General features: G+C 34.5%; 13 protein-coding genes and 1 long non-coding RNA gene across 25 annotated transcripts in view; 6 read left to right on the top strand and 8 right to left on the bottom strand.

The window, feature by feature from the left end:
* LOC109012033 (syntaxin-52-like) overlaps positions 1 to 3265 on the top strand; it is a 3834-nt gene extending 569 nt beyond the window's left edge. For 3 of the 6 annotated variants that reach the window (XM_018993466.2, XM_035687957.1, XM_018993468.2), the window contains exons 2-6: positions 770 to 992; positions 2098 to 2303; positions 2407 to 2507; positions 2650 to 2694; positions 2934 to 3204. In XM_018993466.2, coding sequence (XP_018849011.1) covers positions 775 to 992; positions 2098 to 2303; positions 2407 to 2507; positions 2650 to 2694; positions 2934 to 3065 — 702 coding nt within the window. In that variant the 5' untranslated portion in view covers positions 770 to 774 and the 3' untranslated portion in view covers positions 3066 to 3204. Of the gene's footprint in view, positions 498 to 769; positions 993 to 2097; positions 2304 to 2406; positions 2508 to 2649; positions 2695 to 2933 lie in introns of all 6 variants that reach the window. The other 3 variants (XM_018993464.2, XM_018993463.2, XM_018993465.2) reach the window with 3 other exon arrangements.
* A 5746-nt stretch (positions 3266 to 9011) lies between these two features.
* LOC109012034 (glutathione S-transferase U8-like) lies at positions 9012 to 9873 on the top strand. The gene is made up of 2 exons (XM_018993469.2): positions 9012 to 9329; positions 9494 to 9873. Exons 1-2 carry the CDS (start codon positions 9015 to 9017, stop codon positions 9836 to 9838), a joined length of 660 nt encoding a protein of 219 aa, XP_018849014.1. The 5' UTR covers positions 9012 to 9014; the 3' UTR covers positions 9839 to 9873.
* Positions 9874 to 13331: 3458 nt separating this feature from the next.
* Positions 13332 to 15417, bottom strand: LOC109012032 (universal stress protein PHOS32-like). The gene is made up of 4 exons (XM_018993460.2): positions 15022 to 15417; positions 14784 to 14893; positions 14563 to 14681; positions 13332 to 13659 (listed from the first exon to the last, which is right to left on the bottom strand). The coding sequence occupies exons 1-4, from the start codon at positions 15194 to 15196 to the stop codon at positions 13575 to 13577; spliced, it is 489 nt and encodes a 162-aa protein (XP_018849005.1). The 5' UTR covers positions 15197 to 15417; the 3' UTR covers positions 13332 to 13574.
* Positions 15418 to 39300: 23883 nt separating this feature from the next.
* On the top strand, positions 39301 to 42047 carry LOC108979291. Its single transcript, XM_018949945.2, has 5 exons — positions 39301 to 39938; positions 40036 to 40371; positions 40482 to 40836; positions 41162 to 41284; positions 41373 to 42047. Exons 1-5 carry the CDS (start codon positions 39594 to 39596, stop codon positions 41486 to 41488), a joined length of 1275 nt encoding a protein of 424 aa, XP_018805490.2. The 5' UTR covers positions 39301 to 39593; the 3' UTR covers positions 41489 to 42047.
* Positions 42048 to 48106: 6059 nt separating this feature from the next.
* On the bottom strand, positions 48107 to 48709 carry LOC108979280. Its single transcript, XM_018949937.1, has one exon. It carries the CDS (start codon positions 48707 to 48709, stop codon positions 48107 to 48109), a length of 603 nt encoding a protein of 200 aa, XP_018805482.1.
* Positions 48710 to 60737: 12028 nt separating this feature from the next.
* On the bottom strand, positions 60738 to 63303 carry LOC108979281 (protein FAR-RED IMPAIRED RESPONSE 1-like). The gene is made up of 3 exons (XM_018949938.2): positions 63244 to 63303; positions 61141 to 62067; positions 60738 to 60953 (listed from the first exon to the last, which is right to left on the bottom strand). The coding sequence occupies exons 1-3, from the start codon at positions 63301 to 63303 to the stop codon at positions 60738 to 60740; spliced, it is 1203 nt and encodes a 400-aa protein (XP_018805483.2).
* A 3323-nt stretch (positions 63304 to 66626) lies between these two features.
* LOC108979282 (peptidyl-prolyl cis-trans isomerase PASTICCINO1-like) lies at positions 66627 to 73224 on the top strand. 5 transcript variants are annotated; one of them, XM_035688617.1, is made up of 7 exons: positions 66627 to 67864; positions 67975 to 68043; positions 68202 to 68234; positions 68806 to 68890; positions 69168 to 69241; positions 70534 to 70673; positions 71164 to 73224. In XM_035688617.1, the coding sequence occupies exons 1-6, from the start codon at positions 67841 to 67843 to the stop codon at positions 70537 to 70539; spliced, it is 291 nt and encodes a 96-aa protein (XP_035544510.1). In that variant the 5' UTR covers positions 66627 to 67840; the 3' UTR covers positions 70540 to 70673; positions 71164 to 73224. The 5 variants fall into 5 exon arrangements, with proteins under 5 accessions (XP_035544510.1, XP_035544508.1, XP_035544509.1 ...); XM_035688615.1 differs by having other exon boundaries at positions 70616 to 70673; XM_035688616.1 differs by having other exon boundaries at positions 70616 to 70664.
* A 101-nt stretch (positions 73225 to 73325) lies between these two features.
* LOC108979285 (copper transporter 6-like) lies at positions 73326 to 74327 on the bottom strand. The gene has a single exon (XM_018949942.2). It carries the CDS (start codon positions 73973 to 73975, stop codon positions 73517 to 73519), a length of 459 nt encoding a protein of 152 aa, XP_018805487.1. The 5' UTR covers positions 73976 to 74327; the 3' UTR covers positions 73326 to 73516.
* A 1837-nt stretch (positions 74328 to 76164) lies between these two features.
* LOC108979284 (copper transporter 1-like) lies at positions 76165 to 77392 on the bottom strand. Its single transcript, XM_018949941.2, has one exon. It carries the CDS (start codon positions 76996 to 76998, stop codon positions 76531 to 76533), a length of 468 nt encoding a protein of 155 aa, XP_018805486.1. The 5' UTR covers positions 76999 to 77392; the 3' UTR covers positions 76165 to 76530.
* Positions 77393 to 78796: 1404 nt separating this feature from the next.
* LOC108979283 (18.1 kDa class I heat shock protein-like) lies at positions 78797 to 79521 on the bottom strand. Its single transcript, XM_018949940.2, has one exon. It carries the CDS (start codon positions 79423 to 79425, stop codon positions 78937 to 78939), a length of 489 nt encoding a protein of 162 aa, XP_018805485.2. The 5' UTR covers positions 79426 to 79521; the 3' UTR covers positions 78797 to 78936.
* A 14114-nt stretch (positions 79522 to 93635) lies between these two features.
* Positions 93636 to 93936, bottom strand: LOC108979290. The gene is made up of 2 exons (XR_001994178.2): positions 93879 to 93936; positions 93636 to 93788 (listed from the first exon to the last, which is right to left on the bottom strand). It is a non-coding gene; the product is annotated as an uncharacterized LOC108979290 (long non-coding RNA).
* LOC108979286 lies at positions 93731 to 97046 on the top strand. The gene is made up of 2 exons (XM_018949943.2): positions 93731 to 96319; positions 96406 to 97046. Exons 1-2 carry the CDS (start codon positions 93749 to 93751, stop codon positions 96682 to 96684), a joined length of 2850 nt encoding a protein of 949 aa, XP_018805488.1. The 5' UTR covers positions 93731 to 93748; the 3' UTR covers positions 96685 to 97046.
* A 209-nt stretch (positions 97047 to 97255) lies between these two features.
* LOC108979287 lies at positions 97256 to 99028 on the bottom strand. The gene is made up of 3 exons (XM_018949944.2): positions 98834 to 99028; positions 98005 to 98197; positions 97256 to 97884 (listed from the first exon to the last, which is right to left on the bottom strand). The coding sequence occupies exons 1-3, from the start codon at positions 98864 to 98866 to the stop codon at positions 97310 to 97312; spliced, it is 801 nt and encodes a 266-aa protein (XP_018805489.1). The 5' UTR covers positions 98867 to 99028; the 3' UTR covers positions 97256 to 97309.
* Positions 99029 to 116765: 17737 nt separating this feature from the next.
* LOC109010716 (phosphatidylinositol:ceramide inositolphosphotransferase 1-like) lies at positions 116766 to 121406 on the top strand. 3 transcript variants are annotated; one of them, XM_018991616.2, is made up of 12 exons: positions 116766 to 117251; positions 117369 to 117458; positions 118146 to 118232; positions 118321 to 118389; positions 119124 to 119204; positions 119948 to 120019; positions 120140 to 120200; positions 120288 to 120390; positions 120512 to 120607; positions 120705 to 120751; positions 120831 to 120955; positions 121029 to 121406. In XM_018991616.2, the coding sequence occupies exons 1-12, from the start codon at positions 117219 to 117221 to the stop codon at positions 121050 to 121052; spliced, it is 888 nt and encodes a 295-aa protein (XP_018847161.2). In that variant the 5' UTR covers positions 116766 to 117218; the 3' UTR covers positions 121053 to 121406. The 3 variants fall into 3 exon arrangements, with proteins under 3 accessions (XP_018847161.2, XP_035544130.1, XP_018847160.2); XM_035688237.1 differs by having other exon boundaries at positions 116767 to 117251; positions 117635 to 118232; positions 121046 to 121406; XM_018991615.2 differs by having other exon boundaries at positions 116769 to 117251; positions 121046 to 121406.
* Positions 121407 to 121896: the final 490 nt, after the last annotated feature.

Raw genomic sequence — 121896 nt, forward strand, 5'->3', positions numbered from 1 at the left:
AGGGGAGGGGAATCTATGAAATTATCTGTTATCATATATTGGGAAACCACTGAATAGAGTAGGCTTTTCATAATTCAATGAAGAAATAGACAATTGGCAATTATCTTAGCCCGACTCGTTTCCCTTGTATATATATGAATTATTTTTTAAACAGTGGTTTAGAGTGGTTCATGAAGCCCATCCACGTAATCCATATGTTGGCCAATGGAATTGGATTAAGGCTTGGTTCAGTTGAGACCTCCTCATTTGGCAAACAAGGTTGCTTTAATTGTATCATGTAACGATATGTTTTGTTTTGTCAAATTTCCTTGGATGCTTGTGTGATCTCAGCTAGTGGGTTTCTGCTTTCGGTACTATCAGCTGGTTAGCTTAGCTGGTGTTTGTAAGATACATTGTGTTGGCTTGTTTCTTGGTTGCTAAAGTTTTTGAGATAACAGTTTACCAAACTGTGATTCATTAATCCTGCCACAGCGGAGAAGTTTCCTTTATGTATGTAGGTAAATTACTATTGGAGTATAGATTATTGGATCTCTAACTTTTGCTTTTATTAACCTAATATCCTGTCCATTATGCTATTATCCTTCTATTTTTTATGTCTTTGTTAAACTAATATTCAATTTTACTCTATTGCACCGTTTTATACAACGTCGTAATGTTAAGAAGATTTTATTGTCTCTGTATCATTGCTAAACTTATTTACCATGAATTTGTGTGAGGAAATTTCCTTCATTTAAATTGTATATTTGTTAATTCATCTTTTATCTTTCAGGGTCAATGGCTTCTTCTGCAGACTCATGGATGAAGGAATATAATGAAGCAGTAAAACTTGCTGATGATATCAATGGCATGATATCTGAACGGAGTTCATTGCCTGCCTCAGGACCAGACGCTCAGCGTCATGCATCTGCCATAAGAAGGAAGATCACGATTTTAGGGACCAGACTTGATAGTTTACAGTCCCTTTTGCTGAAGCTCCCTGGAAAGCAGCCAATGTAAGATTTCTTTATTTACTGTATCTAATCTTTTATGAAAAGGAATGGTTTCACCACAAAATAGATTTAGGAGGAAAAATGTTGTCTTGCATGTCTTCCTTTTCCTTATGCTAGTAATGTTTGTATATTTACTCCAGTTATCTGGTATAATAATGTGCTATTGTTGTGCATATTTTCCCATGAGGAAGGTTCCCATGTTAATACATATGGTGTGCTGGCGATTCATTTGATCCTTTTGTGATGAGTAGTTCATTACTTTGATGGAAACTTTTTTTTTTTTGGCTTGAAATTTTTTGCATTACTATTTTTAGAAGGATTTGATCTAGTGCTCATCTCATGTTTTTTGGCTCTTGATAGCCTTTAGCCCAATTTATTGTGTTGATAAGTCTTCCAAATCTCATTTGTTTTCTGATCAAAATCAGAGCGCTACATCAAACTTTGGACCCTGTATTGGGGCAAAAAAGATTGTATATTGGCTGTTTATGTGAATACAGGTTTAAGTTTGTAAGATATTTTTTCTTTTCCAAATTAAAAGAACTTAATAAAAAAATACAAAGATCATGCATCCTAGTACTCGAGCACGACATGGACATCATATGGAGGTAAATGAAGTAAAAGAAGTTTTGTAACTGAAACAGCTAACTGGTTGATACTTCTGCTGTATAATAGAAGTCTCACCTCTTAACTTCTGGGCGCTGGATTTTGTGGTGTTGGGAAAGTTCATGACTTGAACTGCTGGTTGTCATGTTCTACCATAAGTCAAATTGGGGGGATAGTGAGAATCGGAAGAGGTGGTTTCAAATATCTGGGTTTTCCTTTATAAATCTTCACAATATCCTTCTTCTATTAGTCACCTGCAGTCTGTACCCATGATAAACAAAGTTTAGGTTTAGTGAATCCAATCCTTGATGTTTTATCCAAACAAATTTGGGGTTGCTGATTTTAGCCTTTGTAGGTAAGAATTTTTATGTCTGTATCTTGTTGGTACACCTGCTCTTCACTGTTGGACTGAAAAGTATACTCCAATATTTGCTTATCATTTGCTTGGGTTCGCATTCCAGAGATGTTACCTAAAGTTTATTGATCTGCTTGTGGTGATACACAGATCGGAGAAGGAGATGAATCGTCGTAAGGACATGCATGCAAGTTTGAGGTCAAAAGTTAATCAGATGGCTTCAACATTGAACATGTCAAACTTTGCGAACAGGGACAGCTTACTTGGCCCAGAAGTAAAGCCAGCCGATGCCTTGAGCAGAACAGTTGGCCTGGACAACTCTGGCCTTGTTGGGCTTCAACGACAGGTCATGAAAGGCAAGTTGCTAATCAATTATTGAGGAAAATACGTTCCTATGGTATGTTGTATTGCCTATGTTTCTGCAATGTTGATTTTTTATGTGGTATGCTCTTGAAGCAGAGCAAGATGAGGGTCTTGGGAAGTTGGAGGAGACTGTCATAAGTACAAAACACATTGCATTAGCAGTCAATGAAGAACTTGACCTACACACTAGACTGATTGTATGTGGTTTCTCCTACCTTGTTGATTTGTTTAGTTACCTGAAGTTTCTTTTTTGTTCGTCTTTGAGTGTCATTTAGAATTAAATAGTTTGTGATACTGTGTTACCGTGAATATTCAATTCCTTGCTCCTCCATTTTGCAGGATGACTTGGACCAACATGTTGATGTTACAGACAGTAGGTTACGGGTAATACACTCAGTCTCTACTTCTAACTGGCAACCAAAACCCTTCTTTAGCAAGTGACATAATTGCAAAATGTAACAACAGAATAAAATAATTTTCGTAACTGCCTTTGTTAAACTGAGGTTATTGTAGATAGCTATCATCACATAATATATATATATGTATGTATGTATGTATGTAGTACTTAAGGTGGGTGAATTTTAACCATGTTTCTTTTGTGGTCTCTGCCATTGTCAAAACAGCGGGTTCAGAAGCATTTGGCGATTTTGAATAAGCGCACCAAGGGTGGTTGCTCTTGCATGTCCATGCTCTTGTCAGTTATTGGGATCGTGGTTCTAGTTGCTGTCATATGGTTGTTGATAAAATATCTGTAATAACAATGGCAAGCCCTGCCACGTCTCTTTGTTATGGCGCGAATCAGGTTTAATTGTTCATATGATGGTTCTAACAAAATAGTTGGCTTCTTGTACTTTGGTTCTTTGTTTGTGAAACGGAACGTCTGAGGTGTTAAGATACTTTCGAACTTTCTTCTGTAATCGGCTTATATATAAATATTATATTTTTGATAAGAAAATATTATATTATTTCCAGAATGTGCTTCTTTAAGAAGCTCGTTTCGATTATGAGCTGAAAAAGTTGCCATTCGATTTTCTCTCCGGTGGATTCGACTGCTCAGTCCATCTCAGTCACCGCCACTCGAAGCCACCCTTCTCAGGCCAACATGAGCGTTTCTATCTCGCTTCGTTGAGCGGTTCTTCACCTTTGGATTTGTCATTTGTTACAGTTGTTAATCACCAATAATGAGTGCAGTATGATTAACGATATGGATGGCTAACATTATTAGTGTGATGGTCGATCGAAATCAGACTAGAATCAAGTGCAAGGTGGTCCATAATCACTCTTATTTGCAACGTTCTTGATATATAATCATGTGTTATGCTACCAATAAAATTATTTAGTTCTTCCCTTTTAATAAAGGGTTTTGCTATGTATCAATCACTATTTACCGCCACACTTGATAATTTTTTTTTTTTTTATAGGGTGTGGGTAATAAATAGTGGCTGATTGAAAGATTAATTATTTAATAAACTCAGTTTTGAAACAATATTATTATAGACTAATGTACTGTTGCAAATGGTTTTGGAAATCCTGGACCTTCAGGAGCCGGGGGTGTAATACGTGATGATGGGGGGAGATTGCTTGCGGCCTACTCTGTTTTCTTGGACCAGGGCTCTAACAATACTGCTGAGATGCGCAGCTTGCTGGAAGGGGTTCGTAGATGCTTTCACTTGGGCTTTGTTCGGGTTGAAATTGAGACGGACTCTCAACTGCTGGTTAATTGGATCACTAAGAGTGGTTGTAATATCTAGTACTTAGAGGATTTCTGGGAAGAGTTACATGGTTATCTTAACTGCTTGGATTACAGATTGCATCATGTCTTTCGCGAAGGTAATGTTGTCGCTGACTTCCTAGCTAAAAGGGGAGCTGAGGGTTTAAATTATGACTGGTCTGGTGAGATTCCTAGCCGCCTCAGAGGCCTTCTCCGCATGGATAGAATTGGTTTACCTTATCTGCGGATATCGTAGAGGTTTTCCTTGGTAAGTGGTTCTTAGTTTTTACTGTCTTACTCACTCAAGGTATGTATATGTTCTTGTTTCTCTCTGGTTTTCTCTTTTGCAGGTTCCTTCCTGTCTAGGGCTGTAAGTTTGCTTCAAATTGTACTTTTCTGGTAATTGTTTTGTTTCCTGGACGGTTTTAGTTTACGATACCTAGGTTTTGGAACTTTACTTGTATCCCCTAGGTATCCTGTTGTAACCACGGTTTTCCTCCGCTACAAGTGAGGGCTATCTATAAAATTCGGGATCCTGTCCTCTTCTAAAAAAAAAAAAAAATGGTTTGCGCTTTTTAAGATTTTGGCAGGTGGTGCTTTTTAAGATTTTGGCAGGTGGTTATAAATTTATCTATAAATTTCTATATATTGTTTTGTGAATGGTGATCAAATTAATATTTTTCAAGACAAAAAAAAACTACATTGTGCATCCTCCAATTCTTATCCCTTTTACAAGCCAAGACGAACGTACCCAAACAACTAGATATTTTTGATCACGAGTTGCAACTTCAAACTACTATTTTTCTTCATATTATAGCACCCTCCGCAATTATGACTGTTGAAAATGGTGAAAAAGCTATAATGTAATACATATTTGATAATAAGATTATAACATGGTGATTTCTCTCAACTCTCTCTCTCTCTCTAGGATGAGTTCTCTCTACCTCCCATGTGGGTTATTCCCCTCTTAGTAGAATTCCCCTCCAAACCTCCTCAAATACCCATCAAACATCTAGACTTCACAACTCTCCCCCAACTCTCAAACGCATCCAGCCTTCATAACTCTCCCATAAAACACTTCCAGCCTTCAGTATACCTCCACCACAAAGAACTTCAGCACACAACACGTCAAACATGTCATCACAACAATCCGACATTGACAAGCTTATAAGGCAAGCATAAGCTTTAACATGGAGTGATATCCAATTTGAACCAAGGAGGCCTTGTCAATCACTTTTCCAATTTAACTCTGGTAGGGAAGTTGATATCCTCAAAACCCATGAACAAACAGACTTTCCATGCAATAATAAAATTTGTTTGGAGCTTTATCTTAGGTCTCATAATTGAAGATATAAACATCAATACCTTCCTATTTACATTTCCAAACCAACAAGATAAGGAGATAGGGTGCTAGCAAACCGTCCATGGAATTTCAAGGGATATCATTAGGTCCTAAGCCACTGGCCACCAGGGCTCAGTAGCTCTGAACTATGCAGTCTTTTGGGTTCAAATCCATGGACTCTTCATGGAAATACCGACAATCCGTAATGCTAAGAAAATAGGGCAAGTTCTAGGAAACCTCATTGAAGTAGATGAAGCTTCTATATTTGGTGTAGTACTTAGAAGATATCTGCGTATGAAGGTGGAAATCAACATCGAAAAACCTCTTCCAGAAGGTTTTGATTTGGCAAGGCCAAACCATGAACTGAAGAAGATATTAATCAAATATGAAAGGCTTTCAGAATTCTATTATGCTTATTTATGGATGTCTAGGACACTTAGCTCAAGCTTGCCCTCTGTTTTCTGTTGTACCTGAAATCTCTCAATATGGGCCATGGATGAGGGCTGAAAATACCACCTTTGGCAGATGTAATGAAGACCAAATTCTCAAAGAACCCCACTGCCCCCAATCCGCATCAGAGAACCCTTAACATCTCCTCCATTGGACAAGATCTCCACCATTGGGTTGTGTGTATATTAGACCTTGTTCATAACCTTCAAATCTTAGATACTGACATCCACAAGTTTCAACTTTTTGCTGTAATTGCAATGGATAATCTATGGTTCTATAGAAATCAGATTTTGCATGACTCTCTAAATATTTCTATAGAACAATTTGTTTCAAGAGTAAGCCATTCATATAGGGACCACTGCAATGCATGGGATTCGAAGGAACAAAAAAATGAGGTCGAGAAAAGATGGACCCTCTCTCCCTATGGAAAATCCCAATTACTTTTGATGTGGCAGTGAGACCAAATGGTAGCACCTCAGTTGCAATTTGCAGATTACACAGTAGAGAAATCATATTCATAGTAGCTGAACAGTTAGGGAATTGCAATCCAAATTTAGGGAAAGCACTGGCAGCGTTCATAGGAGTTAAAGAAGCTCAATCCAGACATATAATGAATATCATAGTTGAAGGAGACTCCCAAAGAACTATATCAGCATTGACAAAACCAGAAGATATTCAAGATTGGATAGCAGAAGACATCATAAGGGACACAAGACTAATGTTGAACAATTTTGTGGCTTGGGAAGTAGTGAAAATACACCGTTCTCAAAATCAATGCGTGCATAGTATTGTGCAATGGGCAACATCCAATAATGTAATTGGAAGCATACCAGTTATTAAAATTTCATTGTGTTTATTGAACTTTCACAGTGGGAAGGATCCACCAATTGTAACAGTTTAAATTACTAGGGTTGTTTGTAATTTTCATAAATAGTTGTAACTTCTTAAACTTTGCCTATTAATGAATGTCATTTTCTGAGAAAATGATTATAACATGGTGTGTTATATACATTCTAACGTTTTGATAGTTTAAGGGGTCGATGCATTTGTCCAATTGACATGTCTGAAGGAATCATTATTGGCAATTCATGCAGGAACTGGCCATTGGGAGTAGCTAGAAGATTTAATTATTAATGAAATCTACGAGACATCAAAAAAGAATGGAGGATGCTTTAACGTGTAATATATATAAGAATATAATTGTTTACATTATAAAATGGATGATATATAGCGTAAAGATACAATGTGTAATTTATCTTTTTCTTAAATTAACACTAATTTCTTTCTACATTTTTTTTTTTAATAATGCGCGCTTAGTCCACTGATGGATTCCACCGATTATCTTTTTATTTTTATTTTTTTTACTTAATGATTAAGGAAAAAAATTAATGATGTTGTAATTTTTTTTTTTTTAAATACTGAAGGGTATAAAAAAATTAAAAGAAAAAGGCCATTTGGCCTTGTCAGTAGCATCCATCGGGGGATTCCACCCGTGGATGTTGCATCACTCTTTTTTTTCAGGGTTACTCTACAACCAATGCTGGGGCTGCTAGTATATTTTATCTATATTTTTTTTTACATGTATTTGTTAGTGAAATTCATAGTAATAAAATGAAAAATTACAATGAAATGAAAAGTTCAAACGAAATCAGTTTAGACTGAGGCACGGAAATCTCGCTCTCTTTAAAGAGATTCAAGCCCTCTACAGTATCTAAAATTTCAATTGAACCGGTACAGCAAATCTTCTCTTAACTTATCTCTTCCAGGATACAACAGTCCAACTGATCATCGTATAGCTCGAATAAGCTCTGCACAAGATATTGAGCTCAAAGCTCCTCTAATAATAACACATATCTTTTGTCTGAAAACTCTCAATATCTCGATACTCACTTACGTTATTTTTCCTTTTTTTTCTTCACTATGCAAAGCAAGCTAAAGGAATAACTTTTTTCTATCTCCTCGTACATAAACCCAGCCACCTTTAAAAAGAAATTTTTGAAAGGCAAAAGCTGAAGGCTTTTGAAATAACAAGTTTACTATGTTACGGAACCTACACTAGCATTACTGCTCCTAAATTCTAGTAACAGAAGAGTCGGCTAGTTTTCCATCCATTAGAGCAAGTATGACTAGCATTACAAACACGTGGGTTGATAGAGTCAAAGATATCAAACCCAGATCATTTCGGCCTATTTCAAAAATCAAAACTTGAAAACAGAAAACGAGAGAGACGGGTGAAAGATAAAAATAATATAATCTATTAAAAAAATATCAACAGTATTTTATTAACATTTTTAAATATTTAAAAAAACTTACAATATTATTAAAAATATTTTCTTAATCATTAAATAAAAATAAATAAAAAAGAAATCAGGACAGCTAGCATTTTCCCTTTTTTTTAATCTTTGACTAACATCTTTCGAATTTTCAATGATGACTCATTAAGTACGTACGTACCACAAGGAAACTTTAGAAAGACAATCGAATTATAATCCGATCTCTTCTTACAAACAAAATAATTAATTAATTAAATAATGTGAGATAAAAACCATATCATGTATATCACAGGCAGATTCTAAATTGGTGGACACCCGAATTCATGGGGTCCCTTTAATTAGCATTTCGTACCAACCCCATTTTTTTGTAATATTATATTTTGTTGTCTGTATTATTGTGTAGCAAACGCTCACTGGTGTTAGCATGTTCATGGCTGACATCAGCTCTCAGCTCATAATCTTGAGATAAAAGATCATCAATGACATATTTGATCATATGAGTCCATCGTCCCACCTATATCCAAGGATTTAATAGATATGGGATTCCCGACTATTTCGAATCTAGAGTTTCAATAATCCAACAGGTAAAGCCAGCCATTGGTAGTTTCTTCTCTTCCCCGGTCAATCATCGGAAAGTCTCCAAGTACCAACTCCCAGCTTTTTCTTACCATAATTATTGACCATAATATACAATAGAAATTCAATATCTTAATCAAAATATCATGTACAGGCCGTATTAATTAATTACAGATCAATAACTTGAGGCGCAAAGGCATTCCCAGGTAACCTCGACATTGGATCGTGCATATATATATGGCTATATAAAGGGATCCAACCCCCAAACTTTAGAGGCACAAGCATTTGAATAACATCATAAAATCGTTAAAAGTCCGGGAAGTTGAGAGAACACGAAGTACTGTTGTCGAAAATGGCAGAAGAATTATCGTTGCTGGGTATGTGGGCAAGTCCTTTTAGTTGCAGAGTAAAGATTGCGCTGAAACTAAAAGGAGTAGTCCAGTACAAATACATTGAAGAAGATTTATTCAACAAGAGTCCTTTGCTTCTCAAATACAACCCCATCAATGAGAAAGTTCCCGTGCTTGTACACCACGGAAACCCTCTCTTGGAATCCCTTGTCATTCTTGAATACATCGATGAGACCTGGCAAGGCTATCCCATATTTCCCAAAGAACCCTACGAGAGAGCTGTTGCACGTTTCTGGGCCATGTTCATTGATGACAAGGTATACATATTGTCTCTAATTAGCTTGCTAGCTTGTAATGTTAATTTCTAATATTGGAAACTCGTACACCTAAATGTCTTGGCATGCATGCATGCACTCGTACACCTTAATATTCTTCCCAACAACTTGAGTACTATTTGTCTTTAATTGTTTTGTTTTTGCAGTTGCTGCCTGCAATACGGAGAGCATGCTGGGGGGAAGAGAAAGGGCGTGAGAAGGCAGTGGAAGAAGTAACTGAACTTCTCCAGTTATTAGAGAAGGAGCTAAAGGAAAAGGAAAAGAGGTTCTTTGGAGGAGAGACAATTGGATTGGTAGATATTGTGGCAGATGTGCTAAGCCTTTGGCTTAGAAGTTTTGAAGAAGGGTCGGGAGTGGAGTTGATGACAAGAGAGAAATTTCCAAAACTCAGCAAATGGAGCCATGAGTTTGTAAGCACAAGTGCTGTCAAGGAAAACTTACCTCCCAAAGACGAACTTACTGTGTTTTTGAAAAATCTCTTCGGGAGCTAGCCGGCCAAATAGATATTGATCCTGAATTTACACCAGCACAGTTCTACGTACTCACATGCAGTTGGTGGTCGATCGTCAAAATCTAGCGAATAAAATCCACCACTAGTGCCATTAAAAATTTATAATATTAATTAGGCATTTCATCATATTAATTTGTTTGTCTGTCTATCATGGTTTCATGACTCTGGGGTACTCTGTTTCGGTTTTCATTTCATCTCCAAAGGCTTATAATAGATCTGTTTTTTTTTTTTTTTTTCCACTTTATTTTTGATAATTTTTAGGCCCTAAATTTCCTATATATTTTTATTTTTTTTTTAAAGGGGTGGGGTAGATCAGAAAGTACTCCATCTTTGAACACCTCGCATGAGAGGGGAACAAATTAATCAAATTATAAGAACACTGATGATCAATTTTATGTGCATAAACCTCGAAATCAACAAACAAACGAAGGGAATCGAAATTCCGTGAATTTATGATTTTTAATTCGTGGTAACATCCTATAATTAGTATATGTTCGGAAATTAATTGGTTATTAGGTGTAAGAGATAAAAACTAATTAACCAGTAATATGTTTCACCCAATGTTTTTTTCCCCAGTTTTGAAATTGTTAGAGCTGTTGCTTGAACATATCATTTATTCTTAATTTGGATTGTATTTGGTTCGAGTTTGGATGAATTGGGGTTGTTCAAAGCCTAGCTCGAAAATATCAGCAGTTAAGATGAGAATTATGTAAATAGTAATGAAATGGATTGTAATGAAAATATCAACATCTTATCATTTATTCTTAATTTGGATTGTATTTTTTCCACTCTATTTGAATAATGAGATAAGATGAAAATTCTGTTAATAGTAATAAAATAATTGTAAATAGTAGTGAAATGATTTGAGTTAAGATATTTTATTGAGTTTTGAAAAATGAGAGCGAAAAAATTGAATAAAAATATTAAAAAGTTAAAAAATTATTATTATATGATTTTTTAATATAATTTTTTTTTTAATTTGAACAAGTTGAATTATTTTTTATGTTTTGTTTGGGAGTTTTAAATATTTGCAATAATTAGATATTAATTGGATGAAAAAGTTGAAGATTTAAAATTAAAAAGTATTTTATATTTAAATGATGTTTAGAAATAAAATTATGAAAAATTTTGATATGAGAGATCTCACTTCCCAAACATGACCTAAGCTCAAACTTGACTCAATTTGTTTAAAATGATCAGTCGAGCTCAATTGAGTCGAGTACTTAGTCAATCAATTTTTTTTTTTAAGTTTCTTATTTTTCTCATTAATAAAATATGATTAAAAAGCTTGAATGAATCGAAATTACAATTTTTATTAACAAATATCAAAGTAACAACAAGAATTTACAATCAACTTGTAACCAAAATAAATTTGTTTAAAATTTGATCGTATTCGTTTACTCTATAAATTTTATATATACTACGTACATATCATATTTACATTTATATAACATGTTTTTACTAATACATATGTATGTATTTTCTTCGGTATCACTGTTGAGTTCAAGGTTTCAAGTATCATACTATATCTACTTATACATTTTGATGATAACAAACCGAGTTCAAATATAAAGGAATCTCAAATTGTCCACATAATGAAGTCTCGAAGACCAAAGACGTCAACAAATTAAACATGATCAAGAAAATGAAAAAGTTTACAAATGAAGCGCAGTCCCGTTTGGATTCATTGTTGAGTTGAGATGGTTTTAGATGAGTTGAATAAAATATTATTAGAATATTATTTTTTATTTTATTATTGTTTTGAGATTTGAAAAAGTTGAATTATTTATTATATTTTGTATAAAAATTTTGAAAATTTGTAATAATGAGATGATATGAGTTTATATGAATTTTCAAGCCAAACCGAGGCTAAGAGTATTTTTATACACAACTTTCATATTTTACTTTTACATGTGTCAAAAGAGCATCATTCTCTTTTCAAATCTCAAACATGTCACGCTCATGTGAAAATCTTGAAAAGTAAATGATACTATTTTTGACATATTAAAAAAGTAAAAGATTTTATTTGAAAATTTTGAAAAATGATTAATGTTGTCCTTAACAATTGTAAAAAGAAGAAGCTTTTGTTTGGAAATTTAAAAAAAAAAAAATGAATGGTGCTCTTTTTTGATATTGGAATCATTTTAAATTTGAAAATGAAGTCTCATATATCTATAAATAGCTCATTTCAGATCTTCAAAATTACACAACTATGAATTTTACAACATTCTTTTATCAAGAGCTTTCAATCTCTCTTTTCTAGTATTGAGTCTTAAGACTTGTTTTTTTTTAGAGATATATAATTTGCATTGTATTGTTTCATTTCACTCATTGAAGAGTGTAAGCTGATAATCAACCCAATATCAATTCTTGTATAAGTATTAAAAGGGTATGTATAACCATTGAGAGTGTAGTCAAAGTTCTACACAAGTAATAACTGAATCACCACTCGTAATAAGGTGATTGTTAATGTAGAAGGTGTTCAACACTAATCCTTTGAAGTATTTTTGCTCAAATATGTAATATGTTTCTATCTCCACCCGAATAAGATTAAATAGTAAATTTGGAAATAATCAAATTCTGATAGCTTGAGACAAAAACATAGGTAGTAGGACTGGGTCTCGTTGAAAACTAAGTTTGCATATCTCTTATCCTTACTTTTTATATATATTACTATTTAGTAATTTGTTTATATTTTAAATTATGCATTTGATATATAATTGTTACTTTTTTAAAAATAAACCCAATTCACCCTTCTTAAATTAGCCATCTGGACAACCATTACTAAGGTTAGGAAGCGACATTTTCAACTACTTACATGGTGGATAAAATTGAGAAAAGAAAACCAAGTAAAGTGGACCGTTTTCGTAACGTGCAAGTTCTACAAATAACATGTTTTAGGTCACCCACGAATAGTTTTTTTAATTTTTTTTACAACTTCATTTTAAGTGAAGAATGAGTACGTAAATATGATATCATTGGTTCATTATCCATGTTCCTTTATTAATATGCGACATTTTGCATGTTTGAGACTTGTACATGTCACCACTCACGACTGTCTATCTCAAAATTGGCTCTACAAATTAAAGAGTTAGTCTACATATAATCTCTAAATAAAGATTATTCATGCAAAATCGTATAGTTATGTTTAAAAAAAATTAAAATTCTTTTTAAAATGATGTTTTTTTTTTTTACCGTCATTTATCAATGAGACTGCATACAAAGTTCACACTAAGATTGTAAATAGAATTTCTCTAAATTAAATTAAATATTTTACTATTTATCATCTTTATACAACACACACTATACTTTTTTTATTTGTTTATTTTTCTTTTAATTTTTGTTTGTTATATTCATCTTAAACTAGTTGAATTTTTCTATATATCATTCATACACCACACATTTAGTAAGAAAAATAAATAAAAATGAAGAAGAAGTTCCCTAAAATATGCCAATTACCAAAGGGATTAACGTTTTTGTTAAGAAAACAAAAGACATTATACTTCGTAATTGACTGTAATTAAGCACAGAACTTAATTCAGGAAAACATAGAAAAGGAGCACTGTAAATGGTACGGTAAATAGGTAACAACAGAGCACTAAAAATAAGAAAAATTATTTATATATAATATTTTTTATAATATTTTACATAATTATACAATATATTGTCTACATATCATTACTCAAAAACCAAAATCCAAATGACTGAAATGAAGGCTAAGCAGAGTTTGAATCCTTGACGATGGTGACAGGGCAAGTAGCATGCGTTATCACATAGTTGCTCACGCTTCCCACCAGAATCCTGTTTTGGAAAACAGGAATGTAAGGCACAGAATATATCTACAATCAAGTGGCCGACCCACGTCACTGAAATTTTAAAATATCTTGGAAAATATTTTTAGGTACATGTCTTAAATGCAGATGATGAGAAAGAAAATGAATAGAAAAAAGAAAGCCAAAAAAATAAAGAAGAAAGTATTTCATATGTTTTTTTCCCGTAAAATTTAGGGTTTTTTTTTTCAGAAAATATTTATAGATAAATTAGCAAATTACAGGATATGAGATAAAAGTCATCTATAGTCTTCTCAAAACTAATAAATACATCACAAAAATAAGAAAAAAAATCTAGAATCAAAAATTTGCCTCACATCCATTTTCTATCAGAAAAAATCGCTTAAAACAATTTTAATCTAGTTGATAAACAAACTATAATACTTCTTGTTGTAAATGAAGGATTGTGTGCTGCATCTTATTAGTTTGGACTGATTGAAGTAGACTTTCAAGCCTACTTTCACTTGAAGCGGTATGAGCCGTGTGTGAGACTCATACACCGCTCTTTTGATCAGTTTTCTTCGACCGTCTGAAAAATCGGCAGCTGAAAAGTCAATTGGCAAGACGTGCGGTGATCTTAGGTAGATCAGTGCGTCTTGTCTTGATGTTACGAACCAAAGACAAAAACTCTATGAATGGATCCAACGTTGGCCGGACAGGAGGAGGAACCAAAGTTCCAAACTCGGAAGGATGCCAACGGTTGGATAGAGAGAAGGACCTCAGTAGAGATTGAAAACTTCTGTAGGATTTATTATTTCCTTTTCTTTTTCTTACCTATTTATAAACATGATGAAGAATGTAAAATAAAAAACAAAAAAAAAACAAAAAAAGGCAGTATATGAGATTTTGGTTAGAGGAAAATCAGAAAAGTGACCTTCGGATGGTACTAAGCCCCCTGCTTCCCATTACCAAAGAATCCAGCTTCAGATCTTCAACAGCTTCTACAAGCTTCTCCCTCGCATCTCCCCAGTACAGTTTCGTAACAATGTTTACCTAAAACCCCCACATTAATTTATACAGATTAAGATAAAAATTGTTGGATTCCAACGCCGGGTGTAGAAGGAAAAGAAAAACAAACTCCAGAAAAAGAAAAACCTCTTTCTGTCTCGCTGCAGTGTCAAGCGTGTCAAGAACTTCCATATCAGTCTGAACATCATACTTCTTCATAATCTCGGGCTCTCTGAACTCAGTCAAAGGAATAAGAGCTGAAAAAAAAAAAAAAAACCATATCAAATTAGATCGGGTCAGAGTTTGTATAGATCATGATCTTGATCATTAGTATATATTCAGTTTTTTAAAAGAAAAAGAAAAGCTTGAATATTAAGATACTCACGAGAGCCAGATTTTCCCCAAAGCTGGTGACGAGACTCATCGACAGAGTTGGGGTTGATGTGGATGATGAAAAGGGTATCTCCTTTGTCGGCCAAATTATCTATTGCCCATTGCAGAGCGTGCTTGCTGCTCTTTGAGAAGTCCATGGCCACACCTACTTTCCTATCCTTGACCATTTTCTGTCGTCTCAAAGCTGCTGCTCCCTCCTCTTCTTCTTCGGCTACCTCTGGCTTTAGTAATGGTCTGTCAGATCAGGAAAATCAGGAGCAACAGGTTTGGCGTGTGAACGTCAATCAAAAAGATAAAAGTTAAGATTCTCCAGAAGACAAAACTTTGCCATTACGGGATGCGTTTTTTATGCTTAACAAAGAAGGCATGCAACACAAATAGCGGTATGCTGGCTGGCTACTGGCTAGAATAATATGGGTGCTTGAATGCTTCCACGCTGCACTCTTGCTTTAAGGTTTACTTTAATCAGGACCATCCACGTCTTGGCATGGGTCCACCGGCGAGTGCTTACGGACCGTTGGAAAAGTATATGTTGATGGCCTTATTGGACTTTGGATTTGTTTTGGACGCAAAATGGGTTCTCCGTGAAGCTTCAGGTGATGGGATCAACCTCGAGGAACGCGTCAGGAAGATAAAGGTAAAAGTGACCGTCACACAAAGAAATTCTTGCAATACCAAGACTTTCGATCCACCAAATGTTTACAGAACAATATATAGAAAATTCAAATACGACTTTTCATAAATGAGTAAAGCTACTCTCAACCTCCCGGTACCGTTATATATTTTTTTAATTTTTTTTTTATTTAATGATTAAATAAATATTTTTTAATAATATTATAATTTTTTATTTTCTAAAAAATATTTTATAATATTAAATATATATAAATAAAATAAAAAAATATATAATATTTTACACCATCGATAACTCCAAACAAGACTTGAACGGTGATTACAGTTCATAAATATAGTGGCTTTTCTTAAAACATATTGGGTTCAGTACAGAAAAACATATTGTGTTCAGTACCGGTACAAGCCCATTTTAGATTTGGAGTTAAATTAAAATGAGCTGTGTTTTTTATAAATAATAGTAAATTAAGATAATGTAATAAATTTTATAGAGTTTATTAAAATGAATTTAAATGTATTTAGATATTAAGATGAGTTTAGATGTATTTATAAAAATTTAAAAAAAGTTATAGATCTCACATATAAAGAAATGTTGAGTTAAAAAAAGTTATGAGTTCTATATGTAAAGAGATTTTAAATTGAGATGAGTTTAGTGATTTAAAAGTTGAGTGTTTAGATGTTAGACTCAACTTAAAATTAGGCTGAACTGAGTTCAATCCAAGTTACAAACAGGACCTGGCATCAAAAGATCATGTGGAAAATATTTGATTCTTTTTGAAGTTGAGTTTGTATGATGAAAAATAATTACTATGTATTATGTTCTTAATTCATTTCAAATTTCTTGTATTAATATGCATAATCCACTAATTATTGATTTTATTATTTTAAAAAACTAATATAATAATTGATGAACAATGTCACTTAATAATTGATGAACAAATTAAAACAATAACTCACCAGTAACTACATGTTCTCATATACTTTTATCGTGAAATAAAACAAGTTATAGTATTAAATGATCAACTTTCAACTCTATATTAAATGTACGGTAGTTTAATAATTAAAATTCATTCTTACTAAAGTGTCATAATCATTTCCTGCCAATATTTCTAATTATCTATGTGACATGAATAGGACCCTTAAGTTGAAATTGCATCTATATCATAAGCTTCTCTCTAAAGAAATAAAACGTAAGCTTTGGCCATTTTTAAAGTAAGACCACTTGTAGTGAGCTAGCCATATATAAAATTTAGCCAAAGTTTAGCTAGCCAACTCAATTTGGCTAAAGAAATAAAATGGTCTAGCCATTGTCAAGTCTAAAATTTGGCTAGAATCTTAATTTTTTACTATAATATTAATTTTTGACTAGGTGAGTCCACATTAGACTAGCCATTATAAAGTTAAAATAATAATATAATATTTTTTTTTTTTTTGTAAATACAATTTATATATTTCTTAGATCTTCATGCTTTGTAGAAATAATATGTCTACTCTATCAATCAGTAGAAATAATGTGCATGCCATGCATATTTTACCATTCAAAGAGAGAGGAAAGTGATGAAATAATTAAATATTGATTTCCATTGTGAATAATAGCTAGCCATATTTGGAGAGGATTTAAAATTTACTATTCATCAAGTCTTAAACTTTGGACCATTGGCTAGTCCAATGTAGAGGCTTTTTCTCACATCTAGTTAAAGTTTAGACTTGTATTGACATTTGGCTAGTCCATTACCAATGCTCCAGAGGTTGAGAGAGAGAGAAGGTTGGAAGGTAAAGTCTTGGAAAAAACCAGATTAATCAACTTGCAGCTAAATAAGCACAAGTCCTTCAAACTTCAAAACCCGACACGCAATTTACTTCAAATGGAATTTGCATTTCTCTTTCCAAGAAATTCTCGATTTTGAAAGGGAAAAGGAGGCACGAAATTGTCAATGTAGTGAACTGCATGCAATTGCGGGGGAAAGTCAGGTGATAGGTAGTGAAGCCAGAGATTTGAAAGTTAAGAATATGGACCGTTTTTTCAGACTCAGGCCTTTGTCAAACAGGCCATGCAGAACAATGAATTACTATCTATCCCTACATAACGTACAGTAGCATGCATAATTTGGGCTTTGCTCGACTAGTCATATAAACCTCTGTTCATCTGGTCTCTAGCAAGCAACCCAGACGGCAAGCACATATATAATTGCCAATTGCCCTTTTAAAAGAAGTAAAATGATTTACATATAATCTTAGAGTTCTTTTGAAAATATAAAAATAGGAGAAATCTGTGACCTCTACACATGTCATAGACTGATCATAGCCCTCTTTTGTAGCCTCTTTTGTTTGTCTTCGTGGCTTTTACTTTATTTACCATACATGTGTTTACCTTATCTCATCGCTTTTTAATTTGCAAACTATAGATTAAATTGTTCTGTTAGTGTGGAATGTAATTACGGTAAGAAAACTACTTATTTGTGATCAGTTATTTTTTTGTTAAAATGATTATTTTCTATCAAACTGAATATATTCTTATCACAAATAGTCATTTTCATCACAAATAACTTATCATAAATACTCATTTTTCTTGTATTGAATTAAGTAGGAACTATATCTAGCCTATATCCCAACATAAACAAATCATGCTCTAGTTATAAGAGTGCAAAGATGTATCATGCATCTAAGTAATAATGTTGGTATAGTTTTCGATATCAACAACCTTCTCTTCGGTTGGATGGATCATGGATTAGCTCACAAGAAATAAAGAAGTCTTGTTGGGAGTGTCAGCGTGAGAAGACCTTGGTAGTGGAGCTTTTTTGTTTTGTTTTTTTTTTTTTTTATGTATCACGGGCCATTGGGTTGCATTAATTGATGCTTTAATTTGTGTTGCATTAAGGCTACATTTAGATGTTGGGATGAGTTAAGTGTTGTTGAATTGTGAATAGTAGTATTATATGGTTCCATGAGTTTAATTTTTTTTAGGTTGAGATTAGTTTAAATTTTTAGATTAAATGTACGAAGTAGGTTGAGATGAGTTTAATTTTTTTATGAGATGTTGAAAAAGTGGTGAATCACATCAATAATTAATTTAAGACCAATTGAAAGGAGTTGAATTTGGTTGAACAACCAAACACAACGTAAATGATCCCCTTGTTAAGTTACCCTTTTAGTTTGGGGTAAATCATAAATGGGCAGTGTTTTATGATGATCTCATGTCATTAAATGAGTGTATCATGCGTCCGTTCACATAAAATGCCCTTCGCCTTTTCGCCTCGCCACATCAAATATATCTCTATGCCGCCTTTCCCATCATCTTAAAATTTTATATACATCTCTCTCTCAAGAACGAGCGATGCTACACAACTTTCCTAATCGTTACACATCATATTTTTTTTAAATTTTTAAATTTTTTTTAGTTTATTCTTATTCTTTTAAAACTAATTTAATTTTTCTATTCATTATTTATATATTAAATATTTGATAAAAGAAAAAAATAATAAAAATTAAAAAAATATGATGTGTGGAGGTTATGTCTTGTGTAAAATTTGAATAGTAATAGATTATATAGATTTTTTCCTTAATAACCCATATTCTTTTCTCTTATTCATCATTAGGGTTGGGTGAGATAGTCAGATATCTTCAATGAGATTGCGCTTTCAAACCTACAAAAGTTGGGCCATGTGTTTGTATGGACCCATCTGGCCCATTCATCCAACAGGCATCATGTCATAGTACGTACGTAGTATTTTGCGCTAGGCAACAAAGAGGGATTACAAGGCGACTAATGTAAAGTTATTTCATTAAACAGTAATGTTAGATATAGGTTTAGAGTAATGTTATATGCAGTCGTAAAGTATACAATGGTCGTGTAGTCTAGGGTTCACTATTAAAAAATTAATTTTTTTATATGAGTTCTATATTTATTCATTTTTTAAAAGTGATTATACGGCAGTTACATACTCACGACTGCAAGTATCATTTCTCCTAAGTTTAAGCTGTGCAACCTTGCAAATATATTTCTAATTATTTTTTTATACAAGAGCAGAGGACTTGTGGCATTTCTCATCATTAATATATAAACATAAGACCTAAAAGAAATTAATGATCGACACTTAAAAAACTTGGTACTATCTTCCAGTCCACTGCCCCAGTTTTTTGTTAGGCTTGGCAAGCAGCTAGTGCTCATGTGATTGTCACATAAAACGTAAATTCAACTCCAACGACTTATTAATTTGATGTCATTTCAGCGGACGTCAATGTCCAAGCTGCACTGCAAATAAGAACAAAGGCCTAAAGCTTCAAGGAGATATTAATTAAATGCACAACTTTGTCACCATCATTTATATAACACAACAGTAAAATTAAGCCAGCGTTTGTAAATTGGGTAATGATAATTTTATACATTTTTTACTACTATTTTATTATTCAATTTTATTTTTCTTTTTATTATTTGAATCAGGATTAAACATTTAAAAATATAAATTTCTTGCATAATATATAAGAAAATAAATTCAATCAACCAACATAGTTATGTAATTTAAATTAAAAATAAATTTAATTTAATAAAAATTAACATTCTTTTACTTTTTGAAGTTTTAATTAAATTTATAAATTAATTATTTGATTCAATTTTTATAAAATTAAATTTATTTTTAATTAAATTATATAGATTAATTAAATTTATTTTCTTTAAATTATGTAAAAAGTTTACTTTTTAGATTTTCAATCCAAATTTAAAGAGAAATAAAAAGAATAGTAAAGAGTTATGTTAGAAAAAAGTTACTATAGTAATACACACTTTATACTTACTGTATAGTTGTTTTTAATTGATTGTTTTTAATACTAACTTAAGAAAATGTATGATCTAGATGATGTCACATCATGTGTGTAAAATAGATAATCTTAAGGAGACGTTTGGATTCAAAGATGACTTGAGATGACTTGAGATGAACTGAGATGACTTGAGATGGATTGTGAATAGTAATGAGATAAGTTGTGAATAGTAGTGAGATTTGTGAGTTAAAGTTGCTGAATAGTAATGAATAGTAGTGAGATGAGTTGAGATGAGCTGAGATGACTTGCGAATCCAAAAGTCTCCTAATAGTAGTTTTTATATATATTTAAGTAATTTTATTATTATCTTTAACCTAAAGCTAACACTGCAGTACGTACGTACAGATATGTCGAGAGACATATTCGAGATCGATCAAATCTCTAGGTTGACCACCCTTTCGTAGCCTGTTGAAAGACGTTTTAACAACCTTTTTTTGTTTTTTTTAATGATTGTACTATCTTGCTTTGGTGTCGACGTCGGAAACAATATTGTCGTAATTATAACGGGAGGTGGCCCCTGGCCTACCATATTTTCATCGATTTTAGTAAAAAAACAAAATAATAATAACTTGGCATCTATATAATTTTAACATGGCAATTAGCTTTCAACAAAGATGGGTTTTTTTTTTTTTTTAATTGATTTTTTTAAGTAATATATTAATAATATTTAGGTTCAGTGATCAGTATGGATTCCAGTTAAGAGTAGTAGTGACAAAATGGCAGCCGAAATGGAAAGGTTGTGGTTAATTGGTTGGGGTTAGTCAAAGTGGTAGCTGCTAATTGGGGGGACATATGGTCAAACATTTCAAAAATTAAGAATCTCCGTTAACTCTTCAATTCATGGACAGCCAGACACACACTATCAAAAGGCTAAAACCGCAATCTTAAATCCCATATTTAATCTAATCGCGCTAATCAAGGAGACATGTTTCTCGATATTATCGCCCCCAAAGTACTCTCACGAGACCTCCTTATGTTTTAATTTCGTTTCTTAGTACCTGAAGCCTTAACCAGCAAGCCATAGTGTAGCAAATTAAAGAGTAATTAACGAGCTAGCGCCTGCCCCTTTCACGTAGATGATAATTATTCAAGAGGTAGCGGATGATGATCCCGTGATCACCATGTGCATCTTTTCCAGATGCAATAATGATGCTCCACGTTCTTAACCTATATGATCGAATAAGACAGGATATCGATTGGATCAATTGGAAGAAGATGAGAAAAAATACATACATATTCATGCACCTTTTATTTCAACTGGATTATCATGTTCTTGTACGTACATAATTCTCTTTTATTAATGATTTTTCGTTGAGTTAATAATAAAACATAGCTATATTAATATATAATATTTCTCTTAGCTATGTTTGATGATTAGCTTTTGGCCTCCCCAAATTGATCATTAGCTTGATCAATATATTCTGATCATTTTTCCTCTTCATTGCATTCGAAACCCATAAATTACCTTCTTCAATCCAATACAATTCATCATAAAATAATATAGCTTGCACGCCTCATGATCCCCCTCCATTTGCATGCATAGCAAATATGGTTGGTATGTCTTCTAACATTTATATATAAAAAAATAGTAATGTTAGAGAGAAGTCACTTAGCAGTGCACACTTTACACTCACTGCGTAGCTGCTTCTAGTTGATTGTTCCCAACACTCATTTGAAAAGATGTGTGGTCTAGATGATACAACATCATATGTACAAAATGGATACTCTCAATAGTGACTTCTATTTATATTTATTCATAAAAAAATATTAAATATATTTAAGAAAAATTGATAAAAAATTTACTTCTTTAAGTATCAGTTATTAATATGATAAAAATTATAAAATTTAAAATTTAAAATTTGAATTTAAAAAAAAAATAACAAAATCAATCTGAAAAGTGTAGGTACTATTCCTCTATAGAAAAAATCTTCTTCACACTCTACTGTGTGAAGAAGCCCCAGCACACCTAACATGCTGGGGTGAAAAAAAAAAAAAAAAGACTATGTAAACTGTGTGGAGAGTGTAATGTACAGTGGTGTGTGATATAGCATTCCTCTTTCTATATATATATATATATGTCTAGAATGTTAGTAGCATCGATCGTTTGCATGTGAGAAGGTGCGGGACATATGAACGACCTTTATTAGGGCCGGTAAGCATTTGGACTAATGAAAAGTGGAGCATAAAATGATAGATTTCGGGGTGGGATTCAACCAAATCACATCCAATTATCTCTTTCCACAGCGGAAAGAAAAAGGAAAGGATTCTTCATTCTAGGCAGCAGAAGAGCAAAAAAGTTCAGGCAAGGCTTGCCCACTTAACGCAGAAAGCTTTAAAAAAAAAGAAAAAGAGAGAGAGATAAAGCAGACAGCGGGCGAAGAAGAAGATGGTGAACGTACTGCATAAATAATGGTAGCAAAGCAAAAAAGAAATAAATAATAATAAGTATGAACTTCACAGTACTGCATGCCCATCTGGACACCACTGAAGCCTGAAGGGCATGCACCGACTTTAATTACCACCACTCACGGCTTCAATTATATATTAAAAGGAACTATTATGTCTGTCGAAATTAGCCTTCTGTCACGTCCATTAGATCTTACAAATAGTGGAAAAGATTTTTTTTTTTTTTTTTTTTTTTTCCTTCTTCTTAAATAATTGGATATATATACCACGCTCGAGCAAAAGCGTGTTGGTGATCATGGACCGTTCCCGTTACAGCCTGACACTGAGATCTGGACGATGTTTCGTCGTATAAAAAGAACAACAAAAAGGTGGGGTGGGTTATGCATGAGGCCGCAGTGGAAGTTCGGCTACTCATGTTACTGTTTTACAAGACATTCAATGGTCTTCCTTCTCTGCTGGTCTGCCAACTTCACTTCATTGCAGCTTATCCTGATTATCTGCTCAACTATTCTGGCCGATCGATCGAATAATATTAATCTAGCTGTAAAGTTCTTCAAATTCTAGTACTTTGTTCGTTTTGTCGATATCATGACATATTCACATCCCATCAATCTATCTACTTATTTAATTTTTTTTAAAAAAATATATTAAAAATTAAAAATTTTAAAAATATTTCAAAAAAAGTAAATATTTTTTAATGAAATGTCAAAATCATGATAGTAGATCTACAAATTTGGACAAGATGATGGTCTCAACCTCCCATGATTCATACCAAAAGGCTATTGACATGTGTAATCATTGGATCACATGCAAGTAATTGATTTATGACTTAACTTAGCTATTTGATCAATCCACCGAGTGACACGTATCATGACATGCATGTATAGTATCTGTCACCAGATGGACCAATTAATGTTAGAACCAATTAAAGCCAAACCATATGAAATGTTCTACCTACCCACCAATTCATACTAAATCCACAAACTCTATCTATATTATGATCAGTGCTACTTCTTTTAAATGGTGATAAGAAACCATTTCTTATCACGTCTTATGTTCAAAGCTCTTGTTTATAAGTTTTAATTTTGTCCATTACTCATATTAATAATATTTTTATATTAAAAAATTTTATTTATCATCTCCACATATCATACGTCATACATAAATTTTTACTTTTTCTTTTTTCTTACTAAATATGTCGTGTATGAATCAAAACCCACCCTACCTTTGGAGTCCATCACAATCACCTACCTAATTAATCATCCAACATGTATGTGTGTGTGTGAGTTTATCTTCAAACGGCTTCCAGTTTTAAGTGTTTTACACCCTCAAATTATTTTTTGACACGTAAGCAACAAATTGTGTGTATGTTTTACTGAATTTCTCCCATTTTCTTGTCCAATCCCTCGACTCCCCAACAGAACCCTTCTCTTTCTTCTTCTCCCTACTCCCTTTCTTCTCCCTTTTCTCCCCCTAGCTCCTCTGACAAAATCCTCTCCTTTATCCCTAATTGAGCCTTCGATAGAATCCTATTTTGCCTTCGACGGAACCCTAATTGCAAGATCCTACTTAGTACACAAGATCTATTTTTCGGTTTCGAGGAGGGAGATCTATGGTAGCCATCGACTTGAGAGAGAGAGAGAGAGAGAGAGAGAGAGAGAGGGGAAGAGTGAAGCGAGATTTACATAGGTTTTTTTTTTACACCCAGTTCTATTGTAAAATTTCTAAGAAATACATGTGTTAGACAAATATTGGATGGTGTAAAAATGGATAACTCATGGTCCTTAGCCACTCTCATATATATTACTAAAAATAAATCAAAGGTCCAAGACACATCTATATTACTAAAAATAAGATTTTGGATCCACTAAATTAATTGGCATAAACCCATGTTTCTCCTATAATTTGCGCAATTTTATGCTTTTAATTTTTTTTCCCAACTTTTATATACATGAGATCGACAAGAAGATAGACATGTAACCCACTATACAATAAACATGGTGAAAGAAGAAATGAACACGCCTGCTTTAATTAGCTAGCTAATTATGTTGTTGATCATCATGTCATCGTTTATTCCAACCTGTACGTGACAAACATGGAGAGCATAGGCTAATTTATTAGCTAGAATGTCAAGGCTGGTCGTCATCTAAATGCTTTTTTTAAGTACTTCACACTCATTTATAGTGACAAATATATTATATATAATTATAACATGTTACGCAACGCACACCCTCGTTGGAAACCTTTTTCAACTATCGATATAGGGTTTTCATGCACCGCCCAACAATAAAGACAGATTCTACAAACTAGCTAGATTGCATGCGCCGCCCAATTAGTTGGATAATAACTTTCTAGCAATTATGGGAAAAACGAGAGATAGATCTCATACATATATATATATATATATATATATACACACTAGTGGTGATAAACGTGCTTTGCCACATCTATCAAATTAAAGAAAAAAATAAAATATAACTTTAAATATTAAAATATTCTAATGTATAAAAATAAAATTATTATTTATTTATGTTCATCATTTATTATGAAATTTAAATTATATTAAAAATTCAAATTAATTAGATAATTTTTTTCTTAAAAATGTACAGTAAAATTTTATTATTTATTTAATGATAAAAAATTAGTATTTTAATTATCTATTTTATGTTAGTTTAAATCAATATTTAAACTTCTATCGTTAGATTAAATCTAAAAATTAAAGATGAAGAGTTGTAATTTAAAACCTATAAACCAATATTTTTCCCCACCTTTCATTTCTCCCTCTCTTTCATTCTCCACGCACAATTGTAGTATTACGTCGCACATAGACATTCACACAGACGAACCTAAAAAGAAATAAAAAAACAAAACAAACGTGAAAAAAAAAAAAACCTCTTTACTGTTCATAACAGTAATGAACAGTATAGAAATATGCGAAAAAAAAAACTACACAGCTTATTTACTGTTCATTACTGTTGATTAACAGTAATAGGATAGCCTCTTTTAAGATATCGACAAATATATATATATATATATAAATTGAAGTTAATTTTAAGTGTATGATAGAATATTTATATTTTAATTATCTATTTTATGTTAGTTTAAATCAATATTTAAACTTCTACCGTTAGATTAAATCTGAAGATTAAAAATGATATATCACTTTTAGTATTACTCTATAAAAGTCTAAATAACTTAAATAAAAATCTAAAAAATACTTATCACACAAATTTGATCCAATCAATTCAATTATATATACTTGCTTTTACAAATTCTAATATAATCACTAAAAATTCAAGAATTATAAATAAGAATTACATAACAATCCGACTATAAAGCAAGCATTTGACAGAAGTAATAATTTATTTTACTCTTTAGATGAATACAAAAAAAAGTCTATTTAAAGAGAAAGAGATAATATAAACACTTGCGGAAAAAAACATGCGGAAAAAAAAAAAACTATACACTGTTCATTATTGTTGATGAACGGTAATGAAGGTAATATAAACAATTGCAAAAAAAAAAAAAAACCTCTACACTGTTCATTACTGTTGATGAACAGTGACATCAACAGTAATGAACAGTACATGCATAGCCACTTTTAAGTATAGGCGCAAGGCGCAGATATTTATATTTATATGACATGTCAATTGGATGCGTAAGAGTTGACTTATATATATAAGAGAAAATATATTTACAATCGTAAATTGTGTAACCGTTATGTAATTGTTTTGAAAAAAATAAATAAAATATGAGACACACATAAAAAAAATTAATTTTTTAATCCTAGACCCTACCTTTTTCAAAATAATTAAGCATTGTTGTACAATTTATGATTATATATAAAATTACTCTATATACAATGCTTTTTTTTTTTCGTGAAAAATGTGTAGATTCTATTGCTAATTAAACAAAAAAAGATTGAAAGAATTCTACTCGTATTATGATCGATCAAACTTTTGCATCTCTGTCTATTCGAACCGATGAAAGAGAAAGGAAGTTGGGAGACGCTTCATTAGATAATTAATGGATGGAGAGAATTTAACTATTTTTTTTAATTTTATTGTCATAACTATACGGATTTTCAGAGTTAATATATCTACCTTTATTATAAAGATCAGTGGCTCTACAGCCACACATGAGGGATGTCCCGACGGTGAATTTTTTTTCTTTTTTTTTTATGTATTTTTTTAATACTTTTAAATATATATTTTTTTAAAAAAATTCACAATATTATTAAAAATGTAATTTTTTAATCATTAAGTAAAAATAATAATAAAAAAAATCTACTGTCGGAAGCCCATGTGTGGGTTTAGCATTTCTCTTTATAAAAGAGAGTATTAATTTATGAATAGTTGTTTGTGTTTGATGGCTTCATTATATTTTTATCCTTGAGTTTAATGTCGGGAGCCTAGGCTCGCATTATTTGGAGACTATACGTAGCATTACTCGACGACGATAGTGGATTTGAAATTGCATAATTATCTCTGCAGAATGTGAAAAAGTGTATAGCTTTTGTCTAAAATATCCCTAATTTTGCAGCGGGATGTACCTTTTAGGTCTTTTTTGGTCATTTTACTTGTCGTGTGTTTGAAAACCTCGGTGCCTTCTCTCTGGCGCTTTTACACTGCTTTTTACTTTTTTTTCCCAGAATTGTCTCTTCCATTGTTCTTTTTCTTATGCTTATTTTCTTCTTCTGTTTTTTTTTTTTCCATAAATTTCTCAACCTCCCAACTTATATGAAATGCATCATTTCCAAAGAATGCTAAATTGTTCTGTATTTGAAGCAAAGTCATTGTTTACTTCTCCTCCTATTTCTTTTTTTCACAAGTGTGGGTTTCTTGGCCCTCTCGGATGGTGACAAACACCACCTCTACAATATGAGTACCATCAAGTCTAGCTACATCTATTCTCCTCAAGGCCCTAAATTTGAGAAAATATTGAAAAAGAGACTCTTATGATGAAAAATCCCTTGAAGTCTCTATCATTAGGTTGTTGTGGTTCGCTCGACATGTGTTTTGACAGGTGTTCCCTTAGTAAGGGTGCTCGTCTCGGTTGCGAGCACTGTTTTCTTGCTCAGTGTGAGATGGTGTTACTTGTCCCAAGGTGAATGGCATTTTTTGCTAGTTTCGAGTGCCAACATTTATGCTTACCTCTTGTGTGAATTTCTTTTCTCCTAAGGGCGAGCACTCTCCCTTTCCATTTTACTTACCCTGGGGGAAAGATTCACACTACTCCCATAGTGCTCGCCTTTGTGCGAGCATGCGCAACAATGTTCGTCCCAAGTTGTGAGCACTTTTCTATTACCCAGTGCAGGATGGTGTTGCTTGCCCAGGGGCAAGCACTCTTTGCTCATTTCAGGCACCAGCACTTGTGCTCACTTTGGGAGTAAAGTTATTCTCTCTCAAGGCGAGCATGCTCCTTTTCCACTCTACTCGCCCAGGGAGCGAGCTTCACACACCTCTTGATGTGCTCGCCCATGTTGCTTCAAGGTGCTCACCCTGTGTTGCAAGCACTCTTTATTTACCTAGTGCGAGATGCTATTGCTTGTCTGATTCACGTTACTCTTGCTTGACCTAGGGCGAGCACTCTTTGCTTGCTTCAGGTGGCAGCACTTATGCTCGCCTAGGACATAAATTGGTTCTCTCCCATGGGGCTATGCACAATAATTCATAAAATATTTTTTATATTTCTTTTTTTGATTTAAAAATATTATGATTATTCCTGTATAATATTATCGAGAAGAAAATATCAATTATCTTCATCTTATTTAGTGCAATAATTCATAAAAATAAATAATAGTCATTGGACTAATATTGTTATCATTTTACAAATGCAATTCTTATCAGTTCCAATTTATGCATTAATTCATAATAGGTCTTTAATTTATCATATCCACTGTTTTTTTTTTTTTTGTGGTAACGCATTTCAGATTGATCTATTTGTGATGCCTGTCTTTTAATTTTTCATTTATAAGAAAATTATTATTATTATTGTTATTATTATTATTATCATCATCATTTCGTACATGTCTAATTGGTTTTATAACAAGCAGAGCAATATTGCATGTCCTATTATGATTTCAATGTAATAAGTTCTAAACTTTTTGTAATCTGTTATGCATTAGTTTCCATAATTTCACATTTTCTATTTCTTTCATCACCATAAAATGTAATATCACTTTCAACCGGGCATACGTGCATTGTATATAAAATCATTGCCAGTATTATCATATTTATATATATATATATATATATATATTAAAGTTTCCATTAATATAGTGTAAACAGGAATTTGACAACCATATTTGATATTAAAAAATCTGTTTTTTTACACTACAATGTTAAAAAATCTCTCTTATATATTCCATTTGTTCCAATTCTTTTTGTTTTTGGTGTGCTCAAGCGATTTCGGGTGATAGTTACGTGTGACGGTTATTGTATTTGGTGATAGTGTTTCTCTCAATCCGCAATTAATCTGTTTGCCACTTGGGAGTCTAATTTCTTGTATTTTTGCAAGTAATTCCCTTTATTGGGCTTGTTTTTCGGATTATGTCCCACAATGGATGATGGTTTAACTGATCAGTGGAAAAGATTTTCTCCATTTGAAGTTGAGAATATAAAGGTCTTGGTACAGGATTCTTGTTTGGATGTTTATTTGAATCATCGTGATCATTGCCTTTTGTTTTTTTTTAAATCCATGATGCGTAAAGTCTAGAATCCTGTGAAAGGGGTGCGATTTTTCAATTTGAGGGTTAGTCTCTTCTTGGCTCAATTGTTTGATACAAACAATAAGGAAATGATAATTTGTAACAATCCGTGGTCTTTTGATAGGAGCTTAGTTCTTCTTCAAACTTGTTATGGTGATCTCCAACCTTATGATATTGAGATGATTTTTTCCTCTTTTTGGGTTCGGATATATGACTTAGCCATTAAAAGGCATGACGGGGGAAATTGTAAGAAGGATTGGTGACTCTCTAGGTGTTGTTGAAGATATAGACTTGCTGAAACATTCTTTGGATGTGGTATTTTTTCAAGAACTCATGTTTGTTTGGATATTAACAAATTGTTGCCAAGGTTGAAACGTGTTGTATTGGGTGATGCTACTTGAACTTGGGTTTCATTTCAAATACAAAAAAGTTTCCTGGATTTTGCTATTGCTTTGGCAAATTAGGCCATGGGGATCAAGACTATGAATTATGTTAGCTAATCGAACTGAGTATGAGAGGGATGAGTTTTTGTTCGGTGCTTGGCTAAGGGCATCACATAGTGGTTCTTCTTTTTATAAGAGTACATTAGCCATGGATGGGTCTGTGAAGGATGCTTCAATGGGAATTCCGGGTGGTAAAAATGATCCATTTGGTGAAGGAGGGCTCAATCATGCGACATATACTGTTTCTTTGGCTAAGGAATCGACGGTGGGATCTCTGACAATCGAGAAGATTGATACAACAGTTACTGAAAAATAAGCATTGTCTTGGATCTAGGCCAATGCTTGCGATAAGTGGCCTACTTTCTCTATCTGATAAAGGCCCAACTAGGCTTGGACTTAAGGTAAAGGAATAAGAATTAGGTTTGACAATGTGAAAAAATAGAATGAGAAGGGAAAGAAGGGATGCCTATATGCTAGGTCTCCGAACGAGACGACCAGGAAGCTCTCTCGATCCCAATAGCTTAGGTCAATATTATGTGACTCCCTCTTAAAGTATTGTTGAGATTTGTTCTTCTTCGATTCTACTTAACCCTGGTGACCCAAAAATGGCTATATCTATAGATGAGAGTTCTTTGTTTGAAGTTGAAGTGGTATCGGCGGTGGCTAAGGTTCAACCCCGCCAACAACCATTAGGATTCTCAGTTGAAACTCTTGTGGGCTTGGGAACCCACGGGGAGTCTGAGTCATTTGGAATTTGATTCGAAGAAAAGTTTCCAATTTGGTTTTTGTAATGGAATCCAAATTATTAGCATATAAATTAGAGCAGTTGAAATAAGGTTTGGGATTTTTTGGTTGTTTGCAAGTGAATTTTGAAAGGCGTAGTGATGGTTTCGGATTGTTCTGGAGTCATAAGACTGAACTGGAACTTCTGTCATATTCATTTTTTATGTGGTTTTTGGCTTTAAATGGAGACTCACAGCAGTTTATGGGCATCTTGAAGTAGGTAGATGGTGTGATGTGTGGAAGCTGATGAAGGTTATCTTTGCCTTTGTTAGTGGTCCTTGGTTGTGCTTTGGGGACTTTACTGAGATTTTATTGCAGTCTGAAAAGAGGGGGGGTCGTGATTGTGTTGAACGACTCTTGCAAGATTTTCGAGGAGTTGTTGATTGTTGTGGTTTTCAAAGTTTGGAAAATTATGGATCATTGTTAACTTGGTCCAATATGAGGGATTGGAGTGGTCATATTTAGGAAACACTTGATAGATTTTTCGCAAATACTGATTAGCTGTCTCTTTTCTGGAATTTCAAATTAGAAATTTCACTACTTCGTGTTTTGATCATAATTGTTTGATTCTCAATACTATTGGTTTAGTTGAATCTCATAAAAGAAGTAGTAAACCTTTTCCGGTTGAGGCTACGTGGGTACAGACAATAGGGTGTGAGGAAATTATATCGAGTACTTGGCAATCAATGGAATATTCTGATTCAGTTGAAGGTTTGAGAAGTGATGTTTTGTTGTGTAGTTATCATTTAAAGCAGTGGCATGGTAGTCATTTTGGCAATGTTCAAGCACAATTGGGATCATAGGAGTTGAATCAGTTATTAACAGGTGACCATTATTGTTTTCCAATACTGATTTGGATTCACTCAGACATGATATTAATCTTTTATTAGAGCGTGAAGAGTTGATGTGGAAACAAAGGTCCAAGGTTTTATGGCTCTCTTGGGTGATCAGAATTCTAAGTTCTTTCATCAGGAAGCTTCCCAACAGCGGTCAAAGAATTTTATTTCTCATCTCAAAGATGATTTTGAGTGCTAGAAAGATGGTCGGGAAATAAATTCTCTTGTTCTATCATATTTTCGAGATCCTTTGGCCACATCTAACCGGATGAGTATGGAGACTATATTAAATTCTATAACTCCTAAGGTCACGATAACAATAATTGTTGATCTTTTGAAACCTTATTCTGCAGACGAGGTACGGTATGCTTTATTTCAGATTAATCTTTTGAAGGCGCTAGGGCCTGATGGTTTAAAGGGTGTGAAAGTGTGTCCTAGAGCTCTTGTTGTTACCCATTTGTTTTTTTGAAGATGATAGTCTATTATTTTGCCAAGGTACTCAGTCTCAAAATGAATATTTGAAGCAATTGATATAAGTGTACGGGTTGGCTTCGGGTTAGCAAATTAACTTGGATAAATCTGAACTTTTGATTAGTCCAAACACAAGACAATAGGAGGTTGATGCATTGATGGATATTTGGGATGTGCATTCTCTCCAACATCATATGAGTATTTGGGTCTTCCTTATTTGGCTAGTTACTCGAAGTGTAATACTTATAAGGAGTTAAAATATAGGGTTTGACCAAAGTTACGAGTATGGAAGGAAAAATTACTTTCATAGGCTGGTAGAGAACTATTAATCAGATTGGTTGTGCAAGTTTTGCCAACTTATACAATAAGTTGTTTTATGGTGCCCAAAACTTTGTGCATGGAGTTAGAAGGAATATTTACAAAACTTTGGTGGGGTCAACATGGATATGAACAAAAGATGCATTGGATTAGTTGGTCAAACTTGTGCACTTCAAAAATGAGAGGGGGTTATGGACTTTAAGAATCTTGAACTTTTTAATTTAGCTTTGCTTGCAAAACAAGGTTGGAGGATAATTCAAAATCCATATTCTTTGTTGGCCTAAGTTTATAAAGCAAGGTATTTTCCTATTAATAACTTTTTACATTCAAATTTGGGTAAGAAGTCATATTATATTTGGAGAAGTATTTGTGCTAGTAAGTGCTAGTAAATCGCTGCAGGATAAATGGACTCCAATCTTTTTGTTACTCGAATCACTTCCACCTAATTATGTTATTCAAGAAGATTTAACTGCTAATTTGCTTATGCATAAGAAAATTGGATTTTAGGATGTGATTTGTTACATTTTGTTTTACCTCCTTTTATTGTTAATGCAATTTTACAACTTCCTTTCTTTCCAGAGAGTGTGAAGATAAATTTGTATGGCAAGACACTAAGAATGGGTAGTATTCCCTTAAGTCGGGGTATCATTTAGGTTTAACATTGTTTAATTCTACAATTAGAGCTGAAAGTTCTCGTTTCAAAGATTTTTCAACCTTTTGGAGTTAGTTTTAGAATTTGCATATTTTGGGTGGCATACATGTAAGAATAGCCTCCTTACAAGACTAAATTTGCTGAAGTGAGGTATTATTTCTAATGGGGGTTGTCCTCTATGTCAGTTGGTTGTGGAAGACGACTGTCATGTTTTTGGGGACTGCCTAGTGGTTAAAAAGGTCCTGGTTGTATGTTGTCCTTCAATTTTTCCATTGTATGGAAGTATAGGAGTTTGAAGTAATCTCATAATTCTGATTGTGTGCTTCAAGACATTGTTGATAATTGTTTTGCATGTATTTACCTAGGTATACTACTATTAAAATGTAGCAGCTGATTATATGTAAAGAAATTGTTCTCTCTTGGAAGCCTCCTGACCAAGGTACAGTAAATCTTAATTTTAAGGGTGCATTATTTCAATATTCTTCTGACTTTGCAGGTGTCAGAGTTATTTTAAGGGATGATAAGGGTGATGTTTTATTTGCTCTGAGTTGGAAAGAAGTGGGGTTGTTTGAAGTAGATGATATTGAGACTTTGAATGCTTTGAGGGGCCTTTAGACTATCTTGCATTTAGGTTTCTCTATTCTACTATTGGAAGGGGACTCCATGGTTGTGATTGAAGCTATTTGATTAAGAGTAATGCTACATGTAGTTGTGGAGTGTGCAAGCAACGTGCAGTCACTTTGAAAAAGAGTGGAGTCGACTATTAAAAAAATTAATTTTTTTCATGTGAGTCTTATATTTATTCACTTTTTTTAAAATGATTCGACGGCACTTGAACACTCATGACTGCAACTATTATTTCTCTTAGATCAAAGGAACCAAATTACTCATGGCAAGGGAATATGATTTTTGAAATTCAAAGTCTTCTTTCTTATTTTCTAGAATATGATGTATTTCGTATGGATAGACAAGAAAATGAAATAATTCACTTACTTGCGAGACTGTTCAATAGTGATACCAATGTCCAGATTTTATTGAGCCTCGAGTTTTATTAGATAATTGTACGCATATACGCCTTTTTTATTGAAATCTCTGTTTCGGCGGGAAAGTTCAAAATATGTACGCAAATACGCCTTTTTTTTCTTTTTTCTTTTTTTCATTTTCTCGAGTTTTTCACTTTTTCTGCTTCGACAACTTGGGATAGGCAGAGAAAATCCAGCCCAGCATGCCCACTCACTTTCATACACTTGTGCATAACACGCTCTAAAGAAGCCACCACACCACCCATAAATACCATCATCGCACGGCCAGACTAGCGAGTAGAATATGATTGGATTTCACTGCAATATGGACCTCCCGACGTCTCTTTCCTTCATGTCGAGAAATCGATTCGTTTGTGCTGGAAATTTATTAGGTGCGCAGAAATAATACGCAGCCAGAGAATTTAATTTACAGGGCGGCTCGGATTTTATGATTGAATATTCAATTTCAAATTATTGTATAAAATCATGGGTCCATGCATTTCTAATATCTGCCTAAAAATTATCACATACCTAAAGTACATTTAAAAATAATTAATTTTAAGTTTTGAATTCTGATCTTACAAAAATCAGATATTGTAATCGAACTTTTTATTTGTACAAAAAAAAATTCTATTAGCAACTCTATATCATACAACTATTTTTATTTTTTATTTTTTTCCGATCATATGTTTGATGTGGATGTGTTGAGTAGAAGAACTCTTTGTGCAATAATACACACTATTAATCTCATGAATATTCAAAGAGTAATATATAAAAATAAAATTATTAACAAATGCACAAGGAAATAAAAATGTCACCCTCAATACTTGATTTGCATATGCAAAATATAAGTCAATTTTAAGAAAAATAGGAATTTTACAAAATTTAGACTTCGCAAGGATCCAAATTCAAGCACTTCTCTTTTCAAATTAAAAATACAATAAAATTCAAGAAAATACGTACAATAATAATAAAAGCTAAACTTGCTTGGGGCCCTTAGAAATCATTCATTATTTTTAGGATTGATTACAAAATTGGTACTTAAACTTCACTTATTTGTATGACATTATATTATCCTTTCATGTTATATTTTTGAACATTAAAAAACTCACTTTTTGATGCTTCAGTTAATCTTATATTACAAAAAATAAAATAAAATAAAATAATCGAACACAATATTTTAATATCGCGTGTCAACCAATCAAAAGTTGACACCTGACTTTAATATGCATCATCACTTATTATCACATAATGACAATCGAAATATGTCACCTGTTAAAACATAAATCGCGAGTCACATTTATCTAGATTGTTAGTTTGTTTTTAGAGATGAGATAAGTTGAGATTAAAATTTAAAAATTATATAAAATATTATTAAAATATATTTTTTAATATTATTTTTATTTTTTGATTTGAAAAAGTTGAATTGTTTATTTTATTTTGTATAAAAATTTTAAAAAGTTATAATTATAAAATGAGAGGATTTCAAAATTTTTAAAAGTTTGAGTTTTAGTCTTGAAAACAAAACAAGTCGAACGTGATTAATAAGGAAACAAAAAATCTATACAATCTCCTACTATTCATACAACCTCTACACATTATACTTTTTTTAATTTTTATTACTTTTTTCTTTTATCAAATATTTAATATATGAATAATGAGTAGAAAAATTGAATTAGTTTAAAAAGAATAAACTTTAAAAAAAAAATTTAAAATTTTAAAATTTAAAAAAAATATAGTGTGTAAAGAATGGGAGATTGTGTAACATTGCTTGGAACTTATAACTTGTATATATAAACATGAAATAATTGACGTTTTATAAAATGAGTTTACATTGTAAATATTAAAAAATAAATAAAAATATTAGTGCCAAAAGATAATATTAAAAAATTCACAAGTTTGAATTGAGACATAAAAAAAAAAATAGTGGAGAAATGATTACAAATAATGATATTAAGAAAAAAACAATAAAACATATATTAAACTGGAATGACCAAAATTTTATCAAAATGATCGAAATAAGTCGAGATTTGAAATGAAACGAAACGAAACGAAATGAAATGAAATGAGGTAGTACAATGTAGGAGATACTATACTAGAATAGAAAATCCCGACTGAAATGATTGGAACAGAATAGAATTGAAAATTTTTCTTTTCAAGCGCTCTGAAAATACAATCCCGCTACGTACAATCGCGAACAACAGTCGGCATGCAATCGGATGATAATGTGGCAGCTGCTATTAATTAAAAAAAAAACAAATCTGAGTAAGTCTGTTACAAATGCAGGTGATCGTGTGATCGAGTGATGCCGTCTCGGTTTAAGGGAGTTTGGAGACGAGGAGGTTGTTTTGGGGTGCAAGTGGTAACTGCTGCAGCATTTGGGTGAGGTGCTGGTGCAGATGGAACTATAAGGACCACCAACACGGTGGTCACCACCGCCTCCTCTCCTTTGGATTCCTTTTCTTCTTGGGTTGCTTCACGATGTTGGTATTGATTGATATGCTCTATACCTAGCTTCTCTGTTTTTTTTTTTTTTTTTAAATCACGAAAAGAAAAAAGAATAAAAGAAAGAGGGTTGGCAAATCGAGTGAGCTTCTCTTCATTTCTTGGAGCTCCTCTTCATATATAATCGAGTGAGCTGCTCTTCAGAGTCTACAAATTGGCTACTACTTGTAAAATCGATGTCCTTAGACTTTTTCTCATTACTTTCGAACCAAATCGCACTACTAGGCTTACCATTTCAAGAATAAGAATAGGTTGCCTCACAAACACTTTCTCTAGAAGCAATTTTGTCCTCCATGGCCACATTTCTTTTGTGCTTTCGTTGGAGGTTTAGCAAGCTAATGAATCCCATTTCAGAATGTCCTTCATTGAGATGTTAATTCTATTATCTTCAATCTCGCAATTTCGACCATAATGGGTCAGTACTATTGACCCAAATAAACCAAATCCATGGTTTTTGTTTTGGCTTTTGGGTTTTGAAGTTGACAACTGTTTCTGAATTCTCATAGAAGCTTCAAGAAAAGAGCTGCGGCTTTGCCAAGAATGTGAAGGAAAAAAGCTTCAAAGAAAGCTCGGCATTTTGTAGATGGATTTCGTTTCTTGACAACTTGTAATTGGGTCTTGGGTGAGACCCTTTGAGTCGGCAGTATGGTAACAATGTTGTTTCCTTCACAAATCGAAACAAGGGAGGAAGAAAAAGTCCCTAATATTTGTAAGGCTATATGCAGGGGAGGATAAGGAAAACTTAGGGGAGGAGAAGGGAAAAATCGAAACGAGGGAGGAAGACGAAAGTACTGTTTTGATTAAAATGAATGAAACGAATCGTTTCATTTTTCCACATGGACATCGACTGTGCGGCGCTTCCCCAAGCCGACTGCAACCAGAGTTTTCCCTGAAAATAATTTATCAAGCTATACGTATTTTCTCAAATCGGCCACGATGTGATGCAAAATGTAAAATAAAATAAAAACATAATGGAAAGGATAAAGCAAAGTAGTGAAAATGAATAATTTAGATAGACTATTCTAACTGGAAATTTATTTATATAATATATATATCACACTTTTGTAGCATTTTATCTTGCTATGATTAATTGACATTGTACATCAGCCGAAGTTTTCTTCAAAAAATGGGCACATTTTCAATAATAAAATATAAGTGAAATAAGAATTTAATGTATAACATTATTCTGGCCGAAGATAGAGTTGATGAGACACTTGTTTTGTAGTCACTTATGAATTTATCAGAATTAAACTATGGAAAACATTACTTCTACCAAAAATATTCACTGAAATTTTGTACCGAATTATTTTTTAGTTAATGGTTAAGCAAATATTTTTTAATGTATTTGTGATTTTAAAAAAATGTTTGAAAAAAACAAAAAAATAAAATTTTCACAATTGGTAGAACTCCTGGTGGATTTCTTTTGTGACTCTTGGCCCTTGAACTATATGTGGTGTAGATTTTAATAGGAAAATGCTACTTGAATCAATAAAATGCTACTTGAATCAATAAAAGTTACTAATAAAAGTAATCGATTGAATTTTTTATTTTTTCTTACTCAAGGATTAAAAAAGTGACTATTAGTACGCGGATTTTGGCTTGGAAGTAGAGTAATATTAGATATGATTTTAAAATGAACAAGGGGCTCGCATAATTCATTTGAAAAAAAAGTGAAGTATATCACTAATTTTTTTTTTTTTCATGTAGATATTAGATTTATTTAATTTTTTTCAAAGAGAATGCACTAAATTTGTACATTTGAGTAATTTTAGATATAATTATAAAGTGCATAAACCGTGCATAATCGCTTTGAAAAATAGTAATATCTATTATTAAAAAATTAATTTTTTTTATATGAATTCTATATTTTATTTATTTTTTTCAAATTAATTATACAACAATTACACAATTCACTATAACGAATATCTTTTTACTTACGTTAAAGGAAATGAAATGAATAAAGGTTTTTCACTCCCTCCAAATTGGGAGGAATATGTGAGAATGGAATGAGAGTTTCAAATATTTTTTACTTTTATTGTTTCGTTGCAAAAGAATTTCATAGTGATATAATTATTAAGTAAATATGTTTCATGCAAAAAAAACCTTATAACCGGTGAGGAAATTAGCAAACTATAACCATAAAGTGAAGTGGGAATGGTGACTACCCCCTCGTCCTACAAAACAGGGTCATATGCCCCCACCCAAGTAAAATGCCACTATTTTTGTAAAGGAGAGAATATTAGTTGTCTCTCAAAACTATCCCTGAATTATTTTTATTTTTTTATTTCATAGTTAAAAAAGTGATTATCAGTGAAAATATGCATTTTATAATTTTTTTAATAATTAAAAATATTGAAAAAATGTTGAAAAAAAAAAAAAACATCCAACGATAACCGTGCATCCAACGATAACCGTGGCCAGCTAGCACTATCCTTTTGTATAACGTGGCCGTTCAGTTGGCGGGTCACATGCCACTTCCAATGACCCCCTCCCTACGCCTGTTCTCATATGGGCCCTCCACCGCCTCACCCCATTCTGTGGAGTCGGAGCGTGTCTCCCACGTTCTTGTTCAGCGCGTACAACTATTTTTTTCCCCTCTCGCAATAAAAGAAAAGCAAAGAAGCAAGCAGCGCCTCGTCACTGTGCTGTGGAGTCTGGGACTCTTTTAAAAGGGACCTCGAGGCTGTGCCAGAGACCCCAGTTGCAGTTTCTTCCCTTCCCTTCTCTCTGTCTAGCTTTCGCTTTCTCTTTCCTCTTTCTCTTTCTGTTTCTCTCGCTGCTTTTTTGATTTGGCTGGGCCCTGAGCCTGCAAATCCAGCAAACCTCCCACCTGGGTTTGCGATTATTAAATCTTAACTCAGAAGCGAACCCCCTTCCTTCCCATCACTGAGGCCATCAAAAGCCCCAGTCCTCTGTGTTGCGTCTCAGTGATTGTGTTCTTTCTTTCTTTTTCTTTTTTTCTGTAAGGATTTTCAGGATGTCTGCGAGTTTGGACGACGCCGAGTTTTGGCTACCACCTGAGTTTCTCACCGACGACGACTTGGCCACTGACAAGAATAATAACTGCAAGAGCGAAGGTAATGGGTTCAGCTCCGACACTGAGGCGACGAGGTCTTTGTTCCACTTCGAGTTCCCCTACGGGTTTGGCTCTTTTGGCACTTCGTCGGATATCGGTTCTCCGGTTGAGTCCGTTGTCGGTTCGAGTGAGACGGAGAGCGACGAGGAGGACTACGTCGCTGGGCTGACCCGCCAGTTGGCACACTCGACCCTGGCGGACGATATCATGAAGTCAGGCTCTCCTTTTCCCTCCGAGAATCCGAAGGTTTGATCGATAGTTCGCGTGCCTTTTTTCCCACTAGACACTTTTCCCTTCTTTTTTGGTGATTTATAATTTGTTGTGTTTGCTTCTTACTTTGTAGGCTTGGGTTATGTCCGGTTCGCCACAGTCGACCCTGTGCGCGGTGGGGAGCGGATGTGGTTGCAAACAGGGCTCGAGCCATGGAAGCCCGAACTGTGCTTCTCAGGTCTCTTCCCAGCCTGCTACTTGGGATCTGCTTTACGCTGCTGCAGGGGAGGTTGCTAGGATGAGAATGGACGAAGAGATTTACGGACTTAACTATGGCAGAGGTCTCTTGGGTCCCCTAAGAAAGCCCTCTCCAGACTCCATCTCCGTGAAGAACGATTCCAACGCTGATGTTGGAATTTTTCCTAACCAGTCGCTTTCCCACCAGCAGTTGCAAATGCAAGCCAGTCAAGTAAGCTTTTATTTACTGTGCTTTCTTGGCATTACGGGAGAATTGATTATTCAGAACTTAAAAATTACAAATCTGTCAATTGTTGATGGGATCTATATTACTTCCGACAGTTTCAGCAATTCAGAGAGCAACAAATGTTGAAGCAACATGGTTCGGCGGCTTGGGATGCACAATTGAAAGCGACTGCACGATACCAACAGCGGCAGACCCAGCAAATGGTCCTGAACCGGGGTAGAAACAGCGAGTACGTTGGAGGCCGAAACGGTCGTCCTCTAGGTTTGTCAACTTCTGCATGGCCCCCCCTGCAGCCGGCTCAGCAAAAGCACCAGCAGCAGCGTCAGCAAAATAGCTCTGGCATGAGAGCTGTATTTCTTGGAACTCCTGGTGGTAAAAAGGAATGCGCCGGTACCGGTGTGTTCTTGCCTCGCCGCGTTGATTGTCCATCTGATACACGCCGAAAGCCAGGTCCACTCTCTCTTGATCATTCGATTCTAACTCCGTTGGTTCGATACTAAACTATATTCCGTACTATTTGAAGGACTTATTTAGTTTTTTTCGTAATTGATAGTTTAATCTCCATTATTTTTATACTATTATGTCAGTTTCTGAAGTCTTTATCTGGCTCATTTGTTTAGAACTCACTCAATCTTCGTTCACCAGTTATTACTTGTGTGCTGTTTGTGGGCGAGAAATTTGCTAGTTTATTATTAAGCTGTGTACTATTCATCAGATCTGGTCAGATATATACCTCTGTAACCATGTTCTGATTATTTTCCCTCAAATTTTACAGGGTGTTCCACTGTCTTAGTTCCGGCAAGAGTGGTGCAGGCTCTGAACCTGAACTTGGAAGATATGTTGGGCTCGCAGCCCCATCTCCATCCTCGGTTTAGTGGGACTATTACTCCAGACGGTGGTACAGTTGCTTCCTCGTCAAGCTGTTTCGCTCTTGTACAAACAATTTGGAATTGGTTTTTGCTCACTATTTTTCCTTCGTGTTGTAGATGCTGCACTAAGGCTTAGGAGCAACAGCGTCTTTTCTCATCAGAAGCGAAATCTCCGGCCGCAGCCAGAAGCTCTGAATCATGAGATCCGGTTACCCCAGGAGTGGACCTATTGATCTCCTTTCGCATCTGGGTCCCCTAAATTTCGGCGTTTTTTTTTTCTTGGGGATGTTTTAGGAAAAGAAACATGAAAGAAATTGGAAGCCTTTTAGTATTTTTTTTGCTATAGGAATAGTCACATTAAGATACAGTTCCAGAAAGAAGAAAGGGCAAGAAATGGTGATGATGAAGAACAGGAAGAATAGGGTTTTTTGGGTTTAGGTTTAGAGGTAATAAGTGTCTTGCTTTGCACGAAAGTGAACGATGCTCTAAAGCTTTTGTTCTTTTGGTGGTGGATTATAGGAGTCATTTTGTATTTGGGGAAATAAGGTTGTGAGGGATTCATTGAAAAATCATGGATTTTGGGGGGTAGGGGTGTTAATAGCCCTGCCTTTTGGATGGGGGGTTGTACCATGTTTTGTTTGGTTTTAATTACAACCCCTTCTCTTTTCCATTATATGGCATTATTTAGGTGGTGCTCTGTAGCAAGTTGTCCCTGAAAATTGAATCCCAACCTGTCTACCCAACAATATCGCCATCCAGTAATAATAACAGAGACTTCTTTTGCCGTCCTAACCAAATAAATTGTGTTATGCAATGTGGTCCATGGGACAAGGAAACGAATTTTATAGGAATTGGAGTTTTCTGAAGAAGGTTGCGGATTCTCTCGGGTTTCCTGTGTTCTTTCTCGTGTGTTGTTGACCAATTTTGATATAGCAAAAGCGTTCATTCTTTTCATAATTATTAAGCAAAGGAGGGTTGCATGGTTCGAGGTGTGTCATTGGATTTTGCTAATGTTAATGTTAAAGTAATGATATATGTAGAAAAATAAGCGGGGATGACTCTTCTACATCCACTAGAAGAAACTGTCAGCACTCGGCAGAAGACTTTACATTTCTCCCCGAGGTCTGCCGGATTCTCGCTGACCGCTGTTCTGTTTTATTGGTTTAAGCACCAAATAATCTTATTTTAATGCCTATAAAATAAAATAAAATAAAATAATTTCATTCTAATATTGTTGGACATGGATTTTTACCCTTACTTCCTAAATTAGTCTTATATATAACATTTTTATTAGATTAGTTAAAAATTAAATCTAATAAAAATTTGACTCTTGAATCATAAAAAATATCACATTAAAATAGTTATATTTTAAATATTTAAAATATAGTTACAGTAATTTTTAAAATAATTTTTAATTTGAAAGATATTATTTATTCATTAAATTTATATTTTTATATTATTTGTTTCTCTTTCGAGGTCTCTATCAACTATTATTTTTTCCTTTTCACAATCTTATCCCTTCCCTCTCAAAAACAAGATGCCCTTTCCACCAAAATCTTGAGTGCTTCATCTTCGACTAGAGAGACCTACCACCGCACCACCACCTTATGTCTCGTCGGTAACAACAACATCGCACTACTGCGCCACCGCACTCCTACTCTCATCGCAAATGACAAAAATCCTTCTTTCTCTCGCCGATCTGCTTCTCCGAAGCTCAAGTAATCTCTTTACACGTATAAGATTTGATTTTCTTGATGATCCTTAACTTTATTTTACACCTCGTCGTCCCTTGCATTCTTTCTCTTCTCCAAACCCTAATCTTTGATTGTGAATGCATTTAGCTGTTTGTGGATTTATTTTCTGTCTCTAATTATGAATGAGGGGTTGCATGTAAATCTATTTCCGTGAGGATTAGACATCTGTTTGTGTATACAAAGAAAAATCAAGAATTTATACAAATTTGTTTGTGTATAAATTCTCTACTTTGTTTCCATGAGGATTAGATATTTGTTTGTGTATACAAAGAAAAATCAAGAATTTATACAAATTTGTTTGTGTTTATTTCTCTACTCTGTTTCTGTGAAGATTACACATAATTTATACAAGACCTGTTGTAATAGAATAGCAAGAATTTAAATTTCAAGTTTACATTTGAATAAACTACAACTACGGTAGTTTCTCTACTTTGAAATTTGATGTTTGTGGTATTTCTCTACGATAAACTTGCTTGTTTGGTTGCAATTGCATTGCATAGCATGTTACCTCTAGGTTAGAAGAAAAACAAAAAAAAAAAAAAGATTCTTCCAACCATTCATATATGAAAATAAGAACTTGTCAATTTCATCATTGGTGTCACCAAAGAAGATGGTTGGATAAAAAATTTAATAGATATGATTATTAGATAGAAGAAAGTTTGGTAAAAAAATTATATGGTGGAAGAAAATATGGTAAAAAAAATATATATATATATAGTTAGATGGGAAATATTAGATTGGTTTGTAAATTAAGACATTTATATAGAATTTTAGATAAGTTTAATTAGACGTTTATGGTTAAAGCATTAAATGACAATTGAAAAAATATAATTTTTTTTAACCCATAATTTAATTAGAATATGATTACTAATTAATATATAATATTATGAATAATAAAATATGATAAAATAAAATAATTTCATAATTAAAAAAATTAAAATATTTTTGAACTTATTAATTACTCATGAATAAATAGATAATCCAATGTAGAGATTTAATGTGAATAGCAAAAGCCAAAGCCAAAGCCAAATTCATCTTTTATTATTTTATTGTCATATAATAAAAAAATGACTATTCCAATGTGGAGGTTTATGTGAATGGAATAGCCAAAAACTAAATTCATCTTATATTCATAAAAAATGTACTTTAACTTTAGCTAATCCAATGAAAATACTCTTATAGCATTCCCATCCCATATCTTATATCACTCTTATCCCTAAATTAGAATTTAGGGAAAAGTTTAAAAATCTCTTCCCATCCCATTCTCTATTTTAGTATTTTGGTTTAGGAGATGAATAGTAGTTTCTTAAATTTAAGAAATTCCTATTCATTCCCTAAATCATCTTTTATTAATATTTTATTCTAATAAATAAAATAAAATTTTCTTCCAATCAACTATACTTTCTCTTATACTTATATTTATTATAGTTTTAAATAATAATTTAAAAAATGATTTAAATAATTACAAAAATATTAAAATAATAATTTTAAAAATATTATCATACCAGTAAAAAAATTATTTAAATTTTTGTTTAAAATATTTATTATTGTAATGGTTCAAAACATAAGAAAAAATATTAAGTAGTTAAGTTTGTAAATGAAAGTAAGAGAAAAAAGTAATAAAAAAATAATAGGAGAATATTATTTTAATAGAATAGAGAAATAATAGAGAATGAGATGTAGAAAATTTTTCACAAATTAGTAAAATTTAGAATAAAATTGTAGGAAGTGTCTTTTTTAGTTAAAATTTAGAGAAAATTTAAGAAATCGGATGTGAATGCTCTTATGTTCTCTTCGGTAAATTACTTACTCGTGCTCTCTTTGAGAAAATAATAAAATTTATTATTAAAAAGTTAATTCTTTCATATACGTTTTATATTTTATTTGTATTAAAAAATTAATGAATTCGTGAAGTGCGTTAATATCACATAATCTCTTTAAAAAAATTGAATAAATAAAAGACTTAAATAAAAAAATTAATTTTATAATAATAATTTTTTATATAATAATAATTTTTTATTTAAAAATGATTACACACACTCTACAACTATGTCACGAGGACAGTAGTGATTTGCGGGTGGTACTGTGTCATACTTTCAAAATTATCTGTGTAGATAAAGAAGTGGTAATTCTTAACTATAGGAAAGATAGTAAGATAGACAAGCATCTACCATCTAGATTAGATTGACTGTAATTTTGTTTGACATTTGAGTAGCACAAAAATACCTACCATTGTGTCTTATTAGGAGTCTTGGAGATGGGTTGGTGCGAATCATACACGCCCATCGGATTGAGTTCCTGACTTCATATTGCATATCTGGTTGTGCGGCGTATGGTGTTTGAAGATTGGTTTGAAAGGCAAATAGATCAATTATTTTGTTTAGGACAATAAAAATATCAATTCCAACCTCGTATTATCTATTTGCCTTCTTTTTAGAACCTCTATGGGAACTCGTCTATTTCACTCACTCACTCAATCCCTGTCTTCCCAGCGTGCTTTTTCTTTTAAAATTCATCGGTAAATAGGCCACGTCGCTTCGTTTGCCGTGGAACACTTTGCTCGGCCAATTCTAGAAACTTCAAATCACATGGTGCCATCCACGCGCACACATCGTTCTTGGGGGATGGGGGCCCCTTAGGGAACTGCGCTTTGCACGTCGGTTGATGTGTACTTTAGTGGTGTTGGACGTGCACGACGTGCTTTCGGGGATTCCGTGTGTCTGTCTATGTTTTGACTTGGTCATATGCAGAATCCTTCCCCCCACCCCCCAAATCGGCTCAAATTCTGTTCCGTCCTGCTCTGCTTTTTCACATCTCATTTCATATTTTGTTATCTTTTTCCCTTTAATCAAATATCAAGCGCAAGACAGAAAATGCTGTGTTTTTTTCACGATCTGAGCTTAGCAAATGGTTGTGGTTAACATGTAATCCCGCTCACCATCTTCCCTTCCTAATGTACTACTGTTACTTTCTTTACATTAAAATGGTGGATTTACGATTTTTGGTCATTTTCTTATGATGTGATAAAAGACGACCCAGGAACCATACTACATGACATATAAAAGATTCTAAAACTGTCAAAAAACCTAGAATAATTTAAGGTTGGAAGTACAAAAAGAGATATTTGTAGAACACAACGCACACGACGAAGAAATCATTCCATGTTGATACTGAATGACAGGCTTCTAATTCCCCACTACCACCATCCATATCCTACACTCGGTTGCCCATTTTGGACCATCGGTACTTTTCCCAACCTCAATTCACAAAGAAAAGTCTTTAACCTGTAAATTAATTAGCAGAATAAGCCACTTCTTAATTCGTGGGTCCACAGAATACGAGTGCCATCCATCCATCCATCTCTTCTATCTCTTTGTATTATAAAAAGAGGTTGCTCAACTAACTCACCATCTTTCGGAGTAATATACAAGCTGATGCTTATGTCTGATACATATCATATATGTATAGCTTAATGTTGACAGATATGGAGACTGAAGTTTGAACCCTTCTTCTCCATCACTAAAAACGTCGCAATCTTACGCGTGTAACTCACAACGTACGTACGTAATTGTTAAGTAACTGAGTAATTTGAAGAATGGTCTTTAATTAAGCTTGTAATTATTCATTGGTTTTCCTTTTTATATATAAAAAATGTGTCTTGTAAATAAAAGTATAAGTAAAATTATAATTATATATAACACAATTTTATATATACTTACAATTTTACTTTTATATATATAATTATATAAAAAATATGTCATGTAATTTTTTTTCACATTATTTTTTTAATACTTTTAAATATTTAAAAAAATCACAATATTATTAAATAATATTTTTTAATTACTAAATAAAAAAAATAGAGCGGGAGCTCCTATCATTTTCCATTAGAGCATTCTCAAGCTAATCCAATGGGAATTTAGCTATTAAGTCATAAAATAGCTCATATTGAAATAACTATATTCCAAATATTTTGAATATTTGGAATATTTGGAATATAGTTACAGTAATATCTAAAATTATTTTTAAATTTGAAATGAACTATTCATTTATCAAATCTATTTTATATTCTTTTTTTCTCTCTCCCTTTAATATCAATTATTTCTCTCTCCATTTTAAATGACAATTGAAAAAATATAATTAGAATACAATTACTAATTAATATATAATATTATGAATAGTAAAATATGATAAATTAAATAAATTCATAATTAAAAAAATTAAAATTTTTTTAAAATTATTAATTACTCATTACTATATAATGAATAAATGGATAATCCAATATGAAGATTTGATGTGAATAGTCAAAGTTAAATTCATCTTATATTATTTTATTGTCATATAATGAAAAAATAACTATTCCAATGTAGAAATTTATGTAAATGTAATAGTTAAATGTTAAATTTATCTTACATTCATAAAAAATATACTTTAATTTTAACTAATCTAATAAGAGTATTCTTAGTAAATATACAAAATTATTTAAAATATATTATATTATTTTATGTGATTGAAAATGACAAAATAAGAAATAATTCTCTATTTCAAATACAAAATCATTTATGGACTCTCTCTCTTCTCCTTGTACTTCAGATTTATTTACCGTGACATGAGCGGAGTAGTTTGCACGTTAATGACCAAAGCCTTTATAATCTTGCTTTGCTCCCCACTCCTTTCGATTTCTGCCAAGTTGTACGCGGAAACGTTATAATACCTAAATTCTAATGGCAATTCAGATTAAATAAATAAATGATAAAAAGTGTGATATTCTCAAAGAAGTAAATAATGATGAGAATTTTATCTACTTTTCTACACGCTTCTCTCTCTTTCTCTCTGTGATCTGTTGATAAAGTATTCTTTTTTTTTCATGTCTGCATCATTGCATTAAATGGTGGAGGCCGTAAACGTTGGTTCTTTTACTGAACCTGAGACTTTTTTTTTTTTTTTGAAACTGATACTTTGTATTCATAACTATAAAATATCAATATCACTCGTTACAAGCTCTCTCTTTCTCAATAATGATCCTAATACAATTTGGTATTTCTTTTATCCAAACTAAATCTGTATCCTGATGTAAAGCTTCATTTGCTAAAGTATGTGCTATCTCATTTCATTTCTGTACACAAACTCAACGCTCCAGCCTTTCCACAAGCCCAATAAACTCTTGGCAACTTCAACAATGCTCCCATATACTGATCTATCTTCTTCTTGGCTATTCACTGCCTTGACTATCAGTTGAGCATCTCCTTCAAAGATCACTCTCTCCATCTTCAAGTCTCTATATATTTCCATTGCCTTCCACAAAGCATAAATTTCGACAATTGCTGGGTTAACAACATTGGTCTGTTGTCCTTCTACTGCAACCAACGGTTCCCCATCTTCATCTCTAATTATAACACCTAGCCCTGCCTTCCTTCCTTTTAGATCCAATGCTGCGTCCCAATTTACCTTAATATAGTTCTCTTTTGGTCTCTGCCATACTTGGTTCCTTCTCTCTATATTGTTGCCTTGACTGTTAGCTATCAGCTTCTGTTGTGCCATTTCAAATTCATGAAGTTCTTCCTTTGCTGTTCTTAGCATTTGACTAGGACTTTTGAACAACCCTTCATAACAGAATTCATTTCTTCTCAGCCAAAGGCTCCTCATTACAGTAGCTATCTCACTCAACTCAGTTTTATCCACTTTTCCAAGTAGCTTCTCCATAGGGACATCAAATCTCTTTCATCCTTGCTCCACTTTTGGATTGTAATACTGAACCCAGACCAAACATCACTAGCAGCAGGGCACTGCCATAAAACATGCCATACTGTTTCCTCCTCTTGTTTGCAAATAGGACATAGAGATTCATCAGTAATTTTCCTGAGTAGCAAGTTCCTTCTAGTGGCTAGTAACTCATTTCCTGCTCTCCACATGAAAAGTTTGACCTTCCCTGGGACCTTCAGTTCCCAAATACTACTCCATCTATTGTCCATTTCTCCTCCTCGTGATGCTTCACCTATGATAGCCCTTTTTTTTATTAGATTCAACCAAATAAGCACTCTTCACTGAAAATTGACCTTTCTCATCATAGCTCCATATCAGCTTGTCTTCCACATTCATTTTACTTAAGGGTATACTGCATATTAATACAGCTTCTTCCTTATTAAAAATGCTTTCAATTAACGGCTCATTCCACTCCCCACTTTCCTTCATAATATCACAAACTCTTGCCTCCTGATCCAGAATCGAAATTGGAGATTGAATGCTGAAAGAAACAGGAGTAGGTATCCATTTTTGCCCCCATATTTTTATATTTTTTCCATTGCCCACCCTCCATCTCAGACCCTCTTTCAATAATCCCACTGCATTCCAAACACTGCGCCAGATAAAAGATGGACAATATCCCAATTTAGCTTCTAGGAAATTTACTGATCTGAAATATTTTTCTTTAAAAATCTTGGCAACCAGACTATTTGGATTTTGATTAAGCCTCCACCCCTGTTTGGCAAGTAATGCTTGGTTAAAACAATCAAGATCCCTGAACCTGAGACCCCCTCTATCTTTCTGCTTCCCCATCTTCTCCCAACTGCACCAATGGATGCTGTTTGCTTTCTGGTTTTTACCCCACCAAAACTTAGCTAGCATCATGTTAAGCTCATTACACAAACTTTTGGGGAGTTTAAAAACACTCATAGAATAGGTTGGAATGGCTTGGAGAACAGCCTTAATCAAAATTTCTTTTCCAGCAGCAGACAAAAAGATATTTTTCCAATTATTGATTTTCTTCCAAACCCTTTCCTTTATACTTCTAAACATGTTATACTTAGATCTTCCCACCATTGGTGGTAAGCCTAGATACTTTTCAAAGCTTCCTCTCATCACTGCTCCACCCAATTCTTTAATCCTCCCTTTGACTGCCTCTCTTGAGTTTGAGCTAAAGAACACTGTTGTTTTGTCTTTATTGAGAAACTGTCCAGAGGCCCTTTCATATCTCGTTAGCAAATATTGAATTCTAACCCATTCTTCCTCATTTGCCCTTCCAAACAATAGGCAATCATCTGCGAACAACAAGTGATTCACTCGAATTCCTCCCCTTGCCACAGTCACTCCCCTTGTTTCTCCTTTGGCATCTAAGTTGTTAAGAAGAGAGCTTAGACCTTCTGTACAGAGAATGAAAAGGTAAGGAGACAAAGGGTCACCTTGTCTCAATCCCCTTTGAGGAAAAATTCTTTTCCTTGGTTTTCCATTAATAAGTACTGAGTAACTAACTGTTTTGACACAATACATAACCAAATCAATCCATTTCTTACTCAGTCCCAACTTCCTCAAAACTTCCTCCAAGTAATCCCATTCTATTCTATCATAGGCCTTTGACATATCAAGCTTGATTGCCATACTCCCAACACTACCCTTCTTCCTAGTCTTCATGGTATGCAATAACTCATAAGCCACCATAATGTTATCTGTGATCAACCTCCCTGGAATAAAGGCATTTTGATTGAGAGAGACCAAGCTGTTCGAAACTTTTTTAAGTCTATTAGCTATGACTTTTGACAGAATCTTATAAGCTACATTGCATAAGCTTATAGGCCTAAAGTCACTAGCTAATCTAGGCTCTTTCACTTTAGGTATGAGGGCAATATAAGTGTAATTATCAACAAGGTTTAAAGAATTACCATTAAGCCAAGTCAGGATAGTATTGCACATATCATCTCCAATAATATGCCAATGTTTTTGATAAAAACATGCACCAAACCCGTCAGGGCCAGGTGATTTCAGTGGTGCCATCTGGTGTAAAGCTTCCTCAACCTCAGCTCTTGTAAAAACTCTGCTTAAAGTTTCATTCATCTCTGCTGTTACTCGAGGTTCCAGATCTTTCAAACATTCAGCTATATCAACCTTAGTAGGTTCTGAGGAAGTAAACAGCTTTTGAAAATAAGAGTTAAACTCCCTTTCCACCTCATAAGGACTTGAGAATCTTCTATCCTCTGTATCAAACAGTTCTTTAATAAAATTCTTCCTCCTTCTTTGATTAGCACAGCTGTGAAAATACTTTGTATTTCTGTCTCCCAACTGATACCAGTTCAGCTTTGCTCTTTGTCTCCATTTTAAATCCTCTTTCTCAAGAATCCCCCCAATCTCCCTTTGTATTCTTTTAATATCTTTTATGTTATGACTACCCTCATTTTCTTGTAACCTTTTCAGCTTCTCAGTTTTTTCTCTAATAGACTCCCTCTTTTCCCCAACTAACTTTTTATTCCAACTCAGTAAGGCTCCCTTAACATCTTCCAGCCTTCTATCCATTCTCTTTACACCATCCCTACTTGCTTGATCCCTGAACCATACCCTTTTAATCACCTCCTCACACTCATCCTCGAGGGCCCATTGAGCTTCATATCTAAACATCCTCTTCACCTTCCATACTTGAGTTACTGGCTGCTTCATATTAAGCAAAATGGGTCTATGATCAGAGCTTCTATTTACTAACACTTCCACCCTCCCTTCATTGAAAATCTCCTTCCATACTGAATTCACCACTACTCTATCTAACCTCTCTTTGGTAAAAGTCTCATCCTCATGTTTATTGCTCCATGTGAATTTATCCCCATTCCAACCAAGATCATACAGACCACCTCCCTCCAGCACTTCTCTAAATCTTTCCATTTGTTTCTCTGGTCTTTGTCTTCCTCCCCATTTTTCATCTTGGGACAAAATTTCGTTGAAATCCCCCATCACACACCAGCCACAGTTGATATTTGGTTTCAAAGAACTTAATAGTTGCCAGGATTCTTCCCTCTTAGATGTCTCGGGGTTGCCCATAAAAACCTGTTAATAGCCATTTATCTTTATTACCAACTTCATTTGTAATCCAAGCACTTATGTGCCTTTGGGAATAATTCAGAATCTCAACCTTCATTGTATAATCCCACAAAAGCATTAATCCCCCCTTTCTCGCCATGGGTTCAACAACAAAACAGCATTCACATTGCAATCTTCTTTTGATCCTATCACACTTACCACTCCTCATTTTGGTCTTCATAATAAACACTACATTGGGCCTCTTGTCCTTCACCATATGGCAAAGGTCTTGAACTGTCCGAGGGTTCCCAAGCCCTCGGCAGTTCCAACTTAAGAATTTCATAATGGTTGGTGGGGCTGCTTAGCAGCCTCCACCTGTGAAATCATCTTTTCGAGCTCCTCACCATGACACTATTAGCTCTAACTTTTTTACAATACTTCCCCCTTTCCTCTTCTTCAACTTCATCTCTTAATCTTCTTTTTTCCAATACCCCATTCTCTGTCAAGTTACTCACCTTACCCTTCTCTCTAGCTCTCCTCTTCCAGGCCCCTTTCACAAACCTCCCACTTTGTGACTCCTTCACACCTCCTTCCTCCTGCATCTCAACTCCCACCCCCACCCTACTCTCTTCTTCATCCCCCACCTCTTGAATCTGCCCTCCTATCTCACCCTCGCTCACATACTCCCCCCTTTTTTCATGCCCTCCCCTTGAACCCTCCTTTACTCTTTCAGGCTCATATTCTACTACTCCTTCCTTACTCTTCTCCTCCCCATCTCCCCTTATAAAATTTGCCTGTTTCTTAAAGGTGCCGAGATTATTCCTCTCTCCCTCTCTCTTTTTTCCTCTCATAAATGCCCTCAGCCAAGCCCCAAATTGATCCTCCCCCTCTCCCTTTCCTAAACAGCCTTGTCCTCCATGTAGTATACACCCACAACTAAAGCATATATGAGGTAGTTTTTCATACTTAAAATGAGACCAGTGTTTCTTACCTTTAACAGTAATAGATCTCCCTCTCGCCAATGGCTTCTCCAACTCTATTTCTGTCCTCACCCTCAGATATGGCCCCCATCCGCAACCATCCTCTTGTGTGTCCACATCCATTACTCTGCCAATAGTACTCCCTATGATCTCACCTCTTTCCTTATTCATGCAAGCTAATGGCAACTCGTGCATCTGAATCCAGAAGCATTCCTTCCTGAAGTTCATTTTCGATGGTGGGGTGAGACCATTAAACAGCTTTATCACAAACACTTGGTTGTAAAAAAGCCAAGGTCTCCCCTCCAGTATACGTTTCTTATCAGCCTGGTTTGCAAAAACCATTACAAAAATGTTATCCCCCACCTCTTGAAATATGGCTTTCTGACTTATTCTCCAAGTCTTTGCCATAGTTGATTCGACTACAAACTTGTTTATATTTCTTTCTGCCCAAACCTTCCCAACTAAACTTAGATCTTCTTTTCCACTAAGATATTCCACATTTTCATCCCCAAAAACAATATTCAGTGATTCTTCCTCCGATAATCTTAGCTTTTCCCATTTATTTTCCAGTTCCTCCATCTGTATCACCACCGATACGACCACCTCTCTGCTGTGTTCTTCAGAGAAAACCAATACCAAGACAACCACCTCTCTGCCGTGTTCTACAGAGAAAACCACCACCTTCCTTCCTGATTTGGATGTCTGGTGTGACGTCCCCACCGTACAACCACCTCCAAATTCTGTTAGAATCTTAGTGGACCCCACTTCACCTCAATTTCCTCTAGAGAGAAAAGAGAGAGAATACTCTACTTGAGCCAACTAATTGTCACACCGGCCTTAATCTTTTAGACACGAACCTGAGACTTGAGTTGTACCTAAAAGGCACATTGATTTGATTGGTTCCTTTTGCTGAGATGGTTCTGACGCTAGAGCTTATATATATAATTATAGTGTCCTCTAATCGGTTTGAAAATAAATAAAATTTATTATTATTTTTATATAAATTTTATATTTATTTTTTTAAATAATTATACTATATTTACACACTCGTAATTATAATTATCATTTCTCGATTTTAAAACATAAAATGGTAAGCATTGTTTGGGTATCTAGAAAGTCCACCAATTTTGGTTTTTTTTGTTCCACTAGCATTTCATTTCCATAACTCAAAAAGGGACATTTTGAATTATGAAAATTCAAACACTGCAATTTAATTTTATAAGACTAAAGGCTTCGTTTGGAAGTTGAGCTCATCTCAATTCATCTCAACTCATCATTACAATTTTTTCAAATCCTAACATAAAATATAATAAACAATTCAACTTTTTCAAATTTCAAAATAATAATAATAATAAACAATAATATTCTAATAATATTTTATCATCTCAACTCAACTCAACTCAACTCACTTCAACATCCAAATCCACCCTAAAAAGTTTCAATGTGTACATTTTGTTAAAACTCGATCATCAAAATAATATCATGTTATCTATTTTTCAGTTATCCTAATAGTTGAAATTGAAGGGGATGCTATTTTATTTATTTTTTATTTGAAAAGTTGAATGTGTTATTAGTTTTCATGGTTTGAGTTTAATAAAAGTGCAAAAGGATAAAAAGTTTATATTCTCCCTTTGTTTTTACTAATAATTTTCGTGTCGTCGATACAGATTCTATCATCAATTCGCTTGATGCATAAATCTTGAATGCTTGCATACCAACTAAAGAGTACATTCAAATAAAATAGACTTGACATGATAGGATAAGGGTTAATTAAGTTATTTAAGAATTTTGTGGTGGGTTTTTGTTCATTCACCCCATTAAAAATGTATAGTGAATATGCAAACACACAATATAAATATGATTGATTAGCGAAGAAAAAAATCACTTTGATATAACAGGCTCTTTTAGATATTTGAGTATTTCCAAACTATTCTAGCCAATTATAGTAATTGCTTATGCAAACATAGTAGCTAAATAATCTCAACAAGTTACATAAAGAATATATTGTATAAGAGTTATGCTACCTATAAAATAACTGTTTTGATCAATCACATCAGTAGAGTGTGTAAGTAATACGTAAAAATGACTACACATAAAATTTTTTATTGTATAATTGTTCAGCTTTCAACATTTTTTCCATGCACAATCAGCCTCCTTTGTTGCGGGGTTTGGTTAGAGTAGATAAATAGAGACTTCCTGCTACTTGGTGGAAGGGTCACGTTTAATGATTTTAATGTTGAGGTGCATTGATTTGTTTTCTTTATTAGTTTGCATTGGTTATTTAGTTTATTGTATATGTTTGTTTTCTTATTTTTTTAAATTGATTTTGATGTTTGGGATGGTTTTTCTTGATTATTTTGTAAATTCCAAGTGTCTTGATTGTTATCATAATATTTTTTTCACCATAAGTGAGGGCAATCAATAAATTTGGATACCATCCTCTTCTATATAAAAAAAGTGTCAATAACCCCATATTCGTTCACAACAATCACATTTTCACTGTCCCAAATAATGACGAGTAAAAAAAACTTAGAAAACCATACCTTGACGGTCGATGGGTGCCCATATTGAGTATATGATATATTTTCTTGTAGTTGGTATATTCACAAGTTTTTGCTTGATTCATTGTTCCATGAATTACCCAAAACGGAAAGAAATTCAAGATATATAATAACATTGATTTTGGAGTGGTAATTATAGTGAATTATGGATCAAGTTTTTGATCCATGATTTCCTTTAACTATAATTTTAGTACTAATGTTGAATAAAAATGAACACGTTATATCAATCTTACATAATGTAAGATAATTTTTCCCACTTCACAAAGTCCACTGGGTCTCGGCCCAATATCCAGCCCCAGGGTTTCAAGATCACCCATGAAGCAAGACGCATACAAGAGGAAGTAATTAGGTGGCTGATGGGACTGACCTGCTTGACGTCGCTCAGCCACACTTTAGTCATGGGAACTTGTACAAGACATAGTGGGAAATATGGAGAACCATTGATCCTCTGGCATGAGAACATCGATGGATCACAAAGGATGAAGCAAGGTCAGAGAACCACGCCGCATTAATGACGCCACTACCCGAGCTACACGACATATTAATGGTGTCGTCACAAAGCCACACCGCATTAAATAACTTTGACAAAAGGAACAGTATGAAGGGCACAGATTTTGTAGGGACAGACACAATCTGTTCCCCCCGACTCTGGTATAAATAGCAAGTATCAGGTACAAGAAACTATCTTTGATCGCTAGACTTTCTCATTTATTTACAAATTTCAAAGAGAGTTTACTGACTTTGACATCGGAGACTCCCTGGTCCCAAGGCCGTCCTTTCAAGTTGCCTTATTTTCTATTTTTGTAGGCTCAAATTCTGAAGACCTGAATTGTTGAAACCTGACTCAAATGCGTACGAAACATGACGTTAACACATAATTTAATATTATTTGTATTAATTATGTCAAAACTATAATTTATATATCTATTTTTTGTATTAGAACATCTTGCTTTGAGAATGATATTAGAGAAACATTATAAATGACAACCATAAATGCACAACTTGACAGTGTCGATGACAATTGGAGTTAAAAAATTTCTCGAAAAAAATCTATTCTTAGGCTGGTTCAACTTACCAACACCACACACCATGATGTGGTGAACCCAGTCTGGTCGCCACGTCACAATTTTTCACTTTCCTCTCCGATGGGGTTCTCACGCATTTCACTCTAGATAAGGAATTTTCCCTCAGAACCCTTTAGATCTGTCTCCCTCACTTCCCTTTGTCCATAACCCATCAAAGATCCCTTCCTCCTCGTTTTCTTTGTCCATCATGCAAATCAAATCCCGTTCTTCGCCTTTGTTTGTTGCCCTCACGCCCATCTCTCACCCTCGAGGCTGCACTTCCTTTCCTCCCTCTCCTCACTTTCGTAGCCCTCTTACCCTCACTTCTCTCCCTTTGCCGAATCCCTCTCTCCTGTTGACACTATCCCTCGAGGAAAATCCTAATAGATTTGAGAAATGCCCCTCGAAATCCACTTCACAAAGTAGCCCTAACATTGTTCAACATTTCGTATTCCCAAACAAAACCCTTTCTCCCTTTGTTAAATCCCTCTCCTTATCACACTGCCACTGCTTCCGCATTGCTCAATTCCATGCTCTCCGCCTCTCTTCGCAGCTACTGTTGGACTCCTGAAGGTAACTTCTTTTTTTCTTTTTTTGTTTACATTCCAATGAATTGGACTTGATAATTCACCATAAAGTTTTATTCGATTGCTTATTATGTGGCGCTGGAACGGCTTTTTTGAGTTATCATTGGTGAATTGCTTGTTCTAGTGGCATGGTTATTGTTTTTTCAATTTTTCAAATGTGAATGTGGAAACTATGCCATAATATAGGATTTTGGCTATTAAGTTTTGGTTTGACCCCCTCTATTCGAATCTGCCAAGTTTATAGTTGTAGATCCGTGTATTGCTTTGGAATTGTGTATGGAAATTTATATAAGGTTTGACCTTGAATCCCATCATTAATTCAACTAGGAGAGAAATTAAACTCGCACTCGCAACATATACATCAGCTTTGGGTGCAAATTTGGTCCTAATTATGGAATTTACCTTCAAGACTGCTTATTCCAAGCTTTCATTTGCAGATTCTCCTTTTGCTTCTCTTTAACCCCTCATTTTGTATGCAAATCAGTACTTTCTTCTCTTTTTAATATGTTGGTGTGTAGATTCTTGAGGGAAGAAAGGTGGAGAAAGAAGAGAGAGAGAGAGTTTTTTTTTTATGAAGTTTGTTGTAATGGTGCAAACAACTGAACTTCAACAGCCACCATTGTACTCTTCATTATCATTGGTGAACCTTTGTTGTTGTTCTAGTAGCGTGGTTACTGCTTTTTCAAATTTTCAAATGTGAATGTGGAAACTATGCAATAATATAAGATTTTGGCTGTTAAGTTTTGGTTTGACCAGAGCTGAGAGGTATGCTCACCAACCCTAGATCTATATTATGAGTTTTTTTTTAATTAAATTTCTAATTTGTATTTCCAATCGATATATGCTTTATTTTTGAGTTTTGTCACACAAAGTGATAAACTGCATTTAATGTACTCTGACATGGTCACCAAATCACTCAAAAATACATTTGATGCTCAATTTGTTTTGTCCTCATCTTTCTGAGGTTTTCATGCGGTGACTCACCTTGATGAGTGCTTTGGAAGAAATGAAGAAAAAAAATAAGTTTCTAGGTCTCTCTGTTAAGGATTACAGTGTTGGCCTATATTTACATTCCTTAGTTAGATTAGCATATATATAGGGAAGTTAGATTTGCATATTATCATACCGTTCTAAGAATATTATGATGGTCAGCCCTTACACTACCTCACCAATAGTCTCCTATGACAGTGGGACCAATCGAGGATTGGCAATGAGGATGAAAGTAAGCCTTTGGATACTATAATTCACCCTTGTAAAGCTGAGGCTGCCATCTTACTTATGGAAGAAGTCTATCGGTGCACCTCATCAAATCTTCATCTAGCCAAAATCTGGCATTTTGACCCAATGCACCATACTTTTGTTGATAACATTTTCCCACAATTACAAACCACATTTTGAAAGGCCAACAGGCCCTAGAGTTTTCACTTGCCATGTGCTGGTTTTGCAAAATGTCATTTAGGTTCCTTAGATTTGTTCAAGATCTGTATCTCCTTAGTATGAAGAAAACATTCTCTCTTCCTTTCCAATGCATGTAATCGTTTACTCTTGTCATAAACTATTGTTGGAAAGAATCAAGAATGAATGATATCGCTTTTATTCTAAAAAAAAAAGAAAAAAAAACTTATATAAAAAAAAATATTATCATACGGTTATATGAATATTTTAAGAATATTTACCATCCTTAGTTAATTAGCATGCATATATATATATATATATATATATATATATATAGGGAAGTTAGATTTGCATATTATCATACGGTTCTATGCATTCTTTTTCTAGTATGCACTCCTCTTTTTTTTTTTTTTTCGTTTTATATTTTTTAAATCATAAACTTGGTCGTGGCTTATTCTGCATTGGGTTATGGAAATATTGCAATTTTGAAGTCCAATTTAGCTGGGAGAGAAGAAATTTATATTAAGAGAATGATTTGCACAAGTAAGAGGACGAAATTTGAAAGCGGGTCATAAAGAATAGATGTGTACGAATATTATTGTCTGTATTGGTGTGTTTTATTGTAATTGTTTTTTATGTGTTCAGATGATAAATGTATCGTGTAAATGTTAATTGTAAATGTATCATTCAACCGTTATTATAATTGCATAATTCTATATGAATATTTTGTAATTGTGGAACAATTTGTGTATAGTAATAGATGTTAACTTTTTTGTATTTGTGAGAATAGCATTGTACATTCAAATGTGTTTGCTATACATTCTTGATGTCATATGTTAAACAAGATTTTGGAACCTAAGCAGTGAAAAAAATCTGTCCAAGTTTATTGGGAAAAAATTTTTGTCCAGTTTCAGAATCTAAGCAGTGAAAAAAATCTGTCCAATTTTACTGAAAAAAAATCTATCTAGTTTCAAAAATTAAGAAGTGAGAAAAAATCTGTCAAATGTTAATAGGCATCACAAATCTGTCCAGATTTTCATAAAGGAGATTAACAAAAGCATAAAAAATGTAATATCTAAATTCATACAAGAACAACTACAATGGATTGGTACACCACAATAACAAGTAGAACAAATCTGTCAAAAAATGCATGACAGCCAATCTCGTTCCCTTTACATCCTTTACAATCACAATAGATAAGTACACCACAAATACAAGTAGAACAAATCTATTCAGAAAACATTCTTTACAAACCCATAGATATTCTTTACAAATCAGCACAAAACAATCTTTACAAACCCATCGACATTCTTTACAAATCATCACAACAACAAAAATACAACAAATTATGAAGGCAAAACCGCGACCTCCTCACCGCCCAATGGTGTTGGTTGTGTGATAGTACTACATTGTATTTCAACAACAAAATCATCAACATTAGAATCAAGTTGATCCACGTTAACACTAGGTTGAGCTTCTGATACCTCACCATGATGTGATTTATCATCAAATATTTTCTTGTAAGTCTAAATTGCAAACAAAAAAGTACACATATATTAGAAATAAATATGCATGAAGGCAACAAATATACAATTAATATAAAAAAAAATGTATTACTTGTTCCTTTCTTCTTTTGGTTGCAGCCTTCTCCACAGGTGAAACCTTCTTTTTTTATGGAGGTCTCTCTCTCCTTTGGATAACGTGAGGGCTTAATATTTTCTTATCCTTGTCCGCGGTCACGTTTTCTTTGACCTTGTTGAACCAGACTCAAATGGTAATCCTTTGAAGTTACTCTCAAACTCATCCAAATGGCACGTGAATGCATCGACATGGTCATCACGCTGGGATACACTTACACATGTTGCTAATTTTAGACATCATTTCACCACAAGCTCATACCTCCGTGCTTCTTCATTTTGCCGCATGTCATCGTAGCTACTTTTGACCAATGTATATCTCCTCTTTAAGTCCTTCCGCCATCGATCCAAGACGTACTTCTATGGTACCACATGAATCTTCTTCATCTGACAAACTTTCAATGCATTTCTACAAAGGATCCCCCTCATCTCAAATAATGCACATGTCCATTTCAGTTCACACTCCTCATCGTTATAATAAACTGAGTACTTGACGATTTTGACATGGTCATCCTCAATGGTAATTTTATCCAAAATATCGAATGTGGAAATGCAACCTTGTTTGCTAATAGATATGCAATTACAACACATCATCATCCCCCACAACTCTTTTTGAACCTCTTTATACTTCGCATTTGTATACAACGCTTGAAACTGCTTCTCAAAGCGGAATGCGGATGCACATGGGATGGTTTGGTTGCAAGACATGAAATTAGTTGTAGTCTTGACTTACACCTTCTTCCTCGAAGCATTATCAAATTGATCTACGAATTCTTTCAATGTCATACCAGAATGCACAAATCCATCGAAGAAAGCATTCATGCTTTCAAACCGTTGTGTAATGCTCATGCTAGCCCAAAATAGACCCTTCAAGTAAGTTGGTACCCAGAACGACCTCTCATTGTACAACTCTTGCAACGATGCATTATCACCTTGGTCATACTTCTGAATTAGTTGCCCTCACTTCTCCTTAAATTATGCACATGTCTATGAATCATATAAGGAACTAAGAATGGAAGTCTTCACCAGTTATTGAATTGGAAGTGAGATCCCAATTTCTCGGGAAGTTTCCGCAGTACATGCCTTAGACAATATCTATGGAGTATTGTCTATGGTGAGTGTCTGGGAATACCAATGCAATAGCAGACTTCATTGCTCGGTCTTGATCTGTTATGATCGCTTTTGGAGCTCGATCATCCATGCACTGCAACCATGTGCGAAACAACCAAACAAAAGTAGCTGTGTCCTCACTTGAAATCAAGTCAACCCCTAACAGTATAGACTGTCCATGATGGTTGACCCCAACAAAGGGAGCAAAAGGTATACCGTATTTATTTGTTAGGTATGTTGTATTGAAAGTGATAACATCTCCAAAATACTCATACGTTGCTCGACTTCGTGCATCAGTCCAGAACACATTTATGATTCTCAAGTCTTCATCCACATCATTGATCAACCTCATCCTCTTAAAGTAGTCAATAAGTGCATCACCACCTCCTTTACCCAACCTTAACTGCCTGGCTTTGTTCATAAAATTTCGACAGTCTTTCTCTTGGAAATCCCCCCTCGCATCAGCAACAATTGCTCCGAAATTATTATTCATTCGAATACTTGCTCTCTCATTGAAATCTAGTATCATTTGACTGTATTCATCCAAACATTTGTACGATCTAAAAAACCTAAACTTTTGTAGGCTGAAAGTACTATGATTATGGGCAATCTCAACAGTGGTCACCACCCATACACTCTTCACCAAATGAGTATTTATCCTCGCCATACAATCGGTTTTAGTTGTTGGTCTTGATCTCGAGATATTACTGCGACTAGGATGATACTTGCCGCCCCGCGCACACCCAATTGTTAGATACTTTGCACTCTCATCTGCCTCTCTCTTCGTCCTTTGTATTATAACACTAAAACCTTGTTGCTTAGTATATCTCTTGTAATAGGCCATAAACTCTTTATCAGTGGCAAATTCCATACCAGGTTTTGGCTCTTCAACTCCTTCATCATCTGATACTTGATTAGTCCCCTCGGCCTCGGTCCCCTTGGCCTCTCCCTATTTACATATGTCCGATGAATTTTCTGAAAATAAAAATGCATGATTTGAATTAGCATTTATATTATATACATACACTAAATGTTTACTCATCAGGTTAAAAGTGTAATATCGTTAATCATATGACAGCTTTGATTAGTCATGTGTGATGTACCTCCCAACATGTTTTCACTTTTAGATGTAAATGGCACAATTGATGATTCACTTGCTAGTTGGGGGGTCATTCCAGATCTTCTCAACTCCTTCGGACTAATTGACGGATCGTATGACATTGATGGAGACTGTAATTAGAGTGTCAGAACGGCTCGAATACACTTAATAAAAAAATATGACATCTGTTAGAAATGAATCTACTTGGATAATATTTCGAACTCGCCCCAACTCCTCCGCATTACTCGACAGAGGGTAGAGCATCTTTGGTCCAAGAAGTGGCATTGATGGAGGCTGTAATTTGATATGTGTTAAAATGGGCCAAATGCATGTAAGAAAAAAAAATATTTTGAAAGTTCGAAAGGAATCTTCCTAGATAATATTTTGAACTCGCCCCGACTCCTCCGCATTACTCGATGGAGGGTATAGCATCGTTAGTCCAAATGGTGTCATTGATGGGGCTGTAATTTGATACAGTGTTAGAACGGGCCAAATGCATGTAAGAAAAAAAAAATATTTTGAAAGTTCAAAGGGAATCTACCTGGATAATATTTTGAACTCACCCTGACCTTTTTGCATTACTTGACGGAGGGTAGAGCATATTGGTCCAAAAGGTGGCATTGATGGATGCTGTAATTTGATAAGGTGTTAGAACAGGCCAACCGCATGTAAGAAAAAATAAATATTTTGAAAGTTCAAAAGGAATCTACCAAAATAATATTTTGAACTCGCCCTAGCTTCTCCGCATTACTCAACGGAGGGTAGAGCATCGTTGGTCCAAAATGTGGCATTGATGGGGGCTGTAATTAGGCACAAGGTTAGAACGACTCAAATGCACGTCCTCAATATTTTTAAAAAAACTTATAAAGAAATTTACCTGACTACCTCATGCGTACGTATATATAAATGGCAGGTGGTACGAATTTTTTGGACCACAATATCCCTATAATACACAAATAAAAGTACATTAACTAATTGGAAATATCAAATACATCAATATTTCTAAATGACCAATGTATATCATACCTGTGTCGGTGAGATCAATGTAGAAGGCCTAGGTGGCCTTTCATCTCTCTCTTTATCCATCACGTTATTTTAATTGAGTTCACATAATTAAGTTTTAGAAACTCATATAATAAGAAATATTAAAATTGATTATCTCACCACTAGTAAATTTATCATGTACACTTAAAAAAGATTGATAGTTAAACAATACTTGTATCTCAAATGTTAAAGAATAAAACATGAAAGACTAAGCTAGACAATATACGAAAGTCATACGAATGTGTCTTTTGAAAAGACTCAAGTCATCAAACTTGTTCAACATGCAAAGCTCACACCTTCAAGATTCCATTCACAATTATCACATTTGATATGAAGTAGACGTATGAATCTCCATTAAGCCTCGAATATCATCACTAATGACGCAAAGACCATGTACAAATATACTCAGATACGCTTTTACCAAATTTTGACATAAAAATCCATGATTTAAGAAAAAGAATCTGGAAACGAGCCCACATGATCACTTCATTTAAACCAAAAGCTCACAAATTTACTAACTAACCAGAAATTTATTCTTACATAAAGAGAGAGTTCTTCTATACATCTATCGTGTACTCAACAACTGATAAAGCACTAACTATCATTAAACTAGAACAAACCCACGAAAGATAAGGTAGAATAACATAAGCCCATATAAGAATTCTTCAAATTAAACAAAAAAAAAAAAAAAAAAAAAGAAAAATAGTGAGAACCTTGTAAGGCCCGTTCTCGATGACAATATATCCATTCTTACGAATAATCATTTCAAAATCATGCAGAGCTTTGGGGATATCAAAAAAGTTCAAACTTGAACCAAAACCATCACAATAATCAGTCCAGAAACATGCAAATTGAGGAAAAAATTAGGAAGAAAATCCCCACCCAATCCTTTTATATGTATAGAGCTACCAAAGAAATTATATTGCTTTGTATAAGAAAACCCAAACAAAGAGGACAAACAAATACAATAAGAACTCAGCCATTACTTCTATGCAAACAAACACAAACACTTGGAAGAAAGAAGAGATGATCTATAAAATAACTCTAAAAATAACCCAACACCATGTACAGTGAGAGAGAGAAATGTCACCTGCGAGATGGCAGCGGATGATCGAAGTTTGTTTGGCCGATCGGCTCGGTGGCGGCTCAACACGGTGATGTGACGAACGAAGTACAAGTTGGGCGAATGAGGGTAGAGGAGCAACATAGGAGAGGGGCGACACGCGGAGGGGGAAAATTCGAATGGAATTTAGGGAGGCAGACATTCAGTTAGACAAACTTGAGATAAAAAAGAAAAAAAGAATTAAAATGCCACATCACTAGTGTGTTTTGGAGAAGTACAAGGCAGATGTATAGACGAACTTTGGTGAAGAGTCGGCATGCTATCGGTACAAGCCGGCTCCACGTGGCTCCAACATGGAACGAATTCAGTGCGCAACCCACCACTGGGTCATCGATACGGCATAAGTGCGTATCATTAAAATCACAAAAATGCTACTTGCAATCGAGTTGGGGCACCCTAGCGGCATCGTGTCCAATGTGGCATTATTGGAACATCGTCATTTGCTACTTGCTCACAGCTGTTCACGCGAAGACGAACGAGGAGATCTACAATTCTCCTCGTTCATATGCCCTCTCTTACAAAACCCTTTACACTGCCTAACTCGTCAGTATACCTGGAGTCTTCCACAATCTTATAATCCTTCAATGTCTCACTGAAGGCAAGGAAATGTATCTCCTCTTTGATCTGGGCTTCAATATTGCTGCTCTCAAAGTTCTCATTCCACTATCCTATCTTTTTCCTGAACAAATATTTACATATAGCCTCATGTATCAGGCATTCTAAATCATAATAATCTAACTCAATGTAAAATTCTTTCCTTAGTCCTCTTAGGGGGTAAAATATATCTCCTCTAATATCATTGCCTTCAAATTTGCATCTTCTTTTTCTTGTCTTAGCATCTTTATCTCATTTTGTCGATGTTAGATGGAGGGTCGCTCACGTGGGGCTGACCCCCTCCTGCAGTGTAATGCATAGCTTTAAGCCATGCGTTATTTGCTTGTAACTCATGGCTGCGTTACTTCCTTTTAATAACACAATTGAAGGCTGGCCTTTAAGGCCAGCCGTGTATAGGAGGACTATATACACAATTGTGTATATACACAAAAGAAAGCTCTCTCTCTTTTTGTTTTCTCTTGATAAAATATTTAGGCTGTAGATTTGTTAAGTGTTACTCTAGTTTTATACTACGTAGTACATTTCGCCACTAAGAAGAAACGCTTGTGATTTATCAATCTGGAGAAACTTGTGGAGCAATTTTATAAGCTAAGTTTGAGGTACTTTTATGCTGTGCATTCTAACAGTCACTCTTCATTTACTGCATGAGAATTAAATGAAACTCTATTAATCTTCTCTCAACCATCTGCCAAAGTATAGATGCTCTCATCAAATTGTGGTACCCTTTTCTCGACAAAACTTTCATTTCCATGTATGGATGTATGATCACCAGAAATTTTTTCCATCTTAGCATCCCATTCCATGAAATTGTTGAGATTTCTTGGATCCTTCTTCTAAGATTTAAAGGGTCTTTTTCTTCCCTGAGGGATAGACATAATTTTTTTCAAAGAATTTCCCGCTTCAGCCTATTCAGATCTTTACTTTGCCTCCGAATGGTAGATTCATGACTTTTTATCATCTTAGTCACGTATTGCCTGTTCACGCGAAAACGAACTAGGAGCTCTACGGTTCTTCTAGACCAAAAAATCAACTGCCTCGAGCTCGATACCTTCTTCCACGATTTTGCATTTTTGCTAGATTTGTTTTGTTCTAAAATGTAAAACTTCCCTCATTTTTCTGTCCGAGTTTGATTTTATTTATTTATTTATTATTAAATAAATCGGCCACATGAGCTGGTTACACAACGGTTGCTACAGATGATTGCAGAACTGTTAAAATCAACAGTGATGAATGGTCCATAAAGAAGAGATTTTATTTTTTTATTTTTCTAATCAAGCATATGATATATAAAAGTAAAAATTACAGAGTTTGAGGAGGGTCCTTTCCACTATCAATATACAAAAACCAACTAGGAATATTATCTATAGGTATGCTACCAAAAACAAGGTTGGTAGCTGCCCACTGCGCAACAGAGTGAGCACATCGATTTTGAGATCGATGAATCTTGGCAAATTTCCAGCTTTGATGAAGATTTTATAAGTGCTGGATGTCCATAAAGAAGAGATTGACTACATATCAGCCTAAACTCTCTACACACTTTACGTGGTATCACTTTTTTTTTTTTTTTTTTTTAAAACCTATAATGTTAAGTGTGCTGCCGCTGCAGTGTACAGTAAGCTGCTGTGAATATTTTCTGCTTAAAGAAACCGACGCTAATGAATATTGAGCTTCGGAAGTCAACGAAACTTGGGTCGATTGGTCCTGACTCGTCCTCCAGGTTCGAATTTCAGGTAGTTGTCTTCTCGATTCTTTTCCGAAATGAAACATTTTCGCTTACAACTCTTACTTCTGTTGGATTACCGAGAAAAGCCAAGAAAACGAAAGACATGATCGTTATAATAGGAGGTAGATTTGATTCTGCCGGGAGGTTTGATGAAAGCTCCGATGAGCGGTGATTCGAGGCCTTGAGATGGTGATCAGGTTAGTCTTTTGCTTGCTGTGGTCTGGTTCTGCTTGATTGTACTCCGTGTTTTCTTGAATGTTGTAACTGAAAGTATAAATAAGCTCGTATAGGTATTTGATTTACGGTCTTGTGAGTCGACTTTTTGCAATTGACATGGTGTGTTATGCTGTTGGAGTGGCTTTATTATGTTTATGGAAAGCGGGCCATTTGAGAAGTTGGGAGGCCGAATTTGAAATGTGAGTTGTGTTTTATAATTTGCAGGTAATATATCATTGCATAGGTAGCTTTTTGCTCATACGCCAGAAATCACATTGTCAGTGATGGTTTATAATATAGCACTTGACTTCTTTGTTCGATACATTAAGGTTTACAGCATTTTAAATTCCATTTTAAGCTGCAAATTGACGAGAAGTCATTAATTAAGTTGTTGTTTCCCATTTATCATTCATTATTTCTCATTTATCCTATACTGAATGTGCTGTTATTGTAGAAGTTTTCCCATGGTCTTCAGCACAATAGTGAGGATTCAATTTGGTTGTCTTGTACCATATCAGCTTGAATAAACATATGCTTTTCATGACAGGCAACGGTACCCCAATAAGACATGTTTTGGGAAAAAGCAAGATGATAGTGGGATTACTAGAAGGTATATCATTATCCCAGTTTCTGAAACTGTATGTAAAAAAAGAATAGGCGAAAGATATGGTAAAGAATGGAATAGAATGAACTTAATGTAAACCAATTATAATACTTGGCCTCTGTTTGTAAAAATCCCATTAACTTTTATTTTTACTTGTTGCATCTGAAAATATTCATTCTATTTCCTGGATAAGGACCTTCTAGAGTGGGCAAACCTCAACTGCACTATGGTGAGGTTGTTGCCCAGTTTCTGCATCTCATAACTTTCCAAAGGATGATGAACTTCATTTGAGATTGAGATGATAAATTCTATAAAAGCTAAGGTGAGCCTGTCAACTTCCAATTCTTCTAGTGTGGAGTTTCACTCCCAGCACACAGTGATTTTTATTTCTTTTTGGGGTTATTGTTACAATATCGGTTCTGTTGACTATAGTTTTCCAATTCATTTGATTTCGTGGACCTTCAATTGATTGGTGACTCTTGCCAGAAGCCTTTGACGTATGTAGGCCTCCATGTTTAAACTCCAATATGGTGTTTTCTTGTCAAATATTTGATTAATTTTGATTCTCTTAAAATCTAAAGAATAAGTCAATAATTGCATCTGACTTATCTTTAGTTCTAATCTTTCCTTTTTGTTTTTTCTGATGTGCTGACTTTCAGGTTGTTATTGATGATTTGGGGGTTGTGAAAAAGGTATTTGACAGCTATATCCTTGTTGCATTGTTTATAATTTAATTAAGGACATGTTATGATTTCAGACAATGAAAACCTAAAAATTACATTATGATAATCTCTTTAACTAACTTATAAAAAAAAAAAGTACTATCATTGACTCAATAAAAATGGCTGAATCTAATAGATGCTTTTGATTTTTAATTGGAACTTGAGTAATTTTGATTCAGATTTTCCTTTCAGATTGTAGTACTGAGAAAACATATAAATTTTTAAGGAGAACACATGTTTTCTGTTCGTTTCTTATATATTTTGCACCAAAAAGAAATATGTTGTAAAAATAACAATTTCAATCTGCTGTTGGAAAATATGAAAAGATAAGGTAGCTGCTATATCCATAGACCTAAGAAATTCCCAATGATCTGGTAATAAATGAAGGACAGGGTTGGGGATCACCCAGAGAACCTTATGAAGTAAAAGCTTGGTATGAACTGAATCATGTCCCTTTAAATATTTTCCTTTCGTCTTCTATGGTATGTTAAACTGCCAAGTGGAGTGCTTGAAGTTCCCACTGGAGTATAATTGTTTTCAGGATTTCTGCAAAGACTGGAAATGGGAATGCAATTCTGACACATATGAAGGGAGAACCATATTTCTTTACTTTTGGAAAATCAGAGGTCAGTAACACATTTCCGATCATTTACTTTCTCCAATGTATTTGGTGCGCTTGGCTTTCTTGAAGTAATACATTACTGGAGTTATCTGAACGCATAATTTTTGGTGGGTTTGATACCTTGCCCCTATATTTCATTTCAACATACATTGCTAATTTTTTAAGATGAACTCGGGGAAACTTGGACCTTTGTAGCTGATTTTTAAACTATCATGTCTATCTTCTTCTTTCTTCCTCTTCGAAATATGTGCTGAACTCAGAACTTTCCCTGATATGATTAGGCCAGCTAATGTTCCTGAAGGTGCTCATGTTGAATGGGAGGAAAATTGGATATATTGGTTTTGAGATGCCACAGGTAATCTATGAATGTAGTTCTTTAAGCCTTAGTTTGATGCTAGACTTGTGATAAGGATAGCATATTTTCCAAGATGGCTGCAGAAGTGCTGTTGTTGAGTATTAGACTTGTGGTCACTTGGACATTAGAACTCCCTCATTGTTGAGAATGGTCCATCATCAACAGCTGAAGTATATACTGTTAGTTCCTAAAATTTTGGTTCAAGTTTGATTTTCGTCCAAGAAATTTAAAAGTTCTAATTTTGTCTCTGGAAAATATAAAGGTGATAATGTAATCCTTTTGTTATGACTTTGCTGCTTTTGAAAATGGAAATTTAAATTTATGGGACAAAAATAATGCTAAATTCACAGACCAAACATCTGGATGTCCAAATATTAATTGATCTGATTTATTTTTACTTGGCTTTTCATCATCAATTGAAACTAATACATGACAGAAAATTCCATTTGAAACTCAGCGATAAAAAAAAAAAAAAAATCCGTTTGAAACTTTTCTTGAAATGTGTTCTTGGATTTAAACTTCTTTGCTAGGTGTATATTTGGTAATAACTTCTGCTTACATTTATTGAAGTGAAGTAGACCTGAATTTAATTATGATAATGTAATCCTTTTGTTATGACTTTGCTGCTTTTGAAAATGGAAATTTAAATTTATGGGACAAAAATAATGCTAAATTCACAGACCAAACATCTGGATGTCCAAATATTAATTGATCTGATTTATTTTTACTTGGCTTTTCATCATCAATTGAAACTAATACATGACAGAAAATTCCATTTGAAACTCAGCGATAAAAAAAAAAAAAAAATCCGTTTGAAACTTTTCTTGAAATGTGTTCTTGGATTTAAACTTCTTTGCTAGGTGTATATTTGGTAATAACTTCTGCTGTACATTTATTGAAGTGAAGTAGACCTGAATTTAATTATGATAGATGCCTTGAGTTTTGAGATTTGTTTTCCTGGTTGCACCACGATTACCTTGAGATGTCTCTATCTGGTTAATTGATGAAGCCTCTGATACTTCTATTTCATCATTTGTGCCTGATTTGAATCCACATTGCGGGATTGGACTGGTTTGAACTTCAAAAGTATAATGGACAAAGCAGAGAATATCAGACACAGTATGTCAGTAACATTTAATGGTGCTGCATAGAGCCATCTAGCAGCTATGGAATGTTTTTACACACATCTTATCACATCAAGCTTGCGTATGTGCAATTGTTGCATAAATATGGCAACTTGGTCTATTGATTCAATCCATGTTTACTATCCTTTGTTTGTTTTGAAAAATCAGATTTAAGTATCATTCAAGTGAGAACATTTAAATTGCCACCACGATAGATCTGTGATAATATTTTTCTCTCTCGGGGAAACAGACTCTTCAAAGAAGGAAAATTTGAACTTGCAAGAGCTAAGTATGAGAAGGTAATGAAGGTAATTTTGTCTTCTTTTAATCCAAAGTATTTTGGATGGGGTGACTGGTATTTTCCATTGTTTCTATAGATCTTATCAATCAGAAGGAAAACTAGTATTGATCTCAATCAATGTTTTGGGATGAAAATTGCTATTTTTATGTTGAAATTTTACCACTTTCTTTTACTGTAATTGCTGATGGTTATCAATCATGTTGCCCTATTTGGCTGGCATAAATTATAGTATTTACCGAGAGGTCATAAAAACATTTATTGTAATCATTTGACTTACCTGACCTACAATAATTATTTTCTTTCAAGATCTGTTGTAGATGGACTTAAATTCCAGGACATACTAGCCATTAAGTTTGTCTAGAATCTTATTCACAAACTTAAAACTTATAAAAACTGTGCTATTTATATAAACAATATTCTTCTGCTCTAATGTGTTAATGAATCTGTTGTGCTTTCAAGCTGTCATGACTCATAATACTATGGTGGTTGCTCAACAGGTGCTTCGGAAATTTAATCATGTCAATCCACAAGATGATGACGAAGGGATGGAATTCGCAAAAACACGAGCAAGTGTTTTCTTTATACTTTCCATTTAGGAATCCAATGAAATGCAATTGTTGGATTCTTGCATAATGAATCTTCTAATACTTCAGCGACCTAATATTCTGTGTTGTGCTATCTTTCTGTGAATGTATTAAAGATTTTCTTGTCTTTTCTTGTATTGTATGAAGAATCTGTTGCACCTGAATGTGGCTGCATGTCAGCTTAAACTTGGAGAATGCGGAAAGTGCATTGAGACATGTAACAAGGTACGTCTTGTGACTTCAAAATGCGGTAGCCATCTCATCATGCGGGAGAAAAAGACATTTTGGCAATAAAATCAGTTAGCATTTTCAATAATGATTTAGCTGTGAGTTGATTTTATTGAATGAGTCAACTGAGTGTATTATGTCAGAGTCAGAAATGCAACCACCTCGCATTGGCCTAATGCTTCCTGTGGTTGCCCTCTTGGAAAGAAAGTGATATATAAATTCTTAACAATGAAGTGTCTATCTTTTGCTGCAAACTATAAATCATTGGTTTGGCTTTATCACAGTCTAATGTCAACACTGACAGTTGTCTCGAACATATTTAGTCGATTGGCAAATGAATAACAAAAATATCTAATGAGGTGCAATTAGTTAGGAAACTTTCCATCAAACTTCGAATAAAATAACATTTGGAATGATATTTTACATTTGAAGAATGATTTTCCCTTCAGTATTAATCATGTTTACAGAGAAGGTAATGCGCTAGCAGACAGTTTAGTAAATTATGGTGCTATGGGACATACTGTAAGTTTTCCATCTGTCTTTCTAACAGAATGAGAGAAAAGGCAGAGAAAATATGGAACTCAATTGTATTACTTCATAATACGTTTACAGATGTGAGACCTCTTATATATATAGGCATTGGTACAGCTTGTATGCGATACAAAAAGGGAAAATTAAAACAGATCAAGGAATATAATTCGGTTACACTAGCTGTCAGAGAATCAACAAATTACACAGTCAAGGCAATATTCTTGAAGGTTCTGCCAGATCATTGTCCAGATCACCAGCTGAGTCATGATGCTTGTGTAATGCACTGCTGTGTTAATACTTTCAACTCCCTAAACATATGATTGCTCTGTTCTCTCTGGATCGTGCAGGTCTTCCTACTATTAGGCACTAAATTTTCTAGGCTTTTCTTAATCTTCTTGTAAACTTTATATAAAGTCTTTATATTTTTTAGGAACTTGGTTTGGGCTCTTACTTTCTCCTTGTAACCCCCCAAGTTTCATTATCTGTATAAGGTATTCCTCCATCACAAGTGACAGTAATCAATAAAATTAGAGTCTCTTCGACTAAACTCCTGCATGCTCATGGGTGTCAGACCATCCTTGCGCTATATATTTTCAACCGGTTTTAGTAATTTATTTCACAGGCCAAGGTAGTTTTCTTTTGTTTTTGTTTTATATATCTATTCATGCTGGAACCATGTAGGTTTTAGATGCAAGCCCTGCACATGTCAAGGCTCTGATATTTATTATAGTAGTAGTTGATCATTAAATTCTCGACCCCATGTAAAACTTGCTTTTCGATTAGATAATGAAACTCGACAAGGCATCTGAAACTGATGCTACAGCTGCTCTTCTAAAACCACAGCAGAAGGAGCAGGTAGGTTGGAACACCCTCAAAAACTCACTTTTTATCTGGAGATGGAGTTGAAAATGTTTTGTATCATATCATGTATCAATCCTTTGATTTCAGGAAGTTGAGAGGAAGGCTTGGAAACAATTTAAAGGACTAACTGACAAGAAACAAGGGGAAATTGCAGATGCTGGAGATAGAGAAGATCATAACATGTAGGTGAAAAGCCTGACAAGGTTGCTAAGGAGGATTTGGATGCGGATAATTCAGAAGAATCACGAGAAGCTGCAGCTGATGCCCGTCAATTGGGTTTGTTTTCCTGCTTTCGGCCTATCGGTAGACGTCTATTTTCAGGTCTTGGGCTGCAGAGATGCACCATATTATGATATTTCCGAGTTGCCAAAAGAAAAGAAAAAAAAAAAAAAAAATCCTGGGTTATACACGTCACTATGATATTTGTCTCACTTGCCTATGATTGACAATACACATTAGCTTTAAAACGGCGTCATATTGAATAGAAACCTCCACTACATTACACACTCGGGCAATACAGACCACCAAGACTCTTTTCACTTGAACGATCATCCAAGCACTAGATTAAAGAGCGAGTAAAGACGGTTACAATATTATAGACATGCACCACTGAAAAGACACCATTTCCTTTTGGAAGACATGAACATCAAACTTTAGGAGTGATTAGTGCGGTGGAGGACATGGTCTCATGAGCAGGTTTGGCCTTGGCAAGGGCACGAATCTTGACGAGAAAGAACCCAACGGCATGGCCACCCACAGCGGCTATGAAGATTCCAAGGTTGAAGGACATGACAGAGAGCATGACTAGGTAAGCCAAGCCCATGCGAAAAGCATAGACGGTAGCCTGAATCAGCCCGCCCGCAATTGGTTTGTGGCCGGGCTTGACAGCCGGCAAGATGGACAATACCTCGACGGCGACGGCCAGGGAAAAGACAGAGAGAAGAGCCAACACGTACATGCCAAGGTCTTGATTAGGCCATCCAGAGAAGAGGACTATGGCATCTTTGCCCCAGTAGAAGCTCATGTGCATCATCCTATGTTTGCTCATGCTACCATCGGAAGGAGGCATGTGCATGTGGGCACCGTGATCATGTTCCTCAGCCATTTCTCAAAGAGAGAGAGAGCTTTTTTGGAGGATTGGGTCTGCCACTCAAGGCAATGTCAAGTTTTATCTTGTTTTGAGTTGTAATACTGTGCGCGTGTACGGTTTACGTATAAAGGAGATGGAGCCAATGACAGCACATGTGATGAAGAGGTCTGAGTCGGATATAAATGGCCGTTGGATTGCGTGGAAATTGGGGAAGGAAAAAATAGCGAAGGTTTTGTGATGAGTGGACTTGACTTGGACCGTATAGGAAGGGCTAGGCTATACTTGTAGCTTCTACTTTGGAAAATAGCCATATAGAGTGTACAAATTCCATCGTATTTTCTTTACAAAATAATGAATTTTATTATTTAAAAAATATTTTTTCATATTAATTTTAAATTTATTGTTTGAAAAAAAAAGGGTGCAAAATGTTATAAATATCTAATTATGTGGCTTTTCATGGGCCATATCTTAATGAATGAACAATCAATCCCCTTAGAGAAAAGTCCGAAAACACAATAAATTTGCTGTAGAAATAAAGACTTTTCAAAGGCGGCCAGTTTTTTCCAGTCCTCTCGGTCCTTCACGGAAATGGAGTTGTTATGCAATTACACCTTGAATTGTCTTGTAAATTGATAAATTGACTTAATTTTACGTGATAAGTTACATTATAAATTTTTTTATATTAAGATTCTGTTATGGATATTTAGAATATCTAAGTATATAATAATAAAATTATTTAAATTAAGATGTTTTATTGAGTTTTAAAAAATTAAAGAGAATATAATTGAGTAAAAATATTCTAAAGTTAAAAAATTATTTGAATATAATTTTTAATATAAATTTTATTTTAAAATTTCAAATAATTATATTATTTTTTATGTTTTATTTGAGAGTTTAGAAAAATTATAATAATTAAATAAAATTTTATGATTTTTAGTATATAAACAACTGGCCATTTGGAGAAGTAAACTTTTTTATAAATTTTTTCTAAGTGTATTTAGCATTTTTTTAAAAAGGATACACAAATTCATTAATTAGTAGTAACTTTTTTAAACATTTCAAAAAATGATACATTTATAACCATTTTTTACAATTTTTATTCCATTATGTTTTAAATGATGGACATTTTTATAAAATAGCTTATAAAAAAAACTTCACTTTATAGAGATAATTTAATATTAAATATAGTTATATAAAAAGTTGTAAAAAATATTATTATTACTTTTAAGAAAAAGGATAGTAGCTACCTAGTTGAAGTTGAGAGCAATTACTTAAAAAAGAATATTGTTAGGCCAATAAAGATATTATATAAAAATAATTTTATAAATTGACGTGATTTTATGTAAATTGTTAAATTTATTTTATAATAAAAATAATTTTAAAATTTGATTAATCATATCAAGTAATATCAATTTGTAAAATTATTTTTATGATTAGAATATTTTTTTAATGAAAAAAAAGAAAAGAAAGTTGGACAAAAGGCATGAAAGGTCAACAATGAGTAAGGGAAAAAATCCACTGCAAGCAAAAGCAAACAGAGAAGGTGCACATGGAACATCGGATGAGATTACATAGAATAAAAATTCTTTAATCCCTCGACGATCTTACTTTTTTTACACTTGTAAAGTACAAAAGTTTCTTGATTTTGGATAGTGACTATAATCAGATTATTCTATTCACACGTGTATGGATTGTACTATTTACATCATTATTTTAATTAGAAACATTCGAAACTTAAAATTTATATTATCAAATTATATCATATACATATTTTATTATATAAAATGATATTTACAGTCGTAAATATACAAGCGTCGTACATTATTTTAAAAAAAATAAATAAATACAGAACCTATATAAAAAAAATTAATTTTTTAATGATTGACCCTATTTTTTTTAAAGAGACTGCACGACGCTTGCATACTCCACGACTGTACGTAACATTACTCTTTTATTATATATGTTCCCCATACTTCAAAATAAAAATTTTTAATAACTAAATATCAATATAAAAAATAATAATAATAATAATATTAGGGACTGCTACAAGCTATAGCCACCGAGATTCTCACCGAGAAATCTCACCACTAAGTAAAATTATTATTATTATTTTTTAAATCTCTTAAATATTAAAATAAAATAAAATCACAAACTTATTAAAAAAATACTCATTAAGAATTAAGAAAAAAACGACAATCGGTAAGAATTGTGGCATTTTTCATTATAATATTAGTCAATAACAAATAAAATAAAAATTAGGTAGGTACTGATAAACATAAAGATCAGACTTTGAATGACATGATCAGAGCATATATCAGCAAGATGCACCAAATCTATATCATTGCGAAAACCAGGTCAACAAAGAAACCAAATTTTAATTAAATTCTCTTATTTATCCTTAAAATCGTCAAGCGTCCCAAGTTGGACCTAACATTTCATTAATCATAATTAAAAAATAAATTGTAAATATTTTATTTATGCAAACATGAGTTGGAATTGATGTAAAATGATCAAACCCAAAACCCCTTCGACTTCAAGTGCTACATATAATAGTTGCTCTATCTATCATGTTAGCATTTCATCGGAGGAAGATCGGACGGAGCATGATCAGAACCCGACGCAGATCCACTGGTCTTCCTAAAAGCTCGACTCCCAAAAACCAAGAACCCTACCGCTCGCCCACCAACCACCGCCAGAAAAACACCACCGTTGAACGACATCACGGCGAGCATAACCATGTAATCCAGACCGGAGCGTACCGTGTACATCGCCGTCTGCATCAGCCCCACCGCCAAGTTGTTCGTCCCGGGCTTTATAATGTTACAATGGGAGAGCCACTCGACAAGCACAGCGAGAACAAACACGAAGGCCAAAGCCAGAGGGTACATCACCGAGCTCGTCCCGGGCCAACCAGAGAAGAGAACCTCAGCTTTATGGCCCCAGTAGAAGGACATGTGCATCATCATTCTCCGGTGCCGCATGTGCCCATCGCCGGTGCCGTTGAAAGCTCCGAAACCGTGATGCGAGGTAGTCTCCATGATCACAAACCAATTAAAAAAAAAAAGAAGAAATAAATGGGGGGCTACTTTGGCTCAAAGACGAAAGCAAGGGTTGGTTTAAGAACCCACGAAGAGAGGAGAAGAGAATTTCCCACAGCTCACACTCTTTTGGCACCCTGCATGTTGCCTTTCCATTTATAAGTAGTAATATAAATGGAGGAAGGAATTAGCAGACATTTCTTGTTGCTGTAAATTGGAGGTATGAATGAACTTTGAAGTGAATGAGGGGAGTGTGCAGTATAAGGAGGAGGCAGTGTGCTTTTATATGTGAGTGCGCGTGGGACATGGCCGGTTTGGGCTTTTGCACAAATGTGCTATGACTCATTTCCAAGCAATCCCTAGACGAAAGTGAACAGATTAACAGATTCTAAGCTATATTTATGGAATGTCAGTACCTTAAAGTGATAAAACGAAAAGAAAAAAGATCTCTAAGCAATAAAAAAAAGAGAGAGAGAGAGAGAGAGAGAATTAATAGAACTGTGCATTCTGTCATGACTCATGTCAGCCCATGCATGGGGAGTGATTGGCACGTAGATATTGCGCACTGCGACCGGCCGGCGGTACTTACGGTCAATTTGTTACTTTGTTGGGAAAAGATCAGAAATATTATCTAAAGAATACTTGAGCATTGAATAGGATGTTCTAATTTGATGGATCGGTATTGTTAATCCAACACCCATGGGCTGTAAAAATGAAGAAAGAAAAGGCCCAAACCAACGAGCCAAATCAAATTGGGTCTGCCCATTTACTCGGCAACATCTGAGGGTACTGGACCCCCTGTTGTGGTTGGAAACATGAGATTAAATTTAGGACTCGGAGCCCAAGCAAAAGAGACTGGCCCAATTCAACTATTGGGTTCCGTTCCATATGCAACTGCTTAGTCCAAATCCAAATCTATAGCCACACGGTGCTCGCTAGTCGCTACACTCTACTTTTTAAAATTTTACTGAATTTATTAGGAGCGAAAGAATCGACCTGTTGATATTGGAAGAGTCAATAGATTCTTTCAATGTATCATTTTTTAGTTCAATGAAATTCACAAGTATAGAAAGAAGTCCTATAAGAATTGCTACTACAAATACAATATTACAATACGATATAAAATGCATCCCTCAAATTAAAGGACGGACAGGGGGATCCACCCCCTATAGGGCTCTATGCGCTACCATGGAAGATGAGTGTTTCTGTCTCAACTATAAAATAAAAGTCTTCAAATATTCCTTTGAATTAAAAAAAAAATAATGCAGAACAATACTATAAACACAAAGAGATCTCACACACTAATGTGGCACGTTGATAATATGCCACGTGTCTTCTTTTTTTCCCTTATCTCCCTTTGCCTTTCCAGTACTTCCCTCCTCCCTTGTGGTTCAGTTCGGTGGCCAAGTTGGTCAAGAACCCTCAGCACGGGGAAGGGAGAGGGAAAGAGGAGGGGGGAGGGGAAACACACAGGAAGATAAGGGGGAAGAAAAACATGTGACACACTAATAGTGTAACACATCAGTGTGTGAAATTCTTTTGTGAGATGCCTTTGTGTCTCTAACAGTCCTTTATTTATATATAATATATATATATATATATATGATACGCTATATATAATTGAAAGATGCTACTCATCATCTCACATCACACACTTTACATATTTTAGAATTATTTTTTATTTTATTTTATTCTTGTTAAACTAATTGAATTGTTTTACTTATCATCTATACATCACATATTTATTATAGAAAAAATAAAAAAAAAATAAAAATTAGAATAGGTATGATGCGTAGTGTGTGAAATTATAAGTAGAATTATTTTATATAATTACTTAATCGGTTATGAGATTTAGCATAGGATGGATCGTTTACATGATCACAGTACTTTATTTTATCAAAATATAAGAAAATTAGTCGTTAATTAGTACCGAAACTTTCAGTAGTCGGAAATAGGAATGTATCTGGGAAGATGCTTCTTGGTCTCCTCCTTAGGAATTGTAACAGTAAGTACTTCATTGTCTAGACAAGCTCTGACCTTACACGCATCTCCATTCTTAGGCAGCCTTAAACGCCTGACAAATTTGCCGCTGTTTTGCTCTGTACGCTGCCACCTCTCCGTCTTCTCTTTTTTCTCCATCTTCCTCTCGCCTGTAATGCAGAGGACACTATCCCCCTCGATTTCCACCTTCACTTCCTCTTTCTTGAGCCCCGGAATACTGATCTTCAGCACGTGTGCCTCTGGGGTCTCTTTCCAATCAACCTTAGCGCTCACGAATGTCGTTGTTTCGTTTGGGAAGGAAGTCTGGGGTATAGTTAGACTTCTTCTGAAATCATGAAACTCCTCGAACGGGTCCCAAGCCTCAAGATTCAGAGGTTCAAATGAGCGACCACCAAAGACGCTATTAGGAATATTCATGATCGACATTATATATCTTTGTTGGTTGTTTTGGTAATGAGAAATAATACTGAAAGTACAGTACACTGACCGGTGAGCCAGAGACGTTGCTGCAGTTCAACTAGGAGGATGCTGTATTTATAGAATAATCAAATCAAGGATGCATGGAGCATTTTTTTGTATGGTGGATTTGGGTAGGTTTCTGGTGTGCCGTCCATGGTGTTCGGATAGGAATCTCCTTTATTGAAAGGCTAGAAAAGGCATGCGCAATAGGAAAGAATATCAAGGCCGGTGGGTGCATGCGGGTCGGGAATATATCTTATTGGGATTGATGCTCGCTGCTAATTCCTTTGCATGCTCATTTATGTTGTTCTTGAAGGCCCAGCGTGCATGCGTACGTGTATTGAAGATTTTGCTTGTCCAATATATATTCTACGAGTAATATTATATATATTATTTGTGAAATACGTAAATATTGTATAAATATTTAAAAAAAAAATTTATTATTAAAAAATTAATTTTTTTTTTATGTAAAGAGTCTTATATTTATTTTTTATTTTTAAATAATTATATAATATTTACATACTACTATAACTATCATTTCTCATATTTAAACTCGAGTACTGAGTCCGTAAGCCTTTATTGCTAGAAGGCATTAATTCACACACACGCTTCTCTTTTATCTAATACCTCGTGTAATTAGCTCCTACGAGAAGAGATGATATTTAACATTAATTTCTATCCTAAGCTCCCGAATAAAAGATTTTTTTATAATTTTTTTTTTATCTAAACACTCTTTATGAGTAGGAGAGAAATAAACACAATATATGAATCACTCTGATTACAATATTAAACTCAGTATGGTCCATGCATGTAGTGTATATCTATCTCTGATCTGGATTATAAGTAATACTTAAGTTAAAAAGTGGTTGGAAATCTTGAACCGTAAAGTTTTCAGTTAGAATTAACTCTTTCAATTTGGTTTAATATTAAATTGTCTCATACCCCTTTAGCATGTGTCATATATCTTTAAGAACCCGAGACGGCCCATAAAACCGGCGGTCCATGGTTAATGTTTTAAATTATATGACTTAATTCACTAGCTTATAATGGGGCTACTATAACATGGTAAATGCTTACTCATGTCACATGAGATCGACCCTCCCATAAGTACTCGAAAACAAGCCCATGATCATCATGAAATGATGATTTGCAAGATCAACTCGTTTGTGTTGCAGTTTTTACAGAACTATATATCATCTAATTTAAAACTTGGTCAACTCATTAGCTACCAACTTGCTTGCTATTCCATATTTGGTGGTGGAAACAATTCTCTTCTATGTTATTTAGTTGAAAAAAAGCGTACGACCAGCTCCTTGAAAATACTTCAGTACTACTTGGGATGAAGTTCTACAATTGCTTGATTCGTTATCAGCTGAAATTTATGATATATAAATATATATATATATATATAGAGAGAGAGAGAGAGAGAGAAGGTAATGATTAATTAGCTGATGGTTTTGCCATATAATTAGAACATTGACATTAGATTGGTCATTCCAATCTTCAAAATTTGACTAATATGAAATATTTTTACTTTTAACTAATCACTCAAAACTTAAAGTCTACATTGGATTAGCCATTATATTATTTTATTATTATTATTATTTCTTTAATTACATTGTATAGATGAACTTTACTTATATTATAATTTGTTATAAGATAAGATTATTGCATTATTTTTTACTTTATAAATAATCAATAAAAAGTTTATTCATATTTTCTCATATTATTATAATTTTTGCATGATTATAGATAGATGCAAAAAATTATTTCTTAATTCTTTTTATATTTTAAAAAATATTAAAAGAAAGATGATGAATATTATTTTATAAAAATATAATTAATAATAGGAAAATGCGTCGTAATTCTAGGGATGAAGTTTTGCAGGAATGAAGTTACACGAGAGGGAAGGAAAAAGGAAACACAAGAAATAATATATTGACTGAATCAAATTCCACAAAATTAGCAATCTCTAGATATTAGGAAATTTGTCATTTAATTGTAATTATTTCCTTTTTAATAGTTACCATAGAAAGACTAGCTATGTATCTATATATTTTAGACGTTCTTACACTACAATTGATACTTTTTAGAAATATAGAATTCAATTCTTAGCATGGTATCAGTCAAACAACGTTCCTAAGCCTCCAAGCTCAACGCCTTCCATAGCCACTCCCTCCAACCCTCTCCTTCCTCTTCACCCATCTTATTCTCTTAGCCTCATTCTAGTCTCTGGAATACTCACTGGAGATAATTATCCCAAATGGCAAAAAGCCATGACTTGTGCACTCAACGCCAAAAACAAACGCAGTTTTGTTGATGGTACTCTTTCCCCACCTGCCACAGATTCACCAAATTATATTCAATGGAATCAAATCAAGGGCATGATCTTTATCTGGCTTCTTAACTCCATCAATCCCTCCATCGCAAACTCTCTCGAATTCCATATTGATCCTCGTGAAGTGTGGCTCGGCCTTCAATCCCCGTTTCTGCCATGGGAACAATGCGCAGGATCATCTTAAACGAGAGTTATCCTCTCTGCACCAAAATACAACCTCCATCCATGAATACTACAAACAGATTAAACAACTCTGGGATGAACTTAATCACCTCAAAAAATGTAGTGATCTCAAAGAATTTCAACAACAAGCGGAGGATGAACGAGTATACCAATTTTTACTTGACCTCAATGATTTATTCTTTCAACTGAGAACCCAGATTTTGGCACTAGAACCCCTTCCCCCTATAACCAAAATTTTCTCTATTTTGTTTCAAGATGAACAACAGAGACTTCTTCAAATTCAAAATTTCCCATCAAAGCTCCAAAGCTTAGCCGCTCACTATAGTGGCTCCCAAAAATCACCATTCAAATGCTCGAATGAAGTTACTGTACCTCATCTTCCAAATGAATTATGTTTAGCTAATCCAATGTAGTAGAAATTTAGTGGATATTCTTTAAAATATGACTTTCACTAACATTTGGATAAGCCAATTTCAGTGCTCTTAGAGGCAGCTAACAATTTTCGTCTTGTAAAATATAGGAATGATTAATAAAATTGGAGCCTTTTCCTCTTAAAACTAGAAAAGAAAAAACTTGGTGTATTAGCATGGGCATATATACCCAAACATTACCATAGAGTTTTGTTACACAAATAAACTCGTGTATTAACACACTACTTGTTATGGGTGCGTCAACGGTGTGTTGGGCGTATAAAATATGGGATTTAGAAGTAAATTTCTTCTATACGATAACCTTCTCTTCTAAATATAATATTGAAGTCCATTGAAATCAATGGCTAAGGCTACGACTGCTAATATTGTTCATCGATCTCTTTCAACTAGTTTTTATGTTCTTTTTTGTGTGCAAAAGCTTTTATACAAAATAATTCAACCTCTGAAACTAATTCACACTTTTTAATGTTTAAATAATGCTAAATACAATCATGAATTGTGTAAGCATCGTATATTCATTTTAAAAAAAAGTGAGATCTATCATTAAAAATTTAAATGTCCATGTCAGATTCATATAACTACAAATATTATTTCTCCTTATAACGAGAAATTAGCTATTACAAGTAATTGATCATATAAAATTGTTTATCATTAATTGTTAGAATTAGTTGTTTAGTTGTCGTTTTGTTTTAACATGACTGAACTCTTTTTTGCTAATCTGTAACTCTTTTAACCTAGTCCAAAGTATACATAGTTTTGACTTTATATATATATATATAGAGAGAGAGAGAGAGAGAGAGAGAGAGATTTTATAAATATATATAATTAATATACTTTTTTTTTCTTTTATAAATAATCCCATCTTCCATTCACACTTATATATTAATATGACTCAACGAAGTGGTTTTTTATATTAATCATTTAAATGAAAAACGCTTTAAAAATACTACAGATTAAAAATGACACAATTTAAAATCAAACACAATATTTCTCCATATATAGATTCCACCATTCTCTTTATTCGATATTGACTACAAGTACCAAATATATGAGTGCATGAAGGAAGCTAGTAAGGATGATAACGGTTGAGGCCCAACCCAGTAAAAAGAGAATGATGGGCAACCCAATCCAATTAACCATATTGTAATTTGGGGATGGAAGGGTGAGTATGGTAGCAGGATAAATGCTACTTATCATGATCTACACATTATATATTAATATATGATTTGTTATTTTTATTATTTTATTTAAATATTAATATGTGTGTTTAAATAAAATGATAGAAATGAAAAATTATATGCTGGTGTATGATGTAAGTGATGATAAGTAGAATTTATCTAAAAAGTAGTTGTTGCGAACTTGATAGAGACTCCACAGTAGAGGGCAAGACCTTACCCAACAAACAACAGACACTTAAAAGGATACGAATGGATGCTTGGGTGATTTTAGATGATATGTAAATAAGAAATAGTTTATAAATAATAATAAATTATTTGTTAATAATAATAAATAATAGTGAAGTTGTTGACTTACCAAACACAATCTTGACTATTTTAGCCATACTTCTTATGTTTATTTTTAATTCTCTCTTGGAAATTGAAGCAACTATTAATGTAGATCCTCCACAGCTGTAATTTTTTTTTTTCTATATGACGATTCACTTCTTTATTTTTTTTCCATTTAGAACATATATATTTGAGTAGTGTCATATGTATTTATAATTTTACTTATAATTTTACGTACAAGACTCATTTGATGAGTTTCTTTTTTAAATTCAAATTTTGAATTTCAAATTTTATAACTTTCGGCATATCAATAGTTGACACGTGGAGAAGTAAGTTTTTAAAAAGTTTTTCTTAAATAAAAGTAACATTTTTCTATATATTTCTTCATCTTTTATTTATAGAGTATTGCTATGTTAGGGGCCCGAAAGAAAGGGACCAAAAGCACGGCAGAAGGGAAAAGGAAGGGGCTTGATTATGAGATTGAAGACAAAGAGAGAGGGAGTTAGGGCAAAGTCTAGTTGTCGAAGGCTGAAGGGGAATTTTAGAAGCTCTAAACGGTGCAGTTCATAAGAGGGGGGAAGCTACGGTATCGTTTAGTTATCAGGCAAGGGATGGGGTGAAATAGTGTAGTTTCTTATATTTGCTTTCAATCAAAACGTTGTGTTTAAACAACAATCTGTTGTATGGGCTTTTTAGTCATTTTACTATAAGTTTGTTAGGATCATGCATATGATATGCGCAGGAAAGGGAAGAAAATGATTATTCTAGAATCTGAAAAACTGTAATCTCTGTTTTTGAGGTTTTTGGATTCCTAAAAAATCTAGATTTATGAAGTTACTGTGATTTCCTTTGTCATCTCCTTCACTACTTCTTTGTTACGTTACAATCATCTATTACACTTTTTATCAATTACATCATCATACTTCTAGATTCATAACAAGTGGTATCTCAGAGCCTTCGTTCCTCGTGGCTGACAACACAAGATCCAAGCAACACAAGCAGGAAGATCAAGAGCAAGCTATCCAGCACCTCACTGAAAGGGTCGACCAAATTTCAGATATGCTCCACACCATGTTTGAATGGCTTGAAACGCCAATAGCACCTACCACCACTAGAAAAAAAAAAAAAATAGAAGTAAAAAAAAAATCAAAACATGCTTTAGAGGGTAATGATCCTAGAAGAGTATTCACTAAAGGCATTAAACAAGACTTCCCACAATTTAATGGAGACAACCCAACAGGTTGGGTATTCAAAGCAAATCATTATTTTGACTTTTATCAAACACATTCTACACAACGTCTATTAATGGCTGCCTATCACATGCATAGGGAAGCATTTATATGGTATCAAGATGCACCAGCTGGGAGACCTTCACCCAAGCCCTCTTAATTAGATTTGGTCCTACAACTTACGATGACCCGATGGAGACCTTGACGTGATTGAAACAAACCTCAACAGTGGCTGCTTACAAAGCACAGTTTGAAGCACTATCTAATAGACTCAATGGCCTTTCAGATGTGCACAAACGCGGCTACTTCATCAGTAGGTTAAAGGATGTAATTCGCCTACCATTGAAAATGTTTAATCCAATTAGTTTAAATGCAACATTTGGATTGGCCAAAATAGAATAAGAGTATCTCATTAGCACACGAAGAAACCAAAAAATAGGGAGTGACAAGGGGGTCTTACTTGTGGCTAGGTAGTCCATTGAAGAGAGCAATAAGTGGTCCAGGCCCATGGTACTTGCAAAGAAAATTTTTTCTACCCAAATGGACGAAAAGCATAGAAAATGACTATGCTACCATTGTGACGACAAATGGCATCCATCACTTGTGTATAAATCTCCTAAAATCGATTTGCTACATGGTTATGAAGATGCTGAAGTTGAGCAAATGACCAATGACATGGAAGAGAAGCAAGTGTTTGAAGCAATGACGGTGGAAACTAAGGAAGAGGTGAACTGGTTAGAGACCTTGGGGCCCATTGTTTGGAATTTTTTCAAACTATCTTTATAATTTATAAGTGATGGTAGAAATGTGGAACTTAAAGGGCAAGAACCTCAGCCCTTGTCCCTTGAGGGGAGTAGTAAGGCCATGTTGGCCTTGGTGACAAAGGGAAAAGGAATTTTATTGCAAATTCAATTGGTGAAAAAGGGAAAAAACAATGTTGTGAACAACACAGAAATTAGAGAGTTGTTGGGGCAATTTCAAGATGTATTTGAGGAACCTTACTTTTCCTCCTCCAAGAAGTCATGACCATAGAATCATTTAAAAGGAGGGCACCACACCCATTTCCAATTGACCATATCGTTACCCCTATTATAAAAAAACTTGAAATTGAGAAAATAGTGGTTGACTTACTTAAATATGGGGTAATTAGACCCAGTTTGAGCCCTTTCTCTTCACCAGTATTATTAGTGCGCAAGGCGGATGTGAGTTGGCGTATGTGTGTTGACTATCGCGCACTAAATCAGCAAACAGTGATGGAAATTCCTCATTCCAATAACAGATGAGTTACTAGATGAGTTGTGTGGTGCAACTATGTTCTCAAAACTAGATTTGAGGTCAGGGTATCATCAGATAAGGGTGGTACCAGAGGATGTGGCTAAAACAACATTTAAAACTCAGAGGGGCACTATGAGTTTTTAGTGATACTCTTTGGGCTTACAAACACTTTTTAATTTCGTACCGTACCGACTGGTACGATCAAAATTTTCCCTACTAGCCACTGGGCCCGTACAGGTACCTCATACGTTTTGTACAGGCCCAAATACCGACCGATACCGGTCGTACCAGCCTCAATTTCAGCCTGTACCTGCCGATATTTCGGCCTTCCATTTTTTTTTTCATTTTTTCAAACTACAAGCTTATTTTTTTACCCTCAATTCAGACTACCCTATTTATAATTTATATATATATATAATTTATTTATATATAGACTATTATTTTAGAATATAATTTATATATATAATTTATTCATATATCGACTATCCCGAAACGGTACACGAAACGGTACCGGTATTGAAATATTTCTTTCCAATGCCTTGACCGGTACGGTATTCAAAATATTGCTTACAAATGCCCCTTCCACTTTTCAGGGGCTGATGAACCATGTTTTTAAATCGTATTTACGTAAATTTGTACTAGTGTTCATCAATGATATTTTAGTTTACAGTGCTGGCTCGAAGGAAGACTTGTTCACTTAAAACAGGTGCTGATCTTGCTACAAGAGCACTAGCTTTATGCAAAGCTGTCCAAATGTAAGTTTGGGGTGGATGAAGTAGATTATCTCAACCACATTATTTCTACCAGGGGAGTAAAGGCAGATCTTAACAAAATTACCTCAATTCCGGAATGACCCACTCCTAAAAATACTAAGGCCTTGAGAGGGTTCTTGGGCCTAACGGCTATTATAGGAAGTTTAGGGTATGGTATGCTGGTAGCCCAACTAACAGGTCTCTTGAAGAAAAATGGCTTCTTATGGAGCAAGGAAGCCGATCAAGTTTTTGTAAAACTGAAGGAAGTGGTTACTCGGCCTCCTGTACTAAAACTTCTAGATTTTACATGCCCATTTATCATTGAGTGTGATGCTAGTGGAAAGGAAATTGGGGTAGTATTAATGCAATATGGGCAGCCTATAGCCTTCCTAAATAAGATATTGAAGGGTAAGTCACTTCTTCTCTCCACTTATGAGAGATAATTACTAGTTTTAGTGACTGCTGTCCAGAAGTGGCGCCCCTATCTATTGGGGCAGTACTTCATAGTGAAAACAGATCAACAGGCCTTGAAGTTTATGCTAGAATAGAGGGTGGGCACAAGAGCACAGAAAAAATGACTCAGTAAGTTAACGAGGTACGAATTTAAGATAGAATATAAGAAATGGAAGGAGAATATAAGAAAAATGGCTTCTTATGGAGCAAGGAAGCTGATCAAGCTTTTGTAAAACTGAAGGAAGTGGTTACTCAGCCTCTTGTACTAAAACTTCCAGATTTTACATGTCCATTTATCATTGAGTGCAATGCTAGTGAGAAGGGAATTGAGACAGTATTAATGCAGTCTGGGCAGCCTATATCTATTGGGGCAGTACTTTATAGTGAAAACAGAAAAATGACTCAATAAGTTAACAATGTACGAATTTAAGATAGAATATAATAAATGAAAGGAGAATAGAATTGCTGATGCTCTATCTCGAAAAGGGGAATAGGATAACTTCGAGGAAGGGGTGTTGGCACAGATTTCTGTTCCAAAATTTGATTGGATGGAGGAACTAAAAGGGAGTTACCAGTTGTCCAAAGAGTTTTCAGATTGGGTAGCTAAAGCAGGGAATTTCTATTGTACAATCGTTGCTTGTGAAGAAAGGAAGGTTGATGTTAGTGCCTAGGTCACCTTTTATTACAAAGGCGCTCCATTACATACACACTAACCCGATGGCTGAACATTCGGGGTACCTCAAGACTTATCAGATGGCAAAAAATGATTTTTATTGGTTAGGAATGAAAAAAGACATCAAAAAGTGGGTGCGAGAATGTGAAGCGTGCCAAGCTGTTAAATATGAAACAATTCTCTCAGCGGGTCTAATCCAACCATTAACAATACCCCAACAAGTATGGACAGACAAGGACTTCCAAATTCCAATGGAGATACTGTAATTTTTGTGGTGGTGGATAGGTTTACAAAATTTGATCATTTTATGGCCCTATCTCATCCCTATACAATAAAGGGTGTGGCTCGGGTGTTTCTATCCTCGGTGTTCAAGTTACGTGGAATGCCAATAACTATTGTGTCGGATCGTGATCCTGTGTTCCTTAGTTCATTTTGAAAGAGTCTCTTTACTCTTTAGGGAGTTACACTAAATCTTAGCTCGGCCTACCACCCTCAAAGTGATAGACAGACCGAGACTTTAAATAAAAGTTTGGAGGGCTACTTGAGAAGCTATGCAGGCCAGAAACCTAAGACATGGGGACAATGGCTACCACTGGCCAAGTGGTGGTATAACAGTGGCTATCACAGTTCGACAAAGATGTCACCTTTTGAGGCTTTATATGGATACCCACCCCCAAAGCTAATTACTTATATACCCGGGACTTGAAACAACAACACAATCGACCAAATCATGAGGAACAAAAACCATATTTTAGAATTCTTGAAGAACAATCTCAAGGCAACACAAGATCGAATGCAAATTTATGCAAACATGAAGAGAACCGAGAGAGAGTTTAATGTAGGGGATTGGGTGTACATTTGACTTCAGCCATAGAGATAGAAGTCAGTGGCCGAGCGCCACAACCTAAAATTGGCTCCCCGTTTTTATGGGCCGTTCAAGGTGATCAAGTGGCTGGGATCAATGGCCTAAAGGCTGGATCTACCATCCACGTCCAAGATCCACCCAGTCTTTCACGTGTCCTGCTTCAAGAAAAAAAATTGGGGAGAGTATTCAACCTATCCATGTTCTATCGCCCACAAACGAGACATAGGAAGTCATACTTGAGCCTGAGTCAATCTTGGAACGCCGCATGAAACAGTAAGGCCACCGTGCCATGACTGAAGTTCTGGTCTAGTGGGTTGGAGCTCCCATAGAGGACAACACCTTGGAGAGCTTGTGGAGCCTTAGAACCTTGTACCCATACGTTGTGGGCAAGGTTTTATAAGGAGGGGAGGTTGTTAGAGGCTCGAAAGGAATGGACCAAAAGCACGGCATAAAGGAAAAGGAAGGGGCTTGATTCTGAGATTGAAGACGAAGAGAGAGGGAGTTAGGGCAAAGTGTAGTTGTCGAAGGTTTAAGGAAAATTTTAAAAGCTCTAAATGGTACGGTTCATAAGGGGGGGGGGGGGAGCTACGATTTCATTTAGTTATTAGGCAAAAGATGGGGTGAAATGATGTAGTTTCTTATATTTGCTTTCAATCAAAACGCTATGTTTAAATAGCAGTCTATAGTAAGGGCTTTTTAGTCATTTTACTATAAGTTTGTTAGGATCATACAGATGATATGCGCAGGAAAGGGAAGAAGATGATTATTCTAGAATCTGAAAGATTGTAGTATCTGTTTTGGAGGTTTTTGAATTCTTCGAAAATCCAGATTTATGAAATTATTTGATTTCCTTCATCATTTCTTTCACTACTTCTTTGTTACGTTACAGTCATTCATTATACATTTTATCAATTACATCATCATACTTTTAGATTCATAACATGCTACTATACCGCCCCACTTATAATGCTCACTTTGTCAAATTGACGTGGCACCACCACATGGTGCCACATGATATATGATATGTATGTGTGTGGGTGCATGCACGCAAAACAAAATGACATACAAAAATACAAAAATATGAAAATCAAAATCATATGTCCTCTTTACCCTTTTATGTTTGTGTGTTTTTTAAAAAAATAAAAATAAACTACCTAGCACCTGCCACATCAATTGAGTAAAGTGAATGGTATAACTCTGAAGCTAAGCAATATCATTTCTCTTTCTCTTACGTAAAACAATGGAATGATTACGAATCCGGACATGTCCCAACCAAAAATGGGATATAAATATATATATATATATATATAAATTAAACACAAAAGATGACAAGGCTTTTATATTTGTCCAGTGTAATTAGATTTTACACTTAAAAGATGTTGTCTTTACCTTTAACAAAGTACCAAAGTGTTTTGTTCGGAAGAAAAGAAAAGCATTTAGATCGACCACAAAGCCATATATTAAAAATGTGGGAAGATTGGAATACGACATTGCCTTAAGCAAAGCAGCTAAAGAAGAAGGAACGACACCACATTCCTTCCCTTTATATTATTCATTTCCCCACATTTTTGTGTAGTGTGGGATCATTACTCTCTACTCTCTCCCAATATTACGGCTTTTTTATCCCTAAAATATCCCAAACACCTACATCCACGGCATCTACCAATCAGAGCTTGTGCTGACGTAACCTCGTGGCCCCCACATCGGCTTGGGGATTCGCGTCCCCAAAGAAAACGAGTTGTCCTTTGGGTCCCTCGCTAGCCAATCTCCTTCCCTCCCTCGCTTTTAACCGTGCGATTAGAAAAGCAAACGACCTTGCGCCAAAAAGCGCCCCCCCCCAAAAGCTCACACTCTCTTCTCTCCCACTCGCTGAGATTTCAACACCCTCACAGGACTCCGTTTCCCCCGTCATCGCCGGTTCTTTCCGCGCTCGGAGGAACAAGACTTTTACTCTTGATCCATTGGTTTCGTTTCTCTTGCGGTAATTCTTTGCTTTGCTTGTAATCTACGTCGGCTTGAGATTTTTTGTTACTCTGCCCTCCACTGACTATTACGTTTCGGATCTTTGTCAGAACCGACGAGTTTTTGCGAGAATTCTACTCTACGGGACCTGCATTTCCCTCCCTTTTGTTGAGGTAAGCCGCTCTAGTCTTCGAGGAACGGTGATCTCATCTTTGGCTTGTGCGTTTCTGTTTTCTTTATGATCCGTTTGGTTGTTTGGAAACTGGGGGAAAATATATGAGGAAACTGGATTCTTGCATTCTTACAAAACGCCTGTTTGATTTGAACAACTTTCCGGTAGACAATGCAGGACTTCGTTTCATATTTTACGGTGCTTTTTATTTGCATCTGCTTTCTCAGCAGCCAAACAGAGCTAGAATCCACATATATATATTTTAATATTTGAGATGTGATAAAGAGATCTTAATTTGATATTTATCTGATATTTTGATCGATGTGTTTTTTTTTTTTTTTTTGGATCATTGAGTTTCTTAATTTGGCTCTGATTTTTTTTTTTTTACCCATGGTTTTATTTCAATCTTGGAGAATATTTGCAAATGGGAGCCGGGAGGGTGGGGAGGGAGAATTACATTTTCTTTAGTTAACGTATCAGGCTTAGAAAAAAAATTGATTACCGTATCAGAGGTTTTTTTTTTTTCTCTTTTCTTTAACTAACAAGCTATTGCGATGTCTGAAGCACTGCTCGAAGAAGATTCAATTTCTGTATCAATGGAAGCAATTTTCTGTTTCTGATTAAGCATATATAAATTAACCTAAATCAGTAGAGAAAATTGGATAAGAAGCAGAGGCTTTTCTTCAATTCATCATTTCTTTGACTTTATTTAGAAACTTGTGTCTTTAGTCTGGCAAGCCCGATATTTTCTTTTCTGGTACATATGTCTTCGAGATGGGTACCTTTTGTTGTGAAAAAACCAACGACAATGGGATACAAGTGAAAGCAAACACAAGCAAATCAATCACACGACACAAAATTAACGTAGTTCGATAACGTGACTACATCTACAGAGCTGTAGAAGATTTTATTATACTGAGGAATCACAAAATACACTTTGGAGCGAAATCACACTGTTCAGAACACTTAGAGCATGCTAAACTGTTCATTAAGTACATATTTATAATGTTACATGGCGAAAATTTTAATTTTTTATGTTATTCACTCAAGTGGAGTATCAAGGGCACTTCGAGTGAACTCTCTGTCTGAGTTTCGCTTGAGCGACCTGTCAAGCGAACTCTCCGTTCGAGTGAGTGTCGAGCGGGTGTTAAACGAACTTTTTACTTGGCTCTTTTTGGATTGCAAACAGTGCCAAAAATCTTCTCCAGGGGTCTACCTGTCCAAGCCTGCGCTCTATGGCCCAATCTCTTGAAAAATCTTTCAAAAACCATAACGCATCATTCTCAAGTCGAGTTGTCAAATCGGACTGACACACCAACAAAATCAGGCTCCACAAACCCAACACCTTTTCCTTTTTTTTTCAACAAAGATTCTTATAGAAGTGTTATTAGAGAGCTCAACGAAAGCTTGAAAACTCTCTATTTGAGAAAGACGCTAGAGATACAATCATACAATAGAACATAGATACCAGCTTTGTTTTTTAAAACGTACAAGTCAAACAGTTAAGTTCTTTGATGGAATAGCAAATATTTAGAAATTAGCCTTAAAATAATTATACCCAATGTCTCAACATCGGCTCAAGATCACACCAGGAAGAAAATGAGATGATAGGAGGATAAAATCTCAGCTCGTGTTGAAGAGTGTTAAAATAATTGGGTGAAAGAACTCGACGGACTTTGCTTGCTTGATTAAATTTAGTGGCAGGAAGTATGCACTGGTTCACTGATGGGTCCACCTTGACATGTTAACTACTGATGCCAGCATTCACATTCACGTTCAATCTTTAGTGCAGATGGTTCTGCTCATTTTCTCTGTCAATCCCTTCAATCTTAGAAGAATAAGAAGCCAAAAAGTGTTCATATATATCATTTCCAAACGGGAAATGAATGAATTATTCTCTCATAATCAAGAAAAGAAAAGACACATGCATATATTTGGAAATTCTAATTTTGTTGTATATAAATTATATAATGTTTACTTGATATTAGAACTGCATGGTAGTTTTAAGCGGTAGATCGGCAACATAAAATATACACTACTCTAAATACTTACCATAATTCTTGAGATGGTCGGCAAGATTTGTGCAGTTGACCAATTAGAAACTCCCCACTTTATTTTTTATTTTTCCTATTAACCAGAAAAACGATGATGAGGTTCTGAATGGGTAAAATATATAAATGTCATTGTACTTGATCAGACAGTCAAGACTTTCTTTTTTTGTTCTGTTTTTTGTACAATGGCCTAAAATGCCTTGGCTTTTTTAATATAATATTTTTTTCCCCTCATTTCTCTTTGTAAGTTTGATTACAGCAGCTAATTTGAGTCCTATGCTCAGCAGCAGCTCCTTTGTGAACTTTTCGCGTAATAAGAGTGCAATAGTGAGCAAGATCCTCTTCTGGGGCATGCACCGGAAGCCAATTTGTGCCAATGAAGCTTGGGAATTATTTGATTCATGCCATCTAGTGTACATCCAAATAATGAGTTCTTAAGACCTACCAGAGAAATGGTAATCAGTTCAGAACTAAAAAAGAATTCAAAACAGGAAAAAAACTGTAAGATAGTGAAGCAGAGGGTTCCATCACCCCAAGCAAGTCGAAGTCCAAAGTGCCAAGACAAGTTAGAAGTCCGAGTGAAATCTTCAGGAACTGGTCAGAGGTCATTTGTCAAGGTGAATACAAGTAAAGAAGATGAGCTTGTCAAGTACATGTCAAATTTGCCAGGTTATCTCCAGCGTGCTGAGAGAGGAGAAAACAACCAAGATAAAGCTTTGAATTTTGGGGTTCTAGATTGGGCACGACTAGAAAAATGGAACTACAAGCAAAACCGAATCCCTGCAAGAGGAGGTGATAATGCACTATGCAGAAGCTGTGATTTATCGTCAAAAGCAGTTGATGGGTCATCTACCTTTTCTAGTAAAGTCCATAGCAAGATGTCTTCTGAGCTACCCTCTTTGCCTCATCCTAGTCTCGACTCTTCTCACAAGGATGGCCATCCTCAAGATGCCAAACTGTCCAACCTGAATACTGTACAATTTCATGATTTTGAGAGTGCTTCCAAGAGCAACATGGATGGGCAGCAAAAGGTACCCTGGACATATAAGTCTTTTAGCAGAAGTTGCTCCGATATAATGCTTGATAAGGGGAAGAGAAAAGATTTAGATCATATGATTACTTCAGAAATGGGAAATTCTGCAACTAGCTCAGGAACTAATGGGGTCTCTCTCAGTCGGAAGTACGATGCAAGTGCTTGGGATGGTGAAGCTAAGAAGAGCATAAAGGAGTTGCAAGATTCAAATATTAAGAGAAAAGATGGAGATAAGAAAATTCCCTCAGAAATACGATCATCGCATTCAGATTGGAGAAGTTATGGTTTCTCTCTTCATTCAAAGGAGAAGCTGAGCGCTGGCAGAGGGGAAAATAGGAAGAGGATAGAGGAGTTGGAACAATCAGATATAAATCTCTTTAATCTATGTTCCCCGGGTGAGCACACCAACATTGTCCTCCTACCAAAAGAGTTAACCCAAAATCAAATTTCAGTATTCCAACTTTCACAACCCAGAGAATCCAAGAAAAAGTCATCTGAGGCACTGAGGAGCAGTTCTTCAGATAACTTTTCTGGTAAGGATGTTCACTCTGAAGTAATCTGTTCTGATGTTCCACACTCGTGCCCACTGCCTTCTGGAGAGACTGATCCCACATCAGACATGATACCAGATAGCCTGATCAATGCTCAGCATAATAAGCTTTCATCTGCTGCATCGCTCAAATCCAAATTCCCAAACAAGACATCGAAGATTCTTCCTAAAGGCATATATGCAGAAGGAAAGGACTTAGACCTCAAGCTCAATAATTCAGATGTTCATACTGCAAAAGCAGCAGATGAAGAAATCGCGGTGCTGGAAACTAAAAAAGACGGAAATCCATCACCCAATCACCGGTTTAGCTTCATCAGCTTGGGTCGTCTGGGTAGAAGTTTCAGTTTCAAGGAGGGTTCATCTGTACCGAAGTTGAGCTCCTCAAATGCTAGTGTCAAGTCTGGTCCTGTGAGGTCTGAATCTTCTGCATGTTTGGATACTTCAATCAGAGAGAAGCCAAATGTTCCTAACAGAGCCAAGTCCAGCCCTTTAAGAAGGTTATTTGATCCCATACTGAGGTACAAGGTAGCTAATTCACTGCATTCTGCTGAAACCCCTCAGCCAGTGAAAGCAAGTTTAGATTTCATCAGCTCTAGCCCATCTAGAGTCTGCCACTCACTTCAAAAGGAGAAGCATGAGGCATCGAACATCCAAGCCCTTTTGCAACTCAGGGTAAAGAATGGGCTACCTTTGTTTAAGTTTGGGGTTGAGAACGACAGAAACATTCTTGCTGCCACCATGAAAAATTTGATTTCATCAGGGAAGGATGACTCAGGTGGAAATTATACATTTTACTCTGTTAATGAAATTACAAAGAAAAGTGGTGGCTGGATAAGTCAAGGAAGCAAAAGGGATAGTTGTGGCTACGTCTATAATGTAGTTGGTCAGATGAAGGCCTCCAGCACTTGCTTCTCTGATTTGAGTGGACCGAATTCCCACAACGATTATATGGTCAGAAAATCTGTCTTGTTGGGTGTTGAGCCAATGCAGGAAGATCAGGAACCATTGAAGTTCCCGCGAAAGAGGGAACTTGCAGCTGTTGTTGTCAAGATCCCTTTTAAAAACTTAAGCCCTGATGGAATGCAGAGTGATAAAGAGTTGATGAAGAAGCTCTGCATGACATGTTTGCCAGAAGGCAGATGCTCTTGCAACTTCAAAGAAAATAAAAACTTAGATGGTATTACAGTTATACTTCCAGGCGCTGTACATGGACCACCAAACATAGGAGAGCCTTCGCCACTGATTGATCGCTGGGATGGATCATGTGACTGTGGAGGTTGGGATGTTGGCTGCAAGCTGCATGTTCTTTCCAACCAGAACCGAAGCAGTAAGATTCATGTGACATCCAAAGCTTGCCCTATTTCGGACAGTGTTGAACTTTTTGTCCAGGTACTGCTTTTATATCTAGGCTTCTGTTTTATCTGTGCAAGTGTTCACATATTACAATTAACTGTAAATATTGTACTAATGTTCAGGAAGAACCCCAGGAGAGCACGCCCTTCTTCAGATTGACGCCAATGAAGGATGGAATCTACACGATTGAATTCAACTCATCGATCTCTTTCTTACAATCCTTCTTCATTTGTGTCGCCATTTTAAGCTGTAATAGACCCATGGATCCCCCAGCAACAACCAAGATATCTGAGGAACAAGTTTTCAAGGAGCCCTTTCTGAATGAGGATGGGGGAATACAGAGAAGAGCGGCTGCAAAATATGCTCCAAGTCCGCCTCTTTCCCCTGTTGGAAGGGCCTAGTTTCAGGTAAGGAACCTGCCATCTAGCTGCCAATCCTCTTCAAAATAGCTAAAGAGGCATTGAGAGAATTCCCCAAACTCAGATGTCTTGCAGCGAAGTTTGATAAAGGACTATTAACCGGACTGCCTGTTCTGTTCTGGCAGAAGACATGTATGCCCATTGTAGTTTTGTGTTGGTTTTACTACTGCACCAACGTCACCATTGTACAAAAAGCAAGTGTCATCAGCTATACAAGTACAACATAGCCACTTTAGGGAGAACTCTAAAACTACTGAATGCTCGTTAAAAGGTGGAACACTGAACGTAATGCCATACTTTTCTAGGCATGCACAGTTCTGTATAAATGCTCCATTCTCTCTTTTAATAATGCGAGGTCTTTTCTATGGAATGCTTGACTCAAGATATCCGATTTGCTAATATCATTGTACAGCCTTTGGGTACTAGATCAGGATTTGCAATTTTTTTATTTGTTTGGTCTTTGTGGTAACTTAGTGTTGGAGAGAGAGAGAGAGAGAGAGAGAGAGGAGAAAGAGAGAGAGAGAGAGAGACTGCAATTCAAATTCAAGCAAAATTGCAAAAAGAAAAAGAAAGATTTTTGCTCATAAGCTATAAATTGAGATGGGTTTCACAAATCAATAGGTGAAGCATGATGAATACAGATAAACCATTGACCATCAATCCTCTCAAATACATTTGTAGCAAACTGTACACCCCATTTGCTACCTTCAGTCTTGACGAATTCCCTGCAAGTAACATACCCTACATCCCCCTTAACATGAACCCTCACATCCTTCAGTTGAATCTCTAGTGGGAATTCATAGTCCGCCCATACGAACTCCCAACTTTCCATAACATCATCATGACCCGAGATCCCATTTGCACCTGGGTGTACAACACAGACCTCGTCGCCTTTGGCCCAAAGCTTTTGCATAGCAGCTAAATCCCCAGTTTTGAATGAGTCATAAAATCGAGCATTTGCTAGCAGTACTGATGTCTTGCTATCCTCGTGGAGATTTTTAAGGCTATCCCTAATTTTTGCTGCTTCAAGATAGTTTTCCTCAGCGATGGCAATCTGCAGCTCCCGCTCTAAGGCTTGTTCATCCATTGTAATGCTTTCACCGCCTAAGGGATCCTGTGTGTCCTCTCTTTTCCCTTGACATGGTCTCGTTGAGACCAAACTGGAATCTTGTTGAAATAATTCTGCACTAAGCACATAGAGTTAGAAATGCACAAAACTTGGGTGGTGTAACCATTAATTATGAGTACAAGCTTACAGGGGCATTGAAGACAATAAATAGAATGCCAAAGCATCTGACTTACTGGATCTTCCAGTTTGTAAACTGAGGTGACGATGACCGGGCAAGACCTGGACCCTATGTCTTCGACCAAAGGGTTTAACTAAAACTACACCACATTGCTTCAGGGAAGATTCCGAAAGATGATGAAGTGTAGCAAAACTATTGACAAGTGAACATGGCAAGCTATAAACTTCTCTGATGGTAGAAGCAATACCCTATAGAAGTAAACGTTAGGACACTGTGAGTGACAGAGACTCATAAAAGTACTGCGGACAACAAATGTTGAGAGGCAGAAACTTTGGACTTTAATTGTCTTGCATATCATTTTTCACACGAAGAAACCATCTGCATCATATATGCAAATTGAGTAATCTAATTTTAGTATCAACCTAGGTAAACCTTTATTTAATATATAATACCAGGAGGTTATTTGTGATATCCCAACAACCCTTAAACTCTCAATACGAGTATTCATCAATTTCAACCTCAACCACGATATTTAATCAAGCCACAACTGCAGTACTTGAGAAAGCCGTTAAGCACTTGTTCAAGTTTAAACATTTTATACTTTCTTCCTCATCTCGTACTTACCAAAAGCCAGAAGTTTATGTATTTACAATATTTTCCAAACCCTACTGCCTCAAAGATAGAAAATTCGAAAGTGGGTTTTTCCTAGAACAAGAAACTTAAACATGTCAATAAACCCAGAAAAGTTATCTCAAGGAAATTACTCAATTTAGCTTCGGATAAGTTATAACAGCAATTATGACGATAAGCACTTGAGCCAAACGAACCATGAATTTAAACTCCCAAGCAAAGTAAAAGATTAGAGGAGGAAACGCAGAACTCACGTTATAGCAGAAGCTAGACCCATGAAGCGGCATGATTAAGGGGCTGATTATAGAGAGGCCAAGAATTATGAGGAAGAATTAGGATCGGGGTTTTTGAACTGTCCCATACAGAGGACTGGGACTGCTATTTTAGTATTTATCTACTCGGAGATCATTAGCGAAAACTTTGGATATCGGCAAGGGAACGAAGGCCATTTGAGGAAGATTGAAGAAGGAAAATAGGCTGGGCTGGATAGTCGGTGGAACTGAAAAAGAGCTGGAGTGGGCTGGGCTGGGCTGAATGAATGGGTCTAATTGATTTTCACCACTAACATTTAGGCTCTGTTTGGAATTTGGACTGAACTCAACCTAATTTTAAATTGAATCTAACATCCAAACACTCTAACTCTTAAATTATTAAACTCATTTCAACTCAAAATCTTTTTACACGTGAGACTCATAACATTTTTCAACTCAACACATATTTACACACGGGACTCACAACCTTTTTAAACTTTCCATAAATACATCTAATCTCATCTTAATATCTAAACATATCTTAAGTAGGCCTCACAAAACGCACTCTACCATTTCAACTCACTATCATTCATAAAGTACTCAATTCAACTCAATATTCAAATGGGGTCAGTTACAACTCACACAAATATGATGCTAAACATTTCTTTTACATAAATGAAATGAACGGTGGTTTTGTAAAATTAAAATTCAATTTTAACGAAGGGGCATGCTTAATATAATATATTAAATTGTAAAACTTATTTCTTGAGAAATAGATATAATGTATGATATTAAGGTATATCAGTTTGTAAATTTTCTTTTGTAAGATCTTTTTATAGATTTAGCACTTTCCATTTTGTAAGATGGTTCTCGAAATTTTGAGTATTATTTTTTAAACAAAAAAGTTAGCCAGGTTTTGTGAAAATCATTATGTGAACAATATTAAATATTGTAAAACTCACATGTCAATTCGGATCGAAAATTAGAACAGATCTTTAAAATTAGGCATCATTTGAATAAAAAGTATTTCATTTTATTTCATTTTATCATTATAATTTTTTTAAATTCTCACACAAAATATAATAAACAATTCAACTTTTTTCAATTCTCAAAACAATAATAATATTAAAAAATAATATTCGAATAATATTTTATTCAACTTTTATCTCATCTCAATTCACTATTCAAATCTTAATCCAAAAGTCCAAATATTGTGATGGTCCGTTATATTAACCAAAGCCAAGATTGCAACAAAATTTTTTTAAATGCAAAAGCATGTCGTTTTGCTTATGAAAGAAGAGGAGAAGGTCTCCCAAGTATTAAGAGAAACTTCCTAGACATAGCTACGATTCAATATTTCAGCCAAGTTAGTAACCTCCAAAACATTGTAAAGGTTCTCTGCTTTTAACTTTTGGGGTTAACAAACATTCTAAGATATAGAAAGCACCTTTTCCAAACAATATTAATATTATGATGTCTGCCATTTGGCCCATTTCCATCGTTCTTGTCACCATTGCACCTCAGATGCTCCAAAGAAACTGCAGGATATCCTAGGTTTTTTTTTTTTTTTTTTTTAATTTATTTTAGTTTATGACTTAATTGAAGAGTTATGATCTAATCGAGATCTTCTGATAATATTAGTTATAATAAAATAAATATAAAGAAAATAAGAGTGTTACAAAAGAAAGAAGATGAAGTATCCAATAATATCTCTGAAATATCGAATTCATTGCATGTATAATCATATTTTAGAGGCTTTTCGTTTGACGAGGGTGTTAGAGGTATCCATGTAATTTAGACTTCACAACTAGCTCTATTAGAGTATTGATATTGGTTTCATCAAAATCATCTTTAAAATTTGATAAAAAGTATATATTTTTCATAATTTCAAAACTTCCATATCTATAATTTCACATTAGATTAGCGATTCATGAAAATAATAATATAATATTATTTTTTTAATAATAATATTTTTAATTATTATTTTTTCATATTTTACAATTACCCTATCTAAATAAAGCTTAACGATTAATAATCAAAGATCAAAGAGAAGGCATCCCAGATAGCATCAATAACTTTTTTACTGGCCTGAAATTAGATGGTAGAGTCGGATTTGTTAGCTAATAATAGTATATTATTATAACAAATAAAAATTGCAGTAGCTATAACTCTATAGTATTAATCCTATACGAATTTGATTTAATTATTATTTAAAGAACAAATTATTATATTATTGTACACAGTTTATGTAGGAAAAAAATTGGTTTTAGTTTTTATAATAAAATATTACTTTTGATGATGAATAATACATTTTCAAATTTAAGGATGTATTTAAAATTATTATAGCTTAAAATTTAAACTTTTATATTTTGATGAAGTCAATATAAATGAATTTATCTATATTTTTTAAAATTTTGAAGATATATTGACTTTTGATGAAGCCAACTTTCAGCTTTCAGGATCTCGTACGACATGATAAGTGTCTAAATATCCTCTTATATTAAGAAAAGCTAGCTCATGAAAAGTCCTGTCCAGTTTCAAAAGAAAAGTTGGTGGTTGGATATCATAATTTGCATACCCAATTTGTCACAAAAACTTAGAATTGTAAGCCTACCTACCCTCGGGTTTGAAATTTGAGGATTTATGGTAGACTGGTCATCAACAATTGGGAAGCCTACAAGTACATGTACGTGCCTCTCTGTCACCTTTTCGATTTCCTTGTTTTCTTTATTTCCTTTTTTTTTTTTTTTATTCCAAGTTCCCATTGAAGTTAATTGTGTCCAATATCAACCCAATACACAAGTCGATCTTTATCCTATTTTTGAATTATGATTCCAATAAAATAAATTAAAATTGCATTTAAGCCCTTGAAATTGAAAACACATGGATGCAGGAATTAAAGTAACTCACGTACGTAATATGATATGATTTTTTCCAATTATAATGAAGACTGAAGACATTAATTGCCGATATCTCTTGTCAAAAAAAGGGCATCCACTTCTAATTTCTTTTATTGGCCGTGGGGGATTGCCCTATAATCATAGAGCACAATTGGATCATTTCAAATTAAAAAATGAGACATGCAAGACGAGTGATTAAGCTGCATGCATGCCTTGATCCATATATTTTATCGATAAGCTTGCAATCTGACTATAAATAAATGATTTTAGGCCTCGTTTGAATAGTCACATGAGATGATCTGTGAATAATAGTAAAATAATTTGTGAATAGCAGTAAAATGATTTGAGTTAATATATTTTGTAGAATTTTAAAAAATGAAAAAAAAAAGTTGAATAAAAATATTATAAAATTAAAATATTGTTAGAATATAATTTTTATTTTAGTATTTGAAAATGTTGAATTATTTTTTATATTTTATTTAAAAGTTTGTGAAAGTTATATATAATGATTAGGTAATGATTAGATGAAAAAATTTAAAATTTAAAATTAAAAAATATTTATATTTGTGATATTTTGATGTTAAGATGAGATAAAGTGAAATGTTCAGATTATCTTGCAATCCAAACGAGACCTTAATTAAGGTCCTAAATATAGAAAACAACAGCCTGAAAGAGTACTAGTACTGATAATATTGGAAGAAGAAGATAAGATTAATTAGTGTAATTATCGCAAAAGAATTTCATAAACTGCATGTAGCCAATCAGTCTCATGATCTGACCCTACATTGTCTAATATTGTTGTCTTCTTCCTTCTCCCTCGATCCATTTTATAAGTTGATAAAAAGGAAAGAACCTCATCATGTCATGATCTGTAGCTTTCTTTCTCTTTCTTTTTTTCTCCTCTTTTTGTATCCACCGTTGATGAGCGAAGAATACGCCAAATTTGAATTTGTCAAACATCATTCAGAAGGGGAGAGCAGGGGGAATCTGTAAGGTCAGTGTTCAGTGGGGACCCAGAAATAGTTGTGTTTTCAGCTAGCTAGGCATATTTTGATCCCATATTGGTGTTTGTTTTGGAAGAAAAAATGGGCAGTCTGCAAGTTGCCACCAAGATGTTTGATTCTGCAAATAGATGGTTTTGTGTGGTCCTCCTGAATGTCATAGAGCAAACCACTAGAGCTACTTTGATGCTAATGCAACAAACAAATTAATCCAATTCGATGGCTTTGAGTTAGGGCATGCAGGGGGTCCTAGCTAGTTTTGAAAACGATGCATCCTTCAAGATTTGAGGATTTTAAATACTAGCAGTATTGTGAATGATTATCCTATCTAAACTGTCGAGATTGCATATATCGAATAAAAATTCTTTTTAATTAATTTGTTCGTTTGAATTAGATTGTCTGAATAGATATCTCACGATGATTTTACGATTTATATTTTGTATTGTTGTCACTATAAAGTCTCGTCAACCCATCTCATCTCATCACATTTAATTATTATGATTTTTTAACATTTTTATACAAAATATAATAAATAATTTAATTTTTTTAAATTTTAAAATAATAATAATATTAAAAAATAATATTTTAATAATATTTTATTTAATTCATCTAAAATCATCTTATCTCATCTCACTATCCAAACGAATCCTAAAACTTCCGAGCAAACCTCACCTGAGTAATTAGAAAAATATCAGTCCCTCGTGATGATGGATAGCATGAGTAATCAAGCCGCGTGTGGACGAATCATTATTAATAAGAACTTGATCATATTTTTTTGTATGTTTTGTGGGATGTGTGAGTAAAATCTTGATTGCATGTCAATAACCCACGTACGTATATCCCAAATCGTTGATATTATTGAATTTTTTTTTAATAAAAAAATACTTGAATATTTAAAAAAGTCTTTGCATGTTTTTTTTTTTTAAATGAGAGCACTATGAACATGGGTTGCTTGTTAGGGGGAGACTTCTGGGTTTTATAATTAATCATGATGAGGAATTTTGAGCCATATTTCGGGTTAGGATTCTCAGGTTCGGAGAAAATTCTTGATATTTGGTGGGGTCAATCAAGGAGACATTAATGAAACAAGATCCGAGATGGTGGACAGCAAAGGATCAGTGGTATCAATGGTCCAAGATTAGGAGGAAGCCGGCAATTGTGTTGCTATGTGTAGATGTGTATTTGGTTAAAAATGTTAAACGAATGTGTGTTTGGATGTTGAAGTGATTTTAGATTATTTGAGTTTATCTGTGAATAGTAATATTTTGTGAGTCTTATTGAGATGCGTTTAAATGTATGAAGTATGCTGAAATATGTTCAACTTTTTATAAAAAAAAATAAAAATATTTAAGTAGACATATTTGGTGAACATATTTGATAGTTATACTATCATTTTCCCCACATCAAACTTCAAAAAAAAAAGTTAAAAGTAAAAGCATCCTATTGAAAAACAAGACTTGAAAAATAAATAATCTATCGTTTTAAGCTTAGAAAGCTACCTTAACTTATAGAGTAATATTAGAGAGAATTTATTATAGCAGTGCACACTTTGTATTCATTGCATGACTATTTTTAGTTAATTGTTTTCAATATTCATTTAAAGAGATCTATAATCTAAATGATATCACATCATAAATATAAAATAAATATTCATAATAATAACTTCTATTTATATTTATTTTAATTTATAAACACAACCTAATTTGAAATTGCTTTTTTCAATCGACATGAAAACGTCTGATAGAGTACATGCAATTGATGACACATGTTGTTTCTTTTGGAAAAGGGAAAGGCTGAGTTAGCATCCGCCATCTCTCTTCAATCTATTCACCCTTTATTTTCGTATCCGACATAAATCATATGAGCGAGATGACATCAGATTAGATGTTGTAAGGTAAAAAGGGAAGTAACCATATTTAGTTATTTTTCTTTTTCTTTTCCTGACCAATTAATTACCCTGTTTTTCTTTTATTTTTTCACTCGACATACACCAAGTAGGGACCCCCAATCGAAGGTTAAAATGGCAATGCACCCCTACTCAAGTGTACGAGAATAATAATAGCTGTGTACGAGACATCATGTGTCAGCTGTACGTGTATCCATTTCTGCAGAATGGTTCTGGTTCTGGTTCTGGGAATCTTTTGCACCATATATATATGACTGGTCATGTGCATGTAGACCTGATTGGGCCACGTACGTACTTCCATGAAACTTCCCTTATGTTTCCTCGTAAAGGAATTAAGCCACAAGCATGCCAACCTATTAAGTTACGTATGAAAAAGTCCGCTTCGTTTGGTTGATTAATTCTTCTTAATTTATTATTATAATTTTATTATAAAATATAATAAATAATTTAATTTTTTTAAATAATTTAATTTTTTTAAATCTTAAAATAATAATAATATTAAAAAATAATATTCTAACAATATTTTATCATCTCAATTCAATTCAACTCAACTTACTTCAACATCTAAATACAAAACCACGTATGAAAAGACTCGTACATGTTTGGATATAGAAATATTTTTAATTTATTTCATTTTATTATTATAATTTTTATAAATTTTTATATAAAATATAATAAATAATTTAATCTTTTTAAATCTCAAAATAATAATAATATTAAAAAATAATATTTTATTCAACACATCTAAAACTATCTGATCTTATTTTATCTCATTTCATTATCCAAACGAGTATTAATCCATTACTCAAGTCTTATTTGCTTACACAGATGAGATAAAAATTAAAAATTAAATAAAATATTGTTATAATAATATTATTTTTATTTTAAAATCTTTTAAAAAATAAATTATTTTTTATTTAAAAATTTAAAAAAATTATAATGATTAAATAGGATAAAATGAGATTATCCGTAAAAAGGAAGAAACCAAATCTCAATGAATGCGAGTTTCATTACAGATTACAAGTCATAAACTAAACTAGACGAGATTGGAGTAATATTGTTTCGAAGATCTTTTTATTTATATTCTAAGAGCATCGGTAATGGTGTAGCTATTGTCAAGTCTAAAATTTGGCTAGAATCTTAATTTTTAACTATAATATCAATTTTTAACTAGGTGAGTTCATATTGGACTAGCCATTATAAAGTTAAAATAATAATATAATATTATTTTTTTATTTTTTTATTTTTTTATTTTTTTTACAAATACAATTTATATATTTATTAGATCTTCATGCTTTGTAGAAATAATGTGTCTACTCTATCAATCAGTAGAAATAATGTGCATGCCATGCATATTTTATCATTCAAAGAGAAAGGGAATTGATGAAATAATTAAATATTACTTTCCATTATGAATAGTAGCTAGCCATATTTAAAGAGGACTTAAGATTTACTATTTATCAAGTCTTAAGCTTTGGACCATTGGTTAGTCTAATGTAGAGACTTTTTCTCACATCTAACTAAAGTTTAGACTTATATTGATATTTCGTTAGTCCATTATCAATGTTCTAACAGATGTGAAATTAACAACAGTACTTGTCTGTTGGGTGTATCAATAAGCAGCATATAAATAAATTATAAGTCCTAAAACAAAAGACATATATACATACATATATATGTTATGTTAAGAATTGAATGATTAATGTATTTTCGGCGGGGCTGCTTGTGATAATAAATGATATGAGTTAGTATGTAGTGGACAAAGTTGAAAAGTATATGTAGTGATTACTGTTCTTTTGGCACATACATTCATGTGGGTCTGTACCTTTGCTGTCTTCCCTTTTGTCGTGGAATGAATCCCGATCATCGAACTATATTAATAAAAATTCCCTTCCTAATCAAATCATGTACAGCATGTAAGATTGTTATTAATGTATTTCAGAAAACGAATTGATGTGAATCATCAACCAGCTCATCCTAAAACAAAGAAAGAAATCAAATCAATTTATTCTCTTTATGTTTTTTTCTTAAAATAAAAAATAAAAAATAGCTAATTAAAGTATCTTAATCAGTGCTATCAGTACTGACACTATTTTTCTAACCCGTGCCATATGCAACTTCTTTGTCAAGACTAAAAATTTTAGATATAGTTTGCGGAAGGGTATTGATAATAGTCTAGTCATTATCAAGTTTAAAGTTCGGTTAAAATCTTAATTTTTAGTTATAATATTAATTTTTAATTAGGTGAATTCATATTGGACTAACTATTATAAAGTTAAAATAATAATATAATATTATATTTTTTATTTTATTTTTATTTTTTTATTTACAAATACAATTTATATATTTCTTAGATATTTATAATTTGTAGAAATAATGTATCTACTCTATCAATCAGTAGAAATAATGTGTATACCATGCATGTTTTACCATTCAAAGAGAGAAGGAAGTAATAAAATAATTAAATATTACTTTCTATCGTGAATAGTAGCTAGTCAAATTTTGAGAGGACTTAAGATTTATTATTCATCAAGTCTTAAGCTTTAGACCATTGATTAGTTCAATGTGGAGGTTTTTTCTCACATCTAGCTAAAGTTTAGACTTGCATTGGTATTTGGCTAGTCCATTACTAATGTTCTAAGTTACGCATATTTTTTTTTTTAAAGAAATGAAGTTTATTATTAAAAAAATAATTATTTCATGTAGATGTGATATTTATCTTTTTTTTTTTTTTTTTAAAGAGTGTTTTGAACTTGTACATTTTTAAATATCATTTTTCATATATTCATAACATTTGGCAAATATGCTATGCATGCTCATGTCATGATGTTATGGCGATTGGCAGATATGCATACCTATATCATGATGTGTCATGGAAGCCATGAATTAGGCAGCTTAGGTGATCAGGGAACGATTACAGAAAACAAACTTACATCAGTTTTTTAAAAGAAGAGGATGGGAACATGGGAATGAAGATTGAGGACAGAGATACAAACTGCACATGAATTTTTAATCCCATCAATCAAACAGTTTGAGTTAGGCAATTCTTTACACGTGGATGTGCAGAGCTGTCGCATTTTGATGATGATTATGATGATACAAAGATAATTAATGACATTGCTAATTTCCTCCTTTCTCTCTTGTAAAACGACTTTATATCTGATTTTTGTCAGAGTAAGCTCACCTTCCTTTTCTCTAATTTCCTCCACTATCCATCTACCTATTTTATCTATTAATATAATATATTTTTAAAAGTAAATTTAGAGAATATTATAAACATTTTATGTTTTATTTTAATGTTTAAAATATTACGTTTTAATATTATTATTATGTTAGAATTTAAAAAAATTGAATTAAAATTTAAAAAAATTAAATTATTTATTATATTTTGTATGAGAATTTAAAAAATGTGTAATGATGAGATGAGATGAGATGATAATTTTATATCTCATCTCACCCCCAAACCAGTTTATTTTATTTTTATAAGGGTCAGATCAACAGCCTAAAATTTAGCATCGAGGCTAAAAATCACGTTAAAAGATAAAATCAATAAGAGACAAAATAAGTTGATTCAAACTCCTAAAATGAAAGAAATTCAGACTCTTAAAAGGAAAAGACTTCACAAGGTAAGTTGGACCCAATTACTCTAAAGGAATAAACATCTATATAATGAGGAGATCTCCCACAAATCAAACAGACTCTCCACAAGCTATCTACATAAAATATCTCCACAGAAGCTACATACGCCAAACTCCACCACACATAACGATTCCAAATGATCTTCTCTAAATTCTTCCATGGTATTGAACGATATGTAAAGTCAAGAGAGATTGTAAAAGCATCCATTATAGTGAATTTCGCCCTCAAACAACTCGTGGATGTATGCATTATGTTGAATCACATAAATTCATGTATCTCTCTATACTTATAATTATTTAGCTTATTTATTACATATTTTATAGATGAACACGAAAAACACCGTATCGAAACCTGAATCATCTCGTGGTCCAAGGATGATTCTTTCCTTCCTTTCGGTCTGTTGTGCAAATTAAGACATTAACACTTGGTGACATATGTGAGATTGACTAATCTTCTGCACCAGAATTGGGAGAAGTATATTCACTGACTTACGAGGGATCATCTACACAAGTTCATATAAGTTTTTCCACTTTTTACCTTTTATTTTTATTTTACTAACACCTGCAAAAATGAAGAAAAATACTCTAGGGGCATATGAAAGATGCATGGTTCGTATTGTACCCGTAAGGAACGAGTTATGCACGTGACACAAATTGTGCACGCAACGCAATCACTATGCATGGCACGCATAGTGGGCATGACGGGAACACACCACTTTGCACCCAGTTGCCTTAGTTGGCGGGCATGAGGGCCCAACACTTCCTCTGCCCGGTGAAGGGAAAGGCTGGCAACCCAGTCGAAGAACCGAACGAAGTCGTTAGGAGTTTTCCCACATGCTTCTTGCCGCTACAAGCTCGAAAACAACCTGGAAAGTCCTCGCCAGCAATCCGTGAGCTAAGTGAAGCTATCGACTACCACCACATGGCTATCGACGCTTTCTGTCATGAACGATATGCTACCGACCATGGAGGCTTTGTTTGTTGCCATTCCTCGCCACCACCATTGATATTCGACACGGGAGCAGCTCAAAGCCTCTCCATTGCGGCGAGAATGCCTCCTACCATCAACCTCAACCTAGATGTACACACCCCTATGACATTGCGAGGTGATCGGCATGCACATCATCAATCCACCAGCTTTTTTCGCGAACACCACTACGTCCCCGACGCTGTAGAGAGCTTGAACACATTGCACCCAAAGATCAAGCTTGTGCAAAGTTCGACCGTAAAAGCCTCCTCCGTAGCCCCACCTATCGTGGCACTCCTAAACCCAAAAGTCACCGACAAGCTCGACCACTGGAAGCTAACCGAGGCACAGTTTGGCCCCACCATGTACGTGCAACCAAAGCCAGCCAACGGCCAAGGCCTTACCAGCGTAGCAAGATGCAACCTAGAGTCTCACAACGCATGGTCTAAGCACAACCATCACCCTTGATGGCCAGAAAAGGGCGGTAGGAGTCCTCCCACAAGGTCCTCGCCATGTAGGAGTCCTCGTCAAGTCCAAGTGTCGCGGCCCCACAAGATCAACGATAGTTTCTATCGCTAATGCATCGATACTCAACCACCATAGAGCTCCTCTCCATCTCCACTACCTACGACAACACCCCTCCACTGCAGCAAGCCCCCTCTTGCTTTGAAGCTCGCCCAGCCATTGAATGATAGATAGAGACTGTAGTTTTTAGTTTCTGTTGCTAGTGGGCTTCTGCGAACGCCCACGCCCACCTCTCCTCACCACTCTTGTGGCAGGCAACAAACACGTAGCACCCCCAGTGGGCAACAAGCATGATCTAGTACAACATCTCGCTGCCCCATGGCGACCAAGGTTTCACGCCATAAGAGTTCTCCGCTTGCGATCTACAAGGGAACCTCCTCGCCACTCACACCAGTGCTCGCCACATAAGCACCTCACCACTATTTGCCATGAAACTTCCTTACATCCTCACCCAAGCTGCCACGGAAGATGGCGGGAGGACATCTTGCCAGCCTCACCAGAGCAGCTCACACAACCCTTGGCGGTGGACGACCACTCCAAGGTGGGCAACTGACTGTAGTAGGAAAGATGGCGGTACACTTTGATTGCTAACTATAATCAATTGGGAGTGATGATTCACACAAGGAAATTAAAAAAAAAAAAGGAGAGAGAGAGAGAGAGAGAGAGAATCATTCAAAAACACAATCTCAATTGCTACAATAGACAGACAACTTCCCTATTCAAAAATTATTCATCAGCGAACAATTCCAATAAGGAAAAATGGAAAGTAGGGGCAACAATTTCTCTGGTTTGTCTCTATTAAACATGTTATTTGAATTTCATTTTTCTATTAACAAATTTGGTTTTTGGAGATTTTCCCTATCGAAACTCCTCGAGATTCTACAAAAATCCGAGTGGCTACGCGCTTGGAAAATATATTTCGTGGGAAATCGCCAGTGTGATACAGAACACCGGCTGCAAAGCCCCTCCCAAGCGCTGCGTAAACATCTTAATTTGTTTGTATCATAATAGACCGCTTGGTATCGTGAGTATCCCGGGCCTTCATCAATGCTAAAGCATGGCTTCGCACGGGGCATCGCCCATGTGTCACAAACCTGAACCATTCCACCACATTCTAGAGGAATGGTTCAAGTTTACAAATCTCAAACTTGTAATTTGTATTACATTAATCTATTTAGTTTTTGATGAAAACCTCTCAAGACGATCAAACTCAACCTCCCGCCACAACGGTGCGGTCAAGCATTCCCCCAAACATCAATGACGACTACAAGTACTCGTGGTGCCAAGGAAAAAAAGGGCGTGAAGGTCAACAGACCATGCGACCCTTAAACACCAGTGATAAGTACAAAGACTCGCGGTGCCAAAGAAAAAGGGCATGGAGGCCAACAGACCACGCGATCCTTAAACACCAATGAGGAGTACAAAGACTAGTCGTGCCAAGAAAAAAGGGCTTGAATGTCAACAGATCACACGACCCTTAAACACCAATGACGAGTACAAAAACTTGCAGTGCCAAAAAAAAGGACGCATAGGTAAACAAACCAAGCGACCCTTAAACACCAATGATGAGTCAAAAGACTCTTGGTACCTATGAAAAAAGGCGCGGAGATCAAGAGACCATGTGACCCTTAAACACCAATGACGAGTCCAAAGACTCGCGGTGCCCAAGAAAAAAGGAAAGGTCAGGGACCGCCCGACCCCACTCGTCTCTCATCGAGGGTCAACAGGCAGGACAAGCTATCAAACTGCTAGACCTCCCTCGTGACGAGCCAACTGGCAGGAAAGGTCAAGGACCGCCCAACCTCTCTCACATGAACAGAAATACAAGCACACCATCTTTTCTATCAAACTCTGAGTGTTTATGCTCGCGTCACAACCGCCACCAGCGGGTTACTTTCGGGAATGAGCCACCGAGCTCTACAACCACATCGCGTGGGTTTCATTCGGGAACAAGTCGACGGGCTTGGCAACCGCCTAGTTTGGACTCAGGGAGTCGATGGGTTTTCTAACCATTTAAGCGAGAGTTACTACCAACAAACAACAAAATGAAAATACTAACAACAATTTACACCAAGAGGTAGAAAATTTACTACTACCAACAAAAGCAAAAACGATAACAAAAATACACACAAAAAATAATCATAGAAATATGCACTCTTCGCCGACAATAAACAACTCTCATAGCAAACATTTACACAAATAAACAAACTCGAAATTGAGCTCCGTGCTTGCACCTAATATGGTCGAGTATATCTTTCGTCTATCTCTCCAAGCTGAGCTCCTCACCATTTAGCACAAAACAAACAGAAAACCAGGGATCAAACAAGAAACCAGTGACCAATTTTCAAAATTTATTCTGTAGATTATTGACTTGAATATTCTCAAGGCCTTTTTGTCCTGCAAATTGCTCTTAAGAATCGTGGACATTTGTAAAAGTCAAATCAGCAATGTATAATTTAGCATCGAGATAAGTCCGAAAATCAAGTTAAGAGATAAAACCAATAAGAGATAGGATAAGTTGACTCAGACTCCTAAAAGGAAAGAGATTCAGACTCTTAAAAGGAAAATGTTTCACAATGTAAGTTGGACTCAATCACTCCAAGAAAATAAACCTCTATATAATGAGGAGATTCCCCACAAATCAAACAGACTCTCCACAAGCTCTCTATACAAAATATCTTCACAAAACCTCCATACGCCAAACTCCATCACACATAGCGACTCCAAATGATCTCTCTTAAATTCCTCAATTGTATTGAGCGATATATGAGACAATGAAAGATTGTAAAATCGCCCATTATAATGGATTTTTCCCCAAACAACTCGTGGACTTAGACATTATGTCAAATCACGTAAATCTCTGTGTATCTCTATATTTATTACCTATTTTATGGATGAACGGGAATAACACTATATCGAAGTCTGAATCATCTCATGGGCATGAGATGATTCTTTCCTCCATTCCAATATATTGTGCAAATTAAGACATTAACAGTTTCCTTCAATGTCGAAAAAGACAAATCTACAATTTTTCAGTGGTTCTCGAGATACACGCGCAGCACAAAAAGACTTACAGGCCGCAAATCGTTCTGAGGATAGTGGCAGTTTTGCAAAAATCATAGCGCGTGGTCCTCACACATCGCTCACAACTGCATATGGTCCTCACGTGTCACCCATTTTGGTAACTTTTCTCGCCACACGAGCTGAATCACCGGAATCGCCATAATCAAATCTTTCAGATCTGACTTTTGTGGCTAAAAAAAGACAAGCGTGTTGTCTTTACATGCCATCACAGATTCTGAAGTCTACCGGGGTTGGTTCAAACTGTAATCCGTCATTTATTACATCTATCTTACAGTTTTCCTTATTGTTTAGTTAAAATTGTTTAGTAAAAAAAAAAAAAATGAGTTCATCTCTTAAACGTTTGTCTATAGAGGTTAAGTCATCTCTTCTATGATGGGTGAGATTGAGTCTCTGTTTTGGCATAGTGCTGTCTCTTGAACATTTGTCTGTGGAGAGTATCAGCAGTAGTGAAGATCATACCAGTCACAAAATGAAAATAATGTACTAGAGGAGCTCCAAATGCACTAATTTGTTTATGAGATAATGGTTAGTATGGAGATATCCGTATCCGGTCATGGATGTAAGTTTATCTGATGAATGAGTGATGACAGTTTCCCTTAAAAAAATAAAATATAAAGGTAATTATTTTAGAATTAGTTAATATAATAATGTCACCTTTTATTTTTATTTTTTTAATTTCAAATCTTCTAATCTGTTTTGAATTTGAATTTTAAATTTTATACAATTGCATTTCATAGTTGTGTTTGTCTCTAATAATAAAGAAAAAAATATATTCATCATCTATTTTCTCATCATTCCATTATGTGGTGATAGGTTCACAAATGAAATATAATAAATAATCTCTAACCATCTGATGACACATCATAAAATGATGATAATTGAAATGATGAGTATCATTATTACAAACTTCAAAATAATAATAATAACAGCTCAATAAAATAAAATCATACAAAATATTTTTTAAAAAAGAAAAAAAAAAGAAAGAGACTATAAGAAGAAAGAGACTATTCAAATTTGAAGGTCGGACCAATGTTTTTATTCAAAATAGAAGCAGAACCATTTCCCGTGCTAGAGCAGTAACCGGCACGGGAAAGGGTTATGCTTCGTATCGGTTAAAATTTCGGGTGTACCGGTTGTTTTGGCCGATATGAATATTTCGGCCGGTACATGGGCTGACAACTGTTTAGAGTGTTGGACATGTTTGTAATTAAACAGAATGTGAGGGACATTTTCCCATTTTGTTGTTGGCATCACAGAGGAATCAAAGACCAATTGTCATTTTAATACTATTTTTGTTTTTGTAATTCTCTGAGTTCTCTCTCCAAATTGCGTATAAGTACATACATTATTAATATATTATTGACAATCAATGATGGAGACACATTGAGGAGGCTTCAACGATGTATGAGAGGATTATCGTTCGATTGCTCCGTTGAATTTGGGTGGCCACGAATATGTTAAGCAAACTAAATACTAGGGAAGCCCACTCTACTCTCTCGTCATTTTCAACAAATTGCTAGCCATTTTCGTCAACCCACTATAAGGCTTTTAACCGCCCATATTAAAACAAATATTTTAATAATAAATTTCACATTTTCTTTGAAAAGAAATAAGCAAGACTTATATATTTTAAGATTATATATAATATTACTCTTATATTAAACAAACTTAACTTAAGAATGACTAAATTCTTAAGCAAAATTTAGCTAATACAAGATTTTTTAACTTTTAGTTCTTTGACTATTCATTTAAAAAGTTAAACTCTATATTGGATTAACAATCTTACTCTATATAATAATATTAATAATAATAATAATAATAATAATTTATTTCTAATTTTTAAATGCATATATTTTTATTGGTTTTGTTTATACATTTTTTTTTTTAATCTTCACTTTCATAATTTCCAACAATTCATACATCAAAATATTTAAAATCTGTTTAACAACCTATATTAACTTCATTGTCAAACATGAAGTATCAAAATATATAGAAAATCAACTTTATGCTTATATCCAACAACCTAAAAATCAAAACATATAAAAAACCTAAAAATTGTGAAAAAACGTGCTGTGAAAATGTTACCGTTTGGCTCGAGGGAGTGGAAAAATAATATTAAAAATTTAGATGGCTAAGTTACTGTTATTTACATATATGGACATCTACTACGACTGATAACTCAAATGACTTTATACCAATTTTTTCACGTATTGGGCAAGTTTTAGATAGTACGGCCATATAGCAAAGCTAATGCTAGTCCTCAATAGATAAATTATTATTAGAGTAATATTACATGTAATTATAGAGTACGTAAGTATTGCGTATTTATTTTATAAAAAAGTGAGATCTACTATTAAATTTTATTTTTATGTGAATCTCATATTTATTTATTTTTAAAATAATTACATGATATTTGTGTACTCACAATTACAACTATCATTTCTCTTTATTAATATAATGATCGATTGCATTAATCAAAGTCAATTAAAAAAAAAAACGAAAGGCATGCCGAGGGCTCTCCTCCCTATCCGTAAATTGTAACTAAATCCGGCTTAATCATTTCATTTTCTTCTTAAAAAATCATTTCATTTTCCATTAATTATTCTTGCCTTTTTTGGATATTAGAATTTTGGAATTTTGGAATTTTCTATTTCAATTGATATCATATATATAATGCGTGCAATGAATGAAATATATAATTCATCATGTCTATCTCTTTTAATATTTGTTGCAAGAGCCATTCTACTCATCATCTCTATATATTACACTTAATTTTTTATTCTTGCTAAATTAAAAAAAAAAATCTATTCATCATCTATACATGATACAACATACATATATATAAAAAATATCATGTGTGGTATGTGATGTAAGGATGAAAAGTAGAATTTTTCATTATGCATCTAGACTCTATACACGTGCACAGACATTATATATCAGTTTGTTCCAGTGGAACCTAACTAAAATGAGTTCTTTATTTCTTATCTATACATAATATATAGTATTAATATATTAACTTAAACTTACTCTTATGCTAGTTCAAAAAAAAAAAAAATTTACTCATGCATAAATATATAATGTACTGATATATTATAACAAAGTTATATAGTATTGTGCTATATCTTGTATAATATGTATAAACCGAATTGAATTGACTAAAATTGAAGTGTTATAGGGTTGTAAGAGGACCGGACCGGATCGAAAAAATTGACCAGATCGATAGTCTTATTTGTCAATCTAAGAGTGTATATTTTTAGACCGGATTAGGTCGAGACCGACTGAATGTAGATATATATTTTTCTATATTTTTTTTATATATAATATATTATTTTATATAGTAATTATATAAGTTAATTATGTAATTTTTATCTAAGAAATCGTCATTGACTATATATATAATGAAATTATTTAATATTTATTAATTATATATAAAATGTCAAAGATATCACTTAATTTTATTAATCATATATATACAATGAAAAAGTATTCATGGATCTAATTGGACCGAATGGACTGACTGATTCAATAGATAATGATCCGGCTTAACAAAAATGATGAATTGAAATTTTGATCAGTGGCTCTTCCGAACCGAACTGACCGGACTATAAGTAGATCAAACCGACTGAACGAACCGAACCAATTTAATCCACCGGTAAAAGAGAGATGCCGTCCTCTGAAATGTATGACCCGACATTACAGACAAGCAAGTACCAATGAGGAGAGAACATCTGCTTTTTCCTCGTTTTCTCGGTTCAATTTTCGAATATATAATTAATGAAAAAACAAAAAACAATAATAATTAATAATAAAAAGAAAATATGCTTTTGTGAGGGAGTCATTCTGTGTCCGTCTGTCACTGTCGTCTTTCGTTGTAATAGCGCATATGATGTTGGGAGGGAGTGCTGGCGTAGCGCCATCTTTCAATTTTCTCCCTTGTTATAAAAAAGTCCCTCTTTTTGCCCCCTTCTCTCAACTGTCTCTCCGTGTTCAACTCGCGTGCCCGAGCAGTCAGCCAGAGAGAGAGAGAGAGAGGGTCCCTTTTTCTTTTATCTTTCTTCGATTTTGTATTCAATCTAATAAACTTGCTGGGTCTAAAGCCACCAATTTGAAGTCCCAAAGCCCTTTCATTTCTTCTTCATCGTCATCGTTTTATTTTTCTAATCGGATCTCAATCTCCATATCGTTGTTTGATCCTTTGAATATCGCTGTTTTTTCCGGTTGTTGGGTTTTTTTTTCTCTTGAGGTTTACGTCGTTCAGGAAGCGGGATTGGGCGAGACTCTATTGAGGATTTTGCGGTGATGAATGATGTTGACCTCATTGGTTTGGTCGTGAAGTAGTATGGAAGTGGTTGTTGCACACCAAAACGATGACGCTTTACATTGGTCGCGAGGCTTCCAAGGTTGGTTAATGGTTACCCACTTACCATCCCTTTATTCGGTAGTGTCTTTTGCGAAATTATGCAATTTTTTGGATTCCTTTTTATTGGTTTGATTCGTTACTGTTTGGGGATGCGAAGCTATGGAAAAGAGTTTGCGCAGAGACGTCGACAGAGATCAATCTTCTTTTAGAGAACTGGAAATACCTTCTCGCCGGTCTCCTTTTTCAGGTTCTCTATTTTGGTGGATTATCCCAGTTTCAATTTCACAGACATATATTCATTTTTCTAAAATAACATGTTAGATTTTTTTTGAAAAAAATCCTTAACCTTTGAAACTCATTTTCACTGTTTTACTCTTGACTGAAATAATTTGGAGTATATTGTGCACTTTTCTTGAAATGCAGGAATCGATTTGGTCATGTTGTTGGGTTTCTTTCAGATATGTTTGCTCCGATTCATTTTTGGGGAAGTTTAAACTTGCGTTTTGTGTCTATTTCTTTGTTTGTGAACGAAGGAGAAGTTCTTTGCAATCTAGCATAATTTTCATTCAACAAGATCCGTGAAGCCCCTTTTAAATGTTTTTAGTTATTATTATTATTATTATTACTACTACTACTGTTTGCTTTTGACTTTTCATCGGTTCTTAGCTAGGATGTTTGAATACGGTAGTCTTGTTGCCATGTCTTCCTTCTTACAGCTAAGTTCTTCATCATAGCATCCCATTGTGTTTTTGGATGTTATTAGAAGTACAGATACTGCATTTATATACTTATAAATAAAAAAGGTAAATAAAAAAGGATCCTACCTTTATACGGTTGAAATTTTCTCTCAAGTTCGTGTTTGCTGCGATTAATTTTTTGCCGTCTTCTTTTCTTACATATGTCTAAGAAATCACAAGCATACTTCTGTCTACAGTATGTACATGGTCTGGCTGCCCGAGGAGTTCATTATCTTCATCAACCCGGGCCATTACTTCAGGATGTTGGGTTCTTTCTTCTTTCGGTCTGTATTAATTTATTCTTTTTTCCGTTTCTGTGGAATGTACTTATTATAGGATTTTTTCTTATTTTTAATCTTTTCGTGAAAATAGGAGCTTGGGCAAGACAAAGCATACATCAGTGAGACTCTGTTCACCGTCATTTTTATATCTTTTATCTTGGTAAGTTTCTTCCCCATTGCATTTTCTATCTTGCTTATATTTTCTTTGGCAGTTTGCATCTTTCACCATTATGTTTTCCCGTTTGAAGAGCCGCATCTTTGTATAGATTCAAACTGCTCTCCATTTCTTGCTGCCTCTTGTATCCACATTGATAGATCATAGAAGTCAATGTCAATAAATTTAAGCTTGATGCTCAGTGAAACTTGCCTATCTCTTGCACTTAACTGTACAATCTACATTGTTCTGGCTCCATGAGTGTATTGATTGTCCATCAAGTTCTTTGTTATCTGGGATTTGGACAAACTTGGATTGGAGCAACATGTATTATATTCCGGCATGGAGATAAGGTGCGTGAGGGGTGGCTTGCAAAGAAATTACCTGCTAAATTAGTGGTCGGGCAAGTGATTTTATTCTAAAGGAATGAAGTTCTTGTTCTGAGGTTTCTAAAGCAATTATTTTTTTATAAGATGCCTACAAATTATTTGAGTACTATTTTTTTAGTCTATAGAGGAGATTCTTTAGCCATGAGCTGTCTGATGCCTCAATTCTGAGTGCTAGTAAAAATAAGACTTCATTTCATTAACCTGCTCTATAAATTGTGATCATATGGTTGTTTTCATTCACCATATCTGATGTCTCTTGTTTGTTTCCTTTTTGAGTTTTGATTTTGCAGGACCCTTTTACTCTGAAAAGTATATTTACTATTTCTTGTTAATGCATATGTTGTATTGCAGTGGAGCTTTCATCCATTCATCTTGAAGGGCAAAAAGATCTACACAGTTTTAGTTTGGTGCAGGGTTCTAGCATTCTTAGTTGTAAGTGACAATTATCTTTTGCATGTCATTTTGGGCTGTCCATGTTTTGAGAATCCCTTTTGTCTTGAACTGATGCTGACTTATGGCAAAATTATGGTATCTGAGTTTCGTGTTAGACAATCTAGTGGTTGTTTCAAATTTTTAAAGGCTGCCTCCTACCACTCCGTAATGTGTATTGTTTGGCAAAAGGAGTTGTGATAGGTGCTCGCCTTGGAGAGTATGCTATTACGTTATTGATCTTTGATTGATTGATAACCATCTACTTTCTTTTATCCATTTGTTTACAACAATTTGTATCTTTTAGAAGCAAACTTTCTTTTAGAAAAGTTCGATTAGGTATTATTTGTACTTAACAGTACTAATTAATAGCATCATGCATGCTTTCATGCCTTTGTGTAGCTCTAAAACCTTGCTTAATAAACTGAATGATAAGTTAATACAACTTGTGTTGTAGCTGTAACAAACCAACCTTTAGTGATTTTTTCATTCTGTTGTTCTGCATGTTATAATAAAGAAACCAACCTGTTATAATAAAGAAAGAGTGAATCAAACTCTTGCCTTGATGAATCGAAACTTGTCTCTTTTAGTGATTTTTTCATTCTGTTGTTCTGCATGATTTAATTGCTGGGTTGGGTTGGGTTGTGATGGGTGTGTCAACTCTGGGATTTATATTGGAAAGATATCATGAATGGAAGTGACATCCCAAGTTTTCTGATAGTTTGTTGTGTAATTATTCACTGCAGGCTTCTCAAATTCTGCGGATCATCACATTCTATTCTACCCAGCTTCCTGGTCCAAACTATCATTGTCGTGAGGTAGCCTCCTTGGTGGTTTTTATGATTTTTCCGTGTGGCCTGATGTTGCAGAAAGTAACTGTTTATGTCGAACATTTTTATAATTTTTTTTACCAAATAACCTCCTGTTGTATTATGAAGGGTTCAAAACTTGCTAGGCTGCCTCATCCTGATGGAGTACTTGAAGTCCTCTTGATTAACTGTGAGTGCCTCTTGTATTACTGAAGTGCTTTGGTTTATTGGCAGGAGATATTTCAAATTTGGCTCATTTTGGTTTTTGAATATGTAGTTCCTCGGGGCATAGTTTACGGTTGTGGCGATTTGATTTTTTCATCGCACATGATTTTTACTCTAGTCTTTGTGCGAACATACCAGAAATATGGCATGCGAAGGTAAAGTATGCTTGTAGATACTTCTAAATCAAGGTTGACTTCCAAGCTGGCTGATCATACCAAAGGCTGCCTTACTAGGTGGTTTTGACTGATCTTAAATTGTCATTATGCATCACTGCAGGTGGATAAAACAGTTTATTTGGTTTCTTGCTGTGGTCCAGAGTTTTTTGATTGTAGCATCCCGCAAACATTACACGGTTGATGTTGTTGTTGCATGGTACAGTTTACTTTGCTCTTTTTAGATTTTTTTTGTAGTTTCTGAATGAATTTCTTTTTTCAATTTATTAGTAGCCCACCAAATGGTTCCTGTGCAGGTATACTGTTAATTTGGTGGTGTTCTTTATAGACAAGAAATTGCCAGGTTAGGATGTTTGACTCAGTTATTGCTACAATTTTTTATTGGGTTTGAACAATTGCATTAACTGATGCTATTACTCCAGAAATGCCTGATCGTACTGGAGCAACATCATTATTGTTACCCCTGAACATCAAGGACAAGGATAGCAGGACCAAAGAAGATAATCATAAGCTCTTGAATGGAAACTCAGGAGACCCTGCAGATAGGGTATAGTGAATCTGTTAGTTTTATCTGTTCTCATGATGAAAATATTTTTGCATTTGACCGTGACTTGGATTAGCATTACATGCTTTCTAGAGGTTGAGAACTCAACTCAATGGCAAGACTTTGGAAGATGGAAACACGGGCCATCTTGACGCTGCAATGAATGGAAGTGTATAGATAGTAGAGAAGCTGAAGCTGAAGCTGCTGCAAGGACAGGAGCTACTACTACAAGGACTGCTGGTTAGATTATCATGCTCTGTAAGGAGCCTAGTTGATCGTCTGGTGGGCTGTAATTCCAATGTTACTGGTAACTAAATTTCTATTCCAGCGGAAACGGGATTTGGCTTGTGGTTTTTGCTTCCATTTATGTTCTAGTTAACATAATTTAATATCAGCATCGGCTTGTACCTTTTGAATTTTCCATGTGTCTTGTAGTTCGATTATATTTCTACCATGCAAATGTTATCCTCTTTTGTTTTTATGGTGAATTACCCATCCTCACAATCTTTTAAGCGTATTTGGAGGCAAAGGCTGTTGTCTCTTGGGAGTGACCAGTATTTATTCTGTGATGCAAAAGCAGAACCTTGGGACTACGATTCTTATTTCTTTGATTCATCCCCTTGCCACTGGACCTTAATTTCTACTTTAGAAGAGTTGGGTACCACTTTGTTAGAGGGGTCGGTTGTTTATACCGTCTGTTGTTTTGGTTTTGGGAATTGAAACGGTCGAGCCGCAAAAGAAATCCAATCGTTCCTCATGTTTTTTTTTTCTTTTTTAATTCTCCTAATCAAGGTTGGATAAACAAGAGTACAAGAGGAGGAGGAGGAGGAGGAGTGAGCACCTAACATAAACCCGATGTTGGGAGACGCATTGCAGACGTAAAACAAGAAAAGGGGCAACTGCAGTGTAGTTTGCACATAGTCCAACTGGTAAGATTATTTAAA

Source organism: Juglans regia, chromosome 3 (genome assembly GCF_001411555.2).
Source record: "Juglans regia cultivar Chandler chromosome 3, Walnut 2.0, whole genome shotgun sequence".
In the NCBI taxonomy this organism is placed as follows: domain Eukaryota; kingdom Viridiplantae; phylum Streptophyta; class Magnoliopsida; order Fagales; family Juglandaceae; genus Juglans; species Juglans regia.

Excerpts from the sequence above, each read along its gene's own strand:
- LOC108979284 (XM_018949941.2), bottom strand. The coding sequence starts at position 76,998 with ATGGAGACTACCTCGCATCACGGTTTCGGAGCTTTCAACGGCACCGGC.
- LOC108979286 (XM_018949943.2), top strand. The coding sequence starts at position 93,749 with ATGCCATCTAGTGTACATCCAAATAATGAGTTCTTAAGACCTACCAGA. Across the intron at positions 96,320-96,405 it reads GTGTTGAACTTTTTGTCCAG|GAAGAACCCCAGGAGAGCAC; the intron begins GTACTGCTTTTA and ends ACTAATGTTCAG.
- LOC108979282 (XM_035688613.1), top strand. The coding sequence starts at position 69,201 with ATGGGAGGAAAATTGGATATATTGGTTTTGAGATGCCACAG. Across the intron at positions 69,242-70,615 it reads TTGGTTTTGAGATGCCACAG|ACTCTTCAAAGAAGGAAAAT; the intron begins GTAATCTATGAA and ends TCGGGGAAACAG. Across the intron at positions 70,674-71,163 it reads AGTATGAGAAGGTAATGAAG|GTGCTTCGGAAATTTAATCA; the intron begins GTAATTTTGTCT and ends GTTGCTCAACAG.
- LOC108979281 (XM_018949938.2), bottom strand. The coding sequence starts at position 63,303 with ATGGATAAAGAGAGAGATGAAAGGCCACCTAGGCCTTCTACATTGATC. Across the intron at positions 62,068-63,243 it reads CATTGATCTCACCGACACAG|GGAGAGGCCAAGGGGACCGA; the intron begins GTATGATATACA and ends ATATGTAAATAG. Across the intron at positions 60,954-61,140 it reads TGAAGTCTGCTATTGCATTG|AAGTATGACCAAGGTGATAA; the intron begins GTATTCCCAGAC and ends CAACTAATTCAG.
- LOC109010716 (XM_018991615.2), top strand. The coding sequence starts at position 117,219 with ATGACGCTTTACATTGGTCGCGAGGCTTCCAAG. Across the intron at positions 119,205-119,947 it reads GGGTTCTAGCATTCTTAGTT|GCTTCTCAAATTCTGCGGAT; the intron begins GTAAGTGACAAT and ends TATTCACTGCAG. Across the intron at positions 120,201-120,287 it reads TGAAGTCCTCTTGATTAACT|TTCCTCGGGGCATAGTTTAC; the intron begins GTGAGTGCCTCT and ends TTGAATATGTAG.
- LOC109012032 (XM_018993460.2), bottom strand. The coding sequence starts at position 15,196 with ATGGTCAAGGATAGGAAAGTAGGTGTGGCCATGGACTTCTCAAAGAGC. Across the intron at positions 14,682-14,783 it reads CTGCAGCGAGACAGAAAGAG|GTAAACATTGTTACGAAACT; the intron begins GTTTTTCTTTTT and ends TGGGGGTTTTAG. Across the intron at positions 13,660-14,562 it reads GGGCTTAGTACCATCCGAAG|GATTCTGGTGGGAAGCGTGA; the intron begins GTCACTTTTCTG and ends TTTCCAAAACAG.
- LOC108979287 (XM_018949944.2), bottom strand. The coding sequence starts at position 98,866 with ATGCCGCTTCATGGGTCTAGCTTCTGCTATAAC. Across the intron at positions 98,198-98,833 it reads GGTCTAGCTTCTGCTATAAC|GGTATTGCTTCTACCATCAG; the intron begins GTGAGTTCTGCG and ends TTACTTCTATAG. Across the intron at positions 97,885-98,004 it reads TTTACAAACTGGAAGATCCA|AATTATTTCAACAAGATTCC; the intron begins GTAAGTCAGATG and ends TGCTTAGTGCAG.
- LOC108979280 (XM_018949937.1), bottom strand. The coding sequence starts at position 48,709 with ATGGAGAAGCTACTTGGAAAAGTGGATAAAACTGAGTTGAGTGAGATA.
- LOC108979283 (XM_018949940.2), bottom strand. The coding sequence starts at position 79,425 with ATGTCGATCATGAATATTCCTAATAGCGTCTTTGGTGGTCGCTCATTT.
- LOC108979291 (XM_018949945.2), top strand. The coding sequence starts at position 39,594 with ATGTCTGCGAGTTTGGACGACGCCGAGTTTTGGCTACCACCTGAGTTT. Across the intron at positions 40,372-40,481 it reads TGCAAATGCAAGCCAGTCAA|TTTCAGCAATTCAGAGAGCA; the intron begins GTAAGCTTTTAT and ends TACTTCCGACAG. Across the intron at positions 40,837-41,161 it reads TGATACACGCCGAAAGCCAG|GGTGTTCCACTGTCTTAGTT; the intron begins GTCCACTCTCTC and ends CAAATTTTACAG.
- LOC108979285 (XM_018949942.2), bottom strand. The coding sequence starts at position 73,975 with ATGGCTGAGGAACATGATCACGGTGCCCACATGCACATGCCTCCTTCC.
- LOC109012034 (XM_018993469.2), top strand. The coding sequence starts at position 9,015 with ATGGCAGAAGAATTATCGTTGCTGGGTATGTGGGCAAGTCCTTTTAGT. Across the intron at positions 9,330-9,493 it reads CCATGTTCATTGATGACAAG|TTGCTGCCTGCAATACGGAG; the intron begins GTATACATATTG and ends TTGTTTTTGCAG.